The sequence below is a fragment of the Aptenodytes patagonicus genome, chromosome 1, assembly GCF_965638725.1.
Source record: "Aptenodytes patagonicus chromosome 1, bAptPat1.pri.cur, whole genome shotgun sequence".
In the NCBI taxonomy this organism is placed as follows: Eukaryota; Metazoa; Chordata; class Aves; order Sphenisciformes; family Spheniscidae; genus Aptenodytes; species Aptenodytes patagonicus.
The window spans coordinates 207,835,341-207,979,519 of NC_134949.1; the positions used below are offsets into that span (position 1 = coordinate 207,835,341).

At 39.2% G+C, this 144,179-nt stretch overlaps 1 protein-coding gene across 11 annotated transcripts; it reads right to left on the bottom strand.

Moving 5' to 3' along the window:
• Positions 1 to 22,108: 22,108 nt before the first annotated feature.
• ZMYM2 (zinc finger MYM-type containing 2) lies at positions 22,109 to 117,881 on the bottom strand. Of its 11 annotated transcripts, XM_076328145.1 has the most exons (27): positions 117,813 to 117,881; positions 116,680 to 116,737; positions 113,990 to 114,104; positions 96,502 to 96,625; positions 94,735 to 95,236; positions 94,377 to 94,470; positions 86,318 to 86,603; positions 82,562 to 82,727; positions 81,465 to 81,677; positions 68,464 to 68,614; positions 67,554 to 67,669; positions 61,581 to 61,697; positions 60,812 to 60,962; positions 50,638 to 50,810; positions 44,641 to 44,806; positions 43,663 to 43,697; positions 41,758 to 41,887; positions 41,476 to 41,591; positions 40,439 to 40,610; positions 38,624 to 38,731; positions 36,571 to 36,665; positions 35,278 to 35,446; positions 34,211 to 34,362; positions 27,668 to 27,782; positions 26,320 to 26,571; positions 25,818 to 25,938; positions 22,109 to 22,954 (listed from the first exon to the last, which is right to left on the bottom strand). In XM_076328145.1, the coding sequence occupies exons 5-27, from the start codon at positions 95,224 to 95,226 to the stop codon at positions 22,762 to 22,764; spliced, it is 3,783 nt and encodes a 1,260-aa protein (XP_076184260.1). In that variant the 5' UTR covers positions 95,227 to 95,236; positions 96,502 to 96,625; positions 113,990 to 114,104; positions 116,680 to 116,737; positions 117,813 to 117,881; the 3' UTR covers positions 22,109 to 22,761. The 11 variants fall into 11 exon arrangements, with proteins under 11 accessions (XP_076184260.1, XP_076184253.1, XP_076184256.1 ...); XM_076328138.1 differs by having other exon boundaries at positions 94,377 to 95,236; positions 113,990 to 114,101; XM_076328141.1 differs by having other exon boundaries at positions 94,377 to 95,233; positions 96,532 to 96,625.
• Positions 117,882 to 144,179: the final 26,298 nt, after the last annotated feature.

Sequence of the window (144,179 nt, forward strand, 5' to 3'; positions counted from 1 at the left end):
AATCATATTTCCTGGCTGCAGTCACCTGACTCTCAGGGCTACAGAAAATGATTTTCTGACATACAGCCAGGTCTGTGTCCACCTTCTCCAGTAACTCCTGTTTCACAATGGACACCAGCACTTCATCGACTCCGGGGAAGACAGTATTTGCCTTGGGTTTCAGAGATTTTATATGCTAACCTGATGTAATGATTTCCTCTGTGAATTTTGGCACACATGTGAATGTTAATGAGATGCAAACTTTGCAAATATACACTTAAAAGATAATTTGATTGTAATCACCATAAGAGACATCTTGCATCAAGAACTTAGGGGAGATTTTCCTTATATAAAGAACATAAGAATGATTTTATGGTTGAGGAACTAGAGAAAGACTAAGACACAGATTTAGACTCCAGCTTTGCTGCAGACCTCCCATCCGACCTGGGCTGAGTCATTCACCCTCTTTCACTGCTTGTTGTTTAGAAATGTGCAGAATTAACACTTTTTTCTTTCTTTCTCACTCTCCTGTTTTGTCCTGATTTCTCAGATTAGAAAAACCTCGACTTTATAATTCTCTTATTGTGCATCTGTAAAGCTTGAACGTGACTGGACACTGAGGTGCAGCTGTATTACTCATAATTACTTTGTCACTCTTATGCTTCACTTGACAAGGAAGTCAGTGCTGCAGAATGCCCAGTTATACACTGGTTTAATTTAGTTTATTTATAGCTGTTCAACAGGCCTGGAATAGTGGGAGTCAGCAGCAGCATGTAAGAAAAAAGAGATCTTTTTCTGAGGGTGTCAGCCCATCCTGTCTGCTGCAAGAAAACGGTCTTAGCTTCAAGGAGAAGTCATGCTTGACCAACTTGACAAACTTCTATGATGAAATGTGTGGCTTGCTAGAAGGGGGCACGGAGCAGTGGATATTGCCTACCTAGACTTTAGTAAGGTTTTTGACACTGTCTCCCATAAGTATGGGCTGGATGAGCAGACAGTGAGGTGGATTGAAAACTGGTTGAATGGCTGGACCCAGAGGGTGGTGATCAGTGGGACAAAATCTAGTTGGAGGCCAGTAACTAGTGGTGTAACCCAGAGGTCAATAGCGGGGCCTATCCTGCTTAACATCTTCATTAATGGTCTGGATGATGGGGCAGAGTGTACCCTCAGCAAGTTTGCAGATGACACGAAACTGGGAGGAGTGGCTGATACACCAGATGATTGTGCTGCCATCCAGAAGGACCTCAACAGGCTGGAGAAACGGGCCAACAGGAACCTCATGAAGTTCAACAAGTGCAAAGTCCTGCACCTGGGAAGGAATAATGCCAAGAACCAATATATGCTGAGGGCCAGCCAGCTGGAAAGCAGCTTGACAGAAAAGAACCTGGGGAGTCCTGGTGGACACCAACTTGAACATGAGCCAGCAATGTGTCCTTGCAGCAAAGAAGGCTAATGGTATCCTAGGCTGCATTAGGCAGAGCACTGCCAGCAGGTCAGGGGAAGTGATCCTTCCCCTCTACTCACCACTGGTGAGGCCACACCTGGAGTGCTGTGTCCAGTGCTGGGCTCCTAGGTACAAGAGAGACATGGAGCTACTAGAGAGAGCCCAACAAAGGGCCATGACGATGATGAAGGGACTGGAGCATCTCTTCTATGAGGAAAGGCTGAGAGAGCTGGGACTGTTCATTCTGCAGAAGAGAAGGCTCAGGGGGATTTTATCAACATATATAAATACCTGAAGGGAAGGTGCAAAGGGGATGGAGCCAGAGTCTTTCCAGTGGTGCCCAGGGACAGGATAAGAGGCAATGGGCACAAACTGAAATGCAGGAGGTTCCCTCAGAAAACACTTTTTTACTATGAGGGTGACCAAGAACTGGCACAGGTTGCCCAGAGAGGTTATGAGCTCTCCATCACTGGAGATATTCAAAAGTCATCTGGGCAAGATTTTGGGCAACCAGCTCTAGGTGGTCCTGCTTGAGGAGGGGGGTTACACCATGTGACCTCTGGAGGTCCCTTCCAACCTCAGCTCTTCTGTCACTCTGTGAAAGACTACAAGACAGAGCAAACTCTTGCAATGTTTATATCATCTGTCAGCAAAGATCCTGTAACAACAAAGCCAGACAATGTAGGCAGAGCTTTCCTTCAAAAACTAAAAATATGGTCACATGATAAGAAAGGGCCTGTGCAGGAATGGTGACATGCTCTTATTCATGAGCCTGCAGTTCTGGAAATGGAAGAAACTCTTACACTCTGTCACTGCAGTGTTCCCCATAAGACATTCTGGCATAGTATACCTCTTCCAAATTTACATTTCCCAGTTCATATACTTTCTAAAACATTTCTTACAAAACTATTTTACAACCCAAGTCATGAAGATTTTTGCCACTTTTTGTCTAAATCAATGCATTTCAAACCTGTGAAACAAATAATGTCCTGTTGCTGAGGTTCCAATGATACACAGGGCCATGGGGAGACAGCCAGTCTCCAAGACATCAGTGACATATAGCTTTATAGTAATGTTCAGTTAAAATGTGATGATTAGGGAGCAGGGTGACGAGATGAGTAGTGCAGCTTCCTGCTCCAGAAAGCTGAGGAATCAGGGCTGTTGTGCAGTGTGGAGGGGAGGCATGACAGTCTGGTTTGGGGTGGCAGAAGGCAGTGTAAATCATGGCAATTCCTTTGTGCTTCCAACCAGGACTTCCAAGTGGTTTAAAAGGCCACTCAGAGAGGTTGTCCCCCCAGTTTTATCAATCAAGTTTACCTGGCTGCTGGCAACTTAAGTCAGTGCTTCCCACTGATATTCTCACTAACCCCTGCCAGGAGTTACTGCCCTTTCCTAGTCCTGTGAATTAAACTAGATAAGAAATGAATTAAATGAGTCATATAAGGCAGAACAGATTCAACAAGTCAGCTGTAGGATCTGGAGCAACAGGGGTGGCTGGGCAGATTGGCCCCCACATTGGTGGCAGTGTTGTAACAATTTCTGAGTGATGATATGGCACTGGAATGTCTCAACACATACTTTCCCTTCAGGTACAATACTTCTTGACAGTCTTGAACACTAGAAATATTTTGTGATATATGTAACTAGAAGATTGGATGGAGAGTTGAAGACGTGTCAAAATTGACAGTAGTATTTCCAGACTTTTCCTCCTACATTTTGGCATAAACCAAAGTCTATAGCTTAAGAAAATTATAATTAAATAACCACTAGGAATAATTTTAGAACAGAATTAGAGTTGAACTTTTTATATTTACATTTTTAATAACACAACTTGAATTCACTATTTAAAATTTTGCAAGTCTTTTTAGCATAATAACCAAGTTTAGTTTTCACTTGAGCTCAGAGATGGAGGTGGATACTGATTGCACATCTCCTTTTCAGGGGATGAATCCTCATGCCCTGAAAAGACACTTGTTCTAACCGAAACCAGCTGGAAATACTTGCACTTATTTTAACTTCAGTTTTTCCTAGTTGTCTAAAAAGATCACACTGTACTTGCTTAAACAAAGCATTTAAAAATGCAGTTGTCATCCATTCTATTCCTCCTGTAGCTGAACACTTTGTTGTTTTATAATAAATGGTGACATTAGTTCATATCATGTGATTAAAAAGGATTCATCACACATTAGAGCCCATAATCGCAGCCTATAGTCTCATTTTAACATTTCTCACTGGCATATCCTACTTGACCCTGCTTACTGCAGCACTTCTATTATGCTGTCTAAAAGGACAAGAGGACTGAACAGAAACAAAAATGCAGGGGTGAACATTGCTTTCACACTCACAGCTATGTGTTCAGTGCTGTTATAGCTCTAGATGAATAGAAGAAATCTGGAGTCTGGCCAACACCGCTCGATAGAAATCTCCATCTTCCAAAAAAAATGTCCTGATGTGTTTAAAATAAACTGAACAACTAAACCAGTGAGCAAGAACCTTCTTTCACAGAAATATAGGACACCACTCAAGACAACCTGATTTAATATGGTATCAGCTTCATACTTTATGCACTATCACTGTTTAGTGGTGTTTATTTTCTTTCTTGGCACGCTGGTAATATATGATGAGGATGAATGTCAAAAGGTTGAAGGCTACTGATTAGATCTTTCTGTCTAGGTTTGTACTAGGTAATGCAGCATTGACATATTCCTTAGGGAAGAAAACAAGCTATAATAGAGCAAAAGCGCACCTTCATGGTTCAACTTTGTTACACGCCGTTTGCTGATAACATAATGAAAATAGTTTTCATGTCTCTATGGAGTGACACAAACAGCCAAAACAGCTCTTTCTTCTTTTAGCTCTTCCTTTTTTCCTCTCTTTCTTTCAAGAGAGCTGCATATCAAAACAATGTGAAAATAAAAGGTAGCGAGGTGCTGTCTGACGCTGAGCAAAACAAGTTTTGCTAGAGCTGAGCTGCTGGCAGGTTTGTGCCACGGGCTCTTGGGGCTGGTGGAGGGGCAGGGAGGCTGCCGCTGGTGTCGGACTTTTGGGGGACGGTAGGAGGGCAGACAGCCCTGCTGTGGGCCAGGGAAGGAGGGCTTCGCATCAAGCCCGCAGGGCTCTGGCACTCCACATGCTGGTGCCACAGGCTGTTTCTCTTGTGTTTTGCCCCAAGACCTTTCAGGTGGAAATACAGTGAGGAAGTCCAAGCTCAAAAGAAAGTCCAGCTTGAGGTTTACCCTGGACATTTGTGTTTCTCTGCTATTTACACTTACTTATCATTATTCATCATTACTCATTTAACTCCTAACCAGTCTTAATGTTTGCACCCATCAATTTTCTTCACTGTTGCCCTCTTTTACTCACTAAAAAAAGCCTATCTAGAAACCTGCATTGCCCTTTTTACATTGCCATAGTTTTTGGTTGTTTTTCCCCTTGTGGCCTGTCTCATGGGGTCACCTGCTGACAAAATTGAAGGAGCAGATAGTGAGTATGAGCACCGGGCGCCTGATGTCCACACTGTCTCGTTACAGGCTCTGCCACCCACCTCTCCCCCCTCGAGACAGGGCTGGCTCCAAGCACTGTGGGCACATCTTCCTGGTGCCTCAGGACTGGCGATTTGGTCTGGACTTTCTTTTATTTAGCAGTTTTAGGATAGACTTAGAGAGTAACAGGTCCGAATGAAAGCTGTTGGGCGGGTGCATAGTGTGGTTGGGGTCAGGCAGAAAATGTCCCTCTGTCCTTGTAACCCTGCTCCTGGGCCCCAAGCATGGCCACCTGCACGTTTCCAAGCTACAGCTCTGGCCGAGCCAATTTAACTCATCTTCTGAACCAAATCTTCTCCAGCTTTGCTGAAATCCAGGTGCACAATGATGGCTGGAGTCTGCCTAATGGCAGATCCCCTTCCTGAGGAAAAAGATCCCAATCGATCTGAATCACACCACCTCAGTTTCTCCATTTTAAAATCCTACTCCATAGTGCTTATTGCTCCTCTCTCAATTGCTCACATTTTCTTCTGAGACAAAGAGACAGTCTGTTCCAGTGGCCTCTTTTTTGCTTGGCAAAATCAAGCTAGACTCAGGCTTTCCCCAAATCTCTCACAGCCCTCAGGAAATTATGTGTACAAACTCCTGTGCACAGAAAAAACACAAGATATCCCACAGTCCAAAGCATTTCACATCTCCACTGGGGGACTTTGCTCAGATTTTCAAAATTAAACAAAAACTTCCCTGCTCATTTTGCAGAGGCTGGTTATCCTGGCTGGGCCTTTTTTCAGAGTTTAACATATTTTTCATTGATTCTTCTAAAGTCCAGGCTTCAGGGTTGCCTTACAGTGGATCTCTTTTATTCTTCCAGTGTGGCTGATGATATCCTGCCCTTTCCATAGCTTTCGTGGTCCTGTTGCACCTCTGCTCTCCTCCTACCTGGGTCCAACCCCATGGGCATCAGTTGGCTGCCATCCTCTTTTGCTTGCACTTACGCTGCAGAGCTCTGACATGTGAATAGGGTCCGGTGTCAGAATCGGTGTGACCATTCCCACGGCTGTCGGAGGCTCCCCCCCCACGGGAAAGGAGCCCTTTCTCATCTCCTGCCCACCAAAACCAGACCCTTTTGCTGGCTACCACAGAGATCTTCCATTTCTTCCAAAATCTATTGCCCACTGGTGTTATTTGGCCATTGAATCAGCATTTACTCGGCAAAAGTAAGAGTTAAATAGTTAAATAATTATTTCAAGCAGTATCTAAGTACTTATGGGGCAGTAGTTACTGTAGCATCCAACCTCATCCAACCTCCTCATACCCTGTAGCCCCCAGGCAAGGAAGGGAAATTTCATTAATTTGTTTTCCAGCTATGGATTTGCCCACAGCCATACAGAAATGCTGTGGTGCAGCCACCTCAGGACACCCAAGTTCATGTGGGCTATGAAATTACCCAGGTGTGATATGGCTATTAACACAGAAATATTCCTCTAACACCCCTCCATGATAGCTTCTTAATTTTGACAGGTCAGGATGTTGCATGTTTACATCTATTACATCTAGAAAAATAAGTAGATGAGATAAAAGAAATGGAGACCCTGAGAGTTATTTGGGTCATTTAAGCACATTTGGGATGGGATTTAAATCATCTAAATTTAGATGGGACTAAATCTGGGTTCCCTTAGAGTCCACGGTGAGAGACAGGCACTTCTGCAGTGTGATTCATCTGATTTGCTTCAGACATCCGCACTGGGATTCATACAACAGAGAGCTGTGCCCCAAAACTGCCTGTTCTCTTACTGAATTTGGAGGGAGCCGAGGGGGTGAGCTGTGATAGAGATCCTGGCATCATGGAGGGGACTTCTCACTCACAGCTCTTAACTGCTGCTCTGTTAACAGAGGTGGCTATTGATGTGCTGGTGATTTAAAACACTGAGTGATGCTCAACCTCTCCCACTCCAAAAGTCACCACAGTGTTGTGTTCTGGTATAAAAAGCTGCAATGATTTTTCTGTATATCTTCAAGTCATAAAAGGTATCCGTTATCCAAGTATCTGCCATCTGAGCCCACAGGAAGCCTGGAGCAGGTGAGGCTGGACCCACAGCGTGGCTGCCAGCAGGCAGAAGAGCACCAGCTTTTAGAGTAATTTCTTCCTTTCATTCCTTTGGAATGATTTTCTCTAGTTTTGTTCCTTCAGTTTTTGATGCTATGATTGCCAGTGCCATGAGTGCTAGGTAGACGCCCCCAGTCCTGCCTCCAACCAGAGACCCCGCTCCCTCCCCAGCTTCCCCCACATCCTTTTTCCCCAGTCAGTGGTTTGGGTGGCCCCCAACCACATCGTTCCTTGCTGCCGCTGCTGTGGTTTGCCAGGGCTCTCATCTTCAGTTTGGAGTTAGAGACTCCTTCATAACCTCTTCCCCTACCCTTTTGCTTGAAAGACCCCATTCCTCAGTTGTTTTGGGTGTCTGTGGGGCTCGAGCAGAGACTATTGAAGGCCACAAACACCGCACAGCTCCAAGAGTGATCCCAACAGCATGCACCTCCTTTTTATTGTGATAAAGCTCCTCTTTCCTGATGAAAAACATTCCCAGCCAAGACATGCTCTCCATAAAACATAGAAGGAAACATGGCTAAGGCTTCCTCTGGCCTGCAGATGTTACCTGTTCTGGGACCCAGGATTGTGGGCACGACCAGTTTAGGCCAGCGATTTCTCTTTGCAAAAGTACAATCGCTTTGTGTGCAAGGGAGGATGTGGTGATGCTGTGTATGGGTCATCCCAACTCACCTCTGAACCCCAAACTGCTACAAACAAAAACTGCAATCACCATCCAAACCTGTCCACAGCGTGGTGCTCCCGTATATGCTCCTGTGTGCATGTTGCTCCCATATACGTGGTGCGTGGTCCTCAGCATGGTGCTCCTGTGTACATGGTGCATGGTCCTTAGCATGGTGCTCGTGTATACATGATGCATGGTGCATGGTCCTCAGCGTGGTGGTGCTCCTATGTCTCTGCATGTGAAGAGAGCTCGGCTCCTGTGTGGCTGCTCATGAAGGAGGTGTCAGGAAACTTGCAGTAACTTTCACACGAGGTGGCAGAGCACTCCCATTAGGCTGGCAACCTTTCCTGTCTCAGACCCAGCTGCCTCTCCCAGGCCACCAGGACTTGGTGCTGTCTCCCAATGCCTCTCCCACCATGCTGAGAGAGTCAGCTGTCAAATCATCGCTGCCCGGGTCAGTCCTCCTCCAGGACAGGTATCCACACGCCCCATGGCTGGGGGTGACTGTGGGTCTCCTGCAGTGCTCTGCTGCTTTGCTTCATTTCTCTCTGGTCTGTCAAATAGGAAAGAAAAACATGCAGTGTAAAATTCCCCCTCCCCCTCCCGACTGCTTTTTAATCGTATATTTTTGTTTGAATTTGCCTGGTTAACATTGGCTCTGTCTTGTCCTGCTTTATTGTAGAACATCTGTATACCTGGAAAACAGCAGCACTGACACAGAAGTTCGGGAAAAGAAGACAGTTGAAATTAGATTACTGTTTTCCCCCTCATTCTTAAATAAAATTGATTTTTTTGAAATCTTTTGCTTGTTAACAGTACTGTGTAATTAATGTATCTCATTTCACTTTAATATGAAACTCTCTGAGACCTGCATTGTTCATGTTCCTGGGTTTTCACAGAGTTAACAAAAATGTGGTTACATCGAGCTTTCATTGTATGTGGCGTCAGTTATGCGCTGCGGGCTTTGTTAGGGACTAGCTTCGTGCACACCCACGTGACCGTCTCAGACACCTCACACAATGGCATAAAAAGGCTCTCGTCTTGTCAGCAACACCAAATTTGGCGAAAAAAGAAAGAAAAAGATTTCAAACAATTGTCTTCTGTTGCAAGAGCATTTATTTTAGTAGATAGCTCTGATGTCAATGTGAGTAACTCTGGCTCAATGTCCAGATGGAGATTGGTGACGAGTGGTGTCCCGCAGGGGTCCGTATTGGGACCGGTACTGTTTAATATCTTCATCAATGACATAGACAGTGGGTTTGAGTGCACCCTCAGCAAGTTTGCAGATGACACCAAGCTGAGTGGTACGGTTGACATGCCAGAGGGACGGGATACCATCCAGAGGGACCTGGACAAGCTGGAGAAGTGGGCCTGTGTGAACCTCATGAGGTTTAACAAGGCCAAGGGCAAGGTCCTGCACTTAGTCTGGTCGGGGCAACCCCCGGTATCAATACAGGCTGGGGGATGAAGGGATTGAGAGCAGCCCTGCCGAGAAGGACTTGGGGGTACTGGTGGATGAAAAGCTGCACATGAGCCAGCAATGTGCGCTCGCAACCCAGAAGGCCAGTCATATCCTGGGCTGCATCAAAAGGAGCGTGGCCAGCAGGTCGAGGGAGGGGATTCTGCCCCTCTACTCTGCTCTGGTGAGACCCCACCTGGAGTACTGTGTCCAGCTCTGGAGCCCTCAGCATAAGAAAGACACGGACCTGTTGGAGCGGGTCCAGAGGCGGGTCACAAAAATGATCAGGGGGATGGAAGACCTCTGCTATGAAGAAAGGCTGAGAGAATTGGGGCTGTTCAGCCTAGAGAAGAGAAGGCTTTGGGGAGACCTTCTTGGAGCCTCTCAGTACTTAAAGGGGGCTTATAAAAAAGATGGTGGCAAACTTTTTAGCAGGGCCTGTTGTGACAGGACAAGGGGGAATGGCTTTAAACTAAAGGGGGTTAGATTCAGACTAGATAGAAGGAAGAAATTTTTTACGCTGAGGGTGGTGAAACACTGGCACAGGTTGCCCAGAGAGGTGGTGGATGCCCCATCCCCTGAGAACATTCCAGGTCAGGTTTGACGGGGCTCTGAGCAACCTGCTCTGGTTGAAGATGTCCCTGCCCATGGCAGGGGGGGTTGGACTAGATGACCTTTAAAGGTCCCTTCCAACCCAAACTATTCTGTGACTCTATGATTCTATGTATCATTTGTCTTTTAATGCAATTAATACAATATTAATTTAGGTACTGACAGCATCACATATTACTTAAGGAACTGATTTTGATCAGACCTAAATTCCTACTTCAGAATAAATTTATCACCGATTGCCATGGATTGAATTCTGAAATTTTCCCAATCCGCTCTTGATCATGCTTTTTTGCCTCACTGAGAAACGCGTAATGGCTGCACTGCAATCTGCCTTCCCTCATATATCACAAGCTATTTTGCCTGGCACTGCCAGTGAGATTCCTGTTTAGCCAGAATATCTTTTACAACACTTAGAAGACTGAACAGCTGAAAATTATGTTGAAAATGAGTACAAATTATGAAGTAGCATTATATATAAGGTACTTGCCTACTGACACATATTGTTTCTTCTGTGCAGATGACTGTTGAACTTCTTCTGACCCAAGACATATGGAAGTCAAATCTGGCAGAGACTACAGCAATGTACAGTAAACGGAGTTAATGTTCCCATTTACAGAAAAAATCTAACTTATTTAAGTCTTACTGTAACTGGGAAACATAATCACTGTAATATGTCCATTGAGCTACATGCAAAGCTCACAGAAGCTAATGTCACTGCTTTCCTTTCCTGCAGCTACCACTGGATCAGGACCTCCCGGTGGCAGGTGGTATAGATGCTATGAGATGTGCTTCTTACAGAGGTTAAAATACATGTGCATTTTTGTATTAAAGAAATACTCTTTGATACTGGGGAAAAATATAGTTATTATGCAAAATGCTTAGTACTAAAACATTTTCTGTTAAAAGAAAAAAGTTATTTGTCTCAGGTGTGTTATATGTGCTTAGACATCACTAGTGAACATGATCCCAGTGGGAGAAACTGCTAGTATGGCAATTTCCCATTGTGCCTTTCGCTGGGTTCGTGTGTACAGTCACCTCAAGGTTCTCTTCTAACCAGGAAATGAGAAGTATCATGGCAGGAACAGACTTCTATTTCCTCTGGCTTGGAAATAATTCCTAGCTTGCCAAAGAAGCAAAGGCAATCTGAGGAATTTGCACTGCAGTTCGAGTAAAAGCTCCCTGCTTCTCCCTTGTGAAACGTTTTCTTTTGCCAGGTTTCCAGTGCTTGTATCATGCATTTGGTGACCAGCAGAAGGGAGGGACCTGTTTTATATTCCCAGCGTTCATGGGTCTTAATATCAGGGCCAAAGGAGGGTTGTCTCTTGCAATATTCCCACTAGCAGAGGTGAGGATTAGCCCTTACAGACCCACAGTGATAAAGCTGGGAGGTGGGTGGGTGTACAGGAGATAGAGAGTTTGGCGCCCAGGAGAAGCTGTTTGGTGGGGCCTGTGCTCATAGCAACATGCTGCAAGTAACATGGCAACTCCCAAAACCACTGACTTGGTGCAGAAAGGCTTGTGGTTTGATGGGTGGGTTTGGTGGGTTGGTCTGGGCAGGTTTAGAAGAATTTCATATGCCTGGAAGAACATGTGCAAAGAAACCAGAGCAGCCCTGCAAACTGCCAGGCAGTCGTGAAAGGGAGACTATTTGGCAAAACAGTCTTGGCTAGCAACCGCTTCATAGACCCCTTTCCTCCATGAGCTCAGGGCGAAGTCTTGGAGTTGAGAAAACATGCTCAGATCCCTGCTCTGTGGCAGCGACCTTGGCCTGGAAAAGGTGCTGAGGTTTTCTGTTCTACCTCCTTTCCACTTTGGCCACCCAGGGTTATGCCATGCAGTAAAGTTGGTGGCAAAAATCCCTGATGCACCAGTCAGCAACTGGTCTAGTCCTAAAGGGCACATCCACGTGTACCCAGCCAGTCAATCTGCTTTCAGGTGACATGGGTCTGCTGCAAGGATGGACCTTCTCCAGCAGATTGGGCTTCGCCCAAAATCTGCCAAAGCTGTAATGTTTTGGCATAGAACAGGCAAAGAGTCTCTAGGCCAGATAGAGAAAGCGTAAAATGAGCATAACTGGGGGTCAAAGCACTAACGTAAAGGAGGGGAAACCTGTACTTTCTTCCCTATCGTGACCACCACTTATGTGTTGTATTCAGTAATGGTTTCACATACAAATTCCATAAGCCTTGTTATGGAATTCCATCAGTTACAACATCAGTTGTGTAACAATTTTAAAAAATTTAGGTATTTCTTTGGTTTGGTGGCTATTGGGTTTACACCACTGAAAAGTCATGTAGATGCCTTCTCACGGAGGCTATTTCTGGCCAGCACAGTTCCAGGCAGTGATGTGCATGCAGAGGCTTAAATTAGCATGGAAATAACTCTAATATGAGATTCCTCACTTGATGAAGGATGCACTTGTACTTCCCTCTGAGCTTCATGCATCAAACATCAAGTAGCTGATGTAGAATTTCTTTTTTTTTTTTTTCTGTGAGGTTGCAAATTATCTGCAGGGAAAAGAGTTTCTCTTTCAAAATCAGCATTCCTTAGCCAGGCTTTCTCCCATTCACATATGAGACAGCTCAATTTGGGATGAGCCTAAAGGGGTGCCTTCTAAAAACATCATAAACATGATTATTTTTTAACCAATGCCACATATCAGCTAAAGAAATCTGCTACCTTTTATTCCTGCTAGAGGTATAGTTTAAGTCAAATTGCTGCAAGACAGCAGCACCTCAGGTGTTTCTATTGAAGAGGAGGAGGTGGGAAGTTTGGGTGGCCTGGAAGGCAGCAGAACATCTCCAGAAGCGTGCGGGGGCAAAATAGCAATCACAACTATGTTCAACAAGCTTTGACCCTTGAGGCAGACAAAACAGCCCAAGTTCTCCAACTGAAAGACCTGCTGTGTGCTGGCCAGAAAAATGCTAAAAGCTGTAGCTGTTTCAGATGTGGCCTCCTGTCACATATTCCTTGCTCTGACCACAGAAGTTTCCTTCTGAGGAAATCAATCTTAGCGAGACTCTGATAGCAAATGCACATGCATGTGCATCTGCCATTGGGTGAGACATGCCCTCACAATGATATTTATCACCTGGTACATCCGTAGGAAATCAGCTTTCACTCAGGGTCTCTGTATGACCAAACCCAGTTGCTTATGGGCTGAAAACGATTCATGAAAAGATTAGTTTCCTGTGCTTGATCTCCCTTCTTGTACCAAAGAAAGGTTTTTCTCAGAAGTTGAAATAATTGTGCTGATGACAACATTGCCTTTTCTTGAATTTGACCCAATTAGTCTGGTACCTTGCTGGCATCCTGAGATAGGCCCTCCCTTTTGACCCTGGCAATGTTTGTATTGCTTTTCTTAACCACAGACAGAGAAACAGAACTTTTATAGAGTCCAAACCGTGACTTGTTATAGTCATGATCTCAATTTGCAGAGCCAGTAAAGCTGTTTCGAAGGCCTTTGCTACTGTGTTAGTTACCTTCCTGAAACAAGCTTGGATCTATTGATTCCTCCAGCAACAGTTCAGCAAAGTGATTATCATGAACTAGAAACAATGGGCTATAAATGCTCATCTTCAAAATCTTTTCAAAGAAAAAACAGCCCAAGCCCTTAAAGGATTCCTAGCACTCTCCTTTGTACCTGCATTTTCTGTAGGAAAATGCATAGTTTGGGAAGTTGAATGCTAATTTCCGCCATAAGTTGAGAATCATATAAAAATAAGTTGTAGCAGAGCTTCCAGCGCTGCATTCAAACAAGACAGCTTATGTTAAATTCCCTATCCCTCACATGCACTCCTAGGGTCTGCGAGGAACACCATGGCTGGTGGAGCTGGCAGGCTTCTGTTGGAGATGCAAAGACCAGAACAGGTGTTCTCAGGCATGGCTGGTGCGTGTGGCTACCCACTGCAGGAGACATTCATAAAAACATTTTGCTTTTATTATTTTGCTCTTTTAACATCAGGATGCAACTCTAATGTGCATCATGATGCGAGTGACAAATCACAGCAGGCTCTGGACTGATATACCTCCAGGATCTGCTGTCACAGAACATCAAAACCCTGCCAGGACCAATATGCCCCAGGACTGCAAAGTTAAGGCAGATCACCTTCTGCAATCGATACATATAGGAAAACAACACACCTACGCGATAGCTTGCTGTCTTCAGCTCGCAACCTGAATGATCCATTAACATCTAGGGCATCTTGACATGAATCTGGACTAGTGCCCAAATGCACCCCTGGGGATTTTGGAAGGTCTCACACTACTCACTCTTCCAGCCCTGCGGGCTCATGCAACTCCCACCACAAGCCCTGCAAGATCTGTGATGAGGCGAGTCTCCTGGTGGTTGCTTCCACCACAGGAACTCTGCAGGCAGGGCACAGTGGTCACCCTGTGGCACCGGGGTGGAGCTGCCACTGCTTCACTCCTTGTGAGTGGGGACCTTTTCCAGCAGGACATGGGAATTACTCCATTAGTAAGAAGGAACTAACAAACAGGAGCAGCCAAACACAAGAGCGGCCTGGAGAGGCGTTTCCCAGGACAGGCACCTCCAGCTGCCAGCAGCACAGTGCCTCACCTCCCAGCCTCCTCCACCAGACCAAATGCAGCCCCCGTCAATGCACCTCTAGCCCATGGTGGCAGTGAGGATGTCACTGGTACTGAGAAATCTTTTTCCTCCTGGTAACGATCATCTCAGAAGAAGACAGCAGCACAAGACAGCTCCCCCTTGACTCAGGAACCTCCTCCCCTGTGTTGGGAATGGCTGTGCTTTTGGGAAGGCAGAACACAAAACAACTTGTAGATGGTCTTCATGCTCTGAAGCCTTTCTGCTTGCCTGTTTGCCCTTGCACTGCAGAAATCTGTCCCAGGGTGCTGCTGGAGGAGCAGAAGGAGCTGGCATACTTGCTTAAAAATACAGCGGACAGGTTTCACTTTCTTGCATTTAAAGAAAAAAAAAAAATCCATACATTGTTTCTGTGATTGCTCTCCTGACACAGAAACACATCCACCCTCACCTAGAAGACAGCACTGCTCCCCCCTGAAATCACATCTCAGTGGGTTTCTGCAGAGTAACAAAACACACCATGAAGGGGGCATTTCTCTTTTCTTGTTAATTTTGAATTCTTTTGCTTGACAGTTCATAGGAACATCCCTTGTTATTCACTTCCTTTCTACTGAGCTTAAATAGTCCAAATGGTTCAGTCTTTCTCCCAGAAAATCCTTTTCACATCTTTGCTAGGCTCTGATCCTTAGAAAGTTGAATAATTGCAGCACAAAGACTGCTCCCTTGTTAAACTGACTGCAGAGCTACCAAGGAATTTTATAGGATTCTCTCTTATTCTGGCAATGTACTGAAACTTAACTCATCTAAGCTATTGCCCATGGTTCTGGGGATGTAGTTGATGTAAGGAGTTACTTGCTGCTCTGAACCTCCTCCTCTCTTCCTTTGTGGGGTTCTCCAGTTGAAGCTGGAGGAGAAATCACATTATTTCATGATGAGACACCAATGACAGACAAGAATGTCCTCCCTCGGGGGTGAGCACACTTTTTTTTTTAAACATGTGAAAATACACGTTTGACATCGCCTCTGGGGATGAGGTGGGATTTTGTTATAAGAAATACTTTTTGCCTGAGGGTGAGCAGACATAACTGCTTCAGTGTTAGTGGTTATCTCTCTGGATGAATAGGCATACATATATAAATACATAGTGCAATCTATAGATACTTCTTTGAAGTATATCACTTCAAGTACAGCTGTTCAAGATACAAGAACATGTATATGAATAAGCCTGTACATTGCGAAAGACGGCTGGGCTCCTATCCTCCAACCAACCTGAACTGAATGGACACACTGGTAGAGAATTGAAGTTATTTCCTTTCCAGTTCCCTCAGCTGACATTAAGCCCATCAAAGACTGCTCTCTCCTTCCGTTGTCTTTCAAAAACTTGTCTTTTTTTATTTATTATTTTTTAAAGCTTTCACCTTTAATCCCGATAAGGTCACTGATACAGCCAGAACTCATCAGAGGAAAAAAAAAATAAAAGCTTTATTTCTGAAGTTAATGGAAATCAGACTGTAAATCTTTTGGTATTTATTCTTTTGATTACCACCATACAGTTGTTACATACTAATGTGGATGTCATGTCTGGGGCTAGAGAAAAGACAAATAGAAAATGTTTTTAGATGTAATGGGGAGGGGAGACTTTGGGGATTTTTTTTTTTCCCCAGAGGTACTGAGGCTGACGATTTTGCAATGATGGTGGGCCCCTTCCTTTGCCTTAGTGACACAGCTTTATCCTGAGCTGAAAAGTTTCCTCTTCACTTCCAAGTAGGGTATTTATGCAAATACTACACTTATATTGCCTTGCATAATGCATGCTGAAAGCAGAAATCATCTTCATGACTGGAGGAAGCATACTGCTTACTCAGCAAACTTACTAAGAAATAAAATAATATATACACCGGTAAAGCACTTTTAGTGGTTTGGCACAAATGAAATGTCAGCAGTTTAAATTACACAGATGACAAGGATGTTCTTGTTCATTTCCCAGAAAGGACAAAAGGTTTCATGTTTTATGAACCAGAGTTTTAGTGTAAAAACAAAATAGAGGACTTACAAGTATCTAGGCTCATTGTACAGGACACAACCCACTAATGCTTTGAACACTTCCCTCCCCTGTGACTGTGAACCAGGAACAATTATTTAAATAAATAAATCAATAAATACATAAATAAAGGAAGAAGATGCTAATAAACCTAACTCTCCTTGTACTGGGGAGAAGACCCATCCTTGAAGAGTTCTTCTGAGAGAAACCAAAACAACCTGTTTGTGTTTGGGGAAAAAACAGCCACCAAAGCTTTTTTTTTTTTTTTTTTTTTAAAGTGTACAAACTCAAATCAGGAAACAGCCATAGCTCAAAGAAGGAGCTGGTTTAATGCTAGGCTTTGTTCTTTCCAGACCTCTCAAGTCCAAACTGCTGGCTCCCCTGCTCGGCACCAGTGGGCCTTGCTTTCCAAAGCTTTCACCCCCTGCACAGCTGGAAGCACCAGGCAACAGAGGGACATGTGTTTTCAGTATCTGCCCTTCTGTCAAACACTCACCATTTTGGGTAAAGGCAGGTAAAACCAGTACAATAAAGATTTAAACTTGGGGAACAATTCTAGGAAGCTTTCAGCACTCACATCAGGAAGGAAGATAGCTGCTTTGCTGCTGCCTTGACATTGCCCCCTGCCCCAAGGTGGGGGGGCAGCCAAGAAATGGCTCTCACCAAGTGCCACATGCCACTTCTCCTAGAAACACCACATCACGGAGAAAGCAAAACTTAGATCATGTTCAAGCCCTGTTCATACTCACATCCTTGGAGTTTGAAAAATTACTTGAACAAGAAATCAAAGTTGAGCTTGATCTTCTCATTTTCTCTATTTGCTTTTTGTGAACATCTAGAGAAATTGTTCTGCTCAGAAGTGTTTCCAGGACTGCCACCAGCACTGGTTTGCCTGGGTATAACCATGCTTCATGAGGGGAGCAACAACCTGGGCTGCTTTTTGCAGCTATGACAAACAAGAGGGTCACCCTGTTGCTCTTGCTCCTGCCCACAGCCAGCTCTCACATCCTTCTGCCAGCAACAGAGGAAACGACCAACAGTGTTCTTGAAGGATTTTTCCAAGGACTCAGCTATCTTCAGAGATTTTTCTCCTTGCATTTCACAAAAAAGAAAACAAAAAAAAAAGGATACTGGAGGTAGAAAAACATTTGATTAAACAATTAGTTGAAGCGCTGTGATGCCTTGCTGGTACCTGGGACACAATACAGTGATTTAACTGCATCCTTCCCTACTCAAATTATGCACATGCAAATGTGCCGTGACTGCTGTATCAGTGGCTTTACTCCATGAAGACAACTGCTTCTTGGGTGAGGAAATACAAATATTTCCCAGATATATGTATTTGGAAACACCAACATACTGACATCCTGAAAATACAACTAGCCAGACTAAGCACTTTTAAATATATACCTCATTTCCACGTCCACTGACAGCATACAGCAGTCACTGGGTGAAATTCTCCGAGCCAGGCTATGCGGGAAGTTGGAACAGGTGGCAGAAGCTCAGAAGGCATCATCAGAGTATGAATTAAACCCGCACTCCTAAACGCCGTTAACTGTTCAAAATGGATACAATCAATCTTTTCTGTCCCTTCTCCTTGTGTGTTTGCTCACTCTCCTTGCCCACCAATACCAGCTTGTCTAGTCACCATCACATATACACACACATATATACACACAGACATATGCCTGAAGCTTTTTACCATGCTAGTGTCTCACTCAAATCCTTTCTGGTACTTTGCCTGTGAGAACTGGGCTGGGGAGAGGGGAGGCTTTTGTAAAGATAACATTAAGGTGCAGTTATGCCTTATTAAGGGATAAGGAAGAGGTGGAACTACCATTTCAGCTCCCTTCCTGCCCAAGGCTTATTTCGCACCCAGTCATGAACATGGCTCATGTTGCAGTCATTTTCCATCAGAGATCAACAGCAAGAAACTCTGAAGCAACCCAACAGCAAAGGAAAGAGCACAAGAGATGCCCCTGAGTGTGGCACAGGTCCTGCCCTGCCTGCAGGCAGGAGAGGGGAAGCGCTGCCCGCCAGCAGCGAGCTGAGGCCCTGCCAAGGCAGAGCTGCTCGCCAGAGCCTGCCAGCTCCCACCGGAGTAGCACAATGAGCAGGCACTAATCCCCACATCATCTCTGTATGTCTGTGAGATGCCTTCTGTGCTCGTGGGTGTCCAAAGAGATAGCTAATTAGTGTTACAGACATTAACACCAGCCTAAGTTTTGAAGCACGTGTGCCATTACATGCTGGTTTCGAGCATCCATGCCGTGGCTCCTGTGCAGAGGCTTTCAGGTTTCAACATTTCAAATTAAAAAGCTGCTAGAGGAAATTCTGACTTGAGAAATCGGAAATTGCCACGCTTAACCAAGCCCTTGGGGACAGCGTGTCCAGCACTGTGGCCACATTCAGACTCCTCTCACAAACCCTACAGCTTCACTCTAACCCTAAACAAAGGGTAACTCAACCTTCAGTGCTTCCAAAGCATTGTTAGCATTTGCCATTACAACCCAGAGAGTCACATGAGGGTCTAACATCCTTTAAATCTTGATAACTTCTTGGCCTTAAAACACTTTGAATTTCAGTTTCATTGAGAGTCCCCACGCTCAGTGCAAGAGGAATCAAAAAGCTCCCACTCCACTTACTCTGCATCATACTCCATCTTACATGTAATGCATATCACATAATGCACGACATGAGTGTAACAAACTGAAAAGTGAATGTTTACAAAAATGGAAATTAAAATATTTAACTGCCCTTCCTAACAGTAACAGACAAAAATAGGTAAGTATAACAGAAAAAAACACTTCTATATAATAAAAAAGGTCAGTGAAAATGGAAATGGGGTGAGTGCCACTCATGCCTTTTCTCTTCCATTCCACACACCTCCTCCTTTTGGGCCTGCAAGGTTTACGGGCCACCTCTCCTGTTTTCCCACCTATTCACACAGCCTCTCACAGGCCAAAGTCCTAGATACTAAGAAAACAAATTTTGCTGCATTACAGAGTCACACTGTGAGCATTTTAAAGATAATTAATACTGTACACATTGAAATTACTCCACAACCACAATCTTTTGTTCAATAAAAATTAACTGTCATAATTTATGCTTAGTTCAGTAATTACAAAAAGCTGCATTTTCCTCAATGACTGCATACAATTATTCATAGAAAAAAAGATGACTAACAAAGCGAATTTCTTTTCTGAAAATTGCATGCATTTTTCACTATTTCTCACACTGAACTATATTTTGTATGTAATTTGCCTACTAGTGCCATCTAATTTCCTTAGGATCTTGAGGTTGCTACTTCACCTGTGAATTGTTCAAAACTAGATCTCAAACTGAGGAGGTGCAGAACACATGCTGGCGTGATTTGAGCAGTTAGGAAAATCCTGTCTAGACTGGACTGCATTGGCAGCACCATCTGCAGGGCTCCGTGCGGACAGAGCAGTGTAGTCCCCATGCTGCATTTCTCAGGTGAGCTGTGCCAGAGCTCACAGGGATGGCGTGAACAGCCAGGCTGCCACTTCACACCCTCTTAAGGTGGAAAGCGAGGGCAGGTTCCTGATACGTATCATTACTTGGAAGCTCTGTGCAGAACAGGGCATCATAGGTTTTCCTGCACAGCAACCTGCAGGTAGCTCAACGACACCAACCTGATTCTAGTCCAACCACTGACAGTTCTTACTAAGAAAATGTATTTGCCCTGAACTCCTCATTATTATAAAATTGCATGTCTTTATTTTTCAGAACTAAGGCCTTTTATTGCATTTTGCATCACCATTCAAATTTAGGAATAAAACGCATACATTGAGCCATGATGCATTCTTGACTGCAGTATCTCAGCAGTTTACAACATTCGAGCTAAACACACTAAACACTTGAAAAACACTATTGCTGATGATGGAATAGCTCCATCTTCTGGAATAAAAGTTATTTTCTTGACAACCATCTTTGTATTTCCAACATGGATCTATGTGTAAAAATGTCTATTTCAAAACCTAACTTGAGTATTTTTACTGATATGGAAAGTGAATCTTGGGTAGAAAATGGGAGGAATTTAGGATAATAACGTGATTTCTGATAAACTTCAGGGAGCATTCATTATTTTCTAATGACACTGAAAACACACGTCCATTGTACAGCATGCCATATTAAAAACTGACCTTATTATTTAAGAAATAGCTGTAATCTGATTTTGAGAACAAGAATTTAAACTCCGTTTAAGACAAAACACTCAACACACACACACACTTAACTTTAGTCCTGGATTTAGGGTACTTCAAGCTTCACGTTAAAAGTTTGTAGTTTTACAAAAGTGTGTGTTTGTAGTTGAACACTGTCCTAAACAGGGAGTGATTAAAGTCCCTGCTGAAATAACTTGAAGTCTGATCTATAGAGAAGGGGCTACAAGTGATCCTTACTGCTATTTATCAAAAAACTGAAATGTATGTTTAAATGAAGTATTTCAAGTTAAGCACATAATGCATTTTAGGCAGGTAAATGATTATTCCCATACGTAACATTTAACTTATGGTCAAGTCAGGTGTTCAACTGGAGAGGCCAAAACAAAACCATGATTACAATTTCTGATTTATCACTTTCATGTATCATGGGCACATTTTACGGCTGTTGCTTGAAGAAAACAAGCGTTAATGAATGAAGTTCTTACGCACTCACTCACAAAGGGAATAGAGCATTGAAGCTGTTAGCGATCTATTGACTGTTGCTGTGTAGCATTTCTTGATTTCACAGGAAGGATAGAACCACCAGAAAAAAAATGAAAAATGAAACATGTACATCTCCATCTACTTTTGAAATAGTGGTATATCTAAAGTTAATACATACTCACGGACACACAAGAATAGTAGAAATTTAAATAAACTTGCTTAACAAAACAAAGCAACCGAAGCTTTATTTCTCTATATAGAAAGAGGCGTCCCTATGTGCATTCTTTTAAGCTAAGGAAAATGAAAAAGCCATGCAGCCCTTGCAAGAAATAAATCCTAACGTGGTAATATATATATACATAGAAAGTTTCCCCTTTAGTAGATGATTCCTCTCAGCAGATGCTTGATGTCATTTAGGAGAGCCAAACTTATGACTACTTCATAGTAGAATATTCTACTACATTTTTTTTCAGTACAATAGGAAAACCATACTGCTCGCATCAGTTAAACAAGAGCAAGTAACAAAACTTAAGCAGCTAAACGTGTATCTGGAAATCAGACTCCTTATGCAAAGTAAACACAATGAAAGGATATAGAACAAATGAAAGGACTTTTCTTAAAAAAAATTATCTTTCAACTTTCTGCAACTTCACGTCTCATATGGCTTCTGAATGGAGGCATTAGTTAAAAGAATTTTCCCACCCATAGTCAAGTATTGACTGTATTTAAATACAGCAATGCAAGGAGAAACAAAAGTTAAAAATTTAGCATACCATATTACTTTATGTAATACAGCATTAAAATCCCTTTTGCTAAGGCTACAAAGGACAGATTTACAGTAGTATGAGGTACCAGCATTTATGGTTAGAAAAGTAAAGATGGAAAAGAATTATATAGCATTGTCATCAGACATTTCTTTTCTCTTTTTTTCTTTTGTTTTTTTTTTTTTTTTTTGAGGGGTTTTTGGTTTTGTTTTTTACAAAATACATGTCTTGATGACCACATGCTTTAAGCTTATAATCATTTATTTTTTTATATATATATATATTTTATTTGTACGGGCAATTGAGAGAGAGTCACAAATAAGGAAAGGACACTAAGGTTTTAATAAGGGCAACAAAAAATGTTTTCACCAGAATAGATTCACATTACAGTACACCAATATTGACAGCATTCTCTTTTGTCTATTTTTGGTACATAAGATGGAATCTCTCTACATAACCTTATAAGGCTTCAGTAACTAAAAAGTAAAAAACCTATTAGTTTACAATTTATTTAAAAATTCTGAAAGACACAGCAAGTTCTAAACTTTAGTAGTGCTACCCATACACAACCATCCGGTTTAAGAACCCATTTAAAAGAGCCTCCTTTCAAGGGAGCTTCCAACAGCAGAGTTGTGCAATATGGATGTCTCTTACTACAAGGGGAAAAAAAAAATTACACATTGCAAAATATGAATGAGAATGTGTCATGTAAAATGTTACAAACATACCTAATGAAATAAATAATAAAAAAAGAATCTGAAATGTGTTTGTTATGTATCCTAAAACCACTACGCAGAATAATGGAAACTTTCACTCACAGACTATTTACATGGTAATACCCAGGTGAGGGTACACACTGCTACAAAACTCATAAAACAAAGGGTAAACTTGAAATGTTTTCCATAGTAAAGGTCTAGCAGCATGACTATATCTAATGCTGTTTGTTTTCTTGACGGTTTTTGGAAGTTTGTTTTAATCTATGTCTTCATCCAGTTCATAATTGTCTTTATCATAAATATCTTTTACTAAAAGAACCCGTACGAGCATATTTTCCAAAGTGTTGCGGTCCAGTGAAGTGGCAGTGTACCAGATGGGACTCTCCGTGGAGACAGAGCACTCTGGTTGCAGGTAGAACATGTCTGTCCTATGATTCAGATTCTGTGGGCTACAAGGGGGGAAAAACAAGAGGGGTTAGCAAAACAGCCTCATAGGACAAAACAGTACGTTAGCACTTCAGACATCCTCTGTAAACTTTACTAACTTTACTTAGGCAAGTTACAAAAAGAAGATCAATGGGGAGAAATGCGGTCTTATTCATAGAAGGAGCCGTGCTGGGTCTGGCCCAAGCCCAGCCAGTCCCGAAACCTCAGAGCAGCCAAAAGCCTGGGACTGAGCAAGCATACGGGAGACCATAGACTCTTCCAGCTTTCAAAAATTTGCAGCTCCAGGACTTGCTAAACCAGAAAGTACTTTCTATCTATTTAGGAACCCCTGATCGACAGATTTGCAAAGAGGCCCAACATTGACATTGCCCAATTGCTTACACTGCTGCCTGATGCAGCTATCTCTGAATATAGAGCCTGGGGTTCCCTTGAAAGTCAAGGACGGTAGTTCTGAGAGATGCTTAGAAATACAAGCAGCTGGAATTCCTCCTCCTATCTTACTTAAAGGGTTCGTCACTATAAGTCTTAAAATCCTTTAATTCCTGACCTGCTATACTTTGGAGTTCGCATACATGCTTGATCCAGCTCAGACATATCGTCTAAGCCACTAGAAGATTCCTCAAGGAAATTCTAGCATTTTGTCCATTTAGGCAAGTCTCAGAAAAGAATTTTCAGTTCTGCATGTACAAGTGCTCATTCATGCTCCCTCCTTCATAAATACTGCAGACTTCAGAGGTCAACTGTATTTCATGTTTGTTTGGTAAAAATAAGAATTTTTACCAGCTCATCTTCCCAAACTAGCTGATAGTTTCAGGTGTTGCTCTTCACCTGCTGGGGTGAATGTTGGCTTGTTCTACTCTCACCTAAATCAGATTAAGGGTCAGATAAGAAACCAAAATACGATAGTTTAAAATATTCTAATAATTTAAATATTTTAACCCTCTTCCTACTCTTTTGACAAGCCTGCATTTTTATAGGAACAAGCAATGATACAGTGCTTACAGCTGTGAATGAGACAATCCTGAAATTTCAGCTGCAACTGTCCACTGATTGCCAAGTGTATTTCAAACAGCTGGCATTACCTTAAATTTTACAATAGCTTTTAAAGTGTTAAATATTTTATTAAAATTGTTTCAGACACAAGGTATATGTCATTAGAAGTGGAACCAGGAGAAGCAGTCTGCTGCTCTGGTCAGCAATGGTGACCAGTATCTTTAAGACAGCAGGACTTGAAACCACACCATAAATGATGCTCCAAATGGGTTTAAGTGCATTCTTTTCCCCAGAGTTGAGATGTTTCTAAAGAAAAAGAAATTATTTGTTCTCTCCCCACTACTGGCTGTGTAACTCGGTTCAAAATCCAGCTTCAACGATATACTCTCTCCAAACCATGACAGTGGATAGTGTAAAGGCAACCCCCCTCCCAACAATAAGAATTAACTGAGTTTATGAAAAACAGGTGCTTGCATTAACAGACCACAAGTTACTCTTTCCATGTTTCTCTCTGTAACACCACATACTTGCTTCTTCTGCCTACATTGTGCGTAAGCTCTTTCTTCACTTTTAAGAAGATGCCGCTTCCTAACACATATTGGGTCTCATACTTCATTGGATTTATTGTGTTGTATATACAATGTGATTTTATTTCTTTGGTATCGCTTGCCTTTCACTTAGAGTTCATAGAATCATTAAGGTTGGAAAAGACCTCTAGATCATTCGAGTCCAACCATCAACCCAACACCACCATGCCCACTAAACCATGTCCCTAAGCGCCTCATCTACACATCTTTTAAATACTTCCAGGGATGGTGACTCAACCACTTCCCTGGGCAGCCTGTTCCAATGTTTAACCACTCTTTCATTAAAGAAATTTTTCCTAATATCCAATCTAAACCTCCCCTGGCACAACTTGAGGCTATTTCCTCTCGTCCTATCGCGAGTTACTTGGGAGAGTTACTTGGGAGAGTTACTTGGGAGAGTTACTTGGGAGAGTTACTTGGGAGAGTTACTTGGGAGAGTTACTTGGGAGAGTTACTTGGGAGAGTTACTTGGGAGAGTTACTTGGGAGAGTTACTTGGGAGAGTTACTTGGGAGAGTTACTTGGGAGAGTTACTTGGGAGAGTTACTTGGGAGAGTTACTTGGGAGAGTTACTTGGGAGAGTTACATAAGATCTCCATTAAAATCAGTCACTTGAATGGTTGTTCCAATTAAAGAAAAGTATTTCCCATGAAATCCTGTTTTCAAACACTTAGCTGCTAAATTGTTTGGATTTTTTTTCTTTTTTTCTTTTTTTTTTTTTTTTTTTTTTTTAAGAGTTGCCTAAGCTTTTCTTTTTAATGTATTAATTTCTGTGCACATTGAAAGGAAACAAGCTAATTCTAAATGCTGGGTTGCTGTCCATAGTATTTTTTTCTACTACAAAATATTTTAAACATGCTTTCAAACCAGGTATCTCAAAAGCATCTACATTCCAAATTCCTGATAATTTAACATTAAGTAAACCCATTGTCTCAATCCCATTCTTACTGAAGAGACAGGTACCTCACAAATGAGACCCTCAGTAGCACAACCTACCAGATCCCTTGCTGGTAATTCTCCACAGAGATACTTGGTGTTTCCCGTTAAGAAAACTGAATCATGCTGTCATTCCCAGATGGAGTCCTTGACAATTAACACTGAAGTACTCTTTCTGCACATCTTGTCCAGATACAGAACTGGAGATTTCAATGCTTTCATTTAGCTATTTTTCAGAAGACCTCAATCCATTCCCTTTGCTTGAGCATATTTCATGTTGCAGCAAAACATTTCCCTTTTGTACCTGGTCTACTTTAGACCACTTGTGTATTACCCTGTATCATACTTACCTTTTAGACAGATAGCATTCAAACATTTTCACAGGGCATCTAGCTGGATCAGACGTGTTTTCAATTTGTTCAAATACTGGTTCATCATCTTCATGTTTCCTTTTTCCAGTAGTAATTTTATCTTTAAGAAGAAAATCAACAACATCTAAGCCATAACTTGAAGTTATTTTACATTTTTCAGTAAACACCCCAGAGTGGGCAGCCCACCAAGCACTGCAATGCAGTCACCACAACTATGCGTATCTGCAAACTGGAAATGCAACCTATGGCCACAAAAAGTCGCAGCATTTAGCATGGAGACCAGCGGGCTCAAAGGGATCATTTAACGCAGAGACCCTGTAGTCTGAACAGACCACACACTCCGATTAAAGATCCGGGAGCCGAGAGCTGCTAAACTTTACACAAAGGCAGACCTCTGGCTCCTGGCAAGGTGCCCAGATGTCCCTCAGAGGAGCGCAATGTGGATGCTCCTGCAATACTTATTTTGGAACTGCCATAGTACCTTCACTATCAGCTCTGCACAGGGAAGACACTTGATATCGAAGACAAGCTTTGCTTTCCATTGTTAGAGGATTTTTTTTCCACTGTCTAAAAACAGTGCCAAAAGAGAGTCTTAAGTGCTGCTCCACTGTTTTCAGGCCAAAATATTTAGTGTTAAAGTAGAACAGAGTATTCAGAAGAGCAACTGGTGAATGCGATCCTAGCTGTTTAATCCTCCAAAGGTAATCTTCTTCAACTCGAGAGAATATTGATCCTTCAAAAAAAGAATATTAGAGAAAATACAATGGATTAGCCCATAAACTGTCCAGGTGCAAAAGAATCAAGTTTCTGTTTACCGTAAAATTTGACAAAATGCTCATGACAGAAGCCTCTAATAAACATATTTAATTATATGTCCACACCCCCAAAACCACCTCTTAGAGACACAGACACTGTTTCAGGAGGAGACAGTCAATGGGAAATATCAGTGTAGGCAATTTCACACAGAACACATTTCTGTTTAATTACAACAGCATTGCTTACATGCAGCTCCCTCATGTTATTACACAAAAACAAATGTTCAAGGGGCTAATCTTAATCCCTTTATAAAAAGCGTATTTTTGAGTTAATTTTATTCTGCTCAGGCAAGGCCTCCAAATAGCTATACCTTCTTCTTTCTCATCGCTAATGGATACCTCACTTGGAAAGCACTCCTGGACCATATCAGGGTATAGGGAGGGCCCTATATAGAGGCCCTCCAGAGCTATACAGAGAAAAGCCAGTATCAAGAAGAGAGGAAAGGGGCTGGTAAGGACAAGCCCTCACTCAAGAAAGGATTCTGAGAAAGGTGGAAGAACAGTGGATTCTGCAGTTCAGCACCAACATCGATCTGCTGGGGAAAATTCCTGTTTTCTCCATGAACTGATGATCCTCCTGAGCAGAAGGCCCATAGCAGAGTTCTCCCAGTCCAGCTGAGAAAGACTAAAAAACATAGCTCATTAGCCCTACCTACACATAGCCCAGCACCTGCCCGCCTGCTTCCCATCTGGGAAAAAAATGGGCAAAAAAATAAATTCAGCTCAGGTAAAAAGTACAGGTCAAAGAGCAGCTGCTTATTCGACCTTTCTCTCCTAAAAATGGATAATCAATTTAAGATTAACAGGCGGTGGCAAAATCAACTCTTGCAGCATGGATTACCAAGAAACAAGACAGTAAGAACAGGTACAGTCTTAACTGAACTCTCAGATGAGATATTTATGATTTTTAATCAATTACCATCACAATGCATAAAATATTTGTATATCTCTACATGCTTAAGAATACAGAACTATTAAGAGATGAAAAACATACATGAACAAAAAGAAAATTACCATCTGGAAGTATGCTTGGTTGCCAACTTCTAAGGATTTTATTTAATTCCTGTTCAAACGTCTGGTAGATTGGATCAATAAATATGTTGTCTTTTCGATTACTTCCATATAAATACTACAGGAGAGAGAGAGACACAGACAATATTTACAATTCCAGATTAGAACAAATCCTGTGCTATAGGGTTCTTTTTCAGTACAATGCTTGCACTTTTATAAAAAAAAATCTAAAAATAAAGCAATGACACTTTTCCAATATTTAGCAGTTAAAAGTTACCTCCAATATAGGTGCGTCGTAAATTTCTAACTGGGTATGAAACATAGACTAATTACAAGTCTAACATTTTTGTCTAAAATTTCTTGTGTGCAACATTGTGTCAGTGAATGGGGAGTCATTAAAAAAAACAATTAATTTATCTTTTCCTCCACCTAGGTCTTCAAAGAAAAAAACAAACACATTTAGCAAGAACCTGCCATTTTAAATGTGAACTCTGGACACTGACAAAAGCATCTTCAACACAGAAGTGGGAGCAAAAAGCCCCCATATATTTATGGTAATGATATGCAACAGTACAAGAAAAATCATAGGATGGTGCAAGGCGCCTGCCTATTCTGCAATCTAATTATCTTAACCCTCTTGACCTTACAGACAAACTCTTTTGAACCTTTACCAAGAATTAATGGCTGAGGGCTATGCTAGTATTTGACATTATCCTCTCTCGAGACATTTCTAAGAAACGGAGGATTGGCTTCTTAAATTTTCCACTTCAGTGTTATCTTTGCGTGAACAAGCCTGTTGTCAGTGAATACAATAAAAGTGACAGACAAAAAAAATGTACTCACTTCTGGAAATGGCATCTATTTCTGTACACATACTTGAAATAACATTAAACACAGCACTCATTCATACTAGGCATTTCAGTGTATCTTGACTTCCTTATCTTTGCACTTAGTTTTATAATAAGGGAAAATGAATGAATACACTTCCTAGAAGTCTTCAACACAACATCTTCATTTAGATAACTGTTTTAAACGACACGTTTAACTAATTCTTCAAAGCACAATATTCCCCAAAATGTGCTTATTTCTACATATATCAGTTTTGATTTTATAAAGCAATTCTAAACCAGACAATACAGCTTACTATAAGCTTCATGGGGTTTGCCCCTCTGTTCCCTTACACATTTCTCCTCCATGAATTTTCTTTTTCTCTGGTTTGCATTAAACACTCACACTGATCACTGGCAGTGAAACTGAAATCGAACTGAAAACTGGTTCAAAACCAATTCCCACACAAGCCTGTGAGAACTCAACTAAAAGTATTTCTGTTTCCTGGTTCAGAATAAGTGTTTGGCTAAACCCTGACATCCCCAGTAGAAACCTGTGAAGCACCCCAGACCATTAGCACCGCAGGGTCTACAGAAAAATGATGCCGTGTTGCAGTCTCCCCTGCTACACAATAACCAACATGCATCCGCAAACCTCCATTTCCACACCATAACGCTGTGCTCTGTTACTCTACAAACTCTGGAGGGGGCAGGATTAGCATAAGCAGTTTCCACCGGAGATGAGCTCTACTGAAACCACAGAGAGCAGGAAGGAACCCGACATCCTTCCGAGTCCCACAGTGGACAACAAGCTGAATCACTGCCTGCAGCACCTTCAGACAAGCATCTGCTAAGCTCCATCAGCCTGAATTTTGCCCAAGCAACCCATTATTACATGTGCAAAAAAACAAACAAACAAAAAAATCCCCAATCTATACTGGGACAAACAATGAAGGCCATGATGCAGCAGGGGAGCGAGACAGGCTAACACCCTCTTCTGGTTGAACCCTTTCCACTAGATGCACGCCTGACCATGCAATAACCTTTACTTTTAAGTATGATATTTTTCAGGACCAGTACTTCAGAGTTATCAAAACCATTATTGAACCATTTATGGCTGGAAGCAGAACAATTTCAGCTGCAAATGAACCTGAACTGAGAAAATGTACCAGTTTGACTCTAGGACTAGTTTGCTGGAACAGATTTTCCAAGTGCTTCCTTTAAGAAAAACTGTTATTTTACAAAGTCAAAAAAACAACTTAGAATCATAGAATAGTTTGAGTTGGAAGGGACCTTTAAAGGTCATCTAGTCCAACCCCCCGCAATGAACAGGGTCATCTTCAACTAGATCAGGTCGCTCAGAGCCCCGTCCAACCTGACCTGGAATGCTGCCAGGGATGGGGCATCCACCACCTCTCTGGGCAACCTGTGCCAGTGTTTCACCACCCTCAGCGTAAAAAAATTTCTTCCTTCTATCTAGTCTGAATCTAACCCCCTTTAGTTTAAAGCCATTCCCCCTTGTCCTGTCACAACAGGCCCTGCTAAAAAGTTTGCCACCATCTTTTTTTATAAGCCCCCTTTAAGTACTGAGAGGCTCCAAGAAGGTCTCCCCAAAGCCTTCTCTTCTCTTCTCTAGTCTGAACAGCCCCAACTCTCTCAGCCTTTCTTCATAGCAGAGGTCTTCCATCCCCCTGATCATTTTTGTGACCCGCCTCTGGACCCGCTCCAACAGGTCCGTGTCTTTCTTATGCTGAGGGCTCCAGAGCTGGATGCAGTGCTCCAGGTGGGGTCTCACCAGAGCAGAGTAGAGGGGCAGAATCCCCTCCCTCGACCTGCTGGCCACGCTTCTTTTGATGCAGTCCACAATACGACTGGCCTTCTGGGCTGCGAGTGCACATTGCTGGCTCATGTGCAGCTTTTCATCCACCAGTACCCCCAAGTCCTTCTCGGCAGGGCTGCTCTCAATCCCTTCATCCCCCAGCCTGTATTGATACCGGGGGTTGCCCCGACCAGACTAAGTGCAGGACCTTGCCCTTGGCCTTGTTAAACCTCATGAGGTTCACATGGGCCCACTTCTCGAGCTTGTCCAGGTCCCTCTGGATGGTATCCCGTCCCTCTGGCGTGTCAGCCGCACCACTCAGCTTGGTGTCATCTGCAAACTTGCTGGGGGTGCACTCGATCCCACTATGTCATTGATGAAGATATTAAACAGTACCGGTCCCAATACGGACCCCTGCAGGATGCCACTCGTCACCAATCTCCATCTGGACATGGAGCCGTTGACCACTACCCTCTGGATGCGACCATCTAACCAATTCCTCACCCACCAGACAGTCCACCCATCAAATCCATACCTCTCCAGATTAGAGAGAAGGATGTTGGGGGGAACCATGTCAAAGGCCTTACAGACGTCCAGATAGACGACATCTGTAGCCCTTCCCGTGTCCACTGATGTAGTCACTCCACCACAGAAGGCCACTAGGTTGGTCAGGCAGGACTTGCCCTTGGTGAAGCCATGCTGGCTGTCTCGAATCACCTCCCTGTCCTCCATGTGCCTTAGCATAGCTTCCAGGAGGATCTGTTCCATGATCTTCCCAGGCACAGACGTGAGACTGACTGGCCTGTAGTTCCCCGGGTCTTCCTTTTTGCCCTTTTGGAAACGGGGGTTATGTTTCCCCTTTTCCAGGCAGTGGGAACCTTCACCGGACTGCCACGACTTCTCAAATATGATGGATAGTGGCTTAGCAACTTCATCCACCAGTTCCTTCAGGACCTGCGGATGGATCTCATCAGGTCCCATGGACTTGTGCACCTTCAGGTGCCTTAGATGGTCTCAAACCTGATGTTCTCCCACAGTGGGCGGCTCTTCATTCTCCCACTCCCCACCTTTGCCTTCTGCGGCTTGGGCGGTGAGGCTCAAGCACTGGCTGGTGAAGACTGAGGCAAAAAGGTCATTGAGTACCTCCGCCTTCTCTGTGTCCCAGGTAACCAGGTCTCCCGTTTCGTTCTGGAGAGGGCCCACATTTTCCCTCATCTTCCTTTTATCCCCGACATACCTACAGAATCTTTTCTTGTTGCCCTTGATGTCCCTGGCCAGATTTAATTCTGTCAGGGCTTTAGCTTTCCTAACCTGATCCCTGGCTGCTCAGACAATTTCTCTGTATTCCTCCCAGGCTACCTGTCCTTGCTTCCACCCTCTGTAGGCTTCCTTTCTGTGTTTGAGTTTGTCCAGGAGCTCCTTGTTCAGCCATGCAGGCCTCTTGGAGTTTTTGCCTGACTTCCTCTTTGTTGGGATGCATCGCTCCTGAGCTTGGAGGAGGTGATCCTTGAATATTACCCAGCTTTCTTGGGGCCCTCTTCCCTCCAGGGCTTTGTCCCCTGTCACTCTACCATGCAGATCCCTGAAGAGGCCAAAGTCTGCTCTCCTGAAGTCCAGGGTAGCAAGCTTGCTGTGTGCCCTCCTCGGTGCCCTCAGCATCTTGAACTCCACCTTTTCATGGTCACTGCAGCCCAGGCTGCTCTTGAGCTTCACATTCCCCACCAGCCCCTCCTTGTTGGTGAGAATAAGGTCCAGCATAGCACCTCTCCTCGTTGGCTCCTCTACCACTTGGAGAAGGAAGTTATCATTGACGCATTCCAGGAACCTCCCGGATTGCTTATGCCAAGTTAAGACTTGGAAGACTCCTGAGCACTTCCCCTGTGCTCAAACCATATTACACCCAGGAGGAAAAGCTCCAATCTGAGCCCATAAATAGCCACAGTGGGTGCAGTAATTCTGGTGCAGGGGGAAAGTGCTTTTTTCCTAACCTATGGCTTCCACTTTCTCTTCCTTTGAAGAGAAACTTACTCTAAGTTAGCAAAATATTGCTGATCTTTGGCACAACTTTATCCTTAAATGGCATCAAACTCCTCTGAGCCCCTTCTGAGTTAAACAGAGCCAGTATCTTTTATGCAGTAGCAATTTATTATCTTTCAGGAGTACACGCATCAGAGTTGTCAGATGGAAAGAAGGACTAAGAAAATACTAGAAGCCAATGGAGTTCTGTTGCACATTGCAACAACTATGTTGCATTTAACGTACCACTAACTTGTTCAAATCTGTTTCTTCAGATGGGTAACACATACCCATATACAAACAATTTGCCATTAGCACACAGATGTTGGCTGCAGCCCTCGACAGCTCACACACTTACATGTTTCTGTCCCTCACTTGCTGTCTGCCTTTGTGAAATGCAAACTCTTCAGAATAAGGCACATCTTCCTATCAGTCTGAATAGCAGTGGCACAACTGGGCCAATGAAATGGCGCTGTTAACATCACCTGAATTAAATACTGGACACTAAGTATAAGCAATAATTACAGTAACATGACCACAAGTCGTTCCTCTAATGTTCCAGAGTTGTGTATGTGTATTAGGGCTCATGATAATTGTGTTGTGCCACACAAACTGGTGGTTTGGTTCTGATGAGCTAAAAAACAAAACCAAAAACGTTTTACATGTAACTAGCTTTCACAGTATACAAGATAGACAATGTCAAAGGCACAAAGAGAAAGGCGAAAAGAAGATATTAGTTGAGTTCCATTTTATAAACACATAGCTCTCTCTATGTATCTCTCTATGTATCAGCTTAATATGAGTATTTCCAATTCAACAGAAAGATACAGGAAGACAGTACATCATGCAAGTGCAGCGGCAGAAAGCTAGCTGAATTTGAAACACGCTTTGTAGCAATATCGACTAGAATGCCGAACAATGAATGCTCGCTTCTCCAACTTCAACCATGAGGGAAAGATATCAACTAACTCCTTAATTCTGCATACTCTCAATACAGAAAAATCAGTGGAGTATTATTTATTTTAAGATTTTGATTACAAGATTTGTTATTTGATTCACGTCCACCTTAAGTATAAAAAAAAGTTTAAGCAGGATTGCAAAGCCTGTGAACAGCTTGCTTTCCACACCATACGCATTTTTTATTGCTTTTTAACTTGAATGAAATTTTCTGTGTTCACAGCTCTGAACATGGCTTATTTTAACTATGATTTTTCTTATGTACCAAAAATTAAGACATCCTCTGCGTAAAAGATAAGCTGTGGAACAGCTTTTCTAATTATCTAGTGATGTATTATTGCCTTCGCATACGATACATCTAAACTCACTCCCTTTTGCTTTGAAATACAATGTAATTGCAATTTGGGGGCAGGGGTGTGTGTGTGCAAGACAGTAAATATAGCAGAATTTCCTCACTGCCCACAGTCTGCAATATTCAGTAAATTAGACTCTCCCAAAAAGACACTTCAAATAGCTTGTTTCCACTCTACACTAAGTAACTGAATTAGTAAAACCTTTACAGATTATTCCTTGTTTCATTCTGCTTTTACATTAAGACATCTTTGGCAAATAAAATGAAGCACAGCATTTGGAAAAATTATGTCATTTTAGACTGCAAATTCCTTGCTTTAACCCAGCAACAAGCTTAAAATTATTACAATATACCAGTTTACATTTGAGTTTTCAGGATGGGTCTGCAAACTCATTTTCTGTATAGACAGCTTTCTACAATGCGATTTACAGAGCAGCCTCTCTGTGTTCCAGATCATAGCCATTATATTAAGAATAGCTCCTAGCCAATAAATCCACATTATCTCCATTCTTCCACTGAAGTGGGTTAGAGTCAAATCAGCAGCTCTGCTTTCCATCTCTACAGCCTCTACTAACCTCCTGAATCCCAAGACACAGATAATAGATGCTGTCAGGTGCATAGTTCTCTCCATTTGGCCTTCGAATTTCATTGACAAAATGTGTCAACCCATAGTTTAACTCAGCTGAAGTATGTGATAATAGATCTTCCTTTAATTTCACAGACTTTGCTGTAAAATAAAGAAAAAAATGCTACATTATACAACAGTATTATTACACGCTGGGAGTGGGATGGGGTATTTTTGGACTGAAGAGCAGGAAACTGACTTGATGTCCTCTCCACTAACCAATGAATGAGTCTAAATGTACTAAGTAGTTCAAATGTTAGGTCTATATTAAAATAAACAAGGCTACTAGAGTAAAGTCTAGTTAACCAAATGCAGTATCACCCACTGATGAATGTACTGTCATGCACAGCTGAGGATGACACAGAAGTGGCCCAAGATGCTGAAGTGAACACAGTGCTGTAGAGGGAGACCTTCAGGGGAAATGGCAGTTTCCAAAGATCCAACAGCATAACGCAAGGGTGCTAAGATGCACGTGGGAGCTGAAGAACAGCAGGAGTAGCAGCAATCCCCCTTTTCCCTCACAGTACAAATGTACACACAGAGGAGCGTTACAGAAAGAGCAGCAAGGCTCCACAGGAGCGAAGGCCACCTCGTCTCAGAGCTCCACAGCCAGGTAATGCCAGCCTCAGATGAAGATCTCTTTCCAGGAAAAAGAGTAGGATGCCCCTCCCTTGCAATTTAGAAGTCCAGAAAAGGAGTGAATTCCAAGGCGAGTTAGAATATGAGGAAAAACAGGATGCAAACAAAAAAATCAAAATGGTCACGGAAAGTCAGAAGAGCCAGGAAGGCGCTGTCCTGGCTTGCACGAGAAGTGTGAGACCCAGCATTTTGAACCAAGTAGGGAAAACTAGGAAAAAAAAGAGTTTGGCAACTCTGTGGTAAAATAATCCCAGTCATTGTAGGATCATTAGGGACACGTGAAAACTTCTATTAAAAATTCCAGCTGAAAATCAGACGAGTACAGCAATTCTCCCTACCAAATAAGAATCTGGATGCCAAATTTTTGGAAATACTTACTTGATTTCAGTTCCTCTAATTCTGGAAGCTCTTCATCTAAATGCCGAGACTTTACCCAGTGCTTCCATGCATTTACACCATACGCGTATTTGAATGGAAAACTACACTCTGAGTTTTCAGAGCTGTCATCGTGAGACTGGTATTCTGACACTGCTTTCCTCTTCACCCCCTGCCATTGAAACACAGTGGTTAACACCGCCGACAGCCGCTGACACCAATAACACAGCAGCTGGGCAGAATAAGCAAGCTGCAGGCCAAATTACAAACTGAATGTTCAGTGTAAAGAAACACATGCTTCATTCAGTAGGTAGTTTCTGTGTTGAACATACTTCTAAGGACAGTATTTACTTAAGCTGACAGATGTTTCTAATTTGCCTTTCAAACTGGTTCCTAAAGCAGACAGAATAATTTTTGATAATGGAGTTACTGTATTGGTTATATCGTATTAAGCAACAAACACATGATGCACCAAATAGTTCAGTGGATTTATAGGATTTCATTGTGTTAATGTGCAGGAAGTTAAAGATGCTACAAATCTACGTCAGAAAGCTCAAAGTCATCAATGGAAAAGCCAGCATAATACCAACAGTTTAGACTCCAAGTTTAAAACTAGAAAGACACATTTATTCTTCGAAAGTTTTATTAGAAGTTGGCTGGTTTTTTTAAAGCTGCAATATCTACTGCAGCTATTGCAACAAAACCATTTCAGCTTTGTGTCAGGCACCAGAAACTATTTCCTGTTAAGTTTCCTTCCAAATAAAAGAATATGGCTAATTTATTTGCAATGTCTAAACTAAGATTTTTGACTGAAAATAAAATCTGGGAAAATTACAAGCAGGTAAGAACTTCTTTTTAAACTATTTTATATAGGAGATGTTATAGCTCCCATTATAAGCCATGGTAATGCCAACATTCTTCCATTTCACTATCAAATTAAACCATGACAACTTTGAACAAAGTAGAAGGTAGAAAAGCATTACTAAGAGTACAGTTAAGTACATACACAATAGTATACTACATCACAGTTCTACCAATGTGAAGCAAAAATGGGATCAGAATTTAGAAATCACACTCCTATTAAATCCAATAGTTAACTGCAACAGACATAGGAGTGAAATAGTTTTATTCTTTGAAATATATCAATTTACTTCATAAAGATAGGATATTAGGCATGAATAGGCAGTAACGCATTTTAGAGCAGTATGAGAACTGAAAAAAAACCAAACTGGCATATTTTTCCCCCACTTAAATTTTGTGCTTTTTTGATATTTTTTAATAGCATGACAAAATTACCTTCTTTTTGGACCGAGGCCTTGGCTGTTCCTCGTATTCTTCCCCAAAAACAGGAGGTAACAAAAACTCATTTTCTGTATCAAGCTCCTCAGTTGCTGAAAATACATTAACAGAAACTTATTTCTAAACATCTTTTGAATAATATTGGTTTGAAAAAAACAGTGAACCATATCAGCGTGCATTAACATAAGGGGTCCACAAAAGCCCACACATAAACATTACCAAAAGCACACGTATAAACATTTTGGTAAGAGGAAATAAACCTATTCTTACTTTGAAAGTAAGGAAAAGCTATCAAAATGTTTATTTCTAAATAAATTGTAAAGGACACAATGCTTAACGTTTTCAAGCACTATCTCAAGTCACTAAGGCAGCATTTCTTACTATGGACCCTTACACAATTTTTCCTGCCTAGGCAGTCTTTGGTATTAAGAAGTTTAAGTTATGGTGAGAATGAGCACCTGTGAGTGGAAAAAATACAAGTTAACTTGCTACATGCACTTTGGTTCGTGTATTTCCATAATTTCTGTTGAAGTTTTATATTTTACATAGCACGTTATACTTGGTTAAAAACATTAAGAATCAGAATGTAAACTCTTTCAGAGAAACTGGTTTTAGTCTGTATTTATACAAGTGGTGGAGGACTAGCTCATGATGGATATTACCGTAATTTCAGTAAACAGATATATGGTAATATGTCAAAATACTATTTACTTAACATTTCAGGCAATATTTCACTCCATTTCAGGCAACACAGCGGAATGAGACAACCTATGAATGGATTTAATGTTGCAAGTTCCACCTTTATTTACTTTACTGAGGATGGTTCAACCCTCAAACAATGTCTTCATTCAAAACTGAATGCTCTTCTGATAGTTAGTCTGATTTCACCACCTTACTACTCAAGACACCATTCAAACTGGTCCAGATGAAACAGCACTCACATGCAAAGATTTAAGAACTCTGTCCCAGGCTAAACACCAGTCCTTCTCCTGCTACCTCAAAGAATCTTCTCTCAGAAGCACTTCAGTGTAATCAATATCTATTACAAACTGCTATTATTTACTATTCCACTTTGATTATTTTTTTCTTTCATGGTTTTTCTTTCTCATGTACCAAACCTTACTTACAAAGAGGGTTAAAAAATCTAGTATGCATCTGGCTAATAAAATTCCTAAGACTAAGGTCAGACTAACCCCTAGACTTGATCTTTGGATTAGACATGCATCAAACTGAGAAACCCAGTCTCAGCATCTAGTGCAGATATCTATGGCATGAGGCAAAAGGAGACTTTCAAGATCAGACACAGAAGCTATCCAGGGGAGGTATAAGAGTTTTATGTCCAAGAGAAGCTATGTCAAAGGAGACACTAGCTACAGCCAGGAGCTTTCTTGGATCTTGGATTGAGTAGGACACGGTATAAGGAAACAGACACTGTTGCCTGCATTCTGTAGAGTGGTAGAAATTTTAATACATAAAACCAAGACCTTCTTTCAAGAAAGGTCTCAAAGTAGTGATTTCCCTGCTAATCCAAATAACGCTACCTTTTTCAAATACAGGTATGGACATTAACAAGATACTAAAAGGTAACACAAGTGATGTGCAGCATACCAGCTTGCAATTTTCTAACAAACTTGAGTGGGAAATTTGCCCTTCTGTCATTTCTGCTCTAAACCACCATTTCCCACGGAAATACCCGGTGACTGAAGAATGCATTCATTATTGTTTTCCATGACACATACCATCTGAGTCTTTGAGCCTTCAAAATAGCTTTCCTACGTCCATGTCTAAAACCAAGTGATGCAGCCAAGTTCATTTGTGAAAGGTTAATTCCCCCTTTTCTTTGCATTGTTTCAAATACTGTATTTAGAAAGATGGAGGAACTAATTCACAAGTCCCCAGGCTTGCAAAGACATGGCAAAGTTTTACCTAACAGTCAGTCATGTGGATCTTGCAATCAAATAAAGCTCCTCTGAGAGGACGATGAAACAAAGTACAATGGTTGCCCACAATGCCCACTTCACAATATTTATTAAAATGACAGAAAAAATACCTCTTGGAAAGTCTATTTCAATATCAAGGTCTGGTTCATATGGAACATCAGGCAAGCTTGTCCGTGCCTCTGTTTCCGAGTTTAGTAGATTTGACTCAACTATCACACCTGTCAAAAAAAAAAAAAAAGAAAGGAAAAACTCTCCTTATTTTAACCAACACATTAGTCAAAACAGGACAGATTTAGAATATTAGAAGCTGTTGGTTCTAAAGCTGCTTGTCTGCTCATCACCATCCTAGGTTTTGTTGTTCTTGGGATCTCAGATTTACTTCTCCAATCTGATTTCCTTCAAACAGAAAAGATACTTACTAGCCCATCTGTCCTCCTTCATTAAGACAAGTCAGCAAGGCACGTGTATAGAAAATCAAATACTGGCAAATCTGGATCATATCAACCAATCACCGAACTCAAACAAGCTCGACAAACCTAACTATCTATTTTTCTACATGATTCTGCCCGCAACAGAACAGACTTTCAAGTCTGTGAAAGAGATCCTACAAAAGCAAACAAGGCAGGCAGGCAGAGAGAAACAAAAGCTTGACCTCTTTCCAACTTCTGACAAAGACAGATTTCTCCGAATTCAGTTCTCTGCAAACAAGCAAGCTCTGATCTCATACATCTACCCATTCAGCTAGCTGCACTTCACAAAAGAGAGCAAGGAACTACAAATGACAACCTTGCGGCACTACCAGAAATGTCCAGCTTTAGTGGAGGAATGGCAACAGTCTGGAAAACAATAAGCCTTCTGGGACTGCAGTACCACTGGCCTCCTACATACCAGGCCCAAAGCATAAGTTCATATCATTTATCAACATCCTTTGAGACATCTGTTGAAACAGCTTGGGGGAAAAAAAAAAAAAACCACCAAAATTTCACTTGAGTAATGGAAAAACCTTAAAAATCTAGTTTTTGGAAGAGAAGGCAAATTCTCCTGGGAAGATACAGAAGAGACAAGGATTTTGGCAGGCAAAGCTGGGAAAGAGGGGCAAAGAGGTATGTGCACTACAAAAATATCATTACAGGATATGCGGGGTTTTTTGATCTTCAGCTGTAAAGTTGTCCCAGACAGTTCTCTCCTTTTAGATGAGCTGGTGGGATGACAAGCCATTTCAGCATCGCAACCCCAATGATCTATCAGCTGATGCATTACTATCCCCAAAGAGATGATACTTGCAGGTCAGGATCAATCTAGAGCGAAAGCATCATTAGGTCACCCGGTTTTGTTGATCACAGTTCCACTTGTGAAACGTGTTTCTCTTAGTTTTAACACTTCCCCACACCCAACATAAAATATGCCTAGTAACGTGTTACTACAAAGAGATCAGACCCCTGTCATATCCCACCTTGTTCAGAGAAAGTTGTGTTCACACCTGTAAGACAAAGCTACGGAGATCACTTTCCCTAAACTTTTGACTTGAGTTTTTCTGGGAGAAAGAATGGATTGGTTTTGGCTTGTTTTGAGTTATGCTGAGAAGAAAACGTGTGTGCAAGCCTGGATGACTGCTTGCCATCAGCCAGGGAGCTGGTGCAAGCAAAGGGAATGCCTACGTTTTTAAAGACAAATATCTGGTTCAGCACACCGAAGTCACACAACAGACTTCAGAAAGTTTTCTGTATTTCAAATGTGCTAAAATGATCTTTAAAAATATTTAAATAATTAAGATTTTAACTTAATATAAGGACTCAATAATAGCACTGTTGTACTCAAAGAATCTTCCCCTAAAATAAAAAAAACCCAAACCTTCTCTTGATTCACACACACCCACACATACACCCCAGCACTCCAAAGAGTCAAAAACTCAGCAGGAAACTCACTGGCCACATCAGAAGCTTCAGCTTTTCCATCCTGTTCAGGTACCATCCCTGATAAGTTCAGCAGCTCAGTTTCCAGAGGATTTGAGGGCACTTTTCCCCTCAGCTCTTCTACTGCTGCAAGGATTTTCTCACTGCTATCCAGAGTAGTGGGCAAGAAAACTGGAACTGGCACCTGTGCAGACAGGGAGGAAGAGATAATTAGAAAAGAAAAGAAAAAATGCTGCAACAAAGCATCAACAGCAGTCAACACAGAAACAAACTCTACACCCCTATTCTAAAACACGGAGTTAATACCAATTAGAAACATATCACTTCAGCGTGGGCTAACAAAAAAATGTTGACAGGTTAAAAAAATTCAATGTAATTGACTGAGAACAGAAGGGAAAGCAGGAAAGGGTACAGAAAAAAATTAAATATGACAAAATATAGTGGGTCAAAGTAAGAACAGAAGGGACTTTGGAGCTTCAAAGCTGTCTGACTGTAACTTCACACTAACAGTTTGGACAAATCAGCATCCTGTTTTAGTGGCTTGCTTATGAAACACAGAATTTTAGGAATTCAGGGGTTGTTTTTTTTCCCACCATTTGGATGAGATTCGATACGTAAGTGATAACAAATTTAACTTCGAGTTATTTTCTTTTGCTGGCACAAGGTTTGGGTTTGTTTTTTTTTTTTTCTTTCTTCTGTTTATCCCACTCTGCCATCCCTCTCCAACACAATCTTTCAGTTTACCCATTACCAGAACAAATCTTGCTGTTTAATGTTTATTCAGCAAAGACAAAAGTATCACTCAGAATTGTTCCTAGAAAGTTCAGCAGCACAAAACTTTAACACTTAAAGCAGGCAGATAAGTCCTAAAGAACAATCAGGAAATTATGTGCCACTGTCAGATTTCTAATGCTTTTTCAATAAATAGTGCCGCAGCATCCTGCAATCCTTTAGATGGACCAGAATGCGAACTGTCAACAATACAAAGTGGTCCCACACATGCAGGTGAATGGATGCCAATTTAAAAATGAAGCTGAAGTCTCACTTACAGGAACAGGAACCGCTGTAGGAACAGGAACATTTTGACTATACATATTCATAGGCACCGGAACATAGACAGGTACAGGAATAGGCACTGGGACATACTCTTTTTTCCAATCATCTTCTATTAAAAGAAAAAAGAAAAAGGCAAACACTGCCAGGTACTTAAATATATTTTACACCTGCAGTTTAGGGAAAAAAATCAGAATATTTGCAATATGTTCCAAGGCAGTAACAGTTAAAAATATCTGCAATGAAGAAATGAGTAGTTCCAGTACAGTTCAAGTTACCTGTCTGACAAGATTTTGTCTGCATATGAGGTTTACAGTATGTGGCTTTTGTCATTGTCAAAGGCTTGCAAAGAACTGCTTTGTTCTTCATTTCTCTGTTAGGTGTCGGAGAAGGTGGTGGTGCTGAGCCCTACAGACAAGCAAATAAAAGAGAACATGCCGTTACACCACACTGATTTCAACACAAAGTTCTTGATTTAATGTATCAGTTGATACTTTTCATATATGAGATACTGAAAAGAAAGCTCACAACAGCATAACACAACAGCACCAACTATTATTCTTTAATTGCAAACTATTCTACATTTCTAGTAATGAGCTGCCACTGCCAGGAATGTATAGTTGTATTTTGCTCAGTCAGGGCTAGCACTTTGATTAACAACTTCTGGCTCATTTTCCTTTCCTTTTTTTTAATTTAAGATACTCTTAAGATATTCATTTTTATATTCTTGTTTAAATGAAAGTGCAATTTAAGCTATTCTATAACTTAAAAAATAATTTTAGCTGTAAAAAGAATTCACTATAAGTAGCATAAAAAACTTCTGGCTCAAGGTCTAACCTTCTTGAACTACGCTATAATCCAAAGACCACATTTTTTAAAAAAATGTATTTCTAAATAAAGTATCTCTAAACAATTTTTTACTACCTAAAGTATGAACTTCGAGCTCCCCCTGCTGGCTCTACAATAATGACAACAAATACTTGGGAACATCACATAATGCTCAAACTGCACCAAACTGCAGTCAACAGGTAAAAAACCTCTTGTTCCAGACATGTTTTTTGTCCCCTAGCACCTGTTTTAGAACCTGATTTAAGAAACAGACTGTCACTTTTATTTGGTCATATGTAGTAAGACTAGTCCCACATATCCTTTTAAATATGGAAAGTCAAGTCATAAGAACAGCAGTAGACTTTATTTAACAGGCGTACACTTTCTAAAATATTAAAAAAAATACTGTATCACACATAGGTTTTATATGATCTTTAAAAATTTATGGACTGAACTAACATCATTAAATACGAAGCATTAGATGTTTTTAACATGACAGTTTCGCTTGTCTGATGTCTCTAGTTACCCAAGCAATCTTATTTTCTGTGTTTTTCATTATTGCATTTTATAATGCCATCAAAATACTTTCACTTAAATCTAAGATTTACCTTACAGAAGCCTATTTGCATTAAAAAGGTGAGTCAATTTTTTCATGGAAAAATAGGCAGTTCTGAGATCTTCCACATGACAAACAAATCAAAACAAAACTACGTTTCAAAATACACTAAGCTAACTGAAAAAAATATTATTAATAATACTTTTGACAAGCTGACAAAAAAATATAACTCAAAACGAAGGCTGCTGCTCCACCAATGATCCCCACCCTCCCAGACAGTGATCCTGCAAAAGGTTACACTTCCCTACTCTGTCACCTGCAGCAAAGTCAATCAGACCTTGAGCACCAATTATTCTACTCTTGGGAATTATAATTTAAGATCTGAAGCTTTATTTTCAGCTTTTCAAAGCTGAGATACAACCTTAATATTCTAATCGACCAGTGAAATTCTCTTCCCTTTTTACACTCAATAAATACACTGAATCAGTCTAAACACATGAATAAGATACACAGTTTGTGGATTAACTTTTAGACAACGCTTTCATGCACTATAGATGTAAAATACAAGGCTGATGATTTGGTTTTCCCAAAGACATTGAAAAGACAAAATATGAACACTTAAAAATTTATTTTCAACTACTGATGTGAAAAAGACTAAAAAAACTCCACAAATTTAGCTTAGTTTCATTCAAAGATACTAATTTTTTGGTTTTTAATAGCATCCCTTTAAGTCACCGGGATCTCACATTTTAAATACATCTAATTATATTACATATGTGTGTTAAATATATATACTTACTGTTATTTTTGTTCGGGGGGTTTGACAGCCCTGATCTAAAAATGTAAGAAAACATTTTTAGATTTTTTTTCCCCTTTTTTAGAATCAAAGCAAATTTCAGTAAGCAACTCAGACAACATCTATCATCAGGATAACATTAAATTAACAGCACTGATTAGTACTGTATCACAGGTGAGAACTGCACGCAACACTTCTCATTCATAGGCACCTCACTACTCTGGCATTGAACCTTACACAAAGGCAAACGCTAAATCAATGCTCCATCCAGATGTGAATATAGTCTCTTTCAGAAAAGTAAATACCAAAGTGTTCAAATATGAAAATGGCCATACAATGAACTTGTGTTGCTATAATTACATTAATTAAAAAGCTGATTTATTTGAACTTTGCCTGACTTGCCATTTAAACCACGTCAACATGCATTGAGCCCCCATCAGCAAATTTACACAGTACCTATTGCCAAAAGGAAGAAAAAAGGCAACGCATTCCTCTTATCTAGATACTTTCATTCCATTCTCATTTAGTTTCCATGTATTTCCTTTTAATTCCATTTAATTTATTTCTTTTCTCATTCCTAGTGCATTTATCTGCTCTCTGTGACCAAAACACATTTTGAAAAGAAGTGTTTCCACAGAGCAAGTAATGACAAACTGGAGCACAATGAAAGAGGAAAACATTTTCTGTCCCCATGATGATACAACACTAAAATTATGCTTAACCTAAAAAGTTTTTTTTTTTTTAATGTGATTACAAAACTGTTTGATTACCTGACAATGTTTCAGCTCTCAAAAAAGCAATAAAATAAAGAGCTAAGATAAAAAATAGCAAGCAGCTCAATGATGCCTCTGATGATAAAATAAAAAAAGGGTAATCTCTAACACAGTTTATTACAACAAAGAAATAATTCATGCAGCTTTAAATTTTTCATTTAAAGGAAGCATCTTGTTTGCCATTTAGCAGCCATAAAGCAGCACATACCATACTGTAAGTTCTCAGGTCCTTTTTGGGTTGCCAGATTCGGTTCATTTTGTTGACAGTAGAAACGGAGCAAACAGTGCTGATCACAAAAGTGTTTCATTTCGCCACGCCACTGCACTTTCTCTTTGAGAGTTCCTTGAGACTTACAACAGTCACATCGTGCAGCCTTAATGCAAAGGAAGATTTTGACATTTTTAAACAAGCCTTGGAAAAAAATTATTTCTACATTTTTAAAGATCACGTTTTTAAGAGTACTGAAGAATCATTACTGCTACACAGTTAAGTCTCGCTCACTTAGGCTCTATGACAGTTGCACTACCTTCTAACCTGTGTATAACAGGCACATCTGTCACTTTATTTTCAATTGTTTGCTGGGGGTTAACACCCAGAATCTGCTTTGTTTCACTAAGACCTTAAAAATTGTTCACTTCCAGACAGTCAGCAAAAAATGAATTTTATGCATCAATTTTAATTAATTCCACTGAAGCATTCTGCAAAACAAGAGCAGAAAGTGACTGAGAATCCTTAATGACTCTCTTGAACCGAGGACAAGTAGAGTTGTTCTTTTCCCCCCAAAGTTTGGTGGTTTTTTTGTATTAAGTCACAAACAGAATCACTTCTCTAGGTATCAAATCAGAGCCCTTTAGTGTAAATAACTTTTATATTTTCTTTGTTTTTGTCAACAATTTTAGATTCCAATTATTTAGTTCAAAATTTCTCTATGATTTATAAACAATAGCTCTCAAACTAAAGATGCTTCCACAAAATCTAGTTAGCACGTAACTTGAAACTCAAAACTTTGTTCTTCTGTATCCCTAGCTAAACTTTTAAGTAATATATCTTTCACCAGCCTACATGATAATTTTGTAAGGCATCACTAAGACAGACATTGTTTTTCTCCAAAATAGATTCCATTGAATTTAATCAGCCATACTATAAATTATTATCTGAACAGCGGTAGCCCCAGTTTCAGATCTTCAAGTAAGCAAAGAGTTGTTTGCGCTACTGCTCCCCTTGATATTGCTTGCAACCTCCACCCTAAAGCAGTTCTTAAAAAAATAAAAGCTCTATGGATGCTCCGGAATCCAAAATAAGTCAACCTAATAATATAGCCAGGAGAGGAAGAGGGAAGTTATGATAATATGCAACATAAAACATTAATACGTAAAACCATACACAACATTGCAGTTATGCACAAGGCTCTGATGCTTAAAAAAAAAAAAAGTCCAACTGTAGTTCTTGCAACTCCAAGAAAGTATGAACAGGTCAGTTAGTTCAAATTTAAAAAGTAATTAAATGTTGAGTTCCTTCTCTGTACTTGAACAGTCCAACACCATCCTCTGGTAATGCAGGAAATTCAGCTTTCAGTTGTAATTTTCAACTATTTAAGATGATACATCAAGAGACTCAATTCTAACAGTATAACCAGCTTTAAATTGGGAGCAATTGAAGCTGTGGCTTCAGGATCACCTCACACTAAGTGCCAGGTGCTCCTGGACAGGCAGGTACTTCTTTTCCCCCTCCTCTGTGCAGGTGTCAGCAGTAGTGCTTCTGCACCTGCAGGGTACGCAAGGTCAGGGACCTTACAGCACTGCATTACCCTCATCCTCCCTCAATTTTTGTTACATTTGCCACTTCGACTTTCTGCTGACACTGATCCACAGTTCATTTTGCAGCAGAGATGTTCTCAGTGGGACAAAAGAGCAAGTAAGTTGTATTCTTGGAAGGGAGTCGGGGAAGAAGATGAAGTGTGGAGTGTTGCCAAAATAGCCTATATTTATCAGTTCAGGGAAACTGTGAATTCACACCTTCAATCCAAAGCCACCAAAAGGCTGAAATACCAGTAGAAAAAAAACTATGTATAATTCACTCTAATTTTAAATCTCAAGCCCATCTAACACTGATTAAGAATGACAGCTGACCCATGTAGAGAAAAAGCCCACCTATTCTATCCTGCTGCATACTGCTTGACTATCAAAGCACCACTTTCTGCTCAATTTTCTCTCTCCTTCAAAGAAAGAAAAAGGTGACAAATCTTGTCAAATGCAGCAACTACAGCCTTCCTGCAACTGTTTTCTCCCTCCCCTGGTTCTGCTCTTTCGTTTAGGCCTTTGAGTAAGTGTATTATTGTCTCTCCTGGGCTGCTACTAAGGTATTTAGGTGCAAAAAATTTTGGTTTGTTTCCACATGGAAATTAATATTCCTTAGCAAGCCCAAGATTCCTTTATAAGGATGCTTCACTTCTCACTTCTCACCCCTACCTTTGCTACACCATAATTCTACCATTTCCATAATCATGCTTGCTGTCAATACTATAGTGCATGGAAGGGTGTAAAGTTTCCAACTACCTGCTTGCTCTTCCCACTTCCCTGACCATGGAATTAATTGATAGCGAAAGTGTGAATTCATGATTTTCTGCTTTTTCCTTCCTTCCCCTTTCCATTTGTTTTCATTTGGGATACTGGCACTATATGTTAACTGAATCTCCAGAATACCTGCCTTCAAGTCTGCTCTATCTCTGTGTTTCCAAAAAGTCCATCTATACTCTCTGTGCTCCAATTGCACATAACTCCTTTGCTACTCATGACTGCTTTTTGGTCCAATTCTTTTCCCAGGTCCAACCTTCAATATGTTCAAATGGGCATGGTGATTATTACAAATCACTAATGTTTGCCCCAAACTTGGTTTAAAACCAAAGTTTTCACACGTGGGGCTTTTATTTACATTTTTAATCCTCCAATAACCTGTTTCTAAGTGTTCTCCCATGGTTTGGACTGGTATTAATTTGACTTAATCTCAGCTGTCTATTCCGAGTTCAATCCACAATAAATAGGAAGCAAGAGTTGTTTCCAGAGAGTGAGTGATTATAAGAGAAAGGAGATCAACTGTTCTGAAACAGTACCTACTTGAAATTGAGATGCCTAACTATACAACAGCTAAATTCGGACAAGAGAAATTCCACCAGGTTGTCTTGCTGCCTTTACCATTTAGATTAATGCTGGCTCCGTTGTTTCAAATTTTACTACTGTTGACAACCATTGCTATCTGAGCTCACCAGTCACAATAATTTTTCTATGCCTTAGACTGTAGTTCCCCACCTCCTACTTAGTCTTTGCTGAAGACACCTGACCTCCACTGAATACACAGTCATCACCATACATGCTCAGTCCAATCAATACTCCACTGTAGCCTTGAATGACCTGTAAGCACACTTCAGCTGTAGTATTTTTGGCAATGTTTCAAAATGTATATTTAAAGAAACAGATTTCTGTGCTGTTCTCAGAACTGCATACTCTTTTTTGAGGTACTTTCAATGCTCTAGTATAAGTAACATCAAATGATTGAAACTGTCATCAAACATCAGGCTACTAAAATATTTACATTGAAATTTCCCAGGCATTTTTCAGATTGACATCCAAACCATGGCATGCAATTGAAGTTTACAGGAGGAGCTCTAATAACTTAAGGAGCTAACCTCAAGACACCAAAAATTTTACCTCTCGTCTTAGAGGTGCATGGACACCATACAGTAGAAGTTTCCTCAGAACTTGGCACCAACTGGTAACTGTAGCTGTCACCCAACAGATGATTAGGACTGAACTATTCTTTCACATTTCAATCCCTCATATTAGGTTTGAAGAACACTTCTATAGAAGTCTGATGTGCTTATAATACTTCTAGATAACAGTCTGTTGTGCTTCTACCACTACTACCTTCTGGCTTTTTGAGAAGAGAATTTTGGCATTCAGGGAAGCTCTCCCATAATATAATTATTTTTAAAAGTTAAGATGTTTTCCAGATAACACTACATGAGAAAGATATGTCCATAAAAAAAAGTAGACAAAGAAGATGGAGACAAACACTTGTTTAATGAACACAATGCTGGTGTTAAAACATTACTAGGTTATTACTACTTATTTCTCTTCATGTATACATTCATTGAAACTCCAAAATAACACTGGACATTGCATAAATGAGACAAAGCTCATACATATGTAACTGTTCTTTTAAGAAGCTAACAGACAAAACAGCAAATGAAGTACAAATTCGGGGAGGGGTCCATATCTATTCTGTCTTCCTATATTTTGATCATTATCTATTTATGGCTAGGTAAGAACATCAGCTAACAATGCACTACCAAATCTAAGATATCTGGAGTGAATTTTATAAAAGAGGGAGAAGTTACCAGCAAGGATTTAAACAAAAAAAAAAAAAAAAGACAATTTTAGCAAAACACACTATTTCCCAAAACCTATTACATGTCTTCCCCATGTAATAAATCCCAAACCTTTATAACCAGAACTGAATTAGGCAAAGGCTTTACGAAGTATTTGGAAAAAATGACAATCAACAATTCAACATCATGTAACACTAGTTCCACTAGCAAGCGTAAGATTCAAAAAGTAAAAATATCTAACACTTCAGTATCATCAAAAGTATCAAAAGTCACTAGTTACCAGCAAGTCTGTTTAGATTAAATTGCCTTTTCATGGCATCATGTCTAACTCTCCTGTACCACAGTACCAAAAGCATTTCTTAACCAGACTTAATGGGCCAATTAAGTTATTATTGCCTTATCCCACAGATCAGAAGGATAACCTGAAGTCAGAGTTTTCAAGTGGTTCTCAAACCAGAATCAGAGTACAAGCTTCCATAGAAGTTTATGTACATGAAACTAGTTTGGTATGCACACCCCCAGACTATATTCTTCGCTGAATCACCAAGAGATTTCTAAAGCACACCAAAGCTTTATTAAGTTCTCTGTCAGAAGGCACTTTTTACGCAGGGATAAATTTCACCCCATACCCGAAGTTTTAAGGCATAGAGATTAAATATTGTTGTATGAAGTTAACATTTTAGTAAGTTTAAGAACTTTGCAGCCAAGCTTCGTCACCCTATTTTCACATGAGACAGAAGAAACACATTCTGGTCTTCAGTAGTTTTCCTTTCAGGAATGTCTAACAGGACCCTACATACATTATTCAAAATAAAGACTTTACAATGTTTGGCTGTAACATTTCTGGAACCAGCCATTCCAAAATATCAGGTATGTCTTCAGATTCAGTTCTTTTATGGTAGGTAGATCATCTTGAATTACAGGACTTGTATTTAGCCCTCTAACATTTCAAGCTTTTTATTGCCTTCCAGGCTGTGTACAGAGTTTTGGTAAGGTGATGAATTTTGTACCGTCTTTTTTGCAATTGCATCCACAAGTGTAGTTCTTGTTTTGATATTATCAGTGTAGCTTTCCAGGATGTTCACACCAGAGATCAAATATTTTATCCATGGTACTAATCGCAGGTTAAACCCAGTCCAATTTCACCTTTATTTCTTTCAAAAAAAATGAAAACAAAAAACCTCTTAACGTGAACTCTTTGCTGGTTGTGCTTCACAATGTAGTTAAGCTTCCAGAGATTTAGAAATAGATGCCATCTGTTTGATTTAAACTTTTATTAGAAATCCATTTGGTCTTGCTTTTCCCTTTGGCATCCTTTCCACTGGGAAATACTGAACAATCAAAGCCTCTGCAGTTCAAACTGTGGGAGAAGGGAAAAGGCAAAAAAGGAGGCAAAAACAGGAACAAGAAAAACTCTGCTAACCTAGTTTATCGTCAGTCAATTCAAGGTATCATCCAGCTGCTATCAACAGTGTTTTCAACATTCTGAATACACATTTAAGAAGTTCTGACAAGAAAAATATGGTATCAATTGAGGAGAAAAAAATCGGAATTGTAAAGTAACAAATATACATAGTAGTTTCTTGTTTTTCTGTAACTCAAGACTTCCTTGCCAAATGAATTAATAAAATCAGATGGTAGAAATGCTGCTCTAAGATCTAAGAAAACTCAAATGATGAAATCAATACATTTGCTTATTGTGTAGCAAATGCTTTGCTGAAGTAAGCCATATTTGCTGCACAGTCCTTGAGATATCCTCACATGTGCATTTTTGGTTTTTTTAACTGTGGAGCTCTCGTCAAAAATTCTGAGTTACTTGCCTTGTAGTACCAGTCCTGAAATTTTTTACAGCACTCTTCACTGCAGAAATCTCTCACTACACCATCAAGTTCCTTAGTTGCTCCCTTTTTGCACAGCTGTGAGCAGTAATTACAAGTAACACATCTCAGTCCTAACCGTCTTGCAAAGTCTTGTTTATATAGCAGCTTGCAGCCTGGAAACAGATTTTAAACATTAGGAACAGAGTAATTTTTACAGAGAGATATCACAGTTAAGAGTTAAATATTGAAAATTAAATGAATACAACAACAGCTAACAATTGGGGCTTCAGACAAATTCAGGTTGCATAATAGACTATATTTCAAGACATTTTTACGTGAATACCTTTCCTGCACAACTCTACGGTTTCATCTGATGTCTGCATCAGTTTCAAAACACTACGCTTGAATCTGTGCTTATCAAATCCCTGAATAAACAGTCAGAAAAAATACATAATTTTCTTTTCATATAGACCCATGCAAAAGCATTGACTTGGAATTACGTTGCTCAGTTACACATCCTCAGAATGCTAGATATCCAGGCAACGACAAGCAGAATTTTTAAGCTAGACAACACTATCCACTAAAACAATACCTATCTTCAAGGATCAACTTATTTCTATTACTGCTTTCACTCATATTAATACAACAAACCACTTAAGACAACTCATTAATTTTTAAGACCACTAACAGGTACAAGATGACCTAAGAACTGAGGAGGTTTTTTAACAAATGTAACTATAAAGTAAGCAATGATCAGTACTGAGAATAATTATGCGATGATAGGAGTTTACATACGAAATTTGTGTAGGATTTGTATGTAATGAATCTTTTATTTTTTCTTTTCACATCAGGTGGTTTGGTTTTTTTTTTGCATTTGCTATGCAGTCATAATTTCAAGGTTGCCGTAATGAGAGCTTTATTCTTCAATAATCTGATCCTCCCTCAAGCAAATTAGAAAAGACATCCTAACATATTAAATGCATTAAAAGATGAATACTGTACCTATTACATAGGCTATTTTGAGAATGTAATGTATTTAAACTACCTCAAATCTAGTGTCTATTCAGCTGATGCCTAAATCATATACCATATATCTCTGTAATTGTGCTAATTTTACAGAAAAGAACAGTATGAGAAGATGAAGTAACTGTTTATACTAAACACTGGAGGGACAAGGTAACATCTACACAGACCTTTAATCTAAGGTACTGTACCTGTTTTTATGATCTCCCAAATATCACAGTACCACTAAGACCAGAACTCAAGTCTTCCAAAATGCCCACTCTGTTAGGGCATATAGTCTAACACATGCAGATTTCTGTACTTCTGGTAAGTTATGAAACTCAATATGTAACATACATGGCTGCACTTTCTCTGGCATACAGAATATAAAATTACTATAATGTATTCAGTAATTTCAATTAGTGACTTGTGCTGTTGTCTATTGGGTAGAATTTCTTATGTGTGAAACTGAGATACTATTTTAAAATCACTAAAAGCACAAGAATACAAGTGGAAGCTGCAGCAGACAGCATCTTCCAAAAACAAAAGGTTATTGAGGAATTTTAACTTGCAATGCTACAAGCTTTGCTAACAAGTTAAATTTGCTAGCAATGTCAAAACAAGACAATTATAGAATATCATACAAACAAGACACTGTAGGTAATAACTGTGTTTTAAACTGTTTTGTTTTTTGGGTTTTTTTAGTTATATGTCTGATTCTTTAACAACAGAATAAAGACAATTACTAACACACAAAACAGGCAGTACAGATGGAAAGTGCCAAATCAAGCAATCATCCTTACAGTGCAACTAATTCGGATGTTAAATACACTGCTCTGAAGGAAATAATAATCCTGAAGATACCAGTGTATGCAAGCTATTTGCTAAAAGTACCCATTAAAGCACTGAAAATTTCTTGCCAGTATTTTTTCCTGCTGGCTGTATCTCTCATTATTGTATGGGGCAGACTCTTTCCACTTCTTTACAATTCCAGAGATAGCTCAGCACCACAATGCATCCTCCTCTTCAGCTGTGCCTTGGAAGAGCCATTCAATGCTGCATCAACCTTTCAAGGCTATAGATTAGTAGAAGTACTCTACTACCAATCAGGTAAGCTATGTGCACCTGGCTAAATAGTCTACAAAAAGGAATGGACAAAGTTGACATTTTTCTTGGCTGCTAAACTATAGGGAGTAAAATTGAAGAAGATACTGCTGTTGTATTAAAAAAAGTTATCAGGTAAGAAATTTTCCATTCTACAGTCAAACATCTCCCACATTTCTGTGACTCATGGAAAATAACGAGCAGTGAACATTAAGTAAGGGGAAACAAAAAGTCCAAAATTCTAGCCCTTAAGATTAAATGCCTGAAAAACATGGGGTTTTTTTAATAGATCACTGACTGCAGGGCTTCTTGCTGAAGGAGGGCTCTACAAAAGATAGAAAATCCATCTTTATAAAATTTCAGATGTTGACAGAAGATTGTTAGAAGACTTCTAAAGTGGAAGTACAGACTTTTCTTTCTGCAACATCGTGAGCAAAATTATTCAGACTTGTCTGGTACTTTTTTTATGGCTTTGTAATATGTAACTTAATCCACCTAACCAGGGAACATTTGGTTGCTTCAAGATCTTGTCACTTCAGACAAAGGGAAAACAAAATGCCTTTTTATAGGATGTGTTTTAATTAGGTCCTTAGTACTCTGCATACCTAGGATATAACTTATTATAATGCTACGGTTTTGATTGGAATAGTATGACTTTCTTTGAAGTATGGAAAAAGGTATTTGCCTTGGGCAAAACAGATTCTGAGCTCCAACAACTTGGTCTTCATGGTGCACAGTGTAAATCCCAAATCAACAGAGCAGTACCATCCATGCTGGCTTTGTAGATGTGACCAAGAAGTGGGATTTGACTGACAGTACATTGTGGATGAGTAATACAAAAAGCACTGGTTGTCTGATCTTTCCAATATCAACACTAAAATCCTGAGGGTTTGGCCAGCCTAACTCCCCTGGGGACTTGGGGTTCATGAGTATAAGTGCTGCCCAAGACAAACAGCTGACAGCCCCAACATTTTGAACAAAAAGATATGAGTAAAATCCCAAGTTCCTCAGGATTTCTGCTATAACACCAGACACAAGTTACAGTGTGACCAGATGGAAACCTCTAGTGCTTTCAAGTGACTCTAAGAGAAAATAGCTCTTAATTTCAAGAAAAATGTAAGTACAGGTCAAGCTACACAGGTCATCAATTGTGTTCTTTAGCAAAGATCTAACAGAAGACCACCCTGCAAGTCAACTGCCACAGAGAGACCATTACGGAGCATTTTCATAAGAAGTATCTCCAACTCAAAATCTGAACTAGGCAAAAAAGTAGCAGCTGAGTATCTGCTAAATCAACGTAATGTATTCTTAATGATGCTATTAGGCTTCTGGCTTTCAAGCAAAACCCAACACACAAACCTATCCCTTCCAACAGCCCTGAACTTTGGTTCCCCACATAAACTGTAGAGAGAGGATAAGGATCTGAACACACGCAATAGAGGCTTACTGACAGGACAACACACAAGCAGTTCCTCCAAACTTCAGGCATGTTCCAGGTCAAGAGAGCTTCCTTTCTCTTGGTAGACCCAAGAATTGCCAGGTCCAGCCCTGCAGAGCTACCCACAGTGGGAAACACACTTCACTTGACTGTCTGCAAACTCAGTGCAAGCAAGGTACTAAGACCCTGATCCTATTCTACCAGCAGCACCTACCTGAATTACGGGAAGTTCAGTACATTCACACATCAAGCAGCTGTGAAAAAGGATTGCTGAACTAGAAACACTTCCCAAGCCCTCAACACCAGTCCCTTTTTACCACAGAGAATAACATCTTTTATAGAAAGTAATTGTTCCATCCTGTCATATCACAAGCCTGTAGTATCAAGAAGTCTGTAGCATCACAAGCTAGGTCTTGAAGATTTCTGAAGCTATGTTCCATCCACATCTTTCTGCTGCCTCCCTCTGTATTGATTTGAATGCAACAGCCACCTCTTCCATACCCACATTCCTAATATCAGCTGTCTCTGGCTTCACAATAAACATCACTATCCTTAGGAAAACAGATGCAATGCATCCAATTTTGGGTCCTCCTTGGATTACCATTAAAATAAACCCCATCCTCTCTGTGTAACAGAGGCTGTGTATCCCACTTCCTTCCTCATCTTCTGCTTAAGAACCTTTATTTTATTATTCAACTTAACTTTTATACATCCTCAGTTTATCCTAATATTTTCTGGTATTAGATACTAGTTCCTTCCTTTCTCCTCCTTTCTACTCCCATCCAGTTACCCAGTTTTTGCTTGTTCTTAAATCTTTTCAAGTTGATTATTCTTTCAGGTTAATAAGAAGCATCTTTATAAGCCTTCTTCTTCTTGTGCTTATAATCTCAGCACCTTAAATTGTCATCACCCATCACTTGCAATAGCCAATGCTGTCTTCGCTTAAAGAACTGTCTCAAACCTCTTCAAAGACACAACAGTGGAATTAACACCGAAGAACGCCAATCTAGCAAGGACCACTGTAGTCGAACAATGCACAGGATTTCACTGATATTCTTTACAAGTTAGAAATTAGCTCTCCATGAACAAAAAAAATCTCAAGATTCAGCACAAACTGTACTCAAATTAAAATTTAAATGACATGACTTTAACGGTATCAATGTTCTCCCTCTACAGAGGGAAGATAAACATAGAACTATGCTGAGGAAGAGATTGTATCTTTCAACTTTTTCAACTACAAGAACGCTGCCAGAAGTATCAAAATCCAGGTTAACAAGTTAAAATTTTCAAGTCATTCCAGAAGATATGCATCCAACAAGCACTAACTGGAAACTACCTCTACACAATCAGACTCTCCCACGAGTGGATTATCACAAGAACCAACTCTCCAGCTCTTTCATGTGCGTTTGTCTGGAAGGGGCAGACCTGTGCTTTCCTTCAGCATAGCCAAGAGCCTTCACTTGGTGCTTTTGCAGCAAGGGAGCCTGTTAAGTATTCCATAAGGGACTTTTCCAATTTGAATATGCTTTTTTACCTTAACTCATTTTTATCCACAGAAGAGTATCTTTGAGCTTTTACAGTAACAAAATTTGTTTGGAATAGCCATCTGCAGCTCAAATATTTAATACCAGACTACTAAATAAGATGACATGGCCTGAACAACTGCACTGTGCTAATCAAAGTTCTCTAACGAAAACTGCCATGGCTCAAATGGATGTCAGGGATGTCCCATTGTAACTTTTGTCCATAGCAGTCAAAGGAGATTGTATTCTCTCAGAATAACTCAGGCACCTCAAAATCTCTCCGAAGTTGACTTCCACTTTTCTACTAACCTGATTTGTGGGAAAGGAATACCTTCCCTCAGTAACAACATAACTCTTGCAACTGTGAAAGGGCATTTTTATGGATCACACATTTTACAGTATTTAAGACATGTTTTGCTTTTCACTTGTCCCCTTTTGCCAGGATATTCCAACTGAGCACCAAATAAACCTTCAAAAGAAAGCCACAAGGAAGCTGATACTTCAGGTTAGAATTTATTTTAGAGGGACACTGCCAAAGGAAGTTGTCAGAAGCAAAAATCAAACTAACACAGTAGGCTAAAGCTGAAAAGGCACCATAGGAAGCACAAGTTATTTTAACATGGTAGGCCACTGTCAGAGCTGCAGAGAGGGAGATAACAGCTCTGCGAAGCACAAACCCAAGAGTTTGTAACAGAAGATTTTTATTATGCAAAACACTTAACTGTGATATGAAATTTTACATATACTAAATATCATATTTTTTAGCTCTAACTACATTCTATACTACTTACCAATCCTTGATAGCTTTATGAAGTCCTATTGCAACATAGCATGCAGTTAGGAAGTTGTAATTATGCCATAAAATTTTTCATAAAAATGGGTGCTTTACTACTGTCTTCAAAAATTTCTGTACACTACCCCAAATTCTATACCTTTTATTTTTAAAAGGTGTATCAGTGTCTCTAAAAAATAGATAGTTGATAATGTAAACTATAAAAAAAAGCAGTGTTTAAACAGTTTCTGTAGCTCTCACGTTTAACAAAAATGAAACCAAACATCAGGAAGGAAGAGGTTCAAGCAGGCTTGATGGCAACCCCCTTCACCTAGCTAGGGGAACACAGCAGCTCAGCGTGGCAGGGCCAGCGTACCAACTTTTCCTCAGTGCAGTTCTCCACCTACCGGAGAAGCCCAGTAACTATAACTAAGTCTTAGCAACACTTCATATCACACATCAGTTTTGAAACCAGTTTGTTAATGTTTCTTGTAACAGGAATTGCTATAAATGTCAGGTAATATCTTAAATGGTTGTGAAACATTCATATGTAAGCACCTGTACAAAATTTAACAATCTCATGTTTAGGCTATTCCCAATATCTGTAAAGTTTTCATATAAATCTAAAAATTAATCAACTAAACATTCAATAGTATACTTTACTGAACAATCCACTGTGCAGCAGTGGTAGGAAAAATGCCACGGTAAAAATCTACAATGCTTTAACTAAATATATATCTTTCCTAGACATACTCAGTTCTGAAATCACTTAATTTCCTAAATTTCTTTTTCCAGTTGTCAGCTCTACAGTGTTTCAAAAGGGGTTATCTCTACTTAGATGAAACATCATAATTGTCTACATTGAGTTTAATTTGCAGAATCCATAATTCCCAGAAACTTATTAGAATACTATCAAGATGATAGTACAGTTGCTAGTTTCATAGCTGTCTTTTATCTGTATTATCCATTTGAAAGGAACTCCCAAGCATCAGATAACTGAGTTACTCCACAGCTTACTGACCTTCTCCTTCCAAGAAGCAGATTACTGGATATGAATCAGTGTTATTAAAATTCACATTATAAAATTATTACAAAGCCTGTGTTATTTAAATCATAACACTTAGTTCTATTGAAAAGATGAATTAAATGCAAAATAAGTCTACAAGTAAAAAAGTTATGGTGATACTCATCATAAAATAGTTCCATTGCCAGATTGCCAAAGACTGATTTGTTCTCCTAGACCCTCAGAAGGGATGTATGTTAAAAAAACCCCAAAACTCAGTAACTTGAAGATTTCCTCAGGATTAAAAAATTTGCACAGCCTATCCTCAATTATCAGTCATGCACTATACATACATAAAAATCCACAAGCAACTTCAATCTTCTTGCTTCAGCATATACATCTTATTTAATTTAGATGCTGGTATTTTGGAATGAGGCATTCTAGTGGCAAAACACCAGGACAGTTTAATTTCCAAAGCCTCAAGCACCAGGGGAAGAGATTAAACTCTTTCAACTAGTCCGTTCAGGTTGTTCGTCCTCCACGTAGCATCCGAGTTTTGGACAGGAACAGAAAAAGCATACTGTACTCCACGAAAGAATTGATAACCATCTTTAGCACATATGATAGGTCAGTTCTAATTACACCTTATTGCAATGGAAGTTTCAGCTGGTCACTGCACATGTTTTTAAATATCTCAAGAGAAACATATAAAGAAACACTTCATAAAACTGCACAGAAATACTGATCCCAGAGACTTTAATGTGGGTGCCAGGGTTTGTGTGCAAATACATACGAATGTGTAAAAAAAAAAACCAAAAAACCCTGAGGTATGAAGAACGTGAGCAGAGGAACGACGACATCTTCAGTACTCCCGCTAGGCAGGCATAAGCAGTCAAGGGGTATTTGTGGTTGATCTTATATATGCTTTCCCATCAGTTTGCTTGAAGACGAACAAATAAGCACTCTTGCAGAAATTTCAACACCTGTTTAACTTCTGTTGGTTTTATCTAGGAGCCTTCTTTTATAAACACACACCTGAAATTTTCCAGTATTTTCCCTTAAGAGTTCAATTTCTTCCAAAAATGCCAATAACTTTTGTGACTGAGCACCTTAGGTTATTTCTTCTCAAACAGTAATACATTGTCATCTGGTGAAGAATAATTGCATCCTCAATAAAATAATCTATGTTGGTGAAGTTTCTTGAACACTTTGCAATATCAAACCCAGCATGGCCTCCATATCCAACAAGTTTATTTGGTACATCTACTAGTTTTTCTACTTTACAAACAGTTGGACATATTTCTGGAGAAAGGCTATGACATCAAGGAAAAACTCGTGGTGTTTGGGGTACCTGGAAAAGGGGGAAGAGAAATCTATCACCTCTGATGATGGAACTTCTATTTGTTGAACTCCACTCAGTCCATCTAAAGACCTGGCCCTCTCCTCCCCATGTCAGATCTAAACACTAAACTCTTGGATTCCACTATTTCTGCAGCAATCAATGACAACTGTTGGTTTTCCTTTAAATACAGGGCCCTAGGTTGTTTCTGCAGAGCTTCAGTCCAGGTCAGCAGTTTATTTTCATTGGGTAACACAGCTTTTTCATATGCATCACAAAGTGGACCTAAGCTACAGACAGCAGATGTGTGCCATATTTATTCAAGTTACATTCTACTTAATGGTACTTTTGACTACCTTCTCTCTATTACTCAGTGGTTCAGATCATCACAGTAAGCTGATAAACTTTGTTTTAATGGTAACATTTGGTGTATTCATCCTCATAAAGATCATCTTTGCTCTCAAGCTGGCAGTCCAACACATGCACACTCAGGACCCACACTAAAATGTCCGGCAATGGATTCCCCCCATTTAGCAACTGTATTCATGCAGGAGAGAGTGTTTTTATTTCTTTCCTTCCTCAATTTTTCCAATAGGAAATACAAGTCCTCACTTATTTCAAGCCTCCTCATACAGAAATATATCTACGGAAGCAGTAATATGGCATAGCTCGCATTATGAATCTTACTGATTTCATTGTGACAGCCTCCAGGCTTTAAAATGAGGGAGTCCTAAGTATTCACAGTAATACCAGAATATACTGTAATCTCCAAGCCAAAGAAGTTTGCTCTTGTCTTTGAATATATTCTGTGGAATTGTTTTATTCACAGAAACAATTTCTAGCTAGATGTTACTGAGCATTGCAATAATACACTGTAAAACTGGGCCTTGCTTTGTCCTTTTTTCCTCTCCAGCTATCCCTTTGCAGTCCAGAACACAAGAAGAAATTAATGATGGTAAAGAAAGCTAAGCCACCACACTCCATTCATCAGAAACAAAAGATTGCAGAGTCCAGAGCTATAAGGTAACAACATGGAGGGAAGGCTGCCTCCAGCCCCACACTCCACCCCTCTCCAGCTTAACAGGATCCTGCTACAAGCAAATGGGCACAACTGCTGTTTAATCTGCTTGAAAGCGTAAATCTTCAGCAAGGTTTATCAAATGATAGTGAAAGCGTTATTATTATAACTAAAGAAAAAAATATTCACTATATCCTCCAGAGATAGGTCATCCAAACTTGTGGTTAAACTTTGAGATCAGGATTAAATACCAGTATCGAAGGACAGCTTCACCAGAAGTGGAACGGATAGGTTCTTGTTAAGACTGTATTTTGCGGTTTCTAGTAAAACAATATTTTAATGCAACTTAAAAGAATCCTATGCCCATATACCTCCTTTTTAGTTTGTTTTCTTTTTGAAAATCCAAATCATTAGTCAGGAAAATTATAATGACAGTAATCAACATACATCAACAGGCTTCATTCACGTTATTGCTTGAATAACCATTCTAAGCCAACATAGAATTTCCACTGTCGTATTAAATTTTGAAAATACTAATCAAAGAGGAAGCTTGGTATTCCTCAGTGCAGTTAGTATTGGTATAGGCTCTGCTACATAAATTTAAAAAAAAGAATTTATGCATAATTTTTTGTGCGTATGTATATATGCCTGTGCATACATACATGTATGTGGATGTATTGATACACACATACTTAAGAGTGTTGCCCACTATTCCTTAACCTGGACTAAGTGGTGAAAAACTCAAAAGACCATGTATGGTCTTTATGGCATCTCAGATAAATTAACAGGTACATGCACTAATAACAACAGCTACATGCATTTCATTAATAATAACGACGAAACTTCTGGTTTAGCCTCAAGTACAACAGAATGAGTTGTTACCTTAAATTTTAACATTAAATATTAACATAGTAAGTCAACTGCAGTAAAACTACTATGACCAATACCTTAGAAAAAAAACAAATACATACATACCTTCACTACAAAAGGGTCTTTTGATGCCAGAGAAATTCACGGTCTCATGCAGCGTTTTCTCTTCTTGACAGTATTCACAGTATGTAACTATGCAGTGCAGTTTCTTATAATCATCAGAACATGCTCTGCTGCAGAACTGATATACTTTGTTCTAAATGCAAAGTTGCAAAGCATCACAAATAGCATTAATGGATAAAATCTTAAGGTCTGTAGAGTGCAACTTTAAGTAATAGTTTGCCATTAAGACACAACTTTAATATGCAAAGTAAACAGAAGTGCAAACACACAATTAGGGTATGACTTCTAATGCTAAAAATTAACAACTCTCACTCAAGCTGATAGTGAGTGCTACAAATACTTATCATTTCATATGAAAATGCTGAACAGAAAATATGCCAATCAGTCTTAGCATATCCTCTTCAGATACTTCTCTCAGTTCACAGAGAAGTGTAACAATGGTCTATCATCTCTACAGTCATACAATAGCAGAAGACGAAAGTAGATTTCAAGCTTACAACTGATCTGAGAAATTACATTTTTCCTTAAATTCCACAGATGCTTTTTTATTTGTTATTTATGAACAAAGATTTCTGCTTTTATCCATACCAAAGTTAAATGATATTCTACAGAACCAGGTAGATTTTATTAACTTAATTTTTTAAGCTTCAATACCTTATAAAATAGCTATCTAGAAAAATTGTACTGGAGTTACAGATTTAAACTTTTAAACACTTCATCATCCTAAAAATAACACCAAAAACCCCCTTACCTCCCATTCCAGTACTTCTGGCTTTGAACAAAAAGAACTTTTGCAATAATTACATTTCAACTGAATATCACTGGGAGAGACAAACTGACCATTTGTTGAAGACTGCACACTGAGAGTCTGAAAAACATAAATATATACACACATCACTAAAAAAAGAAAGTTACTTTTAAAATGTGTCTTTTCAATTAAGCCTATAGCGTTTGAGAATTTGGGAGTTTATAAATAAACTCAGGAGCATTTCTGGCAAAAGCACAGTAGGCTAATTCCTTTTCCCTTGTCATCTTAAGTTTTCCAATCTCAAATCTTTACCCTTGCTTCCACCATAATTACTTTAGGTCGTATTTCTTTTACCTTACCTTTCTAATGCCTGTAATTTAGGGTAATTATAAATGCCAAAAAAATAGTCTCCCAAAACTGAACACCTGTTAACCATAAAACATGTATTTTCAGATATATACATTTCACGGCTTGCCTTATTTTGGTCACAGCAGTTCAGACAAAGACCTACAAACAAGTATTTTCAAATCCAAACCTCACCAAGGCAGATTATCAACACCTTACACCTAAGCATACCACTTGAAAATACAAATACTAAAGTAAAAGGCCTTCAGTGAGAAACTCTGCATCTACTCAGATTAAGAGAAAACTAGCTAATAGCCCTAACTGGCCTCAATCACCATGGCAGGAATATGCAATCATTCAAACAGCCAGCCCGTAAACAATTAAGGGTTTTCAGATTGAGAAAAATACTATAGATTGCATGCGTAGGTATGAGAATTTAATTCTGTAACTGAATAATTCACTTAATGCATTTCTGAGGCAATCAGTAGATAGAGAACTCAATTTTACAGTATCTGTAGTCTTCCAGTAGGTCTTATCTGCCTACAGAACAGAGTCTTTCACACGTTCCCTAGATCAAGCAACAACTATTGGTCTATTACACATGCGATGTTCAAGACAAAAATTGAATCAGTAGTGATCACAGTCACTTGAAGAATCCAGAGGACAAATTTAAGTCCGTCTTCTCAACAAACTTTCCCACACCATTTGCAACATGACAAATATTTAAAGATGACAAGTTCTCTTCAGACAGATTTGTTACTACCTCTCCACCTTTTAACAGTGAAAATGTAAAATATTCTGTTACAGGATACTTTTCTTCAGACTCTCATGTTACTAAGGGTTCACTTACACTAAAAAAAAAAAAAAAAAAATTGTGATGAGACTGATATAAACCCTCACATAAGTGGTCCGGTACTGCTGAGTGCTAGCTAGCAGTGCAAACGGTATCATTTTATGCAGATGCACTAATTCTGTATCAGAAGTTTGCAGACATTAAGTAGTCATGCACATTTCCTAATCACAGACAGGACCTGAGAACAAATGCCATATACAGCAGAAAAGATGCCACCTTTATCCCAATGGTCCATTGTCCCATAACAACTTTAACACAGTCTGATGCCCACATACAATATTGTCATATTTTTCCCACTATATCCAGTAAATGTCCCTGTGGTTGAGAGAGGTTTGCTAGACTTTGGCTGCTCTAAATAAGTAGCTGAAGACTTGTACTAACATGGGAGCCACAAAAGCATTTGAAGTTCAAGGTCCAATCTGTGCATTTCTGCATTTGCAGGTTTCTTCACAGAGCAAACACCATGCTCAACACATGCTGCCATATGGGTTATGTAAGCACAATGAAAGTACTAGAAGTTCTGGTTGAAAACAAAAAGAAATCAAGAAGCAAGTATACCCACCACCTCCAGTTCAGGAATGAAGGAAATGTTAAAGAACTAGCAGATGTGACAACTTGTACAGAAACACTGAAGACAGAGGGAGGAATGAAGATGAAATATATTAAGTGCTCATCAAATGAAAAGCAACATATTTTTGGATGTCTGTAATTACCTTTAAATATGGGACCAAAACACCCTATTGTGAGGGCTACAAGTTAAAAGTAAAACATGTTTTTTTGTTGTTTTCTGATGTATGGCACTGTTGGCTTCTTTTATTTCTTTTCCCAGCTGTTTGCTGTGGTAGAAATTCAGGCCCTACATAGTCTAGGGGGTTGGTAATTGCACAGTAACAAAAGCTAGAGATGTGAGAACAACGAAGTTTGAGGCTGTTTAAAATTAAAACTTGTTTTAAAGAATATTTACATCTAACTGTAGATAAAAAAAAAATCTTAACAATTAAGCAGTACTGCTTCTAAAACAAAATGAATGGTTTTTATCATAAACTCCTACAGGCAACTAAATATTTTCACACAGAAATCAGTTAAAGAACTGAATTCATATTACTGAAAGCTCTAAACCAAGCAGAAGATGGTTGTAAAACCAAAACCAGTTAATAACAAGATGATTTTGCATGTCTCCTTAAAGTTTCTATTATCCTACTTACAATTAAGAATTGCTTCTGTATAGCATTTTAATTAGTCAAGATGACCTGCACATAGTATTTTTATCACCGTGCTTTGCCTCTAACTTACAAGATGCTTAGAATAGAGAATATCTTTAGGAATTATTTGGGAGCATTATTACACACAAAGAATAATGCAGCAAAAAGATCATAAGTTCATTAAAATCTTTCACAGGTCACCCCAAACAGCAAAGTTTTATCGATGATGTACTTTATCAAAGATACCATTGAAATACCATATATATTTTTTTTATATACATATGCACTCTTTTGAATATCTTAAATTCAATCAAAACATAGTTATGTTTAATCTGACTTTTCTTGAGCCTGCCCTGAACAACAAGAGCATGGGAAGTGCCAAGCAAAGCAAAAAATCATTGTAAAGCCCTTTTCAGCCTTCAATGCAACCACGTCAAACTGCTCTAAGCTGCCAAATTACTAATGAACAGTAGGCAGACACAGCCTAGGACTCTTCTGAGAAGACCAGCATAGTAGCACAGCTTCTGGCCTTCCCCTGCCACCACAGCATAAGCGACAGAGGGGTTATCCTTGCTCACAGCAACACAAAATCAAATTGTGGAAACATTTCTGTACATAAACATACATGTGGAAGGGCTAGTAGGCAGCCAGACTGTGGTCAGGTTTTTTTCTAGTTGAAAAAAAAAATAACTTGATTCTTCCAAAGTTCTTAACGTGAAAAAGAGAAGCAAATATATACAAGGAATCTTTTACATACAGACATCCACTAGGACTGTTCCACAAGCAAAATCAGGGGTACTAAATTAAACGGGGAAGGAACCAAACACTCCCCTTATGCTCATGCACACACAGGCCTTCCAGCCTCAGTGTGGAAGCCTCAGTTATTTTTATTATGATCAAATCTGGAAAAGTATTTCTGTGACAAGCATGCCAAGCTTCCTCCACACTTCCCGCTGCAACATACTCCTTTTTTTAAATATACGTATGTGTGTGTGTGCGAGAGAGAGAGAGAGAGAGATGTAAGGTCTATAACAAAGAATTACAGACACCATAATGATGCTGAAAGAGAACACAACATTAGTGAATAGAGTGAGTAACCTGCTAAAAAACATTATACTTATTCTTACACATACTGGTCCTACAACTCTCCACGTACACCCATAAATTGAAAAAGAAAAAAAAAAATCAAAGCTTTAGCCCAAATTTTGCATAGACACATTTTGCAAGATAGCTGGTACTTTAAGACACGCATTTGCTAACTTTGGGAAGACACTTGTACTACAGCCTCCACATTCACAATAAATAAATTAGCAGTTTATTTTTCCTTAAGAGAAGTTCAGAGCAAGATCTTCAACTGACCCAGTAAAGGTACCAATAGCAAAACTGGCTTAAAACAATACAACTTTGGAACAGTTCTGTCCTTAACTCTGCAGTAACATCCTCCAAGACAGAGCATGAAAGACGACAAGATACAGTCACACTATTCTACCACCAACTACCAAACAAAAATCACATCAAGCAGGCTATTCTCCCTCTTTTACCCTCTTTCTTACAAGGACGAATGCTCTTGCAAGCTGTGCGCACAAAGGAGAATATAGATACGGACATAAGTTACACAACAAGCAGCTCAACTGAATCTTTTGAATATTTTAATACATTAAAACAACAGTTAGCTAGAAACAAAACGTTATTCATAAGATAGTGACAATCAACCCTAAAGTACCATAAACAAATTGGGAATTTAAATGTTTCAAGCCATTTGTAAACCAAAAGGACTAAAATTTTTGGAGAAGGGAGACACAGACCTGAAACAGCAGTTGTTCTGTTCTGAGAAGGGTAACCCCTAACAAAGAAAAACATATAGGAAGAACAGGCACAGTAACAAAAAGGGGTGAATAGAATGCCAGAAAATTAAAACAAGAGTTACCTGCATTAGTAAACAGTGAAAAATATGGAGCACCACAGTAAATCAGCCATTTTTTTCAAGAGATCATTGCAGAAAGCATTGCAATTGACCGAATGGATTAAACCATTTTCTCAATTTAGGTTCAATCCCTTATGTGTCATTTAAGTATAAAAAAGCCTCAAGGGAACACTTACAGTCCAATGCTCACATTGTGGTATACTGTCCTTTCCATCTAAATACTAAATGAACAGAACAAAGAAGCTGTTCTCTTACAATCAACTCTTATCTACTGGTGAATACATTTTATTCTTCTAGACAGTGAATATATGAAAACTATCAAAAGTCTGAATCTGATAGAGATGTTTGAGCAAACTAACTGTAAGCAAGTGTCCACCTACCCGTTCTTGGTCTTTACTGAGAGCTCACACACTGTATTGCTGCTCTAATTAAACTCCACTAATACATTAAATAGATCTACACGTAGCACTGAAACTGCAACAGAAGCATCAGCAAGGTCTCAGTAAGATCAGAAACTCACAACCAGCATCAACTGATCCAGCAGCTATATTCAATAATGTTGCTTAATGTTGACTTATCTGCAAATCCAAGAAGGCCCAAGCTGTATTTGTCATTCACTAGCTTTATTTTTCTCACTCAAATAGCAGAAAGGTTTTGTTCTGAGAACTCTTGGGGCTGCAATCAATTGTAAGACCATGCAGAATAAAATAGATGCCGAATGAGTTTGCAAGAAGAAGTATTACAGATTTGTCATTACATACTAACAACCTGCATCTATTTTGGTAATCAGTTCCACTGACAGACATCTACTACATTGGTTAGGATGGAAGCACAGAACAGGGCTACGTGATGGAGGTCCTATCCAGGGTATATTAAGGAAGCAATTAAGAGATTGATTTGCTTTCCAGTTGACAGGAAACAGTGAAGTTTAATGACAAATGGGAAAACCCTGTATGGGTGTAACTGTTCAACAACACATGAGAAGGCAATAATCAATTATACAGTGCACATCCGGGAAAACTGTTTTTACACACAAAAATTGAAATATTTTCTTTAAAAATGTTCTTTGATGTAGAGATTAATCACTACAACAGATTTTACATATGCTTTAACCTAAAGTCGTATTAAAAATATGACATTTTCAAAAAGCGTGTGCCTATCATTCGGCTTGCAACACTCTGGCTTCTGGACATAATTTAAATAGCTAGTTTTGTCCATAAACATTCTAATGGCTTAGGCTCTAACCTTTCATTTCAGAGTCAGTCACTATTCCCCATGACACACCTTTGTTAGTATAATATTCAACATGAGAATTTTGTTGATCTTCAATGCAAAACAGCAAGACTCATCTCCATAAAGAGGCTGGGGTGGTAAAAGTAAGATGAGCAGTGATTCTGCTTTGTGTTTTCTTACGGTACTAAGGAGAAATGGGTTGTTATTATCTGATTTTCTAAGTTTAAGATAGCAGCTAGTATTATGATTATGAAACAGTACTCTGATCAAAGAAATTGTTATGAGCCAGAAGCATCTGCTATGTTAATTATAACTCATAAATGTGTATATACAAGCAAGTTAGTTTAATATGCAAATAGTTAACACAAACACAGGTACACAAATATTTAGGGAGGAAAAGATTTAACACAACAGCTAACCTGAAATTTAGCTACACAACTGGAACTGCAAAAGTTGTACAGTTTTCCATCAGGCATTGTGGCTTGATACTGAGGTAAAGAGTTTCGTTTACAAAAGTGGCAAATAATTCCCATACCTAAAAGAAAAACGTAGTTTACAAACAAAATAAACACAAAATAGTAGCGCAAAAAAACCCAAACCAACCTGGATTACAGGCCAGCTCTTCCCACCATTTCAATGTAAAAAGCTAAGATTTGTCTGTTTTCCAGTCAGCTTCTACAAGTCACATAAAACAAAAGAAATTGTGGAGGTTTTGCTGAATTCTTCCATTAAAGATCAGCATTAAATATGAAATAGCACCTTCTTCTATAAAATTCACTAGAGCATTTTCAACTTTGAGTTCGCTGAATTGAGATCTATGCCTGCTTTGCATATTGAAGAACACGTTTTGAGTTATTTACCAGTTCCTTTCACCCAGACTAAAAATTTTACCTACAGAATATCCATATACATTATAACTACCTCTATGCTTCTGAAATTGTTGTTTGAGGAGATAAAATGGGGTGGGGTTGGATCACAGACAAGAGAATATTGATTTATATGCATGAAAATTGCACTATCATTCTGTGACACATCAGAGCACATTATGTCTCAACGTTTTTTTCCCCAGAAGCCTTAAGACAATTGAAAACTGTTTCCAACATGAAGCACAAAGGCCAGTGGGGAAAATGACCCCTCATGGGTCCATTTACTAGCACTGAATATAAGATGATCTTTCTCTTTTTCTTTTTTTTTAGATAAGTTTAAAAACCTATAAAGTCACATCTGCATAGATTAATTCTAAAACAAAACAACCCACCCCCAGTGTTCAAACTTAAAAAAAAAATCTACTCTTATCAGTGATGAAAATCCATCATCCTTTTCACTTACTTTGCGATTTTGCATATTTTGATTTGTGTGTGTTCATGCATGCAGTTGAGCAGTATGGCTCCATATATCCATTAGGTCCTATGCACTGAGTCATGTCAAAAAACCTGCACTGAGCTCTGCAGCCAGTACAAGATGTTAATTTGCCATATTTCTAAAACATAAAACAAAGCAAAACAATACATTAGTTAAAACTATGTTTGGCTTTTGGTTTTAAATTATGGTATAACAAACACAGAGGAAAACTTATTTATTTACTTCTGCAATTTGCCCCATCAGAACCTTCCTATATTAACTAACTCTCATGATCATCCTTCTCAAGAGCACTCAGCACTATGGTTGGGTCTCTTACTCCTGGGGGGGGGGAAGCAGGCTAAAACCAAACTTCTGTGTAAAGACAAAAAACAAACACACACCCCTCAAAAAACCCCAAACAAACAAACAAAGCCACCCCAAACACCACCATCTGCAAACTGTGAACTGTGGTAAGACTATACAGCAAGTTGTGCTGAGTCAGAGAGTTTGAAACAACACTGTTCCTCTCTCCTTGTTGATGGGACAATGGTTGTCCCACAAGAAAAGAAACAGGACTCTGGCACAGCAAAGATGAAGGATAAATAATGGTGCTAAACTTTGAAACAATGTGTACTCTCCAAATGATAACATCCTTAATATTATCAAGTGTGAGTCAGGTGTAGCAGTTTCTTGGTAACAGCACTGTTGGGGGAACCTCTAGTTCCTCTGGAACTCTCCTAGTTCCAGTCCTCCAGGCAGGAGAAAAACACTGCAGAGTTACTGTGCTCCTCATTGGATCCAATGAGGAACTGTGACTCCATGAACCTGGTAACAGACCCAATTTTGACATCTCTCAACACAGCAGTCAGTCAATCAACAGTTTTCCACAGAAGGGAACAAATGTTCTATAAAAAGCACAGAAAAGTCGCACCAAGCAGAAATACCAGTGACACAGTCAACACACAAAATCAATTGTTCTGATCCACTACATGTATTACATACTTCAGTGTTAGGCAAATATCTCAAGCACCATAAAGCAAGTTTTAGAAAAAGAAGTTGACACCTTCCCTGCCCATAGAAATAGCATCAGGGTTTTGACAGTGATCACAGAGAATTCCTCATTTGGACAGCGATGAGTCTCCTATCAGACAGACTCTCTCCTTATTGAGTATTAGAAAATACCCTATTGACACTTAGGCACTTAAGATTTCTTCCCTTCTGTTAAGGAATAATTTTGGCACTACCTCTCCCTCTTTCCCTCTTCTCAAGAACTGAAGGGGGAAGGAAAGGCAAAGCATGTTTCCTAGGTGCTTCACTTTGTTCAGAGTAACAGAAGCCTCAGTGGGTATCTTTGCTCTTCCTATCTTTAACTACTTACATTTGAGAACTAGCTAAATCCAGTCTTACAGCCAGCCAGAGAAGAAACTTAATGGTTTTATAACATGTATCATCTTCCCTATATTAAAAACAGTACATAAAAACGTACAAATACACATGCCTCTGCCACAAATTGGGTGTAGCATCTTGCAGAAACCAGCAAAATTTCAAAATACCACACAATTTCACAATTTCCACATGTTGCTTTGATGAAACCTTTGCTGTGGATATCCTCCAAAAAGGAGTATGTGTCAAGATAATAAGCTCCTACCTAGAGGAGGGTATTTTATACAGCTCCAGGATCCTTCCTTCCCGTCTTACTTCATTTTTTTCTGTTTGCCTTTAAAAATGTTACCTAGCACCTAATAATCCTCCTAATCAGCCACAATATTGACAAAATTCACACTAAGACCAAAAATGCAGCAATTATACTGTTCTATGAGTTGGAGCTATTCTTCCAATATACATTCATCTCTTCTGACAGGCTAATAGACAAAAGCAGGACGTCAAGAATACTTCAAGTCATATTACCAGTGAGAACACAGGAGGTCACAATTTACAAAGGACTTGACTTCTTGGAACAAGCTTAATGGACAACAACCATCAAAAACCCTGCATGCACAAATACCCTTAGTACCTCTAGAATAAACCAAAATGTAAATCTAGAAGCACTGATGCAAATATGCTGACAAACAGCTTAACAAAGAGCGTTCAGGAATATCATCAGAAAACAATGCACAGGTAAGTGAAGCTTTCACAAGTTCTAGGTCCGAAAAGGGGGGGGGGGGAGCGCGGAAATCAAACTGAGGCCATGACGACTTCAAGAGACGGCAAGATGAAAATACAGGTTATAATAAATGAATTTATAGTAAACTGATCAGAGCATAATCAGAAAAGACTCATTGTGTCAACAGACTACATGTTTCGACAAAAATCCCTTGGAAGTAGAAATAGCTTTTGCTAACCATGATCTCAAGTATCTCATTATTTAACTGATGTCAGGAAAGGATCATGCACACAAAGTACAGTGCAGCAGCACGTCCATCACTTCTGAATTTCAAACATACTTATAATACTGGAGTTGTTTACTCATTTCACCCTAAATCTTTCAGACTTAAAAGCAACAAGAAGAAACTTTACCAGTATCTAGTAATAACCTAGCAAACCTAGATCTAAATTATACACACTACAAAGAACATGAATTTCCAAAAAACATATCAAGGATGCAGAAGATTCTGTGGGTAGAAACAAAAGCATAACAACAAAGTTCTCACTTTATTCTTGTCACAGCAACCAAGAAGTGTTTGAGCATTTCTGCATTATTTGAAGTTTAAACATGTTGTTACACAAATGAAGGTAATAGGACACTGGTGAAGAAAAAAAAAAAATTAAAAGGCCTGAAACCTCTTCAAATTTATTGCTCCCAAAACCTCGTACTCATCATCTCCTTCAAATTGAATTTTTTCCTGCATTTTTGTTATTCTTGTCAGCGCTCCCCAAACTTATACATTTGAATATTAAACCCATTCAAAAACCAAGGAGTACACCACTATTATAAAAAAGATTAATACTTTCAGGTATGCTTTAAGGTATACTTTCAGGTATCCTCCACTGACAACATCAGAGAACCTCACGCTATAATACCCCCTATGTTTTTACACAGCCATAATGCACACCAAGAATTTTCTCTTGCTCTTAGAATCATAGAATAGTTTGGGTTAGAAGGCACCTTTAAAGGTCATCTAGTCCAACCCCCCTGCAGTGAGCAGGGACATCTTAAGTATCAAATTTCCAGATTAGACTCTCTTCTCAAGGTTCTCAGGTAATTTACATTTCTACTCACATTCATCACAACATGTTGTCTTTCATCTCTAAGAATCTGCAGTATTAATTTCATTTGTAGAAAAAGTAAGATTTGAGAATCCTTTCCCTAGAAGTACGCTTCTAGCTGGAATAAATAAACGGAAGATTCACTAAAACTAAGGAGAACTACAGTAATGCATAGGGTTGAAGAGCATTCTTATGAGGTAAGGATTTTTGGCCTGGAAACAAGGTAAGTTAAGAGGATAATGACAGAACCAATAATGGTATGATGTGGGGCACTGTGGATCAACTGTTCATTGTCTTTTCTAATATTAACAACTATGGGAAATCATATGAATATCAACAGAAGACGTTTCAAAACAAAAACAGGAGGCAGCTCTTCACATAACAAACAACAGGTAAGCAGAAATTCTTAGCGAAGAACATCATGGATGGAAAAACTGCTTATTTTGTCTATAATCAGTTTTATCTACCATTGAAGTATCATGGGGAGTGCAAGGAGACTGGACAAGCACTTAAAGAGAGTCACTAAAAATAGCATACAGGAACTTTGCATAAAGTTCAAGAGATCCCCTGACTAGACTCTAGAGAGTCAGAAGCTAAGAGAATGCTCAGGGGAAAATATCTGAAGTACCTGCCCTGTTCTTACTCTTCCTTGCATGCCCACTTACATACACTGCCATAGCCTCTATCCCTGATCTGAACCAGAACAGCTGTTCTCATCTTCTTACTACAGAAGATTTTCCTTTTTAATTGAATATTTTAACCATCCTCAAGGAAAAGTGGGTGTTCAGAAGAGAAATTAAGAAAAACGTAAAGCTGTGTCAATTTTGTTGGTATTTCATGGTCAGGAGACGAAAGAAAGAACTTCACTGGTAGAGAGAAAAACAGAACAAAGAATACCAAAATCTCCATTACTGACTAAGTAAAGAGGGAACAAAAAAAAAAAAAAAAAACTACAAAACTTCCTGACTCTCTATTTTAATTATCACTGCTTCATTCTTTGTTTCAGAAGTACAGAATCACAGAATCATGTAGACTGAAGGAGACTTCCAGGGGTCAAGTACAATCTCCTGCTCAAAGCAGGTCCAGAGCTGGTTGCTCAGGATCTTGTCCAGTCAAATCTGAGCATCTCCAAGGATGAGCATTCTAAAACCTCTCTGGAGGATTTTACCACCCTCACAGAAAAAAAGCTTTTCCTTCTATCTAAATCAAGTTTCCCCTTGTTTTCAAGTTGCATCTGTTGCCTCTTGTCCTTCCACTGTGCACTTTTTTCTTAGAAAAGTCCAACTTTGTCCTCTCTATACCCTCCCACTAGATAACTGATCCCTCTTTAGCCCTCTCAAAGTTGAATAAACTAAGGTCTCCCAAGCCTGTCCTATGTCATGTGCTCCAGCCCTCTAAACATCTTGGTAGCTCTCCACTGAACTTGCATCAGTATGTCAATGCCTTTCATCCTGTGGAATCCAAAACTGGACACAGTGCTCCTCCAGATGAAGTCTCAGAAGTGCAGATGGGGGGGGGGGGGGGGGGGGGGGGGGGGGGCGCGGCGGGGCATGGGGCACAGAAATCACTTCCCTTGACCTGCTGGCTACACTCTTGCTAATGTAGCAATAGGTTGCCCAGAGAGGCTGTGGAGTCCCCATCCGCGGAGATATTCAAAACTCAAATGGACACGGTCCTGGATGACCAGCTCCAGGTGACCCTGCTTGAGCAGGGGCATGGACAAGATGACCTTCAAAGGTCCCTTCCAACCTCAAGCATTCTGTGATACAACCCAGGATACAGTTGGCCATCTTTGCTGCAAGGGCACACTGCTAACTCCTGTTCAACTTGTTGTCCAACAGCACACCCAAGTCTTTCTCTCCAAAGCTGCTTTCTTGGCAGTTATCTTCCATTCCAGATGAAGTACTGGCTTAATCTTGCACTCCCCATGATACTTCAATGGTAGATAAAAGTGATTATAGACAAAAAACCTGCAGATTCAAACTAGTTTCAGTTTCAAGTTTCCTTCAAAGATGGAATTAACTCAGAACCAAACCGCAACAGGAAGTATCAAGCATTTTCCTTCCATGCACCACTTCTGGCAAATTCAAATCTACAGTGTTCTATAAAATATATGCAAGTTTAAGGACTACTATTTTAAGGAGAATTTTAAGCAAAAACACTTATCAAATTAGTAAAGAAAATTGTATCAATTAGATTACTAGGTACAAAAAAAATTGAGTTAATCCAGAGGCAAAATTTCTAGAGAATAACAGCCCAGTGCCCTCTGAGGGGAAGCTTGATGCAAAGTAGTCTGACTACACCTCTCCCTCACTACTCCACCTAGATTCTTCATTGAGATCTCATTTTAGCTAGATCCCATTGCATATTTGACCTCTTCCAAAGTATAAAGTCTAAGGTAAATGCAGAAGCATGAATATTCTTCTGTTCTTACTGTATTTGATTCTAAACGTACTCATTCTTTCATGACTTGTTTGTATACCCTATTAGAGACTTAATCCTAGAAATCAGGTCTACTTCATGATAGGTATCTCATGATAGATAACTGAGAAAAGATGTATTATAAAACACTTCATGCGATTTGAAAATTCTTACGAGTTACTAGGTCTATATACATCTCAAATCTTCATTCCGTCCACTAGGACAGCGTTGAACTCAAATTGGCAACTACAAAAGTGGCTATCAAGACGCAAGACAAAACAGATGAATGGGATATATTCCAGAAATACAAGTCTTGTTGCAACAGAAATCCAAATTCCTGGAAGTAAAAGAGGAATTTTTATTCTTGCCATTATCAGCAATCATTTTAGAAGGAATCGATCTTCCTTTACATCTTACTGAAAGGATCATGAAAGCTGAAGTCTAGAGCTCTTCTTGCATACATCCTACTAAGAAGAAAGATCAAGCCCCAGAATAAGTATCAGACAAATACTGTAATTTCATGGTATTTCAGAAATAAGCATCACTTCTGTTTGCAACTGAAACTAATGAAAATCTCTGTTCTTGTAACTTTCTGGCTACAAGAGTATTTCAATAAAGCTATTAGTGCCTTGCATCTAGGCATCTGTGCTACAGACTTTTATGCTTGACTGAAAAAAGCAGCATGATCTGCTTCACGTGCCTTCAGAAGGACAGAGAGCAGGATGAAGAACATGCCTGCAGTATAAGAGAGCATTCTTGCTAAACTTCTCACATGCAAGTACCAGTTGATCCAGAACACCAGAATACCAGCCAATTGCTACAATGCTATGTAGCAGCCCAAAGATTTGCCTCCAGTTGAAGGAAATGCTTTGCAGTTAAACTCATATGGTCTGTGGTAAAATAGATGGGTACATACTTCTCAATCTAGGCAAACTTCTCTCTGGTAGCTTTACAGAGTAACAGTTTCGGATTAGAAACAAGATAAATACCGGGAAAGCTTCCAGAAAAGAATATTCTGGGACAGAAACACAGTCAACCTGTGTTCAAATAGAAAGGTAAAGGGGTAAGAAGATAGAAATTTTCTGTAAGTAGAAAAGCAGAGATATTCACTACATGGAATTCTATGATAACAGAGATCCATTAGTAAGGCAATCAAGAAAATAGCAGCTAAACTACTTCAGATTTATTTGAAAGAAGCATGGTCTGGATGGATCCAGAAGCAACATGCACGTCTAAGAAAAGAACCAGATGTCAGCAGAATCTGTAACAGCAAAGAAAGAAGAAACCATATTATTTATACAGTCTTTTGAAACACTGCACCCAAATAATCTCTCCCCCAAGAATAACAACTATAAACTCTTCCCCGCTCCAACAAAAGAGATTAAGATTAGTAACACCTCAAAAGCATTTGCCCAAGTCTTAAGAGCAAAAGCTGAAGTAATTGCTTTTGTGGCCCTTGAACACCAAGTGATTTGTGTTTACGTTCCATCAGCTGAACTTTGCAAACAGCCAAATCAATAACTTGTCCCGTAACTTTCCTTTGGCATCTCCAACTGCCAGTGCTCCCTCTTTTTGCCAGTTTTGTTCCTGCTCTCAAGACACTTGCCTTCATGCCTTCAAGAAAAGCAGAGCTGAAAATCCCATCTTCCCCTGCCTCAAAAAGCAAGTTACTTTTACACTAACTCAATGTTTCGTATTTCAGCTGTTTGGTTTGCCTTTTCTCCCTCTTCCCCTCAATCCTGTCCAATTATTCCAGGTACAACAATGCACGGATGTGGTTATATCCATCCTAACTCTGATACTTAGTCATATCACCTCCTTGCTTCCTCTTCCTAAGAATTTCCTGTGCTCCCACACAGATTACACCTCACAATTTTGACTGCCATCAGTACTTTTCTTCAAAACTACAAAGCTGCTTTAACATCTCTGATGTACCTATCTCACTTTATCTTCTAAAATATCAACAAAACAACATCCTGAACACTTACTATGAATGATATTCAGGTGCCTAAGGAAGCCGATTATATAGTTTTTATTGAAGAGCAGCAAATTCTACAGCCGAAGACAGACATTTAAAGCAGAAATGGCAAAATAAATGGTTCCAGAAACAGGAGTAAATAAAAGGTAGAAGAAAAGGTAGAAGAACAGGTAGTTTCTAGAAGGACTTGGTTTGCATCAGAGGCGCAAGGAACTGGAGGTATAAATACCAAGAGGCCTCAAAAAAAACCCCACACCACTAAGCAGGAAGGAAGGGGAATTGAATATTGCTTGGTTGATGAAGATTTCTGTCATTACCCCATCAACTATGGTAGATGGGGTAAAAAGTATCTAGCTTTTTGAAGAAGTGTACATAGTATCAGACTTCACTATTATCAGAGATTACTTCTTTCTCACTTCAGGTAATACTTAGTTTGGTATTAAGTAGTTTACCATATGAGGAAGAGATTCCACTATTAAACCACAGTTTGAACTGGCTGAAACCACAGAACTTCTCTTTAAAAGTGACCAGAAATTTAAATAAAAAATTGAAAAGTCAGTATTTCTAATACTTCAACGTAAAGGAGCTGTTCAACTCTCACAATTACTGGTTTTGTCAACAGTATTTACTCTTGAAGCAGACACTTGGAAACATGAGTTTACAAAGCAGTAACAACAGCAGGAAGCAGCAGATTTTATAGTTAATTGTACTATTGAAATAAAAAGGAAAGATCTGTCTTAACAGCAAAGAAGCACAGAAAAAGAACAGACACTGCATGGGACAAGACAAAGTTGAAAACCCTAGATGCTTCCACTGAAGTACTATGTGACAAGACATTCTAGCATAGCATTCAGTGAGATTTACACCAGTAGATAACAATACATTTTGTGAGACTAAATACAAACTCTACATAAGCAATGAATCATAAGTTGCAGAACTGATATGCATATTATTGTATACAGTGAAGGCTCCTAAACCCCTGCACACAGATAAAGCACATGAAATGAGTTTTAAGAGTTTCACAAAAGCAGTTTGGCAAGGACCAGAATTCGAAACAAGGAAGCACAACTGCCTAGGTTGGGTATTTGCTATTGTTTGTAAGTGAATGGCTTAAAGGGATGGCATAGCCTGGTTAGTCTTGAAACACGTTCAGTAATAAGTCTTCATCTAATTAAGGAAGTCAATCAAATGCACTTTTATTCAGTATAAATACCAAGGAAAATTTTCACTAGATTAAAAGATACTGCAAGCATCCTCTCCAACTAGGAAAATACTCTTTGGCTTGCATTCACCCAGTACTCACTTCATTCCAGAGCTATTAAGAAGCCTATGAAGAAATAGCCAGAGCTCCTTCCCCCCTTTTCTGACAGCACATGAAGACCGTAACTTTTAAGAAGCACCCAAAGCAAGTGAATTCCAGGTCATATTCTAACAAGAAGGATTTTAGCTAAGGAAACAAAGCAAAAAAAAAAGTAAAGGAACATTTTGAACTAGAGTAAAGCATTAAATGCTTTCACGGCAGAATCAAGAGCACTGTGGACTGATCAGGCCACTAAGCAAAGCAGTTAAAGACTGTATTTTTAAAAGTAGACACAGACTCCACTTTATCTTAGTTGAACAGCTAAAAATTAAAAGGTATGGTTGGTTGCACAAGCCAAGTCACAGAATTCACTTGTTCCTTAGAACAAGGTTGTCAAGCTGTACCCAAATCCAGCAAACCAGGACACAAACAACACTGCAACTGCCTTGAAAAGGAAGTTGACTAAGTAGAGACAGAAAATATGTAATAGTATCAGAAACATTGAAACAACACATGTATGTGCTTTTGGTTAATATGTCTTCATGGCAGGTATATTTGGGGTCTGTTTCAATTTGTTGCATAGATACTAATTTTTAAATGAATCACTAAAAGTATTTTTTTAAATGGTTAAGTTCTCATTTTAATTATATGAAATGCCTACTCAAATAAAATATTTCAGCATTTGCACAATTACAATTTAGCCACCTCCTTGTCAGATGTCTCATTCTCTGCTACCATTGTTTTTTTGTTTTATTCATTTCGTTTAGCATCATTAAGTCCCTCTTGCCCCTCTACATGTGAAGAGTATGAACCTCAGTGCAACAGATAAAGAATTTACAATCTAGAAGTAGTTGTCGTCTTCAGGTTTAAAAAAAAAATAACCACTTCCAATAAGGGTTTTGTTTTGACATTTTATCTGAATTGTCACAGTGATTTTTTTGGAGGAAGGATTTTATTGTTGTTTTCTCTTTTTTAAAAAAGCTTGACGTGCACTTAGCTGTCTTCATGAACGGCTGTTGTGCCATCAGGAAATTAACATGCTCCTGCACATAACCACAGTGAGCATTAGTTAGGCTATGTCCATTTATATTTTTTTTTTTTTTAATTCTTACACAATTTATTAATCTATTTATTTTTCATAGCTTTTTTAATATGAAAGAAACCTAAGCTCTGTAATTACTTCAGATTTAGGTAAGAAAAAACAGCCATCACCTCTCAGAAAAACAGAACACAGGATGCAATATTCATGAGTATTTGTGTCTCCATTTTAAAGCGGGTTCCAAAACTGGTACATAGAAAGCTAAGTGCATCCATCACCTTGAAAGGTGACTTAGGCACTTCAGAAAAAAACTACTCCCCATCCCAGGAATAACACTGTTTCTTGCTCCCACCAATGGTCTAAAGCAGAGGAAAGAAACCCTTTGTAGCCGATGGATTATTTGCACTCAGGTGGCCATTCCAAAAGCCACAGTAATTTTTGTTACCCACAATTTTAATTTTTTTCATTCCAGGAAGAAAAAATGTCCATGATAAGTTACTGAAAATTAATTGTTCAAATCAGTGTAATATTTATTCAAAAAAATAGGGATGAAGTATATAGATAGGTACAAGTAATAAGAATCAGTTTTCATTTATTACTACTACAAATGTATAGCATATTGATAGGTGTATGACATTTACAATATAAACTGCTTAATACAAAACTCATACTAATAAGACCTATGTATTTTACAACTGTTTGTAAGAAAACATTTGCTAAAACCATTATGTGACACATGATAATCAGTTGTACAACACAATGCTGCAATCAAATGATACATCAACTTTTCCTATATTATTGATACCATTTTTATTTCAGTATGTAATAGCAACTCTCCCATATTCTCTCCTTCACCACTTCTCCTTTAAAAGCAAGATCTAATAAAAAATTTCCAAGAAAACATTGTTACGACTGAATAAAGCAACCTAAAATTTACCAATTGTGGTCCAATGAGTTGTCAGTGACATTTTCCAAAGTCTAAATTCCTTTTATAAAAACAGAATTCCTTGAATACATTCAGTTCAAAAAACCTTAATGTAAATGGAAGTTCAAACCTAAATAAATCCTGCTAGACAACTAAATATTCTCAAATAATTGTGTCCTAAGCAACTTTGGCACCTATAACAACATACACTACCACACTCCTAATTTTATAGCTTGAATTTCTCTTAATATCAAAAATACCCCAAAACCCCCAAACTCCAGGAACATTTGAAACCTACCAGTTAAGAATTACACTTCATCACCACTCCAAACCAGATGCACATGAGCACTAGAATTAAGCTTCTCACAGCCTATTACAGTTCCCCAGTACCAAGTATTTCCACAAAAATTTAAGAACGTGCTTAAATAAAGTCTGCTGTCAGAACTGAATACACCAAAACAATGTGTCTCAATTTTAAAGGTTCTCTTAAGGATCCTCACAATAATGCACAATACTCAATGCTACTTGTGAAGATTCCAGGTACTGCAAACTGCTCCTCTGCCCCAAATCAAACCAGAACATACAACTTGCTACCCATATCCTTCTCATTCTCAAATACATATCTAAACACAAAATACAAAAATATCTGAACAAATAAGAGTACAGACTGTAATGAGAGTTAAGTACAGATTTATCATGCGACCTCTCAAAATTCCACGTTCATTTCATAATTCCATGTGCAGTGCATGTTATACTGGTTGTGTGGGAATGTCTCAAGTTCAAAGTTAATCTCATGCCTTTTTGTTTCTTCGAGAGAGAGTATTCAACGTTTCTTCAAGTCTTTCCATGGCTTCTGGGCATGACTATGTTTTTAGTATCTTGGAAACCTATCCTGTCCCTTTTGGTATAGCTGTGACAAAAGAATAACGCTTATGTTATGTTTTCAGTTACGCTGTTTACATATGCACTTTCCAGATTTGCTGTTTGCACATTGCATATACACAAGAACAGCCATCCCCAAAAGTATCAAAACTGAATGTCCAAAGAGAAAATACAAACATACATGATGCAACATTAAAGAACTTGAAAACATTCAGCACTGCACTCCCTTTTCTCTTGGATCATTGGTTTCTTAAAAATGGAAAGAGATGAAGAAAGAACCCAAAGCAATGTGTAGCACTGGGGCCACTCACATATTCAAGTGTGAACTTCAAAAGCAGATAAAGAAATTTCTTGCTAGTAAAATAGTACTTTCATATTTCATAACACTATCCCTACAAACTCAGAGCAGAATGTACCAAGCAAAAAACCCAAAGAAAAAAATTCCCAAAATTGCACATCCTCCCCCAAAATATTTAATATTTCAGAGCTATCCTATTATACCGTAAATACTGTGATTAACATTTAAACCTTCCAGCCAGTATTAGCAATGTTTCAGGGCTAAGCTGGCTCTGCAGTATGTAAAAGACATCAACATCAGATTTCTTGATTTGGATTATTTTTAACCACAACAATTATTACTGTCTTAACAGTCTTAAGAATAAATAAAAAACAAACCAAGTAAAGAAAATAAAAGCACAACATTTAACATGTTGAAGGATGAAAGTAACAATAAATTTCGAGATCCTGTGCTGTACAGTGAAGGAGATTAGACATAGTACAGGTACACAGCCAATGTGTAATCAGTTAGAGCACTCTCACAGCAATGTCCCATCTGTATGCTCTGCACATTTTTTAATGTTTCGATTGCATACAAGCGAGCTTTTCAATCTAAAAAAGATCACTTAAGGACCAGTAAGCTTGTGGGTCAGGCTTGCTATTAATATACTCGTAAGTGATACAGCCATTAGAGAGAAAACAAATTATGGACAGAAAGTTTAATTTTAAAGTTGTTTTCATTAATAACAAATAGGTATTGCTATTACAGCAACATGAAAAAAAGCCAGTAGTAAAAGGTCCATTCTGGCTAGTCTGCCCTCACTGGAATTAATTTCATTTTTAGAAGTCTTTGTTACTTAAGACTTCTAATGAGAATTAAAACCATGTTATGAACAACAGGATAAATTTAAGGAGTATTAATGTTTATTTAATTTTAATTTATAGGTAAAGAAGTAATTACCTGCTTGTATTCACCAACGCAGTTCTGACAACAGAATCTTTTCTGCTGACCATCAATAGTAAGAATATTGTTTCCAGCTCCTTTACTGGGCAAATACTCCCCGCAATGCTCACAGCAATTCATTATTAAACCATTTGCCATCCTGTATCTATTGAAGCAATGGTCACTGCACAGCTTATGAGTCATATTTTTAAAGCTAACTTCATGGCGAATCTAAAAAATAAAAATAAAAAACATATTCTATCACCACACAAGCATAAAGTTGCCTGAAACTACTAGACAAGCCAAAAGTCTTACATTCAAGTACAATAACTAAAACCAGATTATACTAGCTCACTATTTAAGAACAGAGATGCTTGAATTGACCATGGAATATAGAAACAGAAATTGGTGTTTCTGTTGTCTCCAAAGTTCTAGAAAAAGTCTTGGATCCATTTGTTCTTGTAGCCTAGAAGCAAAGATCACAGGGAAGGATGTAATAATTGCATATTAGAGCAGAAGGTCAATTTATGAAATTTTATATAATACTCAGTTTGCAGGCTAACAACATGGCATATAAAGACTGGCCAGACACATATGCTGTGTGAAGTTGTAGCCTGAACTATGGTGGGCCCAGTAATGGCATCAAGAGTAAATTAATACATTAATAAGAATTTAAAGTTATGTTTATTCTACATATCTCTAAAAAAATTTGCATAATCTTTCAAAATATACAGTAAAAATAAAGTAAAAAATACAGTAAAAATAAAGTAAATAATACAGTAAGTCTTGACTTTTTTCAACAGCAATTCTTCTACGTGGGAGATCTGGGTTATAATTACAAGATGCTATGCCTAATAAAATTGTTGACAGTAGCTACAACATATCAGCAAAAGGCACTTCAAGTTTCTGAAACAAAAATCAAATATTAACCTCTTTGAATTCTTTCTTCAGTTGCTCTTCATGAATATTAAGCCTGTGTATCTTAATATATCACTGCATATGAAAATACTGAATCATATTTTAAATTTCCTTATTTTAAGTTCTCGTATTTCAGAATATAAGTTATTAATACTTCCATTACTGAGAAAGGTAAGAGAAAAAAAAGTCAACCAGACCTCAGTTAGTTTACCACAGATAGTGCATCTTGATTTATTCAAAACTCCTTTCGAGGGATTCTGTTTATCTTCATAGAAGGATAAACATGATGTACTGCAAAACTCCTGGAAAGACTCACTTGAATCAACTTGAGCAACAATGGTACCTTTCATTGTTGTTATATCTCTGAAAGACAAAAAAGCCCTCTAGTGTGCTTGTGTATAAATACATATATGTATTTAAACAGGAACACCTTACATCTTATAAGATTCATCCTTCCTTTTAATGCTTACATTTCAAACCAGTTTTGTGGGTGTACAGTTGTTAGTCACATGTCAAACACTAAGTTTAATAATATTTTTACAACTACTGCAAGCACAATATTTCCTGTGTAAAAACTTTTTTTTTTTAATGGATTGATTTTTTTCCCCCATTACATTATTCTAGAACCAAGTGATGTTAATGCACCATTAGGTACCAGCTATGGCAAACTCAATTTTATACAAAAAATTAACACAGCAAATAAACTAGCCCTTTTGCAACTTTTACAAAAAAGCTGTATTTAAGTTTCATATGAAAAATTCAGATTCATAGTAAAAGGAAAGAAATGGTCTTTATTTGTATATAACTCAATTTCCAGTATTAATCTCAGGATAGGATGAGGGGAAGAGAGAAGGTTTTCTCATAAATATAACCAAAAAGCTTAAAACTCTACCACATGCTTGCCTAGAAGTTTTGTAATTTAAAATTTTTAAAAAAGTTAATTCCATCATTGAAGTTCCAAAGCACCTGAACAGTTCATGCAGTTGCCCATGAAACAGCACCAATTTAATGCGTTAAACCAGACAAGCAACCATCAACAAAATTCATTTGAAATAGAAAAAAACTTCTTCTAACCAAACTGACTTACAATATTTTTCACTGAAGTTAATTCTAGACTTCCTTGATCTTCAATTGTGTGCTACACATGCTGCAAATTTAGCAAAGTTGCTAACACCATGCTTGTCAGTGCACCTTTGTAATCAGGTCTCCCAAACTTCTAAGGTCATTTCTGAAGTAGTTTCAACTCTTAATCCCAAACTATCACATACCATAAATTAGAAGCAGTAAAGAGAAGAAATAAAAACCTCCCCTTTTGCCCTCTAAGTAAAAAAAAAAACCTATTATTGACATACAGGAAATGCTATTGGGCAGAAAATAAAAAATTGACTGGGCACATCTGGATCTCTATTGACATCACAATGGATCACCAGTTGGAAAAGACATGCCCCAGACACTCATACCTAGGAGCCCTTAAACCAGGATGAGAGGAAAACATTGTCTAGGAAAGTATACAGCATTTTTCCAGACGCCCTTGAAAATAAAACTTTTACCGCCCCTGGATAGTAACACTTGCAAGCCTGCCTTCTTCCATCAAAGGAAAATCAGCAGATTTTGGCTTGCCCTTTGGCAAGATAGTAAGGATTTGTGCTGGGGAGTGTTATCACTTCTGCTCTGCAAACAAAGCCAGAGCTCCTGCCCAGAGGAGCTTACAGTTTCTGGCTGGTTTCCACCAGGACTTATAAACACTATTAACTTGTATCAAAGCACATATTAACTTGTATCAAAGGACAAAAGTGTGAAGTCAAAAAGAGTAACACAAGTCAATAAAAATTATAAACACTAAGGAGAATGCGAGACATTTCCTACACTTTCCTTCTTATAATTCCTATGCTGTTTATGTAGTTACAAAGGTTCAGAAGAGTGCTAGAAAAGTGGTTTACAATACTTAAAAATTCTGACTTTTCAGATGGGGTTATACAATTTTTTTAAAAAGTTATTGTAGGCTTCACTTTTTCCACTTAAAGTAATCTAGATATTTAAAGATAAATCTGAGCATTACCTCTGAAAGTCTGACCTATGACATATCAACTATTATCATCATCTATCCAACCTACATTCAAGACCTCCTGGATTTTCCTCGAGTTCCCTTATCCTTTCACTGAACTGCAATCTGACAATGTTATGCCTGCTTTAGTAGGAAAAGAACACAGAAGGAAGTACAGAGCAAAGAGTACCTGGTTTGCTACCACCAGATAGCAAAAAATTGGCAATAAAGCAAAAAACAGCTGGATAAGATTGGGCTTCACAATGAAGCCATGCTGCAAAGGAACAATTTCATGCATATACTGCCTTCTGTTTAACTGTGATTGAGTAAGCAACTGCATACTAGCGGAAGAGAGAAGATCAACATCACCTCAAAAATTGTCAAAGGTGACTTTACAGAGGTTCTCTAGAAATCAAATACACTAAACAAACTATTTTATGTAACCCCAAAAGCTAGAAATGAGGTATTTTCCTCATCATTCAAAAATAAAGCCTTTTCATTTAGGGCAGTTTTACACGTAACCTCTTACAATACACAGATAAGTATCTCTAAAGTTGCAAGAGAGCACAGATTTAGCCATGAATTTTCAAGATTTCAGTCAGACAAGAAGATTAGACTAGTCATCTTTATGTATAATACAGCTAGCTGAATATAGTAGTCACCAGATTACTTCTAAAAAAAATAGTGTATAAACATGTACAAGCCAACAGAAAGAGTACAGAGTGCTCTTTTAACTACCTCTGTAGAGGCAAGGATTGAGAGAATTTGAGTTTTTACATGTATTTAAAAAAAGCTAAAATATCTTAGATCTGCTAGGTTTTCAGTGTACCAAGATATGAATACACAGGATAGCAATACTTCCTATAGTTTATTTTTACTGAGTCTCAAGGAAAAAGAAAAAAAAAAAAAGACATACTCAGATCAGTAGCTTACGTCTGAATACAAGCCATTAATCCACCACACTGCATACTGAAGTAAAACTTTTTCACTAGTTTAAATCTGCAATGGAGCAAAGACCACCCTCTCCAAAGCATTCATTAACGAAGGCAGTCTTTACTGCAAGCCTTCTTTAGTTCAGCAAGAATTCATCATTTAACCAGTGTCACTGCAGGGTGTACTGTATTGAGATTTTACTGAAAAAATATGAAAAAAGTGCAAGTATCTCAGTAATCAGTACACTGAAAGAAAATGATAGTACAGCTGTTTTGTACACCTAACACTACAATAGTACAATTATGGAAGACTTCTCTGGCAATTTTAAGTTTGGGAAATAATGAAAAATTATAAGTCAAACCTAATCGATAATTTAGAATAAGCCACTTCTAGGTATGCTTGTCACTCCCTCTGTACTGCCCACTTAAGGCATCTTCAGCTTCAAAAGTTGCCATAGTTGCCCCTAACTATGGGGAAAGCCTAAGGCTTCTCCTCTCCCCACACTGCCAACAGTGGAAGAGCTCCCCAATTTTTTCCAGCTTCTTGCAAGTATCAGTTTCTCCTCCTTTTAAAGCCTCTTGATTTTATATCTTCATCTATCAAAATGCATGCTTTCTATACAACACAAGGTCCACTTTTTTTTTTTCATAAAGGACTTCAGATATAAAGAATGTATCTTGTCACAGGATATATTATAACTTGGACACCTTGTCCTTAAAAAGAAACCAACAGTAATTTTTAGTGTATTGGCTTTCATAGAAACAATCTGCCATACTCCGAATTCAAAAGCTAGTAGACTTTTTATAGCGGACACAGTGAATTCAACATTTCCAAACAACATTAAAGTGACACTATATAAAGTACTTGTATAGTCAGATTTTATATCATTAATGAGGCAATTCTCATACATGCATGAGAATCTCAACTATTAATGGATTTAGCTGCTAATATGAAACAAAATAAAAAAATCCCTTACTTTCTGCACATAACACAAAGTTTCTTTGGAGTGGGTTTGTGTGAGAATGATGAGAGGCAGGTAGTAGAACAAAAAAGGTGGGCTGATCCTTTTCGCTGATATGCAGTCTGTCCCTTTTGTAAAGGCTTTTTGCAGTTTGCACATGTGACTTTAACCTGTTTAGAAGGCTGCTGCTGGGCAGAAGGCTGAAAAATCTGTTTAGGAAGAGATGCTACAGGTGACAAGGAATCCACACCTGGTTGCTTCTGATTCCTAGGGAAGGAAGCTGACTGGGATATCCAAGAATCTTCAAGACAAAAAAAACACATAGAAATAAGTGAACAGACATGTACATATATATATAATAATATTCACAGATGTATGATCATAAAATAATTTTTCTGTTGAACTGACAATTAACAGAAGAAAGATGATATTTTAGAAATTCAGGTTTAAAGTAAAATGCTGGTTGATGGTACTATTCTCCATTGTTACAAAGCTTCAGAACACGAACAAGTTTCAGGATGGTCCCATCCTACATCTAGAGACAAGTTTTGCAGACCTCAATTTACTTGCACTGGGTTTGCAAACTGGCAATTTTATCTTCAGACAAGCAAAGCTGCAATTACCAACTGCAATTAAAAAAAACCCAAAAAAACAGAACATGGAATTTCTAAACTCAGGTTTGAGATAAAACTCTGCAAAATTATAAGATCGTGAAAGATTTTCATTAGTTTTGTTACAAAGCTTTAACAAGCATCTGTAAAAATTTGTGTGTCCAGCCCCAGCGATAAACCCTAGAGCTGGGGTTCCCCATACTAGTTTCCTAGGAAAGTTCTCTGCAGCCAGAGAACTATACTGCAGTTAGACTGAAACACAGTGGCTCCACATCTGGGATCTGCATCTATGTCATTGATTCCCGTAAGAGTTCCTGTTTTTCTCAATAACCTTTTCAACGCAATGAATACCACTTAAAGTGCAAACTGGCAAAGTCATGAGAGTTCCAAGTCTTCCTCAGTAGAAATCAATGAGCCTAGAAAATAATATTTCATTAAGTTCTGGCAGTACACAAATCCATGTCCCTGTGTTCCAGACTCCACTAGTCTTCCATCTGTATTTTTGGACACCAGACTACTATGGAACAAAGTCATCTTTGCCCAAGCTTTTGTAGCATAACATGCTACAGAGTAACTTGCATACAAGAACTTAAGTAAAACTTTTTCTCCAACAGGAATACATCTAGAAAGATCACGTGCTTCTGTTAAATTACATGCTTGGTATCTTGGTTTGGAGCAGAATATACAATTCTGGGAGAAAAAAAATCCCCCAATAAAATGTAATTTCTAGGCTTTTCTCTGGAATTTAAACTTTCATTTTAAATAATTATCACCAGAACTTAGGAATGTTGAGCTTCTGAAGAATGCCAAGAATGATACATTAGTTAAGCATGAATTAAAACCTGAATAGGAACTTCTTTCCATTGTAAAAATCATTTACACACATTTTCAATAGTATGTGTCAGCTATCCCAAATACTGTCACAGCACTTGGGAGTTACCGTTCAAGCTTTTTATTCCCAGCATCTAGAACAGTACTTTACTGTTACTTACTGAATAGTAAACACCTGCATAAATATTACTGTATTTGGTAATACTTGTGCTACTACTTTTAAGTAAAGAGTAAACACAGCATTTACTGTAGCTAAATAAAAATACTTTGAATGTCTTATTGCAGTAACTCGGTGTATTCCTGGAGTGTTACTACAGCTAGTATTAACAACCAAATGTAAGAAAGATGATTTTGAATTCTATAACCTCAGATAACAAAAACCTTAACCTATAGACTTCAGCAACTGCCCCTACCTTATTCTTAAGGGACATTATCTTGGTCCACAATCATTCATTAAATAGAAGGCACCCTTTCTTCATACTATTTTCTAAAGTACTCTCTTTCCCCAAGAGGGTTTTATTAACAACACATTCTGCTGCAGCGTTTTAAAATTAATTTTAGGGACAAAGTTCTAAGAACCCTTGTTACAGCAACAAACAACATACATTCCTTAGAAAGTAGAAGATAATTTTCTGGTGTGACTTTGTAGCTGTCAAGGATGTCTTATTTCTCAGACATGTAAGACAAGTTGGACATTTACCCATTGTAATGCTTGAGGGTAAACAGAAGAGCTGGAACAAAGAGGTGAGGGGAAGAGGGAAAGGAAGCAGAACAAAACACATTCCTCTTTAAACCATTGAAGAAGTTTACCTTTGAAGGCATGAGTATCCATACTGACAAACTAAGATATGTTACCACAGTGCTTAAAGTTAAAATTCACCTGAGTGCCCTCTTCAAACTTTTCTATACTATTATGGTCTACTACCTCAGATATATTTATATCCTGGTAGCACCTTATCACCTCAAAATATTTTGAGATTCTCCTCTTTTCTCATAGGTTTCAAGTGGGAGCACACTGTATCTCCTATCAGGAATACATAGCATGCGCAGTAGTTACATGTGCTTGTAATTCCAGTAGCACTCAACTGCCACTCACAAAAACTTGAGTTTGCTAGGCTCATTTGGGTTTGAAACTTTTACCATGATTTCCTAGTACCTCATTAAGATTATTTCAATATTTCCTTAGTATCTTAAAGCTTCAGACAGCCTCCCTTAATTGACATTGTTTCATTTCTCCTTCCACAAACATACCACAAGAACATTTTAAGATCTTTTTGCTGTTCCTTTTTTTGCTTTCACTTCTTCCACATCACACCTTCATAGACATTAAATTTTTATATTGTGACTTTTCTTCACATCTCATTTTTTAACCATGTTACCTCCTCCACTTTATATTCTCTACAAAGGATCTGTAAAATCTGTTTTTCATGTCCTTGAACTGAGAAGGTGTATCACACTTCCTTAGTTGATTCCTGATGAGTTTCCATGCCCCACTGCCCTTATATCTTCATCCTTCAGGTTCCTATATGCAATTCTTTAATGGCCAAGTTTATGAGACTGTACAGTTTCATGTTCAATTTCTTCTTACTATAATGGCTGTTCAGGATGTTCCCATTCTTTCGCACTCGTTCCTGCTTTAAACTGCTATAAAATTATTCCTTACTCTCATTACACCAATACATTTATTTGTGGAGCCATCTTGCAAAAATGGCTCAACAAAACTATGTCTTTTAAAAAAAGCTGAAAAAACCGTATCAGCACAACTTGGGGCAGAGGTGGGGAGGACAACAGTAATAAAGTTTTAGAGAGATATGCAGCTCTTGAAACATATTCAGCTACATCTGCATTAATGACCTGGTTCAGATCAGGTCAATTCTAAACTGCATCCTCAATTTACTAGGTGTTGGTTCTGTTTTTGGAGCAGTTTTGATGCACAAAAACTAGATTCCGTTCAGAGAAACAAAACCTAAGTTCCAGTCCAAAAGCCCTTGAAACTCATGTACATGGACTTCTGTTCATCTACCTGGACTTCTCCAAGACCTTTCATATGGTCCCCCACAACATTCTTGCTGCTAAATTGGAGACATATGGATTTGATGGATAAGGAATTGGCTGGATGGCTGCATCCAAAGAGTAACAGTTAACGGCTCAACATCCAAGTGGAAACCAGTAACGAGCTGTGTCCCTCAAGGGTCCGTACTGAGACTGATACTATTTAATATCTTTATCAACGACAGACAGTGGGATTAAGTGCACCCTCAGCAAGTTTGCAGATATCAACCGCACCACTCAGCTTGGTGTTAAGCTAGAGGGAAGGGATGCCATCCAGAGGGACCCTAAAAGGCTTGAGGAATGGGCCCACATGAACCTCGAAGCTCAAACAAGGGCAAGTGCAAGGTCTTTCACCTGGGTCAGGGCAATCCTCAATACCAGTACGAACTGGGGGATGAATGGATAGAGAGCAGCCTTGCAGAGGACTTGGGGGTACTGGTAGATGGAAAAATTGGACATAAGCCAGCAGTATCTGCACTCGCAGCCCAGAAAGCCAATCGTATCCTGGGCTGCATTAAAAGAAGCATGGCTAGCAGGTCGAGGGAGGTGATTCTGCCCCTCTACTCTGCTCTGGTGAGACCCCATCTGGAGTACTGCATCCAGCTCTGGGGTCCCCAATACAATACAGACATGGGCCTGTTAGAGCAGGTCCAGAGGAGGGCCATGAAAAATGACAGAAGGCTAGAACACCTCTCCTGTGAAGAAAGGCAAAGAGTTGGGGTTGTTCAGCCTGGAGAAAGGTTGTTCAGCTGGAGAACAGAAGGCTCTAGGGAGACCTTATTGCAGCCTTTCCATATAAAAAGGGGGCTTATAAAGGAAGACGGAGAGATACTTTTTACCAAGACCTGTAGCAGCAGGGCAAGGGGCAACAGTTTTAAATTGAAAGAGGGTAGATATAGATTGGACATGAGGAATAATTTTTTTTTATGATGAAGGTGGCAAGACAGTGGATCAGGTTGCCCAGAGAAGTTGTGGATGCCCCATCACTGGAAGTGTTCAAGGTCAGGTTGGACAGGGCTCTGAGCAATCTGATCTAGTAGAAGATGTCCCTGCCCATGGCAGGGTGGTTGGACTAGATGACCTTTAAAGGTCCCTTCCAAACCAAACCATTCTATCAAATGTATTCCAATGCTTATTGGGGACATTAGGTTCTGAATTAATGTGTTCATTAATTCTGTTATGCACCTACTGCTTCCCATACAGTGGGGGCATCTAGATGAGGGGAATAGACTAACACTGATCCAGAAGAAATCTTCCAAACCACATACAGAATCACAGAAACATTTAGGTTAGAAAAGACCTTTAAGATCATCAAGTCCAACTGTAAACCTAACGCTGCCAAGTCTACCACTAAACCATGTCCCCAAGCACCACATCCACACGTCTTTTAAATACCTCCAGGGATGGGGACTCAACCACTTCCCTGGGCAGCCTGTTCCAATGCTTGACAACCCTTTCGGTGAAGAAATTTTTCCTAATATCCAATCTAAACCTCCCCTGGCGCAACTTGAGGCCATTTCCTCTTGTCCTATCGCTAGTTACTTGGAAGAAGAGACCGACACCCACCTTGCTACAACCTCCTTTCAGGTAGTTGCAGAGAGCAGTAAGGTCTCCCCTGACCCTCCTCTTCTCCACACTAAACAACCCCAGTTCCCTCAGCCGCTCCTCATAAGACTTGTGCTCTAGACCCTTCACCAGCTTTGTTGCCCTTCTTTGGACGTGCTCTGGCACCTCAACGTCCTTCTTGTAGTGAGGGGCCCAAAACTGAACACAGTATTTGAGGTGCGGCCTCACCAGTGCTGAGTACAGGGGAACAATCACTTCCCTAGTCCTGCTGGCCACACTATTTCTGGCACAAATACATGTAATGTATTTGCCAGAGCCTCACCATCAACAATTTTGATCTACTATTTTTCTAACAACATGTAGATGTCACATGTCCTAATTTCTTTGTCACTAGGGGAAAAAAAAAAAAAAGAAGTATCAGGAAACAATACATGTTTGCATCTTCAAGGCTTCAAATACTCTACAGAGGAAGCAGACACAAATAATAGATCTTGTCCAAGATGCAAACTAGAATGTCTTTACGTAACAGACTAGTTCTGAGATTTGCAAAACTGCTCTGTAAATTGATGTATTAAGTCCTTACGCAAAGTTTTGACATTCAACAAATGCCAACTAGCAAATCCCTAAAGAAAGTTGTGGTATCTGAAAACAAAGTTTGCTATCCAACTTCTTACATCCTATTTCTGAACTATAAGCAGTGTTTCTCAATCCACGATCTTGAAATTATATAAATCAAATCATTTTCATCATCAGTAGGCTTAAATTAACTAAGCAGGAATCTCCACGTCCATTGGAAATATTTTAGAAATCTGGAAATCAGAACAGATGGAACACCACTGATCCAGAAAAGATTAATCTATCCTTAGCAATCATAGACTGGAATTGTGTAGAATACATTAAACATATTTAACATCAAATGCTTCCTGTCATATTATCAAAGTTTCTAACAGGCAGGGTTAACTTCTACTGACAAGACCTTCTAGAAGACAAGGAGGCAACTTCCAGGGAAAAAGAACAAAATTGAAACTTGTATCTTGCAAACCTTTCCTTTACATCTTTGCAAGTACAAAAACCTGTAAATGATCCGCACCTACCGTGTTTCAGGCTTTTTCTTGTGTAAAAGCCATTTCCACTATAGCTGTCTCTCCTCTTTCCTCCTCTTGTTTCTTCTTCTCATGTTCTTTGTCATTTTTCTAATTCCTCTCGTTTGGTATTTTTCTCCTTCCCTTTTACCTGTGGCAGCCCTTCCTGCTTCCTTTTGAACCTACTGCTCTATTTTTCACATACAAAGACCACAGCCATAAAAAAATCCTGTATATGTACACCCCGAAATACATCTTTCACATCCACTTGTAAACCTATTTTTTTCCTCCCTTCTGAGTGAGTCTTTTTCATCAAGGCCCTAAAAGGACTCCCAGCCACTACTCCTGTCTCTCTGGATTCAATCTATTTCAATATTGCTACGGTCCCTGCCTATCAGACTTCATACCAGCAAATTTCTGGTGTGTCTCTGTTAATCACACCAAAAATAAAAGTTCAGTAGTTTAAAGGAAAGCACATGCTTATTTTCTTAAGATGTGCTTTTCCCAAGAAAAACAAAGGCACTACTTTAAGGTAACAGTCATCCACGACTACTTGACCATCTGTGATAACACAATAATCATACCCCATGTCTAAAAGGGATCAACCAGCAATAGTGGGAATATTGGTTTTAAGAGATTAGGAACTGAATTTCTAAATTATTCAGTGAGACATCCAGACTATAAAAGCTTCCAGGCTTTCAACTTCAGAAGTCAAATTTTGAAATCAGTTTCAAGATTAACACAAAAAACCCACAACCTAACATCCTACTTAAAGCTTAGCTTCATACTGCCATTTCCATAATACAATATGAAAGGTATTAATACTTTTACAAAAGTATTTGGTAATATATGACCAAATTGAAGAACTGTGCTATTTAAATATTTGTTGAAAAACAGGTTAAAAAAAAAATCTGTGTTTTAATCAGCATACAAGCAAGTTAAAAAATAGTGCATTAACAAGGGTCTACTGCACCTAGATTATAATTGGTTTAAATTTTCCTTTTAAAATGACCCTAACTAGTCTGAAGTTAAACCTGTAGCAAAAGTGGTAATTTGGCCCACTTCTAGCCTAACAGGGCAGCAGTGTACCAGTATATGTTGGAACTTGGAAGATTTTAAATTGCTTATGTGAAAGCTTAAATTCTGTAGACTAGCAATTCCAGAAGACCATTCATGGCTGCTTCATTTGGCTTTTAGCAATACCTGTTTACTTGCTAAATCAGGAGACAATATACTGCTATTTACACAGATATAGAACAAAACCAGCCAAATCAAACTAACTAATATTGTATGATATAAATACATATTATCACAGGCGACTAAATAGCAATTATAAAGTGTATATAACTTACTGCAGGAATATGTGAGTCCACAAGTAACTAGGACCCTATTTTGTTAAGCATTGTAAATACCAAGAATTGCTTAGTATGCAATGAGTTACGACAGCTAGCTACTTACAACTTCAGATCTGACTTTCAAATTCAGGTTTTCTGCATGTCAAATTACATTCAGACGGCAAGACAACAGATCAGTAAAATAATACTTAAATAACTTTGATGCATTATACTAGTCACGGAACTGCACAAAAAGGTACAAAAGTTACATAGATACATTAACCTTTATTTGTGTCAATTAAAGGGGTATACTTAAGTCATAAAGAAAGCTTTGCTTTAGATACAAATACTTGCATCTCAAAACATATGAAGGTATCACTAGCTGCTAAACTGGGATAGTTTACCTACCTAACACATTATGTCATGGAGCATATTTTATTCCAGAGTCACCCATAAGGTTGTGATGGGGATGAAGGGAACCAACATCTTCCATATGAATTAAGCTAAAAAACTAAGCAGTGCTACTGCCAAAAATATTTTATTAACATTCTATTATTTATTTTCAGCTTTTAAGGAAATGTTCAGAATTGCAACTTACCAGGATTATGATGAGTCACAGATTCTCCATTTTGAAATACATCTCCAGCCACGTTCATTCTACCAGGATTGAAAGGTCCTACACCAGTCTTGGTCTGTGAAGTCAAAGATGGGGTGTATGTTTGCATATTAACACCAAAATTACTTGACTGCAGTCCGTTAGATACATCTCCCAAGCTGGCATTCTGCAGTGATGTAACATGTGTAATCATTAAGTTCATGTCACGCCCTTCAGCATTTTCTAAATGACCATCACTCACAGAGCTCATAGCACCTGTTTCTAATGTAGTAACATTAGCAATCTGAATTTCAGAGTCTGGTTCTGTGGTTATACCACTATTACGTATTCCTGAATTTACCTTACTTCTTGAAAAACTGGAAGCTGAGAATTCCATATCGTTGGTTCTATTTTTACACTCTGGAAGTCTTCGTTCATTAAAACTGGAAGCATTCTTCTCTTGTCCTTGATTTGTTTCAATGTCTTCTTCATCATCAATAATAATAGTTTCACTTATACTCCCCTTTTGCGAATTTAAGTCTTTTGGAGGAGGAAGCATTTTGCAATCATTCCCTTGAAGTTCTTCATTTTTTGATGATGTAAATGCAGTGTTTCTTTGATCTGCTATCAGTGATGTAGAATTTTGCGGAGGTTGTATAGGTTCAATAAAAACTACATCATCGTCATCTTCTATAGGCGAGTTTTGGAATTTATTAGGTCTAGAAACTAAAGAACTTGGTGGACCTCCGAATGTATTTCCTACATTTGCAAGACCTGCTGCCATGGTGGTATTCCCTAGTAGACCAGGAGTATGTTCAGAGAGTTCTAATCCTCCCAGAGGACTTGTGTCCATTCCAGGTCTGCTGTTTAAAGAAAAACATAAAGCAAGAAAAAACACACCCAACTTCAGAGTAAGACATAACTTTCCAATAACAGTTCTTAAAAATAACTACAGAATTAATAGTTCCAGCTTTTACTTTGTTTTCTTCCTGACATCATGTAAATAAAAAACAAAGTTTCTCTATGCTCTTCTTTGAATGTCTTTCATTGATTTACTTTCTAATCTTATACAAGCAAAAAAATACTGCCATTACCAACATTTCCCACCCAACAGCTACTCATCATTATGTTTAGCAATACATACATAGGAAATAGTTTTTGATGGTATTTATTACATGATCCTGATTTCTCAGTCCCTTTCCCACCCACATATGCACACAATGATCCTGTAACACTGCTTTTGCTAGACTGCAAAGCAAGATCAAAAGTTAGACATGCAGAAAGAAAATGTGAATTCCTATTAAATTTCATTCCTATTAGAAATGTTACAGTTTCAATAAATTTATACAATAAAAGACTGAAGCGCATATCCAAGTGCCTAGCAAAAAAAAAAAAGCAACTTCATTTTGCATATTAACAACTTCGACATTCAACTGGTTTTCCCCCAACCCGACACTGCCAAAGCTCCTTAGGTGGCCCCAATGTAACTGGAAAACAGAAGTAATCAAGAGAGATATACAACTGCTGCACATCACGAGAACAGCTACATTATTGAGCAGCGGAAGGTGCACAGCAATCTCTCATTTCCAGCCACTACCAGAGGCAGCTCATTTGAGGTCCTGGCTTACTACCTCATGCTCCACTGCAGCTTTCAACAACTTTCTCTCTTTTCTTTTTAACAGCAAGCAATGCTTCTTCAGGCTCCTTCCAAGCAGCTACTTTGCCTGGGGGGTTCTGTTTGCTTTTACTAATTGTTCAGTTTGGGGAATCTGTTGTTTATAATTGTCAATTCTACCATGAATTTAAAAAATTATAAAAGGCAACCTGGATATACGATTTCTGTACCTGTAATTCCAAACCAGTATATAATCGGTGCTAAAGGACCTAAGATCTCTCTAAAAGACACCTGTACTAAAAATCAGTAAATTAAATTTATCTTGATATACACAACAAGAAAAATACAGACATAATTACATGATAAATTGGGTATGTCTTGGAGTATACAATAATGTGTGACATGACTGAGTTTCTGTGAAAGGCTAGAAGTAGCTTTCTGTGCTTTTTAATAAGTCCTTTATAAAGGAAGGTAAATAGAGGAAGTAGAAATATCCTGCTTATCAATACTTACCCATCCAGAAATCCACTGCAATCTCTTTACCTTAATAAGTTGCTCCAAGAGCTTTTATTTTCTTTCCTGTGGGGAACCTGCTCTTCTTGAATCAAATTGCTGCCCTCCACAAAAGCAGTGTGTTCTGAAACAGGGTTAAAACAAACATTAGATAGCAAAAACAGCTTCTTCATCTCAAACCTCTTCTACCAACTATGTTCATAAACTGAATTCCTTCTAAATTTACAGTTTAAGTTCAAACCTGACTTTTAGCACTATCATCCTACAACATTAGAGAGAGAATGTCAGTCTATACAATCACTGCCGTGAGTAAAGCAGCAACAGTACTGTTTATTCTAGATTTTCCACTCTGTCACATCACATTTCCAGAATCCTTTGTTTGATGCTTTATAGATAGATGGAAAAAAATACAATGTTCAGTAAGAGACAGTCAGACATAACTGCAATTAAGTAATCAAACACTAGAAATAAATGGTTCAAGTAAACTGAGCTAGAGAAAAGAAACCTTAGCAGTTACATCTCTTTGCTTTTTATCACGTCAGCCTCCCTGATGCTTGTAGCAGAATACACTACACTAAAATTAAGATATAGCAAAAGGAAAATTACAGAACATACATTATAAATCAGGCTTACAATGCAATAAAAACCTTTACATTGCTAATAATTTTCAAATTGTATATATGCACTGCAGTGATACTTAGCACAGGTTCAGGCATCCATAGCTTACATTAACACGTGATCATTCACAAGAGACTGAAAATGTTCAAAGTTCAAGCCTATATTTATTCTTCAGGTTTTAGAACAGTCATTCAGTTTCCCAGACTTGACAGCATTTTTAAAATAGAGAGTATCAACTTGTGTGGTTATCTACTGTTTGAAGACAGCCCTTAAAATCCCCAGACAGCAAGAGGCCCAGAGGAATAAAGCTCAATATTCTGCTACGCATTTACAACATTATTCAAGCCCTCTTATCCATTAACTGAGTGGGAGCGAGGTGGGGGTGGGGGGTACCAAACAGCAAAGCTGTGAACAAGATTAATCCTAGAAGAGAGGCGACCACCTTTTAATTCCTTCATATGTTAGCCTTACAGCCTAATGCTGTTATGTAATAGCATTTGAACTACAATAAAGGTAACGTTCTATTGGAATAAAGGACGGTTTCTTACCCCCCCCAAAAAAAAAGAAAAATTGTATTATCAATGCAGTTGGCTTGTACCTCCCTGGAAATCAGTCAGTTACACTGAAGATTAATTTAATCCAATATTCTCTTTTACCTATCTTACTTTTCCCTCTAGGGCTGAATAATTCAAAGTTAGATTTCTCCACGTCAGTTTTGGCTGAAAAGAATTCATTCAGTTACCTGATTCTTAAAGTTTCCCAGGTTTATTCCATATATTTTCTTTCTCTACAAGGACAAAAGCATTGCAAGCACATAAAGTTTTTAATAAGGTTTTAAATATACCTGAACAGATTGGAGCAAAGAAGAAATGAGACTATGCCAAGACTATACCTCAGGCCTGACTCAAACCTTTGCCATTCCTATTTTTACTGATCCTTAGTAGAAAGACAGGCTTGGGCTGTATTACAGTACATGCACATAATATGTAGCAAAGGTAAGACCCAAAACATTTTTTTTTTGCCTAAATATATTTTTTTTTCCACAAAGGCTCTTAAAAAGGTTTTAGTGACCTGTATTATTAGGTATGACATAAAAAATAAGAAAAGTTTATGTGCTTAACTGTTAGTGCAGAGTCATAAGTAAAATCTGCATATATTTCCTCACAAATATCAGCTCCTACCTCTGCGAGACTCAGCAGCAAAACTACCAAAAAAAAACAGATTTTTTTTTTCCCCTCCACAAAAATCTGCAAAATGAGGCTGCTTGTTTTCTAGAAGTGCTAGTACCAAGGAGAAACACAAAACCTACACAGGCAATGTATTTCTAAACGAACAACTACCAAGAAAAGAATGATCTACGGAGTGAAAAGAATAGGTTTAGAATGCGAAACTAGGAAAAACCTCACAACTGGTAACAGAGAAAGATGCTTAACAATAGAAACATAATTGCTAAAATCCTGTAAGATTGATTAGACTGATCACTGGATGAATTGTTGAGACTTTGAAAAAACCCAATAAAACTCAAACTGGTGAGACCTAGTCTGCAGAAAATACATGTTCACTACTGCTGCAGAAGGAGCTCAAGGCTTTGTGGTAGTGCACAGGCACCAAAATTACAGCTGGATGGTAACAGAGGCACTACCAATATACAACAGTCCTTCCTGAACCAGGCTTTGTGTGTCCTCCTTTTAAATTAGGCTACATCACTCATCTAAAAAAGTCTTCACGATGAAATAAATTACAATCCCATAGCTACATTAAAGGTTTAATTGCTAGAAGAAATAAAAGGCAAAATGCAGGCACTTCTCTGGAAGGATGACAAATACTACAGCTTTTAAGGCAGCCAGCTAGGTAATGCTTCATAGGCCAAGTCTTAACTCCATAGTTGAATGATAAAATAGTTTTAAATTTATCATGAATTGCAGAAATTGGGGTGGGGTGTGTGTCTACCAAAAAAAAAAAATCAATTCCATTTTAACAAAAGCAGAAACTGGAATTTAAAAGCCTTTACTAAGTGCCATTAATAACACCTGGGATGAAGGTGACAGAAGAACACAGTCATGGCTATGTACACTTGGAGCAAAGTCACAAAAATCAAAAAGAGTCACTGAAATCCAGCCAAAACTACAGTTCCACCAACACAGGGCACTTGAAACAGACATCCCAAGTAGGACCAGCATGCGCAAGTGCTTCTGTATAAAGGCTAGAAGCCTAAAAATAAAAAAGGGAAACTTGAAAGACTGCTTTTGAGACAATGCATAACTGAGACCTTCAAAAGTGAATGGATGAACAAAATTCAGGAGGCAATATTATACTAAGGTACAAACACAGGAACAAGAAGAGAGTGATTGATTTACCCCAGTGAAGGAAAACTACTTTCTGCTAGGAAGGCACAGTATCCTAACTAAATAATTTACCTCAACAGGTACTGTGCTACATTTAAATTCCATATGCAAACTAGAAGAAATAGCGTATTAATGGTATACTATCAATCACTTCCACTCAACGGTGACAGCACACGTGAGATAAGGGAAACGAGAGACTGCAAATAACTAAAGACTTCAACTACTGTTGTGCAGACTAGGGGAAGAGGACAGACAAAAAAAACCCACACCCCACCAAAAAACACCAAAAAACCACCCACCACTGAATGATGGTGGCAAATTCTTACGACACAGCCAACTGCAACCAGCTAGAAGACTAACAGGAGGAAAAACAACTCCTGATCTAATTCTGAGCCATGCAACATAGTTCAAGATGTAATTATCCAGACAGCACTCCAGAAGAGCTTATTTAAGCTCCCAGGGGAATAAAAAAAAAATAAAATTAAAAAATCATTACTTCAACATTTGACTTCAAAAAGGAGAACAACATAAGTGTGAGAAACCCAGTTAAAAGGAAATGAAATGGAGCAGCTAGAAGAACAAAAAGCTTCTTGAGAGCATGAAGACCATTTAAAAATTCCCCATATTAAGTATACAACCAATGTACATAGACCCCAAAAAAACATAAAGACTACTATCAGGATGTCTCTGAGCTAAAAAGATGCTGGAATTGTACTACGAGGAAGTTTCATATACATTTGCCCTATTCTTTACCTTTTGCTAGGCATGGTTCAAGACAGGCTACTGTGCTATGTCAGAGCAAAGGTTTGTCTAAAATGCTAATTCTTGACAATTTTACAAACTGTAAAATTTTCCTAAAGAAAAAGAGTATCCAAGAAGCCTGAACCACAGCAGAAAACATGGAATAAACTCTTTGCATCGATGCTCAGTAAGGAAAAGATCAGGGAAGACCACATCTAAGCTCTCTTTCTAGGGGTCAAGTCAGAGGAAAAATGTCGTATTGAAGTGCTAATAGAGGAGTATTTTAGAACAAATCACTAGAGCCACATGGCATTCACTTAAGATTTCTAAAGACAGTCAACAATTTTATATTTCAGTACCTGTAACCAATTGCTTAAGCAGGTGATAACAACTACCCAAATAATTACAGACTACAGTCCTATCTCCATCACTAAATGGACCGATAAAAACTACAGCTGAATAAATATACAAAAGAAAAAATAATATATGGGGAAAGAATTAACACAGATTTTGCAAAGAAAAAATAATGCCTCACAGGACTACTGGAGAGATCTTTTGAACGGTTCACATACTTGTTGACCAACCCTGATTAAACTGATATACAGCACTTAAAAGACTTCCAAAAGGCATTCAAACACATTCCTCACTAAAGACTGCAGTGGAAATTATCTAAAATAAGGATTTGGGAAAGGGTTCTCTGGGGGATTTGTAATTATTTAAAGAGAAAAATATCATGTGTTGTTTGCCGTTATCACAATAAAGAGAAGTTGCCAGAGGGGTTCCAAAATAAAACGATATAGGTCAACATACATAAATCCACCATAAGAGACAGTGACTACCAAAGCGACAGTTTCCTAATCATACAAAATTATTCACAGCAGCTGAAAACAGAAACTGGTTGTAAAGAACTACAGAAGGATTATCACAGTGCTGAATATTCAAACAATATGACAGGCAAAATCACTAGTGATAAATGCAAGGTAATGAAGAGGGAGAAAAGGGTAACTACATACATAGCAATTCCTCTAAAGTAGAAGTCTAAGATTCAAGTCGCAACTCTTTCACTCTTTCAAATCAAACCTACTAAATCATCAATGACCAAAGAGGAAAAACGATCTAAAAGAAGAATCAAAAACAATACAGAACACATTTGGTACTACATATGCCAAATGAACTGTGAACTATGCTGGTGAACTATGTTTTTTTAATCAAGAGATGTTCAGGTCACCCCCTTTTCAGAGAAAGGGAAAAACAGATGAGTTACATGAACAATTTATATTAAAGGAAAAGTCTTCTCGTTGGAAAAGAAACACAACTCAAGGAAGATGATAAATCTGCAAGGAAAAAAAAAACATAGAAGATAGAGGGCTATGCCCACTGTCTTAACAACACACACACAAAAAGGCACCCAGTGAAATAATTAAGTAGCTTTAATAATCTATTGTGCAGGAAAACATTTTCTTTTCTTCTTAATTGTCAGAGTCACTGCCATAGAAAGCTACAGAGACCAGGAATGCAACCAGTTCAAATAGGGATTGGGCAAACATGAAAATAAATGCACTGATGACTGTTAAACACAGTGGTCCAAAGGCAACTCTACAGAAGTCCTTAGCCAGCCAGCTGCTGAAAACAAGAATACACCTGCAGAAAAATTATGCTATAACTGCCAAGTTTCTATTCCTAGACATCACTGTTGCAGACAGGTTACTGAATCATCTACTAAACTAGTACAGCAATTAATCTAACCTACTAGAGGAATATTCTTACATGCAGAAGAAATGTCACTAGCCTCATGGAAGTTTTATCCACTTACCCAAAATGTGAATTTTGGCCTATGGCTGTCAGGCTGACTTCAGTTGGGGGATGGGTGTCAACATTTAGGCAAAATAATCAGGTAAGAGACTAATCTGAACACATCTCAATGTTCTGTGAGGCCATACGGTTCTAATGATCAATTCCTGACCCTGATGTTTCTTTGACCATAACATCATTGAATTCCTTAATTGCTACTTCCAAGACTTCTTATGCTTCCGTATTTCAGAAAGTCACTTTTTATCATTTGACTTTTCATAAGTCTGATGATCAAAAACTCAATCTATTGTAAAGACTGTATGCAGCTTTCAAGCTCTTTCTCAAGCTTCGCTTAACAGTATGCTGTCAACGTCTTGCTACAACTCGGGAATGTTCATTCCTTACACAACCAGATGCAACCTACATACCATGGCTTTCTTGGGGTATGAACCATCAACTGAACCCCAGTGGCTGACCAAATATATGCCACAGTTCACCCCAAAAGCAAAGTAAACCACTCCAATTAAAATAACTTTTAAGTAGCTGTTTTACACTGCAACTGAGGCAGCCTAATAGCCCAACTATACCCACTCTTAAGGACTGAAAAATGCTAGAAAAGCAGAAGTCATACAACATTTTTAAAGGGCTGCAATTGAAGCCAGCTTTAAGCTAAATCTGAATGCTGCCACTGCAGTCCAGTCTCAATTTGGGTAGTGAATAACATATACTGTGTATGGACAGACACCTACCTATGTGAGTAGAACTTCATACTGGGGGGGGGAGGAGTTGCAGGACCCTTCTGGGTGTTGTGGTTTAATCTCAGTCGGCAACTAAGCACCACGCAGCCGCTCGCTCACTCCCCCCACACCTCGGTGGGATGGGGGAGAGAATTGGAAGAGCACAAGTGAGAAAAACTCGTGGGTTGAGATAAAAACAGTTTAATAATTGAAATAAAATGATGATAATAATAATATGATAATAATAATACACAAAACAAGTGATGCACAGTACAATTGCTCACCACCCGCCGACAGATGCCCAGCCAGTCCCCGAGCAGTGGCCCCCCCGGCCAGCTTTCCCCAGTTTATGTACTGAGCATGATGTCACATGGTACGGAATGTCCCTTTGGCCAGTTTGGCTGTGCCCCCTCCCAGCTTCTTGTGCACCTCCAGCCTTCTCAGTCGGTAGAGCATGGAAAACTAAGAAGTCCTTGGCTAGTGTAAGCATTACCTAGCAACAACTAAAACATCGGTGTGTTATCAACTTTGTTCTCATCCTAAATCCAAAACACAGCACTGTACCAGCTACTAGAAAGGAAATTAAATCTATCCCTGCCAAAACCAGGACACTGGGTCATCAGATATAAAACTCTTACCACAGGCAACCACACAATAAAATCATTTTTGTTAAACATTCTTACTATAAACATTCAGCATTTTTGGTTTGGTGGGGGCTTTTTTTTGTTTGGTTTTTTTTTCCTCTTTACATCCTTCCTGAGGGATATCTAGTCATCAACCCTAGCATTTTATGCTCAGATATGCCTCAGGTATGTGGTGGCTGTGATTTACTGTCAACTTTTACATCTCTGACTTTAACAAAAATTTTAACACTTCTGAAGGTCTACCTAGTTATCAGGTCCGCAGACTCATTTTGTTATGCTATCATGTGGCACAGCTGTTTCTGCAGCCACACACATAACCAGACAAAAGTTGATCCAGCTGACAGAGACTTTCCTGCTGGAGTCCTTTCCAGACGGATCAGTTCCCCAAAACAAAAATCTCTGTGCAACACTAACAGCTGTGCCTGAACATAACAGGGTTGGTGCCACAGCTCTGAACTTCAGTGTAGAGATCAGTTTAGCAGACAGGATAGTAGTGACAAGCCGATAGCCACAGACTGAACTGCACTACCCTGACAGCAAAGACTGCGTAAAACACTCCAAAACACACGTGCTAACTAACAGCGAAGCAAGCAGCAACAGATTAAACATTAAAACACATGTATATCCACTGGTCACAATCAATAGGGTATCTGAAACTTGTAAGACTTTAAGCAAACCTGACATACTACGTTAAGGCCACAATGACAACTATTTAATCAGTCAACCAGCTTCACACACACAAATCATTCAACATAAATACTTGCATACTTTGGGCTAAACTCAAGTGCAAGTATTCACAACACCGAAGTAAAACAAGGGTCTTTCTTAAAATATTATACAAGTTAATGATGAATATTAACCAAGAATCTGAATAACATTTAACACTAACCCAATCAATGTATTTATACTGCTGTTTTTCAACACAGGTAAGAGCTTTCAGGAACAGGATACTAAGTTTAGGTCCACAAACCTAATCTATCCATTGCCTGAGTACCATCACTACGAAAACCTCTCTCATTACTTCAGCCTAGAGACACTACTCCAGCCTAGAGACACTACTCCAGAATTTATTTTCCAGGAGGTTTGGAGCTGCTTCAAATGTCATTCTTTCCCCAGATTTTCAAAGCAGTTGTACGGATTGGAGAAATTAGCTTACTAAAAGTCATTATGTAACACCCACAATGTGTTTGTCACACAGATTTCAGGAAATTTAAGAGAAAAGCATACACACAAAGACCTGTAATCCAGCAAAGATGGTAACTAAGAACAGTAAAAAGGCAAGATCTACGTAGCGGAAGAAGTATTTTGAAGCAGTTGAGTCAGTAAATTTTGGTTTTATTCAAAAGAGAAACTATTTACAGACAAGCTAAAGCTTACTGAAAACATGCAAACTTTGGTATCTCCTGAGCATCCACCAGTGTTACATGCGAATGCTGACATCTGGTTTCCAACGGATGTTTCCAGGAACATCTGAATACCTTTATTTAACACAGCCTCTTCCTTGGGTCTTGCTACTCAACCAGTGCTGAGAATTGCTCCCCTGTATGCATGAACAGAATCAAAATTCATGGTCAATCTCAAACTTGATTCTATTCAGGGTCAATCTTGAACGCAAACATATCCACACCAAGCACCTATCATTTTCAAGATTACTCATAGGGGAATAAGCAGCACTTGGCATAGCAATTCATGGCAAATCAAAATCATAATGTTGACTAACTATGTATAAGTTTTAGGGCAGACACGTATCCCACCCTTATACACACACTTTCAATGTATTTCATGGCTGTTTAATCATGAAAAGGTGCTGGTCAGCAAGAACCCAGCACCACTTCTAGCCTTAAAAGCCCATTACGTGTAATGCGGTAGACAGTAAATTTTCTCTCTCTACTACTCAAGCAACAACATGCTGCTTAAGGATATCCTTTACTATAAATGGAATAGAAAGGTGAAACAAGACAAAGAACCAAAGGACCCACAGAAGAAGTCGTATCTAAATGCTTATCTATTACTTATATCTAAACGCATATCTATTTCCAGGAAAGTAGGTAACACTAGACCACAGCAACAGACTTGAAAGATGACCTAAGTGGAAAAGGAGCAGTACAGTAACAGCAGAGATACACTAGGCTAAAGACAAGAAAATAGGAAAAGGGCAAGTAAAACACTGAAAAATAAATAGTAGAAAGTGGCCTTAATACAACATGCAAAGAGGCCAAATTGTGATTTGACGTATCTTTATTTTTAAAAATGCAGCACTTTGTAGGGAAAAAATACATACTGAATAGCTAGATCAGAAACAGACCTGAGAATAGTAAAATTATTTAGATGTCTGGACTGGGCAATGGAATACAGGCCACTGATAAATGTCAGTGGGTCACAGCACACATTTTAAAGACATGCCTTACTCTTGCTCCACAGGGACCAATGAAGATTAATTGAGAATTCAAATCCATGAAGTCCCTAGCTTTTGCTAGCATTCAAGAAATTAAATTGAGATAGTAATACACAAAATGTATAATCCCTTTAAAACAGCATTTAATTATTACAGGTTCTAGGAAGCAGGGTTGGAAGCACTCCATTAGCAGGTGTATTACAGCAAATGCTACAATTTAGCATAGATACTAATGAGAAAAGGCTCTGTAACTAAGCAAATGAAATTCTATTTCTCTATCTTTCGTAAGAGGTATAGTTGCATTGGCTATACTTTTGATACAATTGTATCATGTTTATAGTGACTATACTAATCTGTAAGCACCTAATGTACACACATAGCATGCAATCTTTCAAATTTCTAAAGTTACAAGAAATTGGCCAATCACGTATAAACCAATTAAATCTGAAAAAACAACCAGAGACAGGGAGAAGGAAGAGAAATCTTAAGTGCGAGAGGATGAGATCTACTAGATCTAATGCATCCTGTAGAACTACATGTTCAGAAACAGACCAATTTATTAACTACAGTAATGCTGATTCTGTAATGTTAACCTTCCCTGTAAAATACAAATTTTTTTTTTTTAAAGTCAGTATATTTAAGGTAATTTTAAGAAGCAGTTTTTAAGCAATATTTCATGTATTTACATTTTATTAATAATTTTACCCAAACAGCACAAATTTTTATTTTTGTGTTATAGGGGGGAAAAATGTTCAAATTAACTTCCAGTAAAGCATTGCATACCAATGGAAAGCATCTTCCCGATCACTAAATGACATCAAACTTAGCTTAAGCACTGCAAGTTTAATAAAATAGCTCATGTTAGAACGGACCTCTGGATATCATCTTATCAAACCCACCCCAGCTCAGAGCAGTGACAAGTTGGAAATGAGATCCATTTTGAAGTTAAGTCAGGTTGTCAGGGTCATATCCAACAGAGTTTTGAGCATCTATAAGGATACAGATTTCCCAGCCTCTCTGGACACCCTTTTCCAGTGTTTGATTACCTTAGTTATCCAGAATTTCCCTTGTTGCAACTTATGCCCATTACCTGCCATCCTATCAATGTGCATCCCTGAGAAGGGCCTGGCTTCATCTTCTCTATACTTTCCCATTATTTAGTTGAAGACAGCAGTAACATGTCCCTCCAGCCTTCTCTTCAGACTGAACACACTCATCCCTCTCAGCTTTTCCTTCTTTGTTATATGCTCCAGCGCTCTAAGCTGGTGGCCCTCCATTGCGCTCACTCCAGTATATCAGTAGCTTTATTATAACAGGGTCTAGCCAAAACTGGACTAAACACTGTAGATGCGGTCTCCCAAATATCAAACAGTGGCGAACAATTACTTTCCTCAAACTGCTGGCTACAGTCTTGCTTAATTCAGCCCAGTATGCTGTTTGCATTCATCCCTGCAAGAGTGCATTATTCATGTTCAACTTGTCGTCCACCAGGACTACCCAAAGCTGCCTTCCATCCTATCAGTGCCCAGCCTGTACTATTCCCGTACATTTTGGAAATGAAGACACTTTACTAATTGTCAACAAGGACTTTTAATGCTATTCATTAGTGCTTCCTCTTGTTTGGTTGGGGTTTTTTGAATTTTTTATTTTAAACTAGCATGCAGTCTACATTCATATACATACAGCCCATGAAACAAGTAACTCCACGTGGGTAACTGGTAACCACCATGCCTAATGGCACACCCAGTTTCTCAGTGCTTGATTGCACAAATCTTTTTTACTAATGCTTTTAAAATCCTTTTTACTTTTGCATGTGCTTAGAAAGAGGAAAAACTTTCACACCGTAGTTTGTAAATGAACAAGTTTGTAGATAGACCATTGTCTTTAACAATAGCATCAGCTAGTAGCCTCAACCAGATTTTTCATCCCTGAGAAACACCCAAGTATCAGCTAACAACCTAGTATTTTTGGCCCAGTATGGACAAGCTTCTTCAACACAATTTACCTGCAGTGATTAGCATTCAATGCATCTAGTAATTCAGAACAAGGAAAACCAAATTTAAGAGAGTACATGAATACTATGCTACATATAAGAGAGAAACCCACATAGACTATGACCAAGTAAACAGACAATGAAGCTACAGTATAACAAAGGAAAGAAAATCTTAACATCATAAACAAAATGAGATAAAAAAGGAAGGAAGGGGAAGAAAAGAAAAAAATAACCACAAAATAGTTCAAGTTCTATGCTGAGGTAAGGTTGACGGAAAACGGGATCCAAGGCAAGAATGGATACGGTCAGTAAGGCAAGTATGATAGGTTTTCACAGCTGCACTCGCTGGTTGGCTGTAAGTTACATTATGCAATCAAGACTCCAGTTTATCGAACTAGTTTTAAAAAAGTAAAAGGTAGCTTTATTTTTAAACAACTAGATGCACATTGTATTTGCTAAGGCTGCAGGTCCACAACAATAAACCATGTCCAGTCTAGAACAGGACTACTGTGGTTTTGAATTCCTACTCCTCTCCCCCACTTTCTCCAGCACAACTTTCTCCCTTTTTCACCAGCTGTTCACGGGTCCCAACAGCCAGTCTGCCATGGGAGCTAACATGGTAGAAAGCTGAAATACAAAAAACAGAGCAAACAACCAACAGCTACGCAGCTCCCCTGAAAAAAAAAAAAAAATCATTGTGATGATTCATGGAGCTAAACTGACTCCCAAAAAAAGAAACAGAGAAGGCCAGTGTTGGTACAAAGAAGAGAAGACAATGACAACCCTAAGTTAGGCTGGTTTAAACTGTCACGCAACCAAGCATATATGCTTATTTGAATGTAACACCATGAAAAATACACTATATAGCATTTGTTCTAAGCCAGTATTTTGTCTTTCAAGTCCAAATCTGCAACTGGAATAAAGACCTGCAGAACATACTGTATTCCAAGCCTAAAAAAAACCCAAAAAACCCAAACCAAAACACATTTAACTTTGCTAGTGGGGAGCTTTTCAAATCCTCTTTAAACTTTTGCCTAAAAAGAAGAAAGTAATGCCTCAGTAAGTTATTCCAACTCTTAGTTAACCCAACTCTTAGTTATCCTACCTGCTGAAAGGCTACACACTGTTCCCTATCTGAATTTATATTGCTTAGGCAATAATCAGCACTCAGAAATTAAGCCTTTAACATTGGGGGGGGGGGGGAAGGGGTGGGAAAAGCACCCTATTATCTAATGTTATTGGGTGCATAGTCTCTCCTAGACCAGGATTAAGTCACACCCTAATCTATTTTCTTTTATTGAGGAATAGACTGAGTTTCTAAAGTCTGTTAACAGAAAGCATGTTTTCCACTCCGTCTTAAGTCATTCTTGTAGGTCTTCTCCAAACTCTCCAATTCTTTTTAATTATTAAAAAATGCTGGACTTAGTTCAGATCACAATTGCTGTACTATATACAACATTAGTCAGACCATCTCAGTATTTCTATTTGTTAATTCTTTGGACAGAAGTATACGTAATGATGGCCAAACACAGTGACAATGGCAACAATTCCAAGATATATCCAACATTTGCGTCTGGTGAAAAAAAAATAACCAACCTTTGTTGCACTCTCCATTTTCTGTCACTTCTAAATCGCAATTATTTTTTTCTTGTAAGTATTAGAGAACTTCTTACCTGACCTTTCTAGATACTAACTGGCTTCTTTAATGAGGCACCATCTACCAGAACAAAACCTCACCTTCTGAATGAACATTTTTCAAAAATAACACAACCACCACAAACAAAACAAAATTAACAACCCCCCCCAAAACCCATGCACACAGAAATACTAGCTATTGATTTAAAAGATGTCTGGTAAATTCTTCCAGCTTAGTAAGAGCTCTTAAACATATATAGGTTGGTATATTAATCATCAATTCTTGCTCAAACAAAATGATGAAATGATTTCAGGTATAACAGAACACTAGGTCTTCTTCCCCTTTCCACACATACATACACACAAAAAAAAAAGATAAAGAGAAAAGAAAAAAGACACTGATACCAGACCCATATATTGCAACTTTTATCACAGGCTCCTAGGAGCCAAAGTTACGGACCACACTATGCTAGCCACCGTACAAACACAGAATAAGACTGTTGAAAGAGCAAACAAGCTAAACATAAGGGACAACAGATGGAGAGAGACAAAAAGAAGAATACAAGGAAACAGCACCACCATAAACAATGGTTAGAATTAGTTCTTGTTCTAAGGATGGTGTGTTTGAGTCCCAGAATGACAGGAAAGGTGGTGGTTTGGTTTTGTTTTTAGTAGGCTTTGTTTCCTAAAGTTAGCTTCTTTTGCATTACCAGGTTGCAACTGCTTTAAAGGGTGCACACAGCGAACTTCTCCAAGCATGAGCAGCATCACAGGAGAATGAACAAGTATTTAACTGCCCATGATGTCATTTTCTAAACAGCACTTAAAATCTCATTAACAACAAAAAACAGGTAATACCCTTCACAGCTAAACCCCAACTATAAATTAAAGGCAAGTAACCTGTTACTTTTACAATTATAAAATAAGAGATGCAAAAAGACCAGACAGTCAAAGCAGAAGACGAGGAAAGCACTCTTGTTCAGGATTCTGAATCCGTATCAACAGAGAAGGATCATTTTTACCACAACCATAAGAAAAACTGTTACAAGATACAGAAAACAAAGGCAAGGTATGAGATTTAGTCATGTGATTTATTAATACAACTACATAGCAAACACTTAATTGTTTATTAACAATCAAGAGAGAGCTTACTACGTGGAAGAAATCTGCAGTCTGTTAGAAGAGTAGCATGTGCTGTGCCTAAAACAAGGGCTAGATTACAGGCTTAAACCAAAGATCTCATGACAACACTGTCCACAAGTGACAGACAGCACAGAGAGTTTTCCTTTTGGGGAGGAAGGATTGCCTTTGCGATAGTAGCCTGAGCTAAAGGTCAGACATCCACAAAGAGAAGTCAGAAGCACACACTGAGATTTAGCTGGCATAGAAGACAGCAAGTTTGGAAGAGAGAGAGACTTGAAGGTCATCCATACAGAGATGATAGCTGAGTTTATGAATGAGATTAACAAAATAGTTTTTAAAGAAATTTGATGTAGTACTAGGGGCAAATGCCAAACTGGAGAAGTCTTACAGGGATCTAAAGAAAAGGAACTCCAGAAAGAAGTACAGTTTTCACCAAGGTTAAACTTTCAAGGAGAGGAGGGGGAGGGGAGGGGGAAAAAAAAAAAAAAAAAGAGATCGTTGCATCATGAGTGGGCTTTTGTTTCAAGTTCAGTACAGTTATATTGCACAGAAGAGCCTAAAGGAACACAAAATGCCAATATGCTTCCAACAAAAGTCTGCAGGAGGAAAACAAACAGGTCCATGTTTCTAAGAGTGGCTATGAGCCATAACAGGCCTAAATTAGAAAATCATGCGCATAGTTATTCTATGGGTTATGACCAATGTTACCATTTTCTTGCAATGCCATCTTTCACAACAAAGGAACTGAGAAAACTGCACGTAGAAACCAATATGAACTCTTCCATTATGCCACTGTCCTCTCCTAATGACGCGCTTTCTTTTCCGGCCTCCCAAGAGTTAGATTGGTGAGCTATGGTGCAAGTATCTAAGCAGTTGTCCTATCAGTTAACAGACTGTGTGACCAAGCGTACATCACTACTTTGCACAATCTATTAAACAGGGGAAAAGGTAGAATTAAGATGACATCCTGCTTGGCATGTGTCAGTAAGTATTAAAACTAATTAGTAGTGACTATGCCTTGATAGGCTAGGTACACAAATTTAGGTATTATGGCTTTTAGAAGTTACAGTGATATAAACTGAAGGTTCTGATCATCTTGTAAGAGTTAAGGAAAAAAGTTTATGAACCTTAATGCACAGTAAAGTACAGAGTGCCTAATTCATTTATTTTAGGTAACATATTAAGTGTTAAGTATTTTAGAGATATAAAACTATCATTTCTGAACAATAACAATGCATGATTAAGTAGTCTCATCTCAGAAAAACTTAAAAAAAGCAAACAAAAAACCCACCAGAATCCTCTTGCGCTACTGACACTCAGTATGGTTGGGCAGAGCACTAGTAATGCCTGAGTGCATTTCAAACCATTACTGCAGCTACTCTGGAGCACTGAACACTTGCTTCTGCGCCCCTGCCTCAGTGATGAATCCCTGCCACCCCCATCAGATTATTCTCCAGTGGCTGATGGTAGAAGGGGCAGAGAAGGAAGCTATGGTCAAGGTAGCTCCAAAAAGCTTGGGAAACACAGCAAAAGATAGAATGCTTAAGCATTAAAACAAAGTTACAAAGCATTAATACCCTCCAAACACAGAGCAGTTTGAAAAATACATTGGTGGCAATGATGTCACTAGAGACTCTGAGTTGACCACAAAACTGAATAATCTGTTAATTTTAATTATGTTGGACTAGCAAAATCTGAATTTGTCATCTGTATTATAACCACTGATTAATTTTTTTCTGAGAGCAAAGTGGAGTAAGAAAACGACTTTCATCATTGACGTGTCCAATCCACAAGATACTTCAGATGAAGGCATGAGAATCCCTCAGTGGACACTTAGGATCTAACCTGTCTATAAAGGACAGTCGTTGATCTTATCTAATGCAACTGTTGATGTTCTCATCCATACAGACATATAATCAAATTGCGTGTGTGAATCCTACTAAACTCTAGTGGCACAGAGTTTCACAGAATAAATACAGGTTTTGTCTTAAAATTGATAATTCCTGGAAGGTCACAGAAGACAAAAGCCTTAAATTGCCATAACAATTTAAGTATAAATAAGTGGAGTTGAAATCATAGAATCATTTAGGTTGGAAAAGACCCGTAAGATCATTGAGTCCAACCATTAACCTAACACTGCCAAAGTCCACCACTAAACCACATCCCTAAGCACCACATCCACACGTCTTTTAAATACCTCCAGGGATGGGGACTCAACCACTTCCCTGGGCAGCCTGTTCCAATGTTTGACAACCCTTTCGGTGAAGAAATTTTTCCTCATGTCCAATCTAAACCTCCCCTGGCGCAACTTGAGGCCATTTCCTCTCATCCTATCGCTAGTTACTTGGGAGAAGAGACCAACACCCACCTCGCTACAACCTCCTTTCAGGTAGTTGCAGAGGGCAATAAGCTCTCCCCTGACCCTCCTCTTCTCCAGGTTAAACAACCCCAGTTCCCTCAGCCACTCCTCATAAGACTTGTGCTCTAGGCCCTTCACCAGCTTTGTTGCCTTTCTTTGGACGCGCTCCAGCACCTCAATGTCCTTCTTGTAGTGAGGAGCCCAAAACTGAACACAGTATTCGAGGTGCGGCCTCACCAGTGCTGAGTACAGGGGGACGATCACTTCCCTACTCTGCTGGCCACACTATTTCTGATACAAGCCAGAATGCTATTGGCTTTCTTGACCACCTGGGCACACTGCCAGCTCATATTCAGCCAAGCCACCCAGAGCAGCAATGAATGCTCATTGGCCATCTCAGTGGGGGTAAGGGATGGAAATCCACATGGCAGCACAGACGCAAGGCTTGTTGATGCATTAGAAACCACAGAAGCACCTGGAAACAGTCACATAGGAATTAGGGCTTCCCCCCCCAAAAATGCAGCAGGATCAACAGCCCAATTCAAGTGCATCTACACCAATGCAAGAAGCATGGGCAACAAAGAGGAGTTAGAAGCCATTGTGCAGCTGGAAAACTATGATATAAAATCAATATAGTCAAGTGTTAACCAAAGAGGACATACCACGCAACTGCACTCCAGAAGTCTCACACTGCTCCCTTCTACCTAAAATTCCTCTTAGAAATACAAAACGGTACCTGACAAACTCCCAAATCTTGGTCCAAAATGAAGAATTTTAATACTAGCATCTAAATTGAGCAGATCATATACCAAGTTAGCATCTACTGCCAGCCATATTTGCCAGCAGCATGTAGGGTAGGCTACAAGTATGGAAGAAAAGCTAAGTTTCCTCTGAACTCTAATCTCTCAGAAACCCAGTTATCCTCCTGAAGCATTCACCTAGTAAGATTAAATCACTGAAACTAAGCTGAAGTTAAGAAGAAGTTGCAAAAAACCTTTCAACTGTTGAGTTAAACGCAACAATTTCAGCAGACAACAAAACTCCTGTAGCATACAGGGCTTTAAGAGCCTCAGGAGGCAAGTATTACCTCAAACTTCCCAGAAGGGACAGCTTACTCGTCTTTTGAACTCTTCTGAGCTTCAAATTTCAATCCCTTTCCACAGCTAGGTTGAGTTCATTGTTATTTGTGATGTACATGTCTTCTGGAAAAAAGAAACAGTTCTCAACAAACAATGGCTTTTCCATTAGTAACAATACTTGATATAAATTCTTCACAGAACACATTCTGCTTTTGTTGCTGAGTCTATCAATTGACTGCAAACTCTGACACAAGATGACAGAATTTCAGTAATTCTGTATTTAGTCCTCAAAACCAAAATGAAAGCTACTGTAACAATGCAAGACTATTCGTGATGCTGCTGGACAAAAAAAAAGAAAGCAAGCCAGCAAAAATCTGAAAGAGGTTGTACCAGTTTTGGTCCTACATTCCTCCGTATACTTGAACAATCTCTGTAGAAGACAAAGAAACTTACTTTCACTTTTTCACTGGCACTTGTACATTCTTGCTGAAGCAAATCCCTCTTAGCATATTATTCCAGGGTAAGCAACAGTAGAATGCAATCATGTATTTGGGGTCAAAGGGGATTAATAACAATAATATAAAGGAAATTTATTAGATACTCTAATTAAGACAGTTTTTTATTAAAACAAGTTATTTAGTTTAACTACCTAATAATGTCATAGAATAGAATAGTAGAATCACTTAGGTTGGAAAAGACCTTTAAGATCATCAAGTCCAACCATAAATGATGTCCCATTATCACCTTCATTTCACAAACTGTGGCTGAGGAGTTTGGTTCCTAGAGCTGACCTTGCAGCAGTAAGCACCAAATACATTCCCTCACACTACAGCATGGCCTATCACATGCCATAGGATACACTTTTTACCTCCAGTCATGTGCTAGAGAAAAGGCTGTACCACCACCGCCACAGTTGGAGGAGGACAATATACCATCTACTAGGATGATTTTGTGCAAGATGTTAGTGTAATTCACAAACCAGCTGGCAACTGCTTATTGAGGTTTACTGAATCTTAGCTATACAGCTGTTCTTGGCAGTATTCTCATCTTTTCATAGGCAGCCACACAAAGCTGCAATATTTTTTTCAAACCAGCTCCAGTACACAACATCCTTTTTCAGTCCCTTCCAACACAACAGCCTCCCTCCTTCCAAAGCATTATTTGCCTTGATCACTCTTAGAAGTAACTTTTTTAACATGAAGCAGCATCAGAAAAAGCAGAACAGCTGTTAGACTGGAACGTATAATGTATCAGAAGTAGAATTAGATGGTAGCCTTACATCCAAGACATGGTAAGAGTTAAAAAAATTACAATTAAAATTTTAAAATTACAGTAGTAAGTCAACGTTTAGAACAGACCACTTTATTAATGATAACAGGCCATACAAACTCACAGCATCTTTTGTGAGGTTGGTAATTTTAGAAGCTCAGAATAAATCCAAATCTGATGCCTTCCTCCTAAGCAGTGAGGTTTTGCAGAGAACCATTTATTCTTTGTATATGTAAGCCACCAAAAAGTGACAAAGAAAGTTGCAAGCTATGCAAATCTGGGAAATCTACAATGCAGAATGGCAAGGGAGGAAAAAAAAGGAAAAAAAAAATTTGAAGATACAAGTGGTGGGGAAGACTACAACACTTGAATCCCCCCTGTACCCAAGTGAAGAACCCAGAGCACAAGACAGGCGCTGCCTTTTTGTTTTGTTCTCTGGCTGCACGTTACCCACCAGACCTGCCGGGGCCGGCTGCGCTTTTCGCGGCGGCCTCTAGCGGCGACAGCCCGCAGACGGCGGCCGCATCCAAACTCGGCTCCTAAAACCTCTCCCCATGCGCACACCGCCTTACTTTCTCCTTCGCTGCACTACTTTGCGATTTCAGAATCCCCCGTGCAGAAAAAAAAAAACATTATTAAAGAGGGCGCAAACCAGAGTCAAATTACAGCCCAATCCTACGGACAAGGATTGGTAATCAGCCTCTTCTTAGCCGACCCAACACTCAGAGATCACAATCTGCTTTGAAAATCCCACACAGATGAAACACCGAAAATGCTCACTATGTAGAAGCTGTGCGTTTTCCACGTGACCTCCAGCTTTTTGGGGAAGGGGCAAAACAGATGGCTCAGAAGCCCCGCCAAGGCACACAAACTGCCAACGGCACCCAACAAAATCACCCAAGCAAATCTGCGGGCATGAAGAACCAGTCTGAACGCACAAAGGAGAGATGCTGGAGTACGCTCTGCAAATTGCTACGTTATTTTAAACCTCTCATTCCTCTTCTTAGCTTCAAGATATGCAGGACACAGGATTGTAGAAAGAGGGGAAAAAAATTTGAAGATGGCTAAAGGTGTCTCGTCATGGATTTTAATGCACACTGTAAAACTCTAGAGGGCACCCGAAATATGCCCTCCCCCTCCCTCCTGAGCCGGGTAACGTGAGCAGCGGCAGCAGCCCGTCGTCTGCTTGCCGGAGTTGGTATTGCAGGAGCGATGTCTGCAGCAGCAGCGCCCACCCCGAGGAGGAGCCGCCTCACAGCCATTACTGGGGCTTCGCCCCAGGGCAGCAGCTGCTGGACCCAGGAATTTCCCCACCCAACCCTGGAGGCCCCTCCTTCTACCCCAGCCCCCGCAGAATATGGGGGCGTGGGTCAAGCCCTCCCTAAGCAGGTCTAGCAGAGGCAGAAAGAGATACATAAATAACACTCACAATGGAACTCCCTCTCCTTGTTGGTCTCTGCCAAGGCTGCACCAAACTGGGCTGGAGCCTAAGGGAAAGACATAGGGTTAACATGGGGCAGCAAGGAGCGGGCAGCGCCCCCAAGCAGCGTTTCCTTTGCCTGGCCAGGGCAGGTACCGCCTGCATCACCCACCACTTCCCTTTAATGCCAACCCTTTAAATAAATAAATAAATAAATAAATAAATATTGCCCTCCCCCGGGGCGGTGGGGGGGTACTCCTCAAGCACACCCACACCGCCTGCCCCCGCTGAAGGCGGGGGGACAAGGAGCCGCCCCGGGCGCAGCTGCACCGAGGGCTTCTCCGCGCGAGTGCGGGGGGAAAGGCAGCGGCGGCACCCACGGCGGGGAGCAAATATTACCTGCTAACTTGCCTAAGCAGCCCTGAACCGGCGCCCCGGGGGGTCGCAGGGCCCTCAGCGGCGGCGCCTCAGCGCCGGGCGAGCGCCTCGGCCCCCCGCACGCTCCCGCGGCAGTTGCCCCCGGTCTCGGGTTTGCCCCCCTGCAGTCGGCCAGCAGCACTGCCGCCTCCTGTCCGCCATTAGAGAGACCCAGCCAAACAATACGGGAGGGGAGCAGCGACGGCGGCAGAATCCGCGGAGCGCCGCGCCGGGCAGGGGAGGGGAGGGAGGCACCCGCGGGGGGAGGCGGCGAGGGCGGTGGGTGGGGGAGGCACCGGGGCAGAACAACAGCCGAGGACCCGGCGGGGAAGGAAGGGAGGGAGTTAAAATAGGAGGCGCTAAAACAGACCCGGCCCTTCCTCCAAATGCCCCTGCCCCCCCCTCCGGGCTACCTCAGGCGCCCCCCATTTACCCCCGTCGCCCACCTCCGGGCCACGATGGTTATCCACGGGGCTGCCCCCGGAGCTGCCCGCGCTCTCTCCACCGCCGCGAGAGGTGGCGGCGCGGCGGCGACGACACCGTGGGGTACTTAGCCTGGGTAGCTCGGAGGCACGGCGGCTGCTCTCCCATCCCCGCCCTGGGGGCAGTTCCGCGCCGCCAACCGCCCGCCAGCCCGCCCCTGAGGGGCAGCACCCCCACCTTACCCGGCTTCCCACCGCTCGCAGGCACGGACCCCCCCACCCCCCCGCAGGGGACGCACGCACTCTGTGCTACTCCTCCGGCGTCTCAACTCTAACTCGGTCCAGTCCCAGGCGAAGCGCAGCTGCTAGCGAAGGGGAGGAGGAACCGGGCCAAGCGAGCTCGGGGAGAACCGCCTCCCTGCCCCGCCATTGGCTCTCCGAGAGGGCGGGCTCTCGCGCTGGGCTAGCGGAGTGGGTGGGTCGCCCATCCATCACAGCCGCCCGCAGCCGGTTGACCCTATAAACTGCCAATCTTCCTCCTGGCCATGCCTGGGGTTCTTCCCACTTTGATCCATCAGGTTTGAGGAACCCGGATCGTTGCCCACCGGCTCGTTACCCACGTCCGAAGGCTGCGCTCGCGCTCCCCGCGCAGCTCTTTGACAGCAGCAACTTGCAGAAGTTTGCGCTGCCGCCGGGCCGGCTGCGCTCCGGCGGCGGGGAGGTTACGCTGCCCATCCCAGCCTTGCGCTCGGTCCCTGTGGACGCCACAGCCCCGGCCGGGGGGCGCAGGCTCACCTCTCCTTCTCCGCCCCCCGCCGCCGAGCGATAGGGCTGGCAGGACTCCCCCGTGGCCCGCCGAGAGGTCTCACTCAGCTCCTTCCCCCAGCAGGGCTTTGAACCTGGGGCCATTTCCATGAGGGACAGAGCGTGGATAATGGAAGCGCTCCCACAGGGGAAAGGGAGAGAGCGCACGTATCCCAGGGAGGGCGCCTCCCCCGTGCCCCCGCAGCCTGCCCCGCCGAGCAGTGCCTCCTTGCCGCCCTCGCCCTAGGACGCCCTCCTGCCCCCACCCGCTGCGGAGGAGGGCGCCATGTCAGTCGCCGACATGGCTCCTGGAAGAGCTGCTGGTGGTGGTGGTGGTACAGTGGTGGCGTCCTCCATTTTGTCGGAAGCTGCTGCGGGGAGCTTGGGACCAATTCGAACCACCGTGAGGCTCAGCGGGGCGTCCATTTGAGGCGCCTCTGCCCGGCTCCCCGCGGGAAGAAGAGCCGGGTGCCCCCAGCAGTGCCGCGGGGTGGGGAGGAGTGCTCCGCGCGGCGACGGCGGCCAGGCGCCGGGAGCCAAGCTCTTCGCCCGCCCTCCGCCAAAATGGAGGATGCGCACTTCCTTTGCGCGGCTCCTTCCCCCCGCGCTGGCCATGGCACTCACGCCCGCTCTTTCGAGGACTTGGGGAGCTCAGCCTACTGTCTTGCGCCTTGGTCCTACTCTGCCCCATTTACTCATTCTCCTCTGCCCAGAAGGGGGAGAGAGAGAGAGAGAGCAAATACCCGCCCTGCCTCTTCTAACCGGTATCAATTCGTGTCAACCACGCGGAGCATTCTCCCCTGGAGAGAGCCTCTTGCATGCGCAAGGAGCCGGGTTCAAACCGCTGGCGCCATTTCCAGCCCGGAGCTGGGAGCCTCCCGCGGGATCAGCCTGGGGAGCCCGCGGAGCAGCCTTGCTGTCCGGTGGCTCAGAAGTCACTTAAGGGCTGGCTCCTTCCTCCACCAACCTTGATGTGTTTGGTTAATAATTCTCATGTGTGGGAGAGACCAGAAATTTTCTATCTTCCATTGTCACAACAATACATCTAATTTCTTCCTAATGGTCCCACCCGGAGACACAGGCTTCAGTCAACAACTCAAGCCAAAAGCTCCTCCAACACTGTTGCTATATGTTGTTGATGGGAATTATTTTTTTTTTTTTCTCCACACCGTCCTAGCTATCAGATGACACTTGGAAGGGCTACTTGGTGTGGGAGGAGAGAGTTACCTCAGGGCTGGTGGCAGCTTGCACCGCCATTGCTCATGCCTGAAAGAAAGGTGAGCTGATGGCGAAACAGCTCTAACAGAACCACTGCCAAGGAAGAAAGTGCCATGGAGAGTAATCACCATTTTGAAGGTCTTCTCAAACTTGTTCTGTAAATTCATAAACTTTGTTCTACAGCATCACACTATCCAGCTAATTGTGTTCATAGTAACCAGACAGCTGTTGAAATTTCAACACTGAATCTCATACGCTCCAGCAGGTCAGCTGGCTCCTGATCATTTCCATTATTAGCCTTGAATGTCTTCTAGGTTGGTAAAAGTCAAAACCATGTTAAATCATCCTCCACATTACATCCCAGGAAGATGTTTTTTGTTCTACAACAGTGCTTATCCATAAACATTTAAGTTCTGATGAAGTTCAGAAAGAAATTCAAGAGGACTTAAGCACCTGTTTTTGAGAGCTTTGATGCATCCAGAGATGGATGGTAGAAAACGAGTGGTTTTCTAATTTAGAACATGTTAAGTGAAACCTATCAATCTTAATAGTCATTAAAAAGTAACCAAAGAGCACCTTCCTCTTACCACTGCCCTAGCAATAGACATTACCTAACAGTGTTATCTAAGACTTTTATGTAGCAATGTAGCAATAGACCATTTTCATTAATGTTTTAGATTATACAGTTCAAACAGAAATTTTAATGGGTTTGCTTGCAATTTTGGAACTGTACTGAAATGTATTTATATATAAAAGTCTATAACTCCAGAGAACTCTTGTCCCCCTATGGACATGTAACCCTATTTTTTATTTGTATGTTCAAATGTAGACAAAAATAATGAATACACCATGATTTTTCCATTATTTTTTCAACTGACATCAGGAGAAAGGAGGAAAATGTACAGACACTTACGTAAATTCCTCTTCATCTGTAAAACCATGTCTAATTCAGATTATTTTTAAGAATAATCCAAATTGAGTAATTCTTTTTTATGGTTTGAGAGAGTTAGCATTAGCTCAAACACTAAGCAGTAAAATCTCTTCATGAACACCAGAGATCTGAAACGGATGTATTTATAGGCTCCACACCACTGCTTTCATGGACAGGCCTGATGTCAGCAACTAAAAAATGTCAAATGTATTGACTGGCAGTAGATAAATTCAACAAAGCTGAACCAACAGTATGCTCAATGACTTAGAAGAAGAGTGACATCCTTCTATCTGTCATGGAGTAAAATTGTCTCAAAAAGCAGTCAACTGTATTTGAACTGAGAAGGAGTAATCTGATATATTTTAAAGAGTTTATGTTTGAGCAGGAATCTTAAGAACACTACCAAACCAACCTTCAAGTGATGCATAGTATATTGTAGGAACAGAATGAACATAGTTTAAAGCTGCCTCCTGCTATCAGCAATATTCATCTATGATGAAGAATAGTGGCATTTGTTCCAGAATTAGAAGGCAACATATTCCTTTGACTGAAGGACTTCTTCAGCCTGAACACTGTTTAGGTTTACATCAATCTAATTGTCCAGGTGTCTAGAACAGAGTTATGAGGAATGAAGAGGAAATACTTGAACAAGATGTCTTTCACTACTTCATATATGTAACACTTGGAAAGTAGAGGTTCATGAAAGCCTTTAGAACTGATTTGCATATTGGCTTGGAAAAAAAATGTGTTTGGAATGCAGACAAAACTTACGTTTATAGAAATGTTGTGTGTGTTTCCACCACCTATGGAAGTGAAAATGGAGTGTAATCCTTTGTAAAGTATGTGACACCAAAATTTCTTTCATGTCATTGTTGGCTTCTGTACTGCCCTGCCCCACAAACCTTGTAATCTCTGCCTTACACAGTTTATTTATCCTCTTTATTTTATTATTTTCTTTACTTTCTTCCCCTACCATTTCTGCCAATATTTCTCTTTTCTGTCCTTAATCTTACTTTGTCTATTTAGCGTCAACCCCCCTTGGCCATCACAAAGAAGAAATATGTGGACAAACTGTATTGGTTGATGGAACATGTCATGTTTTCATGGTCATGGCATAATGGAATTCTGGTCTACTAGTTGGTTGCCCAACACAACTTCAAGAAATAATAGTGGAAGGAAAAAGATTAAAAAACCAAAACCGAACAAAAAAGTAGACTCTTAAAACACCTATGATCAGTAACACCTTGATCATTTTGTTTTTATTATATAAGATTCCCTCTATTGGTGTTCTGATTTTTGAGTTTCATTAGGCATTGCAGCTATTCTTTATAGACTAAAGCTCTTAATGAAAAGATATCGTGTGTGTATATGTTTGTACTGCACATAACAGAACCCATACTATAAAAAAATTGAAAAAAAATTGCTTTCTACAAAACGTTACCTGTGGTTTTCATTATGGTTGTTGAACTACATATACTTTTCATAAAATTTATAAACAAATCAATATGTGTCTATAAATAAATTACATTCAGCTGTTTAATTTGCAGCTTATTTAACCAAAAGTGATCTTTCAAAAGGTCAAATAATGAGACAATATACACTATCCTATAAGATTACTATTCATTGCATGATATAATATGTCTTCAAATGACCTTTATGCCACATCCCATCTTTCAGTTTTGAAAAAGTAAAGAATTAATTTATGTTCTAAACTGGGCAACCTTCCTGCAGAAGACACTGCAATACAGTAAAGACTAAGAATGTAATACCCAATAAAGTGTTATTCTGAAATCACTTGCAGTGAGTTTACAATAATCAACATAATTTTTATTTACAAAATAATTTTTATTAGTTTTTAAACATTTGAGGGCTTTAGTTGGATAAATCTCTTGCCTTTATGGAGAATAAATGACAGTGCAAAACAGAATATAGGACCTTAAGACTGGAAGAGACTCCCTAGGTCAGTGAGTCCAGTTTCTTGCTATTACAGGAAACTGTGTCATATAATCCCCTCCAGAAACTTTCCAAGCTCCATCTTAATGGTAGTTTGATATGTTTACCGCCTACTCCTGTTGAAAATCTGTTCCAGAACTTCATTGTTTTGGTGGTTAGAAACCTTCTTCTAATTTCCAGACTAAATTTATTCAAGAATCCATTTGCTTTTGTGCCAGTATTTGTCTGTTGGCTTAAATAGTTCTTCTCCCTCCCTGGTGTTTACCCCTGATATATTTATAGACAGTAATCATATTCCCTCTCAGCCTTCCTTTTGCTAGACTAAACAAAGATCTTTTAGTGTCTTCTTGCTCAGCAGATCTTCATTCCACTGGTCATTCTACTAGCCTTTATTGCCACCTGTCCCAGTCTGAACTCATCTGTCTTGAATGTGGGTTCAAATTCCCATAATATTCCATTTTAAATTGAATTACTACGTTGTACAGTACATTAATATTTTGATATCTCCATGAAATATCACAGTCTTGGGTGTGCAGTTGCTTTTTAGCACAACTACATTAGATAACTACCATCTATTCTCGTAGTACCTATGTTCTTTTTGACACCACTCATTTACTGGGAAAGTTCTCCATTAACAGCAAAATTTTTATTAGCCTCCAAGTGCGTGACCTCGCATTTTGTATTATAGCAGTTTGTTTTGTTTCCATTAGTTAAATCATCAAGGTCATTCATTGTTTTTCCATATGACATCCCACTGCAGCCTAATTTTGTGAAACCAGCCAATTCAATAAGCTTATTTTCTCTTCTTTGCCAAGCAGTAATATCAATCCCAAGAATAACTCCCAAAGAAATCTACTAGCAGACACTTTCCAATTTGACACTGTAGTACCTGTTTGGTACTACCTGCTGCCATTTCCCTCATTCTGCTCTGGAAAATATCATCTTACCTCTGTGCTTCTCAATGTGTAGCAAAGCTTTTTTGCTAGTCAGTCCTTTCCCTGAAAGCTCTCTACTTATTCTCAATTATCCTTTTTATGCACTGTGTTAGCACCTGCCCCTTGAAGAAACGGCAAATAATTTCCATTTCAAACTCCTGACCTCCTCAGTTCAGTTGACTTGATTAACTAGGTCCCTTAGTTTACCAAAATTTGCCTTATGAAATCAAGAGGCTTTCATAATACAGACCTGCTTTTGCTTTCTTTCCATGCAATTTACACCAAATCAACTTTAGAATAATTTTCTACAGCTAGCTTTTCTATACTGTCCTCAAACTGTAAGTCCAAGTCTAAAATAGCATCATTTCATGTTGGTTTAGTGACATTTTGCTGAGAAAAGCTGTCAGCTATGACATTCAGCTATATTTGGGGCCCTGCCACCATTAATAACATTTGTTCTCCAACCTACTAAATCAGTTAAGGAAAAAAAAAAGCGAATAGCTTTTTGCCACCTTAGTGAGTTGAAGTGACTTATGTGTCAGACAGGTACTGAAGCCCCCACAAAGACAGCACAGAAGAGCATGCAGCCTGAAGGAGGATGGAATGACTCCACTTCAGCAGGAGGGAGTTGTTGCATGAATCTAGCTTCTCATCTTACCATAACCTACCTTTGGAGCGGCATCTGTGTATGCATTCATATATATAAAGAAAATTCCTTATTCTTTCTAAATCCAATTTCTTTCTAGGTTTTCATTAGTGGATCTCAAAAACTATTTGATCACAAATATTAATCAAGTACTGGATTTGGTAAATCAAACCTTTTCTAGTCTCCTCCTAAACTAGATCTTTCTACTTACATGTTGAAGATCTCCTCCTGTGGGGTCTGTAAGAACAGTGTTGAAAGAAAGCTTCAGTATACAGGTACCTTCAACTCTGTTTCTTTCCATTAAATCTGGCATATGGTATTCCTTTATTTTCCCGGTATTTCTCATACTGAGGAGCTTGAATAAGATCAGGCTCCATGAGGTTTAGTGTGTGGTTTCACCACAGGCAAGTTGCTGCATGATAAAGCTGCTGCCAAAAGTAGCGGTCCTGTCCGCTCCTCAATGACTGGCTATAAATTTCTATCACCTTTCTATGATGACATGAGCATTCATGTGGCTAAAAATTGGCCAATTTTCAGTTGGACCAACATGTTGATCTCGCTGCATGTGCAATCAGACGAGTAATAGTGCCAGATAAGGGGGTGCAGTGGGAAGCACAGGGGAACAATTTATATCCCATTTGTGAAACTGCACTGCTAGCGTGCATAAATCAAAGTGATGCTACATGTATGGAAAGGAATGAGTAGTTTTTGACTGGTGATCTGGCTTCTGCTTTATCTCAGTAAGATCCACAATGTAGTTTTTAATTGGTTATTAGCATTGTTTAGAGCTGGCTGAGAGAAAAAACCCTGCAAAATATGAAATTGTGAAGTGAATTCTATTTCATAAGGCTTAAAATTGGTCAGTTTTTAAAACATTCTTTAAGAAATTTCCTGTAGGAAATGTAATTAAAAAATCAAATTATTAAAAATCGTAATAAGATTCTCTTACTGCAAATCAGTGTGATGATAGTTTTGACAATATTTTGACACATGCTTCATAGACAAAAACTGGGAAAAACCGGTAACTTTTTGCAAACCTTTTCATTTTCAAAGCGAAACCATTTTTCTTCAGTTTCATTCAAATTGTCTGAGACTGTTCTAGCAATGAACAAAGTTGCTTTTTTAGGCAACTTGTCCTTTCCTGTTCGATGAGGACTGTGTCATTGTCATCAGTACCTTCAGATTGGATTAATGCATTGCTGTTTTATATGCTAAAAGGCCATTTGGAAAAATGAGTTAGGGCAGGACACAGTCAGGAAATTTACTACAGGATCTTTCCACCAGGGCTTCATTGAACTATAAGGTAGATGGGAGACTATGCTAAACAGCACAGTCCCTCCCTTGCCATGAGACTCAAAATATGTGCTGCACAGAGCCTTGCAAATGGGAAGGCTCGAACCCTACTTTCCACGAAGACAAGACTGTGTGATGACACTCTTATAAGACTCCTTACTGACCTTACCATTTCTTCCTTTAGAATGATGGCAAGATGAGACTTTCACTTGTGTCTAGAAAACAAAAATTCTTGTTCTTTAAACATCTGTCATCATATTGCAGCCTCTTTTCCACATACCCCAAATTTTTCTTCCTTCTTCATTGCATTAACCAGTGCTTGATCCTCAAGTTCAGTCCCCTCACTGAACTGGTGCACCCCCACCCTCAATTCTGAATCTGTTGTGGTCTCCTCTTTACTTCTGTGGTCCTCCAAAGGTCCCTCACTCCCTTTTAACTTTCTAGTGTCTCTTAAGGTACCTTCCCTTCAATCTCTTGCTCTTACTCTAAAACTATAATCTTCTTTCACAAACATTTCTTCATTTTGTTCGAAACCATTCTTGTGCTCTCCATTACAAATAAATATGTTATACATGAAAAAGTAATTGAAGCAATAGTAAGTTTGCAAAGTCAAATGCTTACAGGTTAGGAAATGCAACATTCCTTACATGCCCATGCAACTTCAGTTCAGTTCTAAAAAGCCAACTGAAAATCACAGCCAATTCATGACATGGCTTTTGAGAAATGCCTCCCATACTTTCCACTCCCTGAAGCCACTATCTCCTATCCTTGAGTCTCACTGCCTATGCTCAGCTCAACAGGCAGCTCTTCCTCCCACTTTGTCAACTTATGCTGAGTCAGACTCAAAAATCCCCACCCTGTGATCCCACCCTCAGACCTGTTCCTATGCTTTCCACCCCTTGAACCTAGTTATTAATTGGCAATGCATATTTGAGCCTATGCATTAAGTCATATTCCCAAATTGCACTAATACTCCTTTTTCATATCACCTCTGTCTCATTTAGCATATAAGGTGAATGGCATTCATGAATACCCTTCGACATTTTGTTTTATCCCCATGTTAGGGTATTCAGTTCATGCTTTTTTTAAGAAACACCATTCCATGCTCTAAATAATTTTCCTTCGGATGGTATAATCCTGGATGTATGTATATACTAGGGGACAAGAGCCTGGAGTGCAAGCACAGCCCTGCAGAAAGGGATCTGGGGGTTTTGGTTGATGGTAAGCTCAATATGAGTCAATAATGTGCCCTGGCAGCCAAAAGGGCCAGCCATATCCTGGGGTGCATTAGGCACAGTATAGCTAACTGGTTAAAAGAAGTGATTGTCCCACTATACTCAGCAGTGGTGTGTCCTCACCCTGAGTACTGCGTGCAGTTTTGGGCTCCACAACATAAGGATATAAAAATATTAGAATGTGTCCAAAGGAGGGCAACAAAGATGGTGAAGGGACTAGAGGGCATGACTTAGGAGGAGCGGCTGAGGATACTAGGTTTGTTCAGCTTAGAGAAGAAGAGACTGAGGGGTGACCTCATTGCTGTCTACAACTTCCTCCTGAGGGGGAGTGGAGAGGGAGGTGCTGATCTCTTTGGTGTCTGGTGATAGGATGTAAGGGAATGGCTTAAAGCTGCGTCAGGGTAAGTGCAGATTGGGTATTAGGAAAAAGTTCTTCAGTGAGAGGGTGGTCAAGCACTGGAACAAGCTCCCCAGGGAAGTGCTCATGGCCCCAAGCCTGCCGGTGTTCAAGAAGCGTTTGGACAATGCTCTTAGATACATGGTTTAACTTTTAGGTTGCCCTGTGTGGAGTCAGGACTTGGACTCGATAATCCTCGTGTGTCCCTTCCAACTCAGGATATTCTACGATTCTATGATTTTTTTGACACCTATCACTGGCAGATGACAGCTTCACAAACATTAGTCCATTTATCCCCATTTTATACACACAGAACTAAGGTACAATTATATTAGTGTCAAAAATACGTGTTATTCTGTCTGCCTGTTTTGCATGGCTACGTTTGTTGAGGATATATCATTTATTTTTACGCTTCATTTGGCAATCACATCTGACACCAACTTCGCTTGCAGTTGAGAAGTCTCCAGAGCATGAGGCTGGGTACCTAGGAAGTGAAAAATACGTATCTCTCATCGCCTATCCCAAATCTGAATTAAATGAGTTTCAGCCTCACGCAGGATTCATTGAAATGAAACAAGGAGAGAATCCAGTTGTTCAGGAGATACTCTTCTGTCCAAAACACACAACCAACTTTTTCTTCTTGGAATCTTCTGCCTCAGTCACTGCACTGTGTAGCTTTTGTACTAGATGAGGAAAGGGTCATACAAACAACAGGCTACTTCATGACTTCACACTCTGAACACTATGATATGATACACTGATACACAGGTATCCTGTGTACTGAAGGAACGAGTGGCCTGTGGTAAAAATAGTATGTGATCTCATAAATAAAAGACTGTATCATAGTACATATATTCCAGGAGTTTGAATTAAGTTTTCACAAGCAGCTTGAGTTCGAGTGCTCTCTAGTTTTTGAATGTTTTAGTCTCTGTAATCTTAACACTCTCCAAATTACTTTTAGGACATAACTTCCTAAAAGGCAATCTAGAAAAACAACCATCAGAAATTCTATCTTGTTGAAGCAAATTTACATCCCCGGGGCTCATCCAAAAAGTTCAAAACTCAGGATTTTATAGAACAAATTCTGGTGACATGAGCTAATAGCAAATAAAAGCAGGAGAAAACTATAACCTGTGAATTCTGTGCAGCTCAATCATTAGGGAGAGATAAACTAATACTTTATGTTGTCTCTTTACCAGCTAACTCAGGAATCCTGGATCCTAACCTGCATTCAAAAGGACCATGCATTACCTTTTCTTGTCCGTCACTGCCTGCCCTGCAGCCTATGTCTCAGTCTTCCATTTTCTCACATATGTCCTAACTTCCAGTCTGAAGATGCACATCCTGGCACACCTAGTCCCCTATCTCTTTGAAACCTTGTTCCAGCTCCCATCCTTTCCTTATCTCAGTAATCATTCAATCCCCTCAAGCATATCTTCTCACATTTCTGTATTCCAGCACCACTTCCCTGCTCTCAGTTCTTGGCATTATAGCAAGCTGTTCAGGAACAATTACAGAGTTTGCACCTCGGACTGGAGCGTATCAGTATGGACGGAATCTAAGAGTTTATCAATCACAAGCTAACTTGTGCAAACAGAGAATTTTTAGGCTTACAGGAACATAGAAACATAAAAGCAGTCAAACCAAAAGTCTGTTTAGCCCAGGATCCCATCTCCGCAGTGGCCAATGGTGGACGTCTAGAGAAACAGCAGAAGACAGCAATAGAGTGATACCTCCCCAAATATTCTCTCAGCCTCCAGCTTACAGCGTTTGCAAATGTAGGTTAGTGGACAGAAATCTGGAAGGAGAGAGGTGGGAAACAACAGGTTGCATATATTACCATGGATCATAGTTGTTAAATACATAGGTTTCAAGGTTTCTTTTGGAACAAACAGGAGGTATTTATGGATTTCTATGGGCTCTGCCCCATGGCTTTTGGATAATGTACTTACTCATGTGTCATGTTTTAAAGATTCAGGATTTCAAGATACCTAACATTGACCATATTATCAAAACAACCCAAACCAGCCCAAAGTCATTGTTCTGCTAGAGAGCAGATGACCCATTGAGGTAGTTGGCTTGTTTCTCTACTCAGAGGTGAGATACCAGTTAACTTCTAGACAAGGAAGAGGTAGAACTTTGATGTAACATGTGAGAGAGGAAGCTTACAACCAAATGTCCTACAGGAGAAAGCTTCATCTGAACTTAAAATACACTTTATTATAAATCCCTTTACAACAAAGCCAAATGTCATAAATTTTAACTCTCTGCAGTTTATAGATCTTTAATTTAATGGGAAAGTGTCAACAGATACATTTTACTGATTGAAAAAATAGAGTATTTGACACAATTTCTAGTTATGTTGGTAAAACAGAAGTAAAAGTATGGAACAGAAGTAAAACTATGAAGACACCTGTGAGGAAAGATCCTAGGCTGGAAACTTTGCTCTACAAAGTCACTTTTCAACACACGCAATTTAAAATGGCTAGAGATAATTAGTGGAAAATCCCATTTGAAGAGCTCTCCATCAGCAGACAACTAGGGAATCAGAGAGCGGGAATTCATGTAATCATGTAATTCATTCAATCTGGGAATGAGAAAGAAACAAGTATCAGAGGTTTTTTTACACTGTAGCTGATGGGTCACTGATAATAGAAGCAAAACTTATGATGGCATAATTTAGAGAAACTCTTGCTTTAACTTCTGTGGGGACCCAAAAGTAAGAGATGAGAAGTCACTTTCCACTGTATACACCAGCAGCACATTACACAATGTGATCCAGTAAGACATTTATAAAACGTAGTTGGGCATCTTCCTTGTTTTCTGACTATAAGCCAGTTAATTAATACAGTTAATTGTAAGGGCATGTCACTCACATAGAATGATATAATCATTTGGTAAGAGAATGCAAGGAAGAAGTAGGCATTTTAGTATGTCTACATGCAAGCTCCTCAGCTGGGAAGAAATTTTACCGTCTTTAAGAGTCCGGGTGCTCTATCCTGGCCAATGCTAACTGGGTCACAGTGAAATATAATCCTTCAGCACTGTCTTGTAGGCAAGAGGACCATTATAATCCTTAAATGTATAAAGACAAAATATTAAGAGGTTGTAGGGAAGTTATATTACAATTGTACTTGGCAAAGTTGTGGACCAGTACTGAGTACATGGTCCAAAACATGAAAAAATAGACAAAACAAATGAGAAAATTATGGAGAATAACTAAGAGAGTGAAAAAATGGACTTACGATGTGGTTTTTGTCTCACAAAACTGCACTACTCTGTAGATGGTACAGTATTTCTGCACATACTTTTCTCTCACCATTGACTATTTAGGGTAGTCTTGATGCTTACTTATTCTAAATGCCCAACTTTTGGATGTCTGAAGAGAGCAAAGCCAATCTGTAGTGACAGACACCATTGTACTGAGAAGCTTAGGTGACTTTGGTCATTGATGAGCTTTGTACAGATCCTAACTTTATTTAAGATTTCTCCCACGGGAAACTTATATTTGCTAGTACTAGAGCTCCTTGTTTATTGCCTAGATGTTGAAGTCAGACATAATAGAACAAAAAAAAGGCACAGGCTGCACTGGAACTACTTATCAAGCTTTGGTATGGATTCTTCATCACTACAAATGTTTTAATCACAGTTTGTTTTTTTTTTTCCTAAAAGTTATAATATAACTCACATGGGAATTAATTCTGAGAAAGTATTTTGTTCTGTGTTGATTAGGCAGCCAAGGGTCTATTCTAGAATCAATCAGGAGAGGGGACACAACAGCCCTTCCTGGCTTTCTGATCAGTGAAGCCATCCTGGATATCCTTTTGTCATTAATAGGGCCCAGGTAGTTTAACTACAATCAAGAATTAGGAAGAAAAATGGAAAAATATCCTGTGACACTTAAACTACATGTGGTCTAATCAGTTTGTCAGAGGAAGACTGATGATTTTCATGTTACTGTTTATTTAGATGTGATTATACATAAGTAGATGGGACATCAAGGAACTGGAGAGAAAGGAATTCAGAATGTAGAACTGCTAAAGAGTTACCATCACTTTCTTGTTCTTCTGCTATAAAAGAAAGATAAAATTGTTTGTATATTCCTCAGAACATATATCTTTTTATTTTATTTTAAATAAGTAGGATTGCATCAAGAAACAACTGACTTCATTATCAGTTTTTCTTCTGGAGGAAATGAATCAACACCCAAAGTTATTGGGAAAGCCACTGAAACTAAACAGAGGTATTGTGTTTTCTGCTAGACAGCTTTTTGTTGTTTGTTGTTGGTTTTGTTGTTTGTAGCAATTACTCATTTTGGTAAGAGATCTTTTCATCAAGGGTGATTAAATGTGAAGATAAGCATAGCAGGAAAAACTTGTGTTTTATTTACAAAGAACAGTTAATAATAGTTGACCAATTATTTTTCCTAATCAGGTTGCATTTCTTAATTCTGATTTTCCTCCAGCAACAAACGGCAAGGGGCTTAATTTTCTTCACATTTACCTAGATGCAAACTTGGATAGATATTTTAAATTAATAATTACATTGTTGTCAACGTCTATATTTGCTAGAGAAAATAATCTGATTCAGACATTTTTGTGTGGATTAATGGGTGCATTCAGAATTTGTTGCAGTTCTATATCAAGTCTGTCACTGCTGGGAATATCATCACAATAAATGTATAAATCCAATACGATGCTTTCAGAATTAAAATGAAACTATTTTACTAGAAGTACAAGCAGGTAAACAGGAATTTGGACAGTACAAATAAAATTAAAAGCAAAACCTTCATTTGTATACTGTAAGATGTGCAATTTTGTAGTAAACTTTTCTCAGTATATGGAGTAAAATTCAGAAGTGTTTTAATTTATTTTCTTTCACTGACTCAGAGGAGGGTTCAGAAGTTTCACAGAATTCCTACCTCTCCCAATTTCCTTAGTTCCAGAAATTCTAAAGCAGGTGTTTCTTGGGCATTGATCACTTTTAAATTTCAGACTAAATGTGAATCATTTAAATTAAAAAAATATAGAGATGCTGCAGCATTTTCCTGTTTTAGCGTTCTCACTTTCTAGTTGTCACGTAGAAGTTGATGTATTGAATATTCCCAGGTATATACCAGCTGAGGTAGTGGTTGTCTTGTACATTTGGCATTGGCCCAGGGAACCATGATTACGCTTCTTTGCTATGAAATGAAGGGATCATGTACTATTTGAGAGTAAGTGATTGAGGAATATTCAACTATGTTCATCATTAAAAAAAAGACTCCAGAGAAAAACAGAATTAGCTAACCCTTTAGAAAATATCACTATGAATTTTTCTGCATAGCACAGGACTTTTACACACAGGAATGCAATATTGCTTGGATATGGAGCAAAGCTAATCCAGTATATTTTGCATTATAGAGAAAGAAACATAAAAATTAAGCGCTTGGAGAGTTCTCATTTTATATGCAAAGTTAATAATACTGTCTTGAGATTAACCCTCTTTGCCTAAAATACTGCATGTATTTTCCTTGTTAGCTGTTGACAAGCATTATTCCAAGATGACTCTAGCCCAACCCAATGGACACTGAAAGTGGTTTTAAGTAGCATTTTTAAATTAAAACACTTAAAACCATATATGTATTAATAGCTGAGAATATTTGCACCTACTATTTCTCAACAAGCAACAGACCACGCAAAATAGGCCACAGCAAAACCCACAGGTTTTCACTGCAAATGAAGAAGATGCTGAACTCAGGAAGCCAGAACTGTCAAAGGATTTACCAAATTAAGTAGTCAGTCAAGAGTGTGCCCACTGACAAAGCTAAAAAGAACCAAAGAAAGTTCTAGTGTATGCAGAGGGCTGGGGTGATCTGGTCAAAAACAAGTGCCACTACTGGAGTGGGAGGGGAAACAATACAGGACCAGAAAGCAGATCTCAAGAATATCAGTAAGGACTCAAGCAAAAGTCAAGAGCATGATTACAACTGAAATGCAGAGAACAGCAAAGAATTCCAGTGCACATGGAATGTATGGGGTAGATCTCCTTTAAATACAGGGAGCAAAGCTCTGGGGTCAGCTTCTAGCTTGTCCGTTTGTCAAGACTTGCTGTGATCAGCTACAGAGCTATTAGCCCAGAAAGTGACTCCCAGAGCAATCTGACTGCAGGACACAACAGGATGTAATCCTTAATGCATTGATGCTACTTGGATTTCTCAGTGGCACAAGTGAGAAACAGCACCTCTCGGCTCCAAAATATATTTTGCAGCCGGGTATGGTCTTAGAGCGAACAGAGCAAAGCGTTTCAAAAAAAAAAAACAAAACAAAGTAGAAGTTCTACTGTGGACTGTGGGTACTGCAGATTAATTCCATCAATGAAAAGCTGTCTTCAGACATATTGACTGTATAGTATGATTTGCTTAGGTTTGTTTCTGGGAATTTTTGTCACTGCAGCAGCTCTATTACCTAACACTGGGACAGAACAGCTAAATTCAAATGAAACGTTATACAGTAGAGAAAAATTGAGTTGGTCTCAACAGACCAAAGTTTCCAGTTGTCATTAAATTTTTGTAATCTGAAATGATCCTTTCATATCATAGTACATATTTGCATATAACGTCATCCTCCTCTGGAGACAAGATAAGTAATATTTTTAAATATCTTAAGATGATACTGAAGGCTTTTATACTTTTAACTCTAAACCTCTTACCTCTGTAGAACACAACCATGTTTGCATTGATAAGAAGTTCTGAGAATTGGAAAAATACCACCAGTATTGATATGGAAAGCAACTTACTTCACCTATAGGTAAGTTGCAATCTACAAATTTTAGTACTCAGGGTTGGAGACAGCTCCTACATTGAGTGGTAGCTGGATCCAGGTGCCCTCTTTTATCCACCACATGACAGAAAGAGTGCACCTCAGCAGGGGTGCTAATGTGAGACTGGGAGGGAAGCTAGGAGGGGTGTGACTTGGGCCATCTACCCTGATTTGTAATCGAAAAAAGGAGTACCTGGAATGGCAGATGTCCAATTAGAGAAACAAATGTTTTTGGACACTTGCTGATAAAGATTCAGAGATAAAAAGTAACAACCAGCAGAGTAACGGACTTCTCACATTGGCCATCAGTGATGGCAGGTGAGACTATCAAGATACACAACTCCAAGCAGCTCATCTGTTGTGTATGGCAAAAACTGAACCCTGTGGAAACAAAGAGGTGCAGCATGAAACCGAAAGTGTGCTAGTGCTGGCTAACATATATGGTATTATAATGAGAAAAAGGACTTGCTTAAGTGAACAACTTATTCCATCTTTATTTGCTTAAAATTACAGTTTAGAATATACCAAAGATAGTGTGAAGCACCGGCACAGATATTCCTGGGAAACTTACTTTATTCCAGGGAAACTTACCACTGGGAGTGGTAAAAATGACCGTCATCGTTATAGACATAGTGTAGTATCTTCCGCAAATAAAAAGAAATGACAAAGTCAAGGAGAATGACAACCACAACACATGCAAAATACACTGTCTTGCACCTTTGGGAACGGCTTATTACTCTGTAGCAGTCTGTGCACACTGAGTGACAGTATGCCATATACCAGCTCTTTTCAGAACATCAAACAAATACTCTGGCACTTTTCAGGTACGGATTGGAGAATGAATAATTAATTCCATTTCAACTACTGTGCTGTATCTTTAGGTGCAAAAGGTGTCTGAAATAGTCTTAAGTATTCTATGCAAAGAACTGGAAATAGTGAAAGTAATAAGGCCCATGAACAAGAATTCCCTGAACAGACCATAAGTGACAATGGCTCAGTTCACATATGAAGAGTTCCAGCTGCTTTTTGAGGAAATAGTATCAAAGTGACACATCAGCCTTTTACCCTCCTGCCATGAATGGATTAGTGAAATGATTCATTCAGCCATTTGAGAAAGCAATCTGTGGTCCATTCCTGCATGGTATTAAGCTAGCTAGCTCAAGCTAGTTAACAACACAATAATCTTCTATCTGTAGAAACACACTCTAGCACGATTGTTTATAGGACTTAATTTAAGAGCTCACCAGGATGTCCTAATCCTTAATCTACAGAAGGATACTGAAAATAAATACTATGACTGAATAGTCACAGCTAAAAACATCTGAACAAGCAGTTTTCATGTTAAAAAAATGATATTTCTGAGGCAATTTGGAAAGGTGGAGTAATTAGCACAGAGACTGGTCCACTGCTTCACTAGGCTGAAATCTCATAGAACTAATTACATTGTGGAGAAGACATGGAATGCTAAGGCTGAAACAGATCTCTCAGGGTCATGTAGCCCATTGCTTTAGCCAAATGCAAAATGAATTATATCTTTATCATTCCTGACCTGCTCTTTAAAACTTTAGTTAGCTTGTTTTTAAACAACCTCTAAAACCTCATGAATTTTATTCCAACACTTCAACATTCAGAAGCTTTCCCTAACATCCAATTTGAATCTTTCTTGCTTTTTTCAGAACAAATATACCCAGACTATATTCCTAATTTCTTTCAGACTGTATTTTCTACAGCCCTAGTCATTCCTTTGGTTTTCTCTGGACACTTGCTAATTGATGCATGACTTTGTTCAGTGCCCAGAATTGAAAACAGTATTACAGTTGAAGAGTCTCCAGTGCCATATAATGTGGGATTATTTCCTGTGTCTTGTAGACTGTATTCCTGTTTATCCACCCCACTATTGGTGGTTTTTTTTGTAACATCATTGTATGTTGGTAGTACACCAGGAGTCCCACATCCTTTGTAGAACAGTCACCTGAGCACTTCATTGTTCTCCATGCTACATTTGATTATTTTTGCCCAAAGGTAGCATCTTGCACTTTTCCCTGTTGAGTTATATCCTTTTTTTTTCTCCAGGTGATTTCTCTGATTTACTCTTGAATTCTAATCCTGACTAAACATAGTTAAAATCTCTCCCATTTTTGTGTCATCTGCAAAGTTGGATTTTCTATTTAACTACTCAGAAACCTTTTGAAATAGTGAACAATACTGGACCCTGCCCCTGCAGGACACCAGTCAATACACTCTCTGCTCTCCCACTGGGATGGAGAACAATCAATAACGATGCTATTAGTACAGTTTTGCATTACAGTAGTTTCATCTAGGTCATGTTTCTCCAGGTTATTTATTAGACTTCCACATACAGGAATACCAAAACCATTACTAAAGTCAGTACACAAAACATCGACTGGTTCTTCCTCTGTAAGACCCATTAACCTGACACAGAAAACAATTAAACTAGCTTGCTATGATTTGCTTTATGCTGGCTGTAACTTTTGTTCTTTCTGATTCTTATAAGTAGCTTGTTCCAACATTTTTAGAGGAAAAGGCATTAGGCTGATTGGTTTAGAATTCCCTGATTTCTCTTTTCCCCCTTTTAAAATATAATTACGATGCTTTCCCTTTTTTAATCTCATTACTTTTCACAATTTGTCAAAGATAGCTGCTACCTACTTCACCCTGTGCTTTAAGTGTCCTAGACTGAGGTTCCTCAGGTTCAGACAGTTTAAGAGTACACAATTCAAAGTATTTTCTAATCTGTTCTTTCTTATTCTTGGCTGAGTACTTACTCCTTTAACTATGGCATTGTGCTACCATCTGATCACAACTGACCTTGGTGGTGGAAGCTGATGCAAAAAAGGCATTAAACTGTTAGATCTTCTGATAACATTCTTATGTATTGATCAGTGGGCTAATTCTTTTCTTGATATTCGTGTTATTGCTAATGTAGTTAAATATATATGTACTATTTCTTGATGGTCTTAGCTCACTGCCTCCTTTTTTGTTTTTATTTTTTGTGTGTCTTGGCCTCTCCTATTTTTGTACCTTTTTACTTACGCTATATTTATTTTTTCCTTGGTAATTTGACCTATTTTGCACTTTCTCTGTGTTTCGTTGTTGTTTAAGAAGAATGAGGAACTCATGGTTTAACCAGGTTGGTCTCTTTGTACCTTTACTGTCTTTCCTACACAATGAAACAGTTCACATTTATGTACGTAAATTATTTCTTTCAGGAACTGGCAGCTTGTCTCCAGTTTCTGCTTGCTCTTTTTTTCCTAAAGATCTTGAATTCCTGTTTCCTAGTCTGTCCTTCCTAGGTGTTCTCCCAACTTCCCATTTTCAACCAGTTCCTCAGCTGGTTAAAAATGTATCTTCTAGAAGCTTCCTTCAAGGTGCTTTCCCCTGCTACATCAAAAAGTTTTCATCAGAGCATTGTAGGACCTTACTGGACAGTCTGTGTCCCACTGTGTTCTTTTCTCAATAAATAATAAGCCTAATTAATAATCTACATTACTATAATAGTTGCTCTGGATCACTTGTCTACTTGCCCACAAGTAGTTACAGCGTTTGGTTTGCTGATCTGTAATAGGTTCCTACAGTGGTAACACCCATACATATTTCCTTTATTCTTTGTCCAAAGATCTTCAGTAGAAGATGTCCCTCTACCATCTGCAGCTCATGGCAAAGATAAGTCTTTTCTTATTTCCTTATCTGTCCTTCTACATCAGGTTTTACGCCATTAGTAGTCTAGTTCCCTGAAAAATAATACAATCTGTTACACCAGTTTGATCATAACTTGAATCATGTATTAAGACTTAAAGGCCTTTAAACACAGTCATTTAGAACAGTTGTATTTAAGCAGAGGGGTGAGGGAAGGGGGTGTTCATCTTCTAAGCATCAGGTGAAGACTGAAGATTCATGACTGCTTATACTAACCATGCACGCTCAGGGCTTCTGGTTATTTTAAGATATCCCCCTCACCCTGTAAGTTTCTATACTGCAAAGACCCAGAGGCTTCCCTACTCCTTTTTATTCTACAGTGAGCATCAGCAAGTTCAGAGCCTAAAAGACGTGTCTGACAAATCCCAGTGTACTATCCACACATTTTTGGGGCATCTTCTCCTAGCCCTTGAAGTAGTCTATGGACTCAGGTATATCATGACATGGGGTTCCCATTAGCTTTGCTGTGGCTACTCTACTGGAGTAGTGATGGCAGGAGTTGCCTTCCCCACCATCCTGGCAAGAACAGTGGCACAGACTCTGTTATCTACTCCCAGACAGGCCTCAGGGGATGACTCCTCTCAGGAACAATGAAGTGACACAGGAATCCCCATCTCCCTTCAGAGAAGAAGCAGGAGCAGGAAGAGGTATGCATAGATAGTACTTCTCTGTAGCCAAGCTATGCATCTGTCTGTGTGTGAAAGAAGCCATCTGTGACTTCTTTTGTCTGTTCACAGACTTCTTTCACTAAGTGGTAGTTGCAGCTCACACTTCCTATTTAAGCTAGGAGATTAAACACCCTGAATCAGTCATACCTAATTTATGATTGCAGTATTTCCTTCACAACCACAAGACCAGAAATTTGCTTTTTAAGTTTTAAATACAAGTCAGAGATTTTTATTTAAGTACATTGTTCCAGGAGGTAGACAGCAGGCACTGGGATATAATATCTACGCTTTAATCCTACCCTAGCTAAAGTTAGCTCTCAATGTCCTAGAAAAACACTAGAATGCATTATTCAGATCAGGTAGATTTTCTATCATGTTATTTGGTAGGCTAAGAATAAGATAGTAAGACAGACATTGAATAAGCAACTGTATTTTCAAAAGTGACACCCGATAGTTCCTAAGGAACTTTCTGGTAGCTGTTGATTACTATTGCCCAAAATCAAACTATGTCTTTAGAAAATGAAATATGGACAGAAGATACTAATTTTAGATTTCCATTAGAAAACTGACAAATTTTTAAGGATCTATAATGTAACTGTACAATCAGTTTGCAGCACACCAAAAAACTTCTCCTGCACCCTGAGATTAAACAATGGACTTTCCATGTGACACATTCTATTGTGAGAATGAATATTTACTTGAAAATATCCCTATTTAAGTAATTTTCACAGTGCGCTAGCTCAGAATCATTCTTGTTAATAATCTTTATACAGTGCAGCTGAAATTGTTACTCAGGTACTTTATTTAAAAAAAAAAAATTAAATCCTGTAGTTGGTTTCTGAAGACATGCTTCCTCTGCTTGATTGATAGGAACAGACCATAAGGCCATAGTTTCACAAGGCTGTCAATCTCTTTTAGGAAATCTAGTATCAAAAACATTGCAGCCATGTGATGCAAAGTCCTGAGCTCATACAAACTCACCATGCAACTTCAAATGTATGTGAAAAATGTGAAGGTTAACTCTGTCCTAGAGGATTTGATATTGGATCAGGTATTATTTCACCAAGCTACTTTTGACTTCTTGCTGAATCAAGCATCTTTTGTCCTCCTATAGACAGTATGAAAAAGGATAGCCACCATAAAAGAGGCATAAACACTATATCAAGTGCTCTGGTAGTGTGATGGAAATGCAGTGCTGTATTCATGCTTGATCTAGATTAAATCTGTACTAAAAGGTGATCCAGCATGTACAAATTTGGAACCAGGTCCTAAGGCTTCTCCTGATCAGGAGAAGTATTCCAGTAAATGACCAGGATGCTTATTGCACTCATCATGATTACGTATAGTTTTACTTAATTACAACCTCTGTTCAAGTAAAACATCCCATTCATTATTTTTCCAGGAGTTTTAAGAGTGGAAGGCAAGGTAAGATAGAAATAGATCCTTTTGAACTAGTGGATTGCAAGATCCAGATCCTACAAAGTATTTGGCTATCAGACTAAAGTGGCTATAGTTCTATAAAACTTGAATATTTTGGGTTGAAGCAATTTTAAAACACGTGTCAATGTTGCACAGCACCAGGATTTTTTTCTCCATCATCTGGAATTCAGAACTAGTCCATCCAACATTTCAAGTCAAACAAATTTACTAAAATGAAACAATACAGGAGTAAAGACAGAACTTAGATGGAAGCTTAATTGTGCTGACAACAGTTCTACAACTGTAGCGGTACAGTCTTTATAGGTAAGATTGAACTAATTAAGTTGCATATTTAACTACAGTAAAACCCAATATATTCTAGTGAAATAATCAGGAAATTGGGAGACATGTCCCAGCTTCAGCTGAGTAAATGGAGGTTTAATATTCTGCCACTTAACAGTCAATTAGGTAACCACAGTTACTTTTTACTTTACCGTTAATCCTAGTCAGTCTCTGGGAGGTGAGTAGAAATTGATTTGTAATTATAACTAAGAAGAAATGTGTAACTTTAAAAACCACATTGTCTGGAACACCTGGTATTTGGGATACTAGGTACGTATACCAGAGTTTATTTGTGGGTAGATAGTTTAGGGACCAGTTCCCAAACAGATCCACATAGATCTTTAAACCTGCTGAATGAAGACAAATGCAAAGGCAGAACACATACTCCTATAAAAATGTCAACTGGCAGCAGCTCTAGTCTCCAAGTGCGGCAGCTAAGTGGGCTGATGGATGTTCTTCCTTCATCATTATTTCACTGTGTAGCACAACTGGCTGACTGTGTAGTGATGATCTCTGAACCACTTTTCACTGTAATTCCTGTCATTCTACATGAAATAACTTTGCATATCAAGAAGACCTATGTAATCTGTAAAGGTATTTCTTCACTGAGACTTCATTCAAGCTTGATCTCTCTGTGCCATTCATCCATTCATTTAAGCTACCTGGAGAGCAAGTTTTGCAGTTCTGTCTCTTTCCACAAGTTTAGAAAAAGAATATTAGTTGCCTTTGATGGCATTACTGCACTCCCCTGTATGATGTAAGCCTTTTCCACACTTCTACAATGTGCTTGGTTTTCCTTTTTGTACTGTTTGCTCCTCTGATCCTCAAACACTTCTATTGGGAGAAGTAAGAGATTCATACCAGAATACGGAATATATAGTTTTAATTCTTGATTAACCAAAACTTTTATCACACTCTCAAAATGATTTGCATCTGAGGATGCTGCGATAGGCTTCCCTGAAGTGATTTTGAAATACACAAAGAATGTTTTATAACAGCAAATACAGTGCTTCTCACAGGCAGCTCTTCTCTAGGTTAAACATTCACACTGTCTGGATGGACTGCAGTCTGTGTTCACAGATCTATGTGTATTTTTCAAATACAGTATCACCCGTTTTGCACAGTATGGTCTTCTAAAAGTTCACTTGGCAGGAAACAGTTCTTGCTAAGTATGAAGTGTGAAATCTGGCAATAAAATTTTAAATTAAACCCAGCATTTTTCAGCCTACATCCTGGCAACTGCTGTCTTACTAAAAAGTAGCAATTTTTAGCCAGTATTATGTGTAGCGGTGTAAGAGGGTGTAACTGAATGCTCATCCTTCAGCATTCATTAATATAAAATTTTGTTTAATAATGCAATCTTTAGTACTTGTATTTGTAACAGATAATCCCAATGGTATAATGATTTACTTAATGTAATGTTTTACATTGCAGTATCACTTAAGAGTATCACTTAGTCCCTCTGTGTTAATGACTTTATAAACATCTTAATACCTGTTCCAAAGTATTTACATTTTAAGTATGTTCCCTTTAACTTTATACAGTCTTAATGTACTAATTAATATTGGGCTTAAAATGAGTTCCATAAGATCAATCAATATCTGCTGTAAAATATATTGCAATTATAGTTTTAAATGAAATTAAATTGTAGAAATTGTATAAAAGAAAGTGTGTATATTCACATAATATCTGAGTCAGACTTCAGAAAGAAGCAATTAATTGAGGATATATATATCTCTACCCAAAATGTTCCACTTAGCTTCTCCAACATACACATTGCTTTTCTCCTCCACTCTCAGAATTAGCTTGAGGCAATCTTAAAAAAAAGAATATCATAAAGTTCCCATTAGCTATTTGGATAAATATTTCTAAGGAACATTTAATATATTTATTTTTCAGACTTTTTAAAAATCAGTTTGTGCTATAATAATTTTTTGAAGATAGCTAGTATTTTTTTTATCTATCCCTTACTTCAAAACATCACCCCAAATAGTCTCATTAGCTAAAAACTAATTAATCAGTAAGCATCTAGCACCTTAGAATTTATATTGTCTTTGAAACTTTAGAAATTTGAATAGCTTGTATTATCTTCTACTTTTAAAATCACTGTACAATTTATGCAAGTATTTTGACAAGTAAGACTACAAATACAACCCTTCTGTTGGGTCAGATCAGTCAGTTGAACCTAAGAACTATAGCAGTTGAAAGTCCAGATTGCAAATGCCTTTATTTATTAAAGCTTGATAATACACTTCCCTTAAAAAGTTGTTCTAATGGGTTGCACTTTAAAAAAACAGTGTACTTCCAAAAGGTATTATTAAATAAATAAAAACAAATTACTTGTTTCATCCTTCTTCATCTGACTTGCAAGATGCATTGAATATACCTACAACTGCATCGTGAAAGCTAGTCCAAAACTGCTGTCAAAATCCCATTCCCTTGTGGGGATGTTGCTACGTTTGAGCTGTGCCTGAAGCATTTTCGCCATCTGCCCCAGACCCACCAGGCATACCTGAGCAGGCTGCCCCTGGCAATGCTGCCAGCACGACGCCGGCTCACCGGGCACCTGGCCTTACAGCCACTTCCACCACCTCTTTTTCAGAGCAACATACCCACAGCCACTCAGATACCAGGTGTGACAAGGCAACGATGGATGGGCAAGGATGACTGCAACACCTCTGTTGAGAATATGGTGAACGTTCCCCGTAAGAAAGGTTAAATGGAAAAAGAAACAGTAAAATGACATTATTATCTTTCAAATGTATTGCCCATTGGAGAAGTATCTTGCAAGAGTAAACACACATTGGGGAATCCCAGCCAAGCCACCATCAAGGTGGCTTGTCCCACGGGCAGGGAGGATCCCGTCTTGGGAGACAGCACTCAGCCCAGACGTATCCAGGCATGAACAGACTATCAGTGTAGAGTCAACTTCTTTACAATATATAAAAAATAGAGAATATACTTCTGAAGATTCCAGTGCCCTCTTCTTGAGTACAAAGGCAGATATAGGATTGTGTAAATCAATTACATAGCCTAGAAGTTAAAACTGATTGTATCTAAAGTTTTCTATACTGTGTATAAGCTTACTCTCCCAAATTTTGTCCTAATATGGAAACAAGGTAGATCTCTCAGATTCCTACACTGTTGAAAACCACTGGGACCTCAAGCACCTCATCCTTTCAGTGTTACACTTGGGGCTGCTCTTAGTTGGTGACTATTTCCCCATATTCCCAAACGCAAAGGTTCACTCTCCGCAGAGGCTGAAGCCGCAGGGCACGCCGCAACGAGCGCCCTCTTTAAAAATGGCGGCCAATTCACATAGTTCTCAACGGGAGTGAAGCCGCCATCGCTCTCAGGCCTCCATTTCGAGAGGAGCAGCGGCGGCTTTGTGGCCGGCGGGTGGGCCGGGCCTCCCCGGGCGGCCGCAGCCAGGGCCGTCGGGCGGTGAGCTCAGCCCATTGAGAACAATGGCACGGGGCTGAAAAATGGCAGAAAAAAGCCCATCAGCCTGTGATCTTGGCCCCATTGGGAATAATGGGAGGCACTGGCATTGTGGAAAGGATCAATTATTCATGAGGGTCCCCACAGGCGACTTTATGCGCCAGCCTCTTCTGACAGATAAGCCTCCAGTTATAGGGAAAAAAAGTAATAATTACAAAAGGAATTAGACCACCAGTGCTAAATAAGTATTTTAAAAGACAACCTATGGTAGCACATTTACTGAGAAGATGGTAAGAGATTAGAATAACAAATGTGCGATGCTATGCAAGGCTATATGGATGTAGAATAAAGGAGACAATTACCATATACATAACAAAAAATGTGTATTTTGTAGCATACACAGAGTAACTGCATGGAAGTAATTCACACCTCAAAAACCAAACTGGCCACTTCTTGCAAGTGCAGCTAGATCTATTGCTGCTTGCGTAGCCCAGCTCATTCTCCAAGGTCTTTCTGCTGCCTGCTCTAACACCTCCATTTTTTGTGCTGATTGCAGCATATTTTCGTTTTAACACTGTTAATCCTTCTGCTTTTTATGGGAACACTGACTGCTTTCTGGCGTGGAGGGTACTAGTGTACAGTCCATGCCAGAGATAATAGCTTCAGCCCTCAATGTATTTTGGTATTTTCACTGTCTCCTCATTCTCCAAGCACTCTGTCTTGGGCGTCTCTCACTAACAGCAGAAACACAAAGAAGCGAGGGTGATGTTGCTATGCTGTTAGATGAAGGCTTTCATCCTTTCAGTGCACTTGCTCTGCAGGTTGGCGCATGCTGGTTCTTTGCATTGGTCGCGCACCTTCTTTCTTCTTT

What these genes read in the sequence shown, in the direction of transcription:
- ZMYM2 (XM_076328137.1), bottom strand. Translation starts at nt 95,226, where the DNA reads ATGGACACAAGTCCTCTGGGAGGATTAGAACTCTCTGAACATACTCCT. An exon ending in CTTTGTGTTATGTGCAGAAA is followed by an intron (nt 82,728 to 86,317) that starts GTAAGGGATTTT and finishes TTTGTCTTTCAG; the next exon opens with AGATATAACAACAATGAAAG. An exon ending in AAAATATGCAAAATCGCAAA is followed by an intron (nt 67,670 to 68,463) that starts GTAAGTGAAAAG and finishes TTTTTCTTTTAG; the next exon opens with GTATGGGAATTATTTGCCAC.